At 43.6% G+C, this 141,989-nt stretch overlaps 8 protein-coding genes, 3 long non-coding RNA genes and 1 other non-coding gene across 23 annotated transcripts; 6 read left to right on the top strand and 6 right to left on the bottom strand.

Annotated features, from left to right (window-relative positions):
* Positions 1-3,076: 3,076 nt before the first annotated feature.
* On the bottom strand, positions 3,077-5,515 carry LOC102522749 (histone H2B type 2-E). Its single transcript, XM_032464385.1, has one exon. The coding sequence runs from the start codon at positions 5,462-5,464 to the stop codon at positions 5,084-5,086; it is 381 nt and encodes a 126-aa protein (XP_032320276.1). The 5' UTR covers positions 5,465-5,515; the 3' UTR covers positions 3,077-5,083.
* A 158-nt stretch (positions 5,516-5,673) lies between these two features.
* LOC102523005 (histone H2A type 2-C) lies at positions 5,674-6,196 on the top strand. Its single transcript, XM_006186575.2, has one exon. The coding sequence runs from the start codon at positions 5,793-5,795 to the stop codon at positions 6,180-6,182; it is 390 nt and encodes a 129-aa protein (XP_006186637.1). The 5' UTR covers positions 5,674-5,792; the 3' UTR covers positions 6,183-6,196.
* Positions 6,197-6,213: 17 nt separating this feature from the next.
* On the bottom strand, positions 6,214-8,779 carry LOC102523259 (histone H2A type 2-B). Its single transcript, XM_032464384.1, has 2 exons — positions 8,104-8,779; positions 6,214-7,960 (listed from the first exon to the last, which is right to left on the bottom strand). Exon 2 carries the CDS (start codon positions 6,734-6,736, stop codon positions 6,344-6,346), a length of 393 nt encoding a protein of 130 aa, XP_032320275.1. The 5' UTR covers positions 6,737-7,960; positions 8,104-8,779; the 3' UTR covers positions 6,214-6,343.
* Positions 8,780-15,908: 7,129 nt separating this feature from the next.
* BOLA1 (bolA family member 1) lies at positions 15,909-18,897 on the top strand. Of its 2 annotated transcripts, none has more exons than XM_006186577.3 (2): positions 15,909-16,014; positions 16,385-17,115. In XM_006186577.3, the coding sequence occupies exon 2, from the start codon at positions 16,388-16,390 to the stop codon at positions 16,799-16,801; it is 414 nt and encodes a 137-aa protein (XP_006186639.2). In that variant the 5' UTR covers positions 15,909-16,014; positions 16,385-16,387; the 3' UTR covers positions 16,802-17,115. The 2 variants fall into 2 exon arrangements, with proteins under 2 accessions (XP_006186639.2, XP_014416258.2); XM_014560772.2 differs by lacking the exon at positions 15,909-16,014 and adding an exon at positions 18,723-18,897 and having other exon boundaries at positions 16,023-16,841.
* A 274-nt stretch (positions 18,898-19,171) lies between these two features.
* SV2A (synaptic vesicle glycoprotein 2A) lies at positions 19,172-33,381 on the bottom strand. 2 transcript variants are annotated; one of them, XM_006186578.3, is made up of 13 exons: positions 33,234-33,381; positions 28,742-29,716; positions 27,273-27,453; positions 26,315-26,466; positions 26,065-26,198; positions 25,330-25,419; positions 24,971-25,081; positions 24,694-24,782; positions 23,852-24,016; positions 23,415-23,548; positions 22,345-22,551; positions 21,619-21,778; positions 19,172-21,196 (listed from the first exon to the last, which is right to left on the bottom strand). In XM_006186578.3, exons 2-13 carry the CDS (start codon positions 29,361-29,363, stop codon positions 21,013-21,015), a joined length of 2,229 nt encoding a protein of 742 aa, XP_006186640.2. In that variant the 5' UTR covers positions 29,364-29,716; positions 33,234-33,381; the 3' UTR covers positions 19,172-21,012. The 2 variants fall into 2 exon arrangements, with proteins under 2 accessions (XP_006186640.2, XP_014416348.2); XM_014560862.2 differs by lacking the exon at positions 33,234-33,381 and adding an exon at positions 30,334-30,395 and having other exon boundaries at positions 21,013-21,196.
* Positions 33,382-42,425: 9,044 nt separating this feature from the next.
* LOC116658756 lies at positions 42,426-48,188 on the top strand. Its single transcript, XR_004314050.1, has 4 exons — positions 42,426-42,922; positions 44,876-44,982; positions 45,647-45,759; positions 47,984-48,188. It is a non-coding gene; the product is annotated as an uncharacterized LOC116658756 (long non-coding RNA).
* Positions 48,189-52,526: 4,338 nt separating this feature from the next.
* Positions 52,527-56,782, bottom strand: SF3B4 (splicing factor 3b subunit 4). The gene is made up of 6 exons (XM_006186579.2): positions 56,640-56,782; positions 56,039-56,167; positions 55,236-55,778; positions 54,719-54,925; positions 53,094-53,267; positions 52,527-52,922 (listed from the first exon to the last, which is right to left on the bottom strand). The coding sequence occupies exons 1-6, from the start codon at positions 56,671-56,673 to the stop codon at positions 52,735-52,737; spliced, it is 1,275 nt and encodes a 424-aa protein (XP_006186641.1). The 5' UTR covers positions 56,674-56,782; the 3' UTR covers positions 52,527-52,734.
* On the top strand, positions 56,753-59,879 carry LOC116658754. Of its 2 annotated transcripts, none has more exons than XR_004314048.1 (3): positions 56,753-56,881; positions 57,038-57,165; positions 59,743-59,879. It is a non-coding gene; the product is annotated as an uncharacterized LOC116658754 (long non-coding RNA). The 2 variants fall into 2 exon arrangements; XR_004314047.1 differs by having other exon boundaries at positions 56,783-56,873.
* Positions 57,550-67,142, bottom strand: MTMR11 (myotubularin related protein 11). Its single transcript, XM_032464382.1, is given in 18 exon segments — positions 57,550-58,086; positions 58,088-58,219; positions 58,548-58,841; positions 59,272-59,454; positions 59,715-59,888; positions 60,201-60,367; positions 60,884-60,954; positions 61,185-61,251; positions 61,710-61,834; positions 61,920-62,008; positions 62,165-62,252; positions 62,477-62,612; positions 62,742-62,820; positions 63,279-63,421; positions 63,590-63,650; positions 63,883-64,004; positions 64,405-64,495; positions 64,847-67,142. Coding segments are annotated over 18 exon segments (2,142 nt in total). The 5' UTR covers positions 64,913-67,142; the 3' UTR covers positions 57,550-58,032.
* Positions 67,143-67,626: 484 nt separating this feature from the next.
* On the bottom strand, positions 67,627-117,273 carry OTUD7B (OTU deubiquitinase 7B). 9 transcript variants are annotated; one of them, XM_032464375.1, is made up of 14 exons: positions 117,151-117,273; positions 110,711-110,864; positions 100,905-101,106; positions 90,043-90,192; positions 85,407-85,595; positions 83,431-83,658; positions 81,921-82,022; positions 81,513-81,640; positions 77,675-77,787; positions 75,917-76,044; positions 75,467-75,616; positions 74,556-74,670; positions 73,523-73,607; positions 67,627-72,548 (listed from the first exon to the last, which is right to left on the bottom strand). In XM_032464375.1, exons 4-14 carry the CDS (start codon positions 90,125-90,127, stop codon positions 71,346-71,348), a joined length of 2,526 nt encoding a protein of 841 aa, XP_032320266.1. In that variant the 5' UTR covers positions 90,128-90,192; positions 100,905-101,106; positions 110,711-110,864; positions 117,151-117,273; the 3' UTR covers positions 67,627-71,345. The 9 variants fall into 9 exon arrangements, with proteins under 9 accessions (XP_032320266.1, XP_032320265.1, XP_032320264.1 ...); XM_032464374.1 differs by having other exon boundaries at positions 117,141-117,254; XM_032464373.1 differs by lacking the exon at positions 117,151-117,273 and adding an exon at positions 116,944-117,082.
* Positions 74,840-74,911, top strand: TRNAP-AGG. The gene has a single exon. It is a non-coding gene; the product is annotated as a tRNA-Pro (tRNA).
* On the top strand, positions 112,519-123,062 carry LOC116658755. The gene is made up of 3 exons (XR_004314049.1): positions 112,519-112,592; positions 117,280-117,282; positions 123,051-123,062. It is a non-coding gene; the product is annotated as an uncharacterized LOC116658755 (long non-coding RNA).
* Positions 123,063-141,989: the final 18,927 nt, after the last annotated feature.

Raw genomic sequence — 141,989 nt, 5'->3', positions numbered from 1 at the left:
AAACCAATTTCATACCCCACTAATGAATTACAACCTGTAGTTAGAAAAACACTGGCTAGAGGAAACTACAAAGAGTAAAGTAAAAGTCATTTTACTTATTTTTTAAAGTCTTACTATTTCTCTGAACATGCCTTCTGAATCTCTGTTTGCATACACAACCTAATGCCTGTCTTTGTGGGGAGGTGATGTCCACATCAATAGCTAGAGTAGAAGGCCTCTTGTGACAGATGACAAAGAGAAATGCAGGTTCAGCTCTGTGGGAGCTGAGAATGAAAGCCCATTTCCAGCTTAACAAATAAGGGAATCCTTCCTACAGGAGGTGATATTTGAGGTGGGTTCTCAAGAATGCTTAGGCTGTGAGACATGTTTAGACTGGGGGCTTGGAGAAGGTGATATAATCCAGAGGGGACAGTGAAAACAAAGACAGAAGAATTGTTGTTGGGCCACGTATAGCATGGACAAAGGCAGTAATGAGACGTGAGCCGTTAGTATTGGGGACCAGTTTTAGGGGCCTGCCAAACTAGGAGGGCCTAGGTTTTACTCCATAAACAATGTTGGGGAAAATGAGATGGGTAAGCAATATACAGGAGAGCAAACACAAAAGCAGTCACTCATGTGGAGATGCTTGAACTCATTAATAATCAAAGAAATGAAAGTGAAAACAACGATATTGCCCTACACCAGACAGTCTGGCAAATCTTAGAAAGTCAGCTGACCCAAGTGTTAGCCTGGAAGTGGGCTTCTAGGAGCCCTGATGCCTTGGTGTTGGAAGTTTGGGCCAACCATTCTGGAGGGGAGCCTGGTACTCCTTCATTCAATAAAGAATAAATAGACCCTAGTAATCGGAGTTCTGGTCCTGAGTTTTTATCCAAAAGATATTCTTACATAGGTCCATAAGGGAGATGTACAATGATGTTTATAACAGCATTTTTTGTGTTGATGGAGACTTGCAGCAAACCTGGATGTGTATCACTGGGAGAGCCAGAAGATCAAATTTAGGGTCTGCACATCCTGAAGGTATTCACAGCACTTCAATCAGCAAAGTGCATGTTCACATCACAATGTGGAAAGCGAAGAGAGATGCAGGTTGAATTTTGTGGGAGTCGAGCACGAAGGGCCATTTCTACATTAAAAGAAACCCCACTGAAGTGAATGGACACTCCTTTGAGGGTCAGGGTGCATCTGCAGCCGAGGGTGCTTGAATGGACACAGACCATCTGGCCTCTGAGACTGAGTTTTCTGTTTCCAGTGCCATTCAGCTCCTTTCTGTTTCCATAGTTATGTCAGCCTAGAAACTAATCAGGTTCTTTAAAGTCCGTTTCCATATACCTGGTCTAATCCTGCAGGGTCTGGCTCTGCATCCTTGTGTGACCTCCAGATTTTGCACTTTACCTCCTTGCCATCTAAACACTACCCACACTTGACTTCTTGTAGTGCCTCCTGTCTCCCCACATTTGCTGTCCTCCACTCTCCTCCAGGCCTCTGCCATGCCACCCTCTGCCTGGAACACTCCACCTTCCGAGCTCTTCCGGTGTCATCCTGAAAGTCCTTCCTCAGAGAGGCCTTCCTTAACCCCTTAAGTGAGGCCTTCTTCCATTACACTCTCTGGATCTGTACTTCTCCATCTTAACCCTTGTCACATTTTATTATAGTCACTGGTTTAATATCTGTCTTTCCTTCTAACCACCAAAAATCTAGGAAGGCAGAAGCTACTCTATTCTGTTTTACCTTATATCCTCACTGCCTAGCAGATTTCCTGATATCTAATAGATATTCAATAAATCATTGAATGAAAGATGAATTAATTAGATCATACCTAACAATGCTTAGGAGTCAGAGTGGACCTAGAGAGCCTTTCTTATGGAACTTACTAATGCTAATAGATACTTAACAATTATTTATAAAATCTATAATGACGTAAGGCAAGTGGTTGATGGAGGAAAAGTCTGGGGGCAGAGGAGGACACTGGTAAAGGGGGCAGGAGGGAAGAATTATAAAGGGGCACTAGGAAAGTCTGGCGGGGGTGGATATGATGGATAGGATCGTTATTTTGATTGAAGTAATGTTTTCATAGGTCTATATGTCTGTCTACATTTAGCAAATTGTACTTTAAACATGTACATTTTATTGTATGCTAATTATACCTCAGTAAAGTTTTGTTCTTTTGCTTGTTTTTTTTTTTTTAAGCAGAGGTGAGGATGGTAGAGAAATTAATTGAGACGTATCCTTTGAGGTGGAAGATTATAGCCCTGGCTTGAAAGAAAGAGTTAAAATTCCAAATTCTAACACTTCTTCCTTCCTCACTCTGTAACTTACTTCCTAGCAAACATCATGCCCAGGAGGAGCCCACAACCCATAACCAGAAGTCTCTCACATTTGTAAAGGTATTTCCACTGGGGAACCTTACGACTCTAGGGACAAACTAAACGGAGTGGAGCTACATCCTCTGGGATGGAGAATGAGAGCACCCCCAACCCCTCCCTCAAGGCTTTCAGCCACCACCACCACCGTAGACTTACATCCAGGGTGCATCCTGAGAATAAAACAGGGGGTATTTATTTTAATTTTAAGGTATAGATCTTTCCCCCTAAAGCCCAGGTTTTGGGAGAGAAGAGGAATCTTACTTTCTTAAGTCCCTTTAGCTCTAAATTAAGAGTTTATTCTCTGGAGAGTTTCTGAGAAGCCTCTCTGTGTCTTAGTTGCCTCATCTGTAAAATGGGAGATAATAGTGACTACTTCATTGGGTTCTAGGTACTCTGCAAGTGTTAGCTAAACTTTCTGAAGGACTTTTATTTCTTCTAACTTGTTTATAATGCTTCTTGTTGGAGATCATTTTGTTTGTTTGGGTTTTTTTGGTTTTTTGGTGGTCGTGTATTTTTCAATTCTAAGCATTGACAGTATGACGATAACAGACTATTTCAGCCCCATTACACCTCTGAGGTAGAAGTACATTTCAACAATGGTTTATAAATATTCATCCTCCAAATCAGAGGCACCCAGCTTTTCCACAGATCCAGTAGTGGTTGTATCCACTCATTTAACTTAGAAAATATATTGCAGAAGAATCCAGCCAAACTTTTAAATTAACTGATAACTTTATTAATAATAATAGCATCTACACACATTTGAAAACACACATGTAGGAAACATAGATTTATTCAGTCTCTGATAATGTCTGGAGTCCATTTGGATTCATGAAACCCCTGCAATCAACTCCAGGACCTCTTAACCAAAAGCAGAACTGAATAACTGATTAGATTGTCAGTGTCTTTATTAGCAAACTCAAGGCTTGGACAGAAAGATTCAACATTCTGTAATTACATGAAATAAAACTAAAATGCAATTGTCCTCACATTTGAGGATACAAAGGTGAACAATGTTACCTGCACGACCAGTGGACCAATAACTTTACTTCTTGCAATCTTGTTTTTAAAGAGATACTAACCTAGTTTACCTTACAGGGTCTCCTGAGATAGCGTTGTTTTTTCGTTTTGTTTTGTTTTTTTGGTGGAGGGGGAGTAATTAGGTTATCTATATTTGCTTAATTTTTTAATGGGGATACTGGGGGTTGAACCCAAGACCTAGTGCATGCACTCTACCACTGAGTTTACCCTCCACCCTGCAAGTGAGATATGGTGAGTGTAAATTAAAGCTCATCTAGGTGGGGGAACAAGGTATCAGGATGGGGAAGGGGCGTCAGAAAAGGAGAAAGGAAAAGGATCTTTCCAGTGACCAACGTTCTGAATTTAATGAAAATCCGAGAGATTAGGCCAAAGTGAGAAGCATAAAGGGAGGACTTCAAATTGCCATCTCCCTTCCTTTTTGGCGCAAAAAACAAAACAAAATAAAAACAAACCAAAAAAACACAAACAAAAAAAAACCAAAAAACAAAAACCAAAAAACAGGCCTCCTCCGAGCTATTGACCTGAGGTGAGGTGACCACGGACAGACTTGGGAAGGAGCTCCAAAAACATTTCCATTTTCATCGTGTCTTCACATACATCTAAAGTATACCTCACCCATCCATTAAGAAAGGGGTGGGACAGGAAAATAAATTCAACGAATTAATTCAAGTGTCCATTGTGTGCCAAGTACTGGTTGGCGCTGACGATACATTGGAAAACCAGACCAGCAGTTTCTGTTAAGGACTTGAGAAGAAAGACGATAAAGAAAATAAAAGAACAAGACAATTTCTGACACCCGCCAGGAGGAAGACAAAACACAGTGAGGGGCCAGGACAGGCAGGAACGAGAGGCGCAAATTCCTGAGTGGATGACTTGAAAGGATCTCAGAGGATTTTTAAACCCAGACTAAAATGACTAGTGCCTTGCAGTGACCCGAGGCCGGAGCGTTCCAAGAAAAGAATTAAATGCAAAAAACGATCCACAAACCGAGAAATAATAGGGACTTCAAAGCGCCAAAGTGAGCGGCGGAAACCACAATCTATCCATTCTGGAGCCGCGCGTGATTTTGAATATTCATGTCGTCCAATCACGGGAAAGATGAAACCATGCAGCGCGGGCTCCACCCGAAGTACTCCGAACGGCTGGTATCCACAGAAGGCCACATCGCAGGGTAGAACTGGTGATCCGGCACCCAAGCAGCTGTCGAACTACGGACAATTCCTCAGGACAGTGACGCAGTGTTCTCAGGACCCGGGCTTAGTTGTGTCTTGGGGTCCTTCCTCGTTGAAATCACTCACTTCGTTTTAGAACGCCGATGAAACATACCGAACAGAGCCACCAGGACAAGAAGTCCGGGAGCGGAGGGTGGGGACAAGCAGTCTTGATATCCTAATTTAGAACTGACTCATAGGAAAGCTAAGCAGCACAGTGAGGGGTTAAGACGCGCCCTAGATTAAAAAGCAAAGCCAGTCACGCTCCAGAAACCTCGTCAGATGGGATTAAAAAGCTACGTATACATCTTCCGTGACCTTTAGCCAACTAGAGTAACTTACTTTGTAAGAATTGAGAGGGAAGACAAGTGAACAAAGCTCTTTTCTGATTAGGTGGGTGGCTCTGAAAAGAGCCTTTGGAGGCAAGCGGCCCGGCGACTCATGCGAGCGCCACGTCCTGGCAGGGGCTCACTTGGAGCTGGTGTACTTGGTGACGGCCTTGGTACCCTCGGACACGGCGTGCTTGGCCAGCTCGCCGGGCAGCAGTAGGCGCACGGCCGTCTGGATCTCCCGGGACGTGATGGTCGAGCGCTTGTTGTAGTGCGCCAGGCGGGACGCTTCGCCCGCGATGCGCTCGAAGATGTCGTTGACGAACGAGTTCATGATGCCCATGGCCTTGGACGAGATACCAGTGTCTGGGTGCACCTGCTTCAGCACCTTGTACACGTAGATGGAGTAGCTCTCCTTGCGACTGCGCTTGCGCTTCTTGCCGTCCTTCTTCTGGGCTTTAGTGACGGCTTTCTTCGAGCCCTTCTTGGGCGCGGGGGCGGATTTTGCCGGCTCCGGCATTGTAGAAAACACGGCGGGTTAGCAGAGAAAAGATGTGTGAGAATGGGCGGGCATGATCCTTTTATAACCATCGTATGCAAATTAAGGCTCCAAAAGTCTTTCGTTTCTATTGGGCCTTGTAGAGACCTTGCGTTATCAGTAATAGCTACGTAACAACACCGACTCCTGACCTTATTGGCTGTTTCTGGAGACAATTTAGGACCAATGAAAACCTCGTTCCTGACCCCACCCCTAGGAAAGCTTATAAAGGCTCTCCAATTGCTGATCTTTCAACCCTGTTTGTTGCGAAAGTCTCTGCTTTAGGGATTTTTAGCCTTGTTTTAAAATCATGTCAGGTCGTGGAAAACAAGGAGGCAAGGCTCGCGCTAAGGCCAAGTCCCGCTCCTCTCGTGCGGGCTTGCAGTTCCCGGTGGGGCGAGTGCACCGCCTGCTGCGCAAAGGCAATTACGCGGAGCGGGTGGGGGCCGGCGCCCCAGTCTACATGGCGGCAGTTCTGGAGTACCTGACGGCGGAAATCCTGGAACTGGCGGGTAACGCGGCGCGAGACAACAAGAAGACGCGCATCATTCCTCGTCACCTACAGCTGGCCATCCGCAATGACGAGGAGCTGAACAAGCTGTTGGGTAAAGTCACCATCGCCCAGGGTGGCGTTCTGCCCAACATTCAGGCCGTTTTGTTACCAAAGAAAACTGAAAGCCACAAAGCCAAAAGCAAATAAGTCCTAACAAAGTAGACCAAAGACCAAAGGCTCTTTTTAGAGCCACCCAAGTTCTCAAAAAAAGAGCTAATGCGCTATTTCGTGATCAGCCCTTTACTTGATACTTTAGTGGCTCTTAAAAGAGCCTTTGGGGTGAGTAGGGGTGGTGTCAAGCTCCCTCGTTACTTATTCTTGCCAGGTTTGTGACTCTCCGTTTTCTTGGGCAACAAGACTGCCTGGATATTGGGCAGGACGCCGCCCTGGGCAATAGTGACACCTCCAAGTAACTTGTTGAGCTCTTCGTCATTTCTTACGGCTAGCTGCAAATGGCGAGGAATGATGCGCGTCTTCTTGTTGTCTCGAGCTGCGTTGCCCGCCAGCTCCAGAATTTCTGCGGTCAGGTACTCGAGCACGGCCGCCAGGTACACAGGCGCGCCGGCCCCCACCCGCTCGGCATAGTTGCCTTTGCGCAGCAGGCGGTGCACTCTCCCCACCGGGAACTGAAGGCCAGCGCGGGATGAGCGCGACTTGGCCTTGGCGCGAGCTTTGCCCCCCTGCTTTCCGCGTCCTGACATTACGGGTAAATATGCAGTTACAGCTGGTTTTTCAAGGAGAAGGATATGAAAAGGATAATGAGTTTGATGTGATTTATAAGAGCTACCGGGAGGGGTGAAGGGAAGTCGTTTGATTGGCTAAAAGCGGAGCCCGATCAAACAACCAATAGGAAAGCTGAAAGCAGACTCTTCGTTTGCATCTTACACTACGAGGAAATGACGGATTTTTTAAGTGCCTACCAATCGCTGGGAGCCACATTAAAGCCCCTTATTTGCATGCCAGGATTTTTAAAGAGAAGGTTTTCAAACGAAACGCTGTTCTGTTGTTTTTTTTAATTGGTAATTTTTTTTTCCAGTTTAGGGTGGTAGGTTCCCCACCCACCCACCCACCCACCAGCTTACAGCGAGGGAAATCCCAAGAAGGGCCCAAAAGGACTGCGGAGAGCCTCCAGCAGACGAGTTACTACCAGTCAAGGGTACCGGATTCTGAAAATGATTATCCCCTTGAGCCATAAATTACCCTCCAAGTCTTTCCCTTTCTGTCTACCTCAAAGCCAAACTCCATTAAAGAGTATAGTACTAAGGCCATAGGCTTTCAACGTAGTTGTTGCCCGCGGTGTGGCTTTGCCCCATCCCCACCCGCCTCCGCTCTTCGGGGTCTAGTTGGACCCAGGGCTAGATTAGACTTGTCATTCTCCTTTTGACCTCCAGGAGGCGTCCGATACTGCCTTGAAACTTGGCTTTCAAAATGTCGCCCTCCGTCTTTCCTCATTCTCCTATTCCTCTGCCTGTCCCTAAATCCGCGTGTCCACCTGGGCTGTGCCTCCCTACTGGCCCCTCCCCCACATTCCTCCATTGTTCACTTTTCCGGAAGCCTTACCCACATCCATGCTTTCAACTAACATCCAGATTCATTCCAGCTCAGACCCTTATACCCATCTACTTACTGGATACTTCAACCTGCTTGTCCCAACAACTCGACCAAACCAACCGCGAACTCATCCAAACAACCCCTACCCTTTCTTTACTCTCTTACCCTGAATTGCACCAACAATCTTCCAGATACCTAAGCCAGAAATCTACTTTTCCCTGCGTCTCAACAGCATATCCAATATTACCTTCTTAACATATCTTCACGTTTCCTCCACGATCCTCTTGTCTGCAATCATCGCTCGCTCAGACTTCAGCAGCCCCTGCAGGACCCCTTTGAGTAATAATCCTCCGCCTACCTTCCATAGATCTTTCCTGAAAGTAAAATCTCCTTAGCTTCCCATCCCTGAGAGTTCTACATCCCCACACCATTTTCACCCTTTCCTGAGTATAGAGAAAAGAAGAGACTTAAATTCTATTCCTTGAGTACTTTTCTGGTGTTCCTCTCTTATCCTCACCTTTGTTGAACGGACGTTTATTGAGTACATGCTACCCGTCAGGCAGTGTATATACGTATGATTGAGACCGATAGACACGACCAACTTCACTTCGGCAATCCGGCGCCATTTCAGGCAAGCCCGAGCTGACAACAAGCAACAACATCTACCTTCTGCCTGTGTAAAATCCTCCCCGGACCTGAGTGAGAACTACTGGCGGGAGCGTTCATCCTACATGCCCCTCTTTTGGACACGCCCTTCTCACTTTCAGCATCCCTCATTTGTCACTTTCAGTATCCCCTATTTGCATACGAACCCACCAATCAGCTCCTACCCTTGGGTATAAATACCCAAGCCTGCGCACGGAGAAGCCGATACAGTTTGGGGATTTTCCTTTGTGGATTTTTCGTGGTGGAGCAGTTTGTGCTGTTGCTGTAGTGCCTGATGCTCTCTTTCTGATTATTAACAGAGACTAATACAGAGGGGTCTGTACTGAAATGCCTGGAAGTTGAAGCAGTATCAGCTCTTTCTAGAAGTTACCCCTGATGAGAATGCAGGAGCTGATTTGTGAAATACTGAATTAATAAAAATAGTGAAGTGTTTCCTCAATAATAGGATGTAACTGAAGATGATTCTAACCCAACTGACTAACATCTCAGAAGATGCACATGTTAATAGGCATAGTCTATGTAGTGTCTAAGTGGGGCAATTACAGACTGTGCTGTTTCTCTATCACTAAGAGTATGTGCTACACACAAAGGTTTGGACTGTTAAAAGAAGTTTTCTTGGTTGTGAAAGGGTCAGATTGTTCTCATAGCCTGGGTGAAATATTTAAGATTATCCAACTCTACCTCAGGTTCTGTGTTCAATTAACTTTCCATTTCTGTTTCAAGGTTAAAAAGTATGAGATGGGAGAGCTAGTATGGGAAGGTACATCTATCACTAAAAGTTAAGTCAATTTGCATTCTGAGCTATTCATAAATTTCTTGTGTATTTTGTTACTGTCTCTTCCCAGTCGGCTCTGGAAGTTCTGATAGTGTCAACTTTTCAGTCCTACTGGGCATAGAACAAAATACAGATTGTGGGGAACCTGTGACAACCCTAGTACTCTTCGAGGACCTGCTTAAAGGGCCAGCTGACCTCCCACTCTTTTTGACCTCTGATGTCTTTTTTTACGTCTATAACAGTGACCCTATTCTGTTAGGAAGGGTGAAGGGAAAAGAGATTATACTGAACACTTGTTATGTGGTAAGCCCTATGCTAGGGGCTATCGATGAAGAAGACACATAGTTGTCCCTCAGTACCAACAGAGACTGGTTCCAGGACCCACAGTGGATACCATAATCTGAAGATGTTCAAGTCCCTTATAGAAAATGGTATAGTATTTGCATATAACCTACCCACATCCTCTCAGATACTTTAAATCGTCTCTAGATAACTTACAATACCTAATACAATGTAAATAGTTCTAAATACAATGTAAATACTATATAAATAGTTGCCAGTGCAGGGCAAATTCAAGCTTTGCTTTTTGGAACTTTCTGGAATCATTTTTCTGAATATTTTCTATCCACGGTTGGTTGAATCCTCGGATGTGAAACCCACGGATACAGAAGGCCATCTGTAATTGTTTCACAGATAAGGAAACTGAGGTTTTGGAGTTAAAGCACTTGCTGAAGGTCACACCACTACTTACAAAGACAGGATTAGAACCAAGGGCTGCCTGCCTCAAAGACTGTTCGTGATCACTTTGTGCACACTGTCCCACTAACTACATTATGGGCTTCATGAAGTCACTTAACTTGCCGAGTCTTGCTTTCTCCCTCTGTTACAGAGAAGGAGAGACTAGGAGACAAAATCTGACTTAATACTTAAGAGTCTATCCAGCTGTAAAACCTTATTAGATAAGTCCAGATAGGCCAATATCCTACAAATTACAGGCTCAATTACTATCTATTGCTCCCCAGAGCTCCTTTTCCAGCATTCCTACCAGAGCTATTAAAAAATAAAATAGAGCAGGCCATTTGGAAAAGTAGTATACCATCGCAGACAAACGGGCTGCAGCTTTTCTTCCTTAACACCTCTGGGATTTTTAACCAAAGGTAACTGAGTTCCTTTCCAGGCAATCTAGTGAAACAAACATTTAGTTTGCATTCTACATCCATTCTACTGTTCCAGTCATACTCTTCCCCCTTCCCTTTTTCTTCTGCCTCTCCCCAACTCCATCCCCAGTCCTCTCCATACTGAGCTGCACACCATTCATGAGATGAGCAAGGCCTTTCTATAGCTCCCTGCCATTGCACATACAGTTGCCTCTGTCTAGGATGCTTCAGCCTCCTCTTGACCTGCAAAATCCTCATCCTTCCAGTTTCCACCCAGATATCACCTCCTCTTTCATGAGGCCCTCCCTACTCCCACACACACACAGCCTCAATGCACCACATCTCTTTGTTCACATCCTGGTGTCAGAAGTTAACCGATCTGTCCTGTGTTTTGACCTTGGTCTCAATTCATTTCTGTGACCACCTCAAGGGAGAGACCATATCTTCTTCACCTTTGAATCAGGAGTCCTTGATTTCTTCTACCTGTCTCTTAATAGGGTAATGACATGTTCTGGCATGAGTAAGTGAAACTATACTCTTAGAGAATTAGTGTCTTCTTTTCTAAAATGTTTCTCTTTAGTCAACAAACCACTCACCAAATGCCAACTATAAACAGTAGACTGTAGTAACCAGAGTGATGGAAGATATGATAGAAGCTAATTAATTAAATAAAAATAATATACCCTACCATAATAGAGTCATGAGAATAAATGTAAAGAACCTAGTATGGAACCTGGAACCTGAGATGCCCCAATGCTGGATTAGGAAGCAGAACAGCTTAACAGTGGTTAAGAGCCCAAATTCTCTGGGTTTGTTTACCATCTGTGACCATGGGCAACTTACCTAACCTCTTAGGGTCTCTACTTCCTCATCGTAAACCAAGAGTAATAACAGTAGCTACTTCATGGACTTGTCACACTGAATTAAAAGAGTTCATAAATCTCAAACATTTACAATAGACTTGGCACCAATAAAGCTGTGTCATCTCAAAAATTCTTTGAATGAGTTTGTCATTTCAGAAATAAACATTGTGTTTATCCTATGACCTAGCAATTCCACTCCTGGATATACACCAAACAGAAATAAGTGTTTACATCCAACAAAACGCATGTACAAGAATGTAGTATATTCATATACTATAATACTACACAACAAGGAAAATGCACAAATTACTGCCACACACATGGATAAATCTCACGATGTTGAGGAAGAGACAAACACAAATGAATTCATGTGTTCTATTTATAAGAAGTTCAAAATCAGGCAAAACTAATCTATGGTGCTCAAGGGTACAGTAATGATTACCAGTGTCAGGGTAGTACTGACTTCCCTGGGAGCCTTCCAAGGTGCTAGAAATTTCTGTATCTTGATATGGGTGTATTTGTATGTAAAATTAAGCTGTATACTTAAGATTTGTACATTTCTTATGTGGAAATTATATGTCAATAAGCACAAATTAATTTTTTTAATGAACAAATACTGAAGTAATTAATCATTATGGGGAAAAGAATGAATACTTTGCTGGGCATCTTAATCGTCATGTTACAGATTAGTGTTTACTGTTTTTTTGTTTTGTTTAATTACACATGAGGCAGCCACCACCATAATCTCTCAGTGCTTAAAACCTCTAAAAGTCTTAATCTGTCCATGACACACCTTCACTAAATAGCAGATACTATGATTATGTTTTTATCAGAAACAAAGACACTAAACTTGCCCTATGGAGCCTGAAACTTACAAAGCTTTCATTTGTTTTTGCAACGGGAATAATAATGATGTCAGCCCTTCCTATACATGTATGAGTTCACTTATCCATCCAACACATTTTACTGAACACCCACAAGTATGCCAACAATGAGCTTGACATAACACATCTAGAATGTAGTGAATACATTCCCTCCGGCCAGATCTCTCTTTTCACATGATTAGTTCCCACTAGTCATTCACATCGCTGTTTATATGTCCCCTCCACAGCAAGGCCTTCTCTGACCACAGCCTCCCACCAGTCCCCCCACCCCACCCCAGTTACTGGATTAGCAAATTACAGATCCTGTAGATGCCATCTCTTTAATAGCTTTCTGGTCAATTGGCTTCTCTCCAGCCCATCTCCTGCCTCCACTCAGATTATCTTTCACCAGACTATTGCCAAAGCCTTTTCTACTCTTCTCTCTGCTTCCACTCTTCCCATTCCACTAACAGATTCTTCACACACTAGCCAGAGTGCTCTTCTAATAGAAAATCCGATTCTTTTCTCACCATGTATCTTCCCCATGGTAATTTTCACTCCCCTCACCCACTTCCCCACCTAACCCCCCACCCATGACTTCATTTCACCTTCAATAACTCTTCAGATACACTTCTCAAATGCAAAAATTAGTAGACAAAAGCTTAATGAGAAATAGAATATAAAGAAGACTCGAAAGTATCTCCTACAACTACAAATGGAAAAAGAATAATTTTACAGTGGAGAAACCTGAGAGATACCACCTGGATCAACTGATCAGAATTATCACTAGCAAAAGGACAAATCAAATTATATGCCCCCATATGGTTCAGTGAGGACTCAATATCACTTCTGCAGTATTCCTGCCAAAAATGCATATCCTAAATCTGAATCAGAGGGAAACACTAGACAAACCCAAACTGAGGGATATTCAACAAAATACACAGTCTGTACTCCTCAAAAATGTCAAAGTCATGGAAGACAAAGACCAAGGAACTATTCCAGACTAATGGAGACTACAGAGGCGTAACAGCCGAACACAGCATGTGCCCCTAGATTGGCTCCTGGCCCAGAATTTTTTTTTTCATTGTTTATAGAGGACATGAGTGGGACAGTGGGCAAATTTTGAGTGAGATCTGTAGATTATAATACTGTATCAATGTTCATTTTCAGAGTTTGACAATTATACTGTTGGTTATGTGAGAAAATGTCTTTTCTTTAGTAAATATACATTAGTAAATATATATTAGAGTTCTTCAAAGAAACAGAATAGGATGTATATGGAGAGAGAAAGAGCAAGTGAGAGAGAGAAAGTGAGACAGAGCAAGAGAGAGAGAGATTTATTATAAGGAATTGACTCACATGATAATGGAAGCTGACAAATCCCGAGATCTGCAGGGTGAGTCAGCAAGCTGGAAACCTAGGAGCGCTGATGGTGTAGTTGCAGTCCAAGCCTGAAGGCCTGAGAACCAACAGAACCAATGCTGTAGTCCCAGCCAAAGGCTAGAAGGCTGGGGACCCAGGAAGAGCCAGTGTTTCAGTTGAGTTTGAAGGCAGTAAAAAAGCCAATGTCTCAGTTCAAAGGCAATCAGACAGGAAAGAACTTTCTCTCTCTCTCAGGGAGGGTTAACCTTTTTATTCTCTTCAGGCCTTCAACTAATTGGATGAAACGGGCCACAACCAGGGAGGGCAACCAGCTTTACTCAGTCTACCAATGTAAATGTTAATCTTAACCAAAACACACTCACAGAAACCCCAGGATAATGTTTGACCAAATATCTGAGCATCCCGTGGCCTAGTCAAGTTGACACATAAAATAACCATCACAGATAGTTAGAGGTAAATGGACTTTATCTCTGAAACTTACTCTCAAACAGTTCAGGGAAAAAAATTATATATGTGAAGATTGATACATAGAAATAAAGCAAGTACAATAAAATGTTAATATATGGATAATCTGGGTATCAGGGTGAGGGATAGACAAGAATTATTTGTACTATTTTTGCAATTTCTGTAACTCTGAAAACACTTAAGAAAAAGTTAAAAATACAATTCACACATACATAGAGCCATATATCCAACTTGACATCTCTTCTTGAATATCATAAAGATACTTCAGATTTAAGTCCAAAACAGTACCGGACACCTAATCGTCCACTTCCCCATTCTTCCAAACCTGGTCCTCTTCCAGTATTCATCTTAGGGAATAAATGCAATCCATCGAGATGCAGAAACCTGATAGTTATCCTTCACACTTTCCCTCCCGTAACTGGCTCATTACCACATCCATGAATTTTACCCTCCTAATATATTATCTTGTAGCCACAATTTCTTCCCATCTCAATCTCCACCTCCACCACCACCACCTTGGTCCAAGTCACCATCATCTTTCATCTAGACTACTACAATAACCTCCCAGCTGGTCTCCCTTCTTGCACTCCTACCTCCTCTACAGTTTTCCACACTGCAGCTAGTGATCTTTGCAAAATACACATTGAAAGAGGGCTAAATGCAATACATGATCCTCCACTAGCTTTCTAAAAATAAAAAGTTATAAAGGACACTAATGAGACAACTGGGGAAATCTGAATATCAACTGTATATTAGGTACTGGTATGAATATTAAATGTCTTAGGTGTGGTAGTGGCATTGTGGTTATGCAGAAAAATGTCCTTGTCTTAGGAGGCACATGCTGAAGTATACAGTAGTGAAATGCAAAACTTTTTTTACAGCTAACTCTCAAATGATTCAGCAGAAGTGGTACATTTTATTTTTATTATACACACACATATTCAAAGATTAAAAAGCAAATCTCACAAAATATCAGTAGAGAATAAATTGGGTGCTCACTACTAACCTTGCAACTGACATTAAGCTTCTTTAATGTGATAAGGATATCGTGGTTATTTAGGAGAATATCCTTGTTCTTAGGAGATACTTATTGGAGTACCTAGGGATGAAATGTCATGCTATCTGCAACTTCCTTTCAAAAAAGTATATAAATATATTTCTAAAGCATATAGGATACATAAAGGACTTAAATATAAAAGTATATAAGTATTTAAAATATAATATGTAAAAAAATAGTGGAAGTAGAGGATATTGCTTTGTACTTTCCAACTTTTCTGCAGGTTTGAAATTTTTCAGAATTAGAAGTTGGGGGAAATACATATATGGAGAAATCTATAAAATATGAAGGATGCAAGATAAAATATAGATTGAATTGACAAGTTATCTATCATCTTGGAAAAATCTCATCCCTGCTTAAAACTTTCCCTTCCTTCCTACTGCTCCTAGGATAAAGACAAAACTGCCTAACAAGACCTACAGGGCCCAGCCTGGTTTGGCCCCTTCCTCTTCTCGCCACAGGCCTATGCACTCACCCCAGCTCCCAACACCATCATCTCTGCCCTGTCGGTTCCAACCATGCCTAACTACACCCAAAGGAACCACCAAGAGGAAAGTACTCTCCTCCTGGCCTTTGTACGAAATCTACCACACTATAAGCACTGAGAAAGGATTTTCGTCTCTTCTAAACTGTTCCCCTAAACTTTCTCTGCTCCCCAAAGTCTGGATGGCGTGCCTCCTTAGCATCCTGTTCTTAGTCCCATCACAGCACTCAGCACATAGTATTGCACCTGTCCCCTCATTTATCCATCTTCTCCAGCGTTCTGTAAACTGCCTGAGGACAGGGCCTGTCTTCCCTCCCTAGCCTCCAGAACTGGTCTGGTGCGCAATAATTATGTATTCAATAAATGAAATAGACTGTATTTTCTCTTATGTAAAATAAAGGAGTTGGGCTACATGACCTATAAGATCTATATTGGCAATAAAATGGGTAGAATAATCCCAAACCCAACTGCGCCGAACTCCCATTTTCTTCGCAATTCCTCCAATTCGGCACCTCCATCGACGTCCCGAGTCGGGCCAAGTGGAGACTACAGTTCCCGTGAGCCCTCGGGGTACCACGTGACAGATGCCGGTTTTAATCGCGTTGCGAGGACTCCATTTCCCAGCGTGCCTCCGGACGCGAGGTCTGCATTCCGCTCAGAACGTCGGGAGTTCTGGCCCTGAGGGGTAACTGCTGCAGCCAAGACTGAGTGCAAGGTAGTGAGGGCCCAGTCTGGGGTTCAGAGGGGACGTGTGGACACTGGCTCAACTAAAAGCCCGGAGCTTCACATACTCTACCTTTGCAGCCTCCAGCCTATTCCTTATGAATCCCCGTGGTAACGAACGTGCCTCGCGCGCAGGCCCTGTCTTAAACCCCGTCGCCTCTCCGCCGCCCGCGGAGGCTAGATTCCCGTCCGTCACACGGAGGGAAGGGGCGGTGCCTTGCGTCTCTCGCGTTGAGGCGGGTCCAAGCAGGAGCCGAGTGTGGACGTTCGCCGCGGGCGGGGGCTGGGGTAGCTGGGAGACTGGTGTCTCACCTAGCGCGAGGCCCTGTCCTTCACTGTTCCCGTCCTTCTCCCTGTGGTAGCCGATGCTGAGTGGGCAGCTGGTCGGACGCTTCTTCTCCATGGCCGGCCGCGTCTGTCTGTCCCGGAGCAGCGCGGGATCGGAGACCGTCGGTCCCGTTGAGGCCGCCATTCGCGCGAAGTTGGAGCAGGCCTTGAACCCCGAGGTGCTGGAGCTGCGTAACGAGAGCGGCGGCCACGCGGTCCCACCAGGCAGTGAGACCCATTTCCGCGTGGCAGTGGTGAGCTCGTGCTTTGAGGGACTGAGTCCCCTCCAAAGGCATCGGCTGGTCCACGCGGCGCTGTCGGAAGAGCTGGCTGGGCCAGTCCACGCGCTGGCCATACAAGCGCGGACCCCTGCCCAGTGGAGGGAGAACCCTCAACTGGACACGAGCCCCCCCTGCCTGGGCGGGAGCAAGAAAACTCGAGGAACTCCTTGAATCCTGAGAGAGAGGGAGAACCAGGATCCAAATGGGTTGGGTGAGAATAAACTACTGGGGCCTTCTTTCCTCTGTACAGTCTGGTATTTGTAAGGGATGAGGACCCTGGGGCCCATTCAACCGGCATATACACATACTCTGCAGACAGCAACTCATTTCACCTCATAGCTAACCCAGGGAAAGAGTAGTCTCTCCTGCTCTTGCCATGGACTATTCAGGGAAAAGTACGCAGTTATTTCGAATTAAATTGTGACTAAAGAACCACTAGACCTTATGAGTCGCAGATAATCCTGTACACTAAAAGAGAAATTATCATATGAGTTGAATTGCTGTGTTATTAGTGGCCTGTTGGATCAGTGCTACAGATGTTCTTGGGAGAAAAAAGATACTTGAAGTGTAGGGCAGTCAGGAAGGGCTTTATTCAATCAGAAAGGAGAGGAAAGCTGTTGCAGGCAGAGGGAAGAGCCCAAGCAAAGGCACAGAAGCTGGACTAGGCAGCGAGTTATTGGACAAGACAGCAGTTACAGACACATTTGAACTTCAGACTTGGGAGTGTTTGGCTTTTTAACAACATGCCCATTTCCAAAAGGATTTGCGTTTGTTCGTGAGAAAAATCTTTTTAAAAAAATCACTAAAGCAACAAAAAGATGATAACCTAGGAAATGAATATAGAAGATGGAGAAAACTTTATATAGCACTTTTTCCTTTGAGCCTTCCAAACGTCTTATTTCTGAGGGGAACTCAAGTGATATCTAAATAAGCAACTTTGCAGTGATCTCAACGTAGAGATGGAACTTTATAAAGAAAAAGCTTGATTAACACGTGTCGACCATTTCTTGCTAAAGAGTATAGACTGCATCTGGTTGGGCAGCAGGGAGTCACTGAAGAGTTTTGAGGAAAGGCATTTCAAAGAACATTTTGGGATAGATTGATCTGACCGCGATGTAGGAGATTGGAGGCACAGAGATCAACTGATGGTGAAGGTGGAACCCTGACCAAGAGGTCAGCTGTGGAAATGGAGAGGAAGGGGTTGATTTGAGAGCTCCCACTTAAAAAGTCAGAAAAGGGCTTGATTCAAACAGTAGTGAACCAGAGAGAGGGGATTAATGGTAACCTCTCGGCAGTGGTTTTCAGATTTCCTCACAAATAAGAGTTCCCAAGGGAACTTGTTTAACATGTACAGTCTAGGTCACCTCTCTTCTAAAAAAAGGATTCAGCTCCGCAAGTTGAGAATGGAATCTGGAATCTGTATTTTTAAAAGACACAAGAGGGTTTGGAGGAAAATTGATTCTGTTCTTAAGAAATATTACTCCAAGTTGTTTGTTTTCATTTTTGGAGATTTTAGATTTTTAAAAAATTATTTTGTAACATTGCAGCAAAAACTCTAAATATGAGATCTACCTTCTCAAATGTTTAAGTGCACAATATATTATCACTGACTGTAAGCACAGTGTCGTACAGCAGGTCTCTAGAGCTTACTTATCTTGCGTCACTGAAATTTTATGCCTGTTGATTGGTAGCTGCTTCTCCCCCAAGCCCGTGGCAACCAACATTCTAGTCTGAGTCTATGAATTTGACTATTTTAGATAATTAATATAAACAGAATCATCCAGTATCTGTCTTTCTGTGACTTATTTCACTTAGTGTAATGGCCTCATGATTTATACATGTTGTCACATATTGCAGAATTTCCTTCTTTTTTAAGGCTGGCAGATACTCCATTGTATGTATAAACTATCTGTTCTTTATCCATTCTTCCACTCTACATCTTAGCTATTGTGAATAATGCTACAGTGAACATGCTAATGCCTCTCCAAGATCTTGATTTTAATTCTTGCGGATAAATACCCAGAAGTGAGATTGCTGAATCATATGGTACTCCTACTTTTAATTTCTGAGGAACCTCCATATTCTTTTCCAGGGTGGCTGTACCATTCTGCCGTCCCATCAACAATGTGCAAGGGTTCCAGTTTCTCCACATTTTGCCAACACTTTTTTTTGATAATCGCTATCCTGACAAGTGTGAGGTAATATCTCATTGTGGTTTTGATTTGCACCTCCCTGATGATCAGTGACATAGAGCGTTTTTTCATATTTACCTATTGGCTGTTGTATGTCTTCTTTGGAAAAATATCTATCCAAGTCCTTAGCCCATTTTTTAATCAGGTTATTTGTTTTTTTGCTGTTGAGTTATAGAACATTATCCCAAGTTTTCAAATCTGGGAGACAGAGGGGACACTCCACCTGTAAAAGTGGAAAGGTCAGGAGAGAGAGACTGACAGGAAATCATGTTTTTCTGGCCTCCCAGGACCCTCTTAGGAGGCAGGTCAGAGTTGGATATAGGTGGAGGCAAAGAAGCAGATACAGCCATTTTGGGTTTTAAGGATTTGTTTCCTTTTTATTTTTCATCAATGTTTTCATTTCATTTTTCACATCAACATAGTTGGGTTTAGGGTTCCCCAGGAGAGTAAGGGAGATGGATGGGTCCCTCCAGGGGGGTGCAGGGAAGAGGGCTGCGTCCAGCAAGTGAAGGGTGAGGAAAGGGCACACACTCGTACACTGGGCACTGGAGGGGAAAGCAGTCCTTTGAGCACAGACACCAAAGAGTTAAACAGTCACCACCTGGTTCAGTGTTACAAAATGGGAGTGACCACAGGGAGGGGGCACCGCCAGACGCAGCATGAGGAGGGTGAATTTGGATTTTCTTTTTTTGTTGTTTTCACTTTTTTCCTTTTAAATTTTTTTTTAACATTTACAAACAGCTAAAAACTACAACACATCACAGCTACAGTGGGGGGAAAGGGGGCACCAAAGAAAGCAGCCATGTGGAGTGGGGTAGGGCAGGAGCAGCTTTACCTACAGGGGCTATCCTGTGAAGAGGGTGAGATGGGGAAGCTGAGGCTTCTGGTCCCTGCATTAGGGGCCCCTGGCTTACTGTCTGACCTCTTCCCACTTTAGAGGGGTTGCTGGGAAGGCCCCTGGTTCCTGGCCCTGCCCCTTGTGCTTTCTGATCTGCTGGTTTGACCATATGCCTAGTTTCTTTCCCTCCCCTGCTACCCTGCCTGTGAGGGGACGGGGGTGGGGGTGGGAGGGCTGCTGTGCTGTTCCTGTCTGTGCTGTAGTGGGTCAAGCCTCTCACTCCAGAGGAGGCCTGTGCTTCCTGAGAGGAGGGGAGGAGGTAACCTTGTCAGGTGTCCTCAGATTTTCCTACACTGTGGGACTCTTATCCCAGCCTGGCCTAGGGCTCCTCCCTCCCAGGCCCGGCCCAGAAACAAGATGAGAGGAGATACTGTGGGAAGCAGGGCTGTGTGTGGGTCCACTGAAATTATCCTTGGCTTGTATTTCAGGACAGTATAGTCACACCCCCGGCCCACGGCACATACACATGCATACAAAAGTGTACACACGTGTTCATGTTCACACACACACACACAGTCCTGCTGAGCTGCCTCAGAACCTAATATATAAATAAATAAGAATCAGAAAGCTAATTTCATAAAATTCAGGTTTCTTACTTGGAGCCCAAACTGAGGAAGCAGAGGCCAGGGCACTGAGATTTACTGCTGCTCCCCCAGCATCCAGCAGGTGTGAGGGGACACCGGAGGCCCCTCCGACTCTAAGAAGTTCTTTTGGTCCGTGGTCTACACAAAGCCCCAGCCCCCCATGGTCATATGCCTGTGGTTTCGCTAGGGCACAGGCAGAGGGGATGAGGGGAAGGCAGGAAGCCTGATCCATAGCCCCAGGAGCCAGGAAGCGCAGGGGCCTCTCACTAACACTGGGGGAGAAGGGTGGGGCCGAGCCTTCTCTTGTGCAAAGTGGAGGGTGGTAGGAGGTGGGGAGTAGATCTGCATCCCAACACTGGGATGGAGGCGCCTTCCCTGTAGTCCCTGCCCACGGGGTCACACACATGTGCGCGAACGCGCTCGCTCGCGCTCTCTCTCTCTCTCTCTCTCTCTCTCTCTCTCTCTCTCGCTCTCTCTCGCTCTCTCTCTCTCTCGCTCTCTCTCGCTCTCTCGCTCTCTCGCTCTCTCGCTCTCTCGCTCTCTCTCTCACACACACACACACACACATACACACACACAGCTAAGACACCAAACACGGGCGAGTGGGGAAAGAGGGCTCTGGGAGCCATGATGGCAGGGCAGGGAGGGGAAAGAAGGAGTTGTTGGTCTCACAGTGTGCCTGCCACCCCCAAAGCCCCAGAAGCTCCCTCACTGCAGCACCTGCCCCCGGGTCTCAGGCAGCTTCAGGGCCAGAGAACTACCAAGGGCAAGGGCAGCTGAGGCAAAGAGGATGGGGGCAGCCTTGGTGATTCCCACAAAGGATGTGAAGATGCTGATCCCCAGCACAGCTGCCAGCTTACACAGGGCATTCAGGAAGCCGAAGGCTGTGGTCCTGCTCAGGAGTCCCCCAGCACAGCACGCAGCAGGGACGGGCCGGCCCAGGAGGGAGACGAAGGAAGAGCAGTGGGAGGGTTGGTGGGGGAAGGGCAGGTAGGTGGGAAAGTGAAGGAAAGATGGCAGGCAGTGTCCAAGAGGGAGAGGAAGGATGGAGAGATGAGAGGTGAGGGATGCACATCAGGAAATAAGGATAAATTGGGAGGCAAGGGGAAAGGACACCAAAAAACTAGGTTAATAGTTAAGACTTCAAGGAGTGAATACAAAAGCTACCAGCTTTTAGAGGAGAAACTAAAGGGGAATGTGTACCCTTTTACCCCTGAAGATGCCTTTCCCAGTCAGCCCCCTTCCTCACCCTACTTCTGCCCTGCCCCTCTGGGCCCGAACCCTGCTGCCCTGCCGCCACCACACTCCAGCTACCTCTTGTCCGAGGGGTAGAGTTCAACAGTCAGCACGTCCAGCGAGTTCCAGGATGCAATGCTGACCCCCCCAAAAAGGCAGAGCAAAGCGATCATGGCCGACTCGCTGTTCCCAAAGGACAGGAAGAAGCAGGAGACACAGGACATGACGCTGGAGCCAGCTAGAGCCGGGGAAGGAGGAGGCAGCATGAGCCTGGCCACGGGGGAAACCATCCGCAGCCCACCCTGCCCTGTCAGCCAGCGTTGAGATGAGACTCTCCTCTTGCCAAGGTACCCCAGCCTCCCTCATAATTGTCCTTTTGTTAATAATACCCGTGCCAGCCATTTCTTCAGTGCCAGTTATGGGCCAAGCAACTCGATGCTTTACGTGCACTGATCTAATATGTAGCTTCATGAGGCAGGTACTGTCATCACCCCCATGCTGCAGGTGAGACAGCTAGGCTCATAGAGGGAAAGTAACTTGCCCAAGGTAGGCGATGGAGCTGAGATTCAAAATCCATCACCTCAAAGCCTGTGCCCTGCACTTGCTATTCCGCATACCTCCTACCCCCAGGGGAGCTTCCCTGCCAGACCCCTCGCCATCCTGCAGCCACCCCCAAGCAGAAGAGATAGAACCTTCTCTGGCTAAGCTCTTCCACAGACTAAGGTGAGAAGCCCATTGACAGCCTTCCCCTTCGCCAAACCCCTCATCAGTCCTGACGCACCACCACCCAGCCTGTCCCCTCACCGAGCATTCGGAGCCTGCCGATCTTGTCCATGAGCAGAGCAGACACAATGTTCCCAGGAAGCACAGCCAGCGTCCCCAGGAAGCTGACGAAATACACCATGTAGGCGCCTTCGCCCGTCCCTGTCACGTCTAGGGGGCAGCCCTCCTTGTTGTGCAGGAATGTGCTGTTCACCAGACGGCTGTTCACGAACTTGTACTCAAACAGGTCTGGGGGCGAGGGCCGAGACAGGCAGACAGTCATGGCCGATGTGAGAGGGAGGAGCTGCAGCCTGTGCTCAGGGCTCTGCCTTTGTGGGGTTTGGCAGGGAGGGCACTCAGGATCATTCAGGGTGCTCACTGCCAAGCATCCGACACATGACTATGGGAACTGGACTCTATGGCACAAAGTGACCGTAATCTACGGAATGAAACGGTGACTGGCTGTTTCCAAGTTTTCTCATTAGTAGTGCCTGCTTCTTTCCCATTCATACTTTTTGCCTGCTCGAGCTGACTGTAAGCAGTAGCAGTGCCATAAGTTTAGGAAAAAATACTGAGCAAAATATTAAAAATCATTAAAAGCCCCATCATTATTTTTTCCTGCAAGATGGGAAAGCTCACCCAGTCCTCCACTTAGAGGTGGGAAACCTCAGTCTGGTTTCCAAAACCATCATTTCATGCATATGCAGTTTGAGAATCACTCTTAAAGAAATGGATTAAGGCCATGGCCCCCAACCTTTCCTCTACCAAGTGACCTTTTTATTGTTTTTCTTTCTCCCAAGGACCCTGTTTTGAATGGTTTTTGCCCTCTTCAAAGGTGCATTAACATCACCACACTGAGTTGTTTCAATTCTAACCAAAGGCAAAGAAACTTGATGTTTTTGTCAGATATTTTAACTATTACAGAAAAGTTTTCAATTTCCATTAGATTTTTCGAATTATTGGCGGTAGCTCACAGGCCCCTGTACCAGCCTCAAGGCTCCGGAGAGCTCAGCTTGCAGACCCTGAGCTAGGGAATGAGGAAGGTGCCCTCCCCGCCTCTTCAGGGTCCACCCAGCCCTTCAGTCAGACAGCCACTGGCCGCCCCACCTTACCAGTGTTATAGAACACGGTGTTGATGAATGTGCAGTTGCGGAAAAAAGTGTTGCTGGACGTGACATCCTCAAAATAACACTCCTCAAATAGGGAATCCTCAAAGGACACTGACTTCAGACGCAGCCCAATGAACCTGTAAGGCCAAGATGATGAGAGATCCCCATTGTCTCCGCCAGGACCCACTCCTTCAGTGCAGTTACAGAAAGCGGCAGCACCAAGGAGAACCACAGGTCTTTGGCTCACACAGGCACCTCTCGTTTGTGTGGCCCTCTGTTGTCTATGGCAGTGTACCTTGATAAACTCTTTTTCTAGTCTACAAACAAACAAACCCACAGGTCTTTGCCCCCCAGATACCTTGTCTCCGAACTCCTAGACTCACAAAAGAGACAAGGGGTAGAAGGGACAGGAGGAGTGAAGTGTAAAGGTCCCCACATACTTGTCATTGAAGTACTGTCCCCCTCGGTGGATCTGATTCTCCAGGGTGAAGTTAAAAGTCACATGCTCTACACGCTCCCCTGGGAACACTTTGGTGCGGGCTGCATAGTCCACTGCTTGGAGATGGCGGATCATGTCAGGAAACCAGACAGTCAGGCCATAGTAGCTGAAGAGTGAAGGGCAGTGGAGTCAGACAGGGCTCAAGGATTAGAACCACATAGTCCAGGAGGGGGAATAGAGGAGTCAGTCCATGCCAGGACCTTGCCTACCTCCCAGCCTCATCTCTCACCTCACCTCATCTTTCACCAGTTGCTTGGTTCTAGGGGAACTTCAGGCTCTTCTGACCTTCCCACCATACTCTTTCTTACCTTCCAGGCATTTGCTCTTCCCTAGTCCACCCTTTAAAAGTCTCCCTAGCCCACCCTTAGCCTGTCTAACTCCTGTTCATCCTTCAGGACTTAGATCCCCTCTCCTGCCCACCCCAGACCTGGGCTGGGAAGCCCGCTCGATCATGTGCTCCCAGAGCACCTCCCCTGCTGTGACACTCATCACACTACCTTGTAGCTAGTTTTGTCTAGCTCTCTAAACAAAATTTAAACCCCATGAGGACTGGGACCACATCTGTTCCAGCCCAGCAGAGTACCTGGCACAGAATAGAAACAGTACTGTTCAGCCTGTAACGTAAGTTTGTTGGATTAATGAATGAAGTAGAGGAGCTGGTGGAGGATCAGAGGGGATCTGAACAGCACCTTCCCTCATTTTCATCCCTTTCATTTCCATTTCTTCCACCTCTCTCCCAACCCACAAACCACCACATAACACCTGCCCCACCCACCTCCTCACCTGAACGACATGGTGAACCACACGCCCATCATCATCAGAGTGATGCGTCGATATTCTGGACCGAAACAGGAGAGGAAGTTCCCCCAAACCTGGGCATAATAGAACAAAGTCAGGCAGTGGCTGACAGACAGTAGTTCTAGCACCTGCAGGTCCCAGTTCTTCAGCCCAGCCACCTCCCTTCAGTTCATGCATCACCCCCACACCCAGGCTGGAGCCCTGCCTTCCTCTCCACCTCCCCCGCTCCCTTCTCTCTCTCCACCATCCCATCCCCCATTACCTGCCCTCCTAGGCTCAAGGCTCGGACCCCCCAGCGCTGGTACCAGGTCCCTGTGTCTGACTGGATTTCAATCAACTCATCCTCCTGGTGAATTGTCTTAATGTGGGTGACCTGGGGTCAAGAGAAGGAGTGAGCGAGCAGTCACATAGTCTGTATTTTCCACCCCTTCCAAGTACCTCAGTTTCTCTTGCAGCAGCAAAATGGGAGGTTGGTGGACATGAAACCCCAAGAGATTTCATTGAGGGAGTGTGGCTGGAGTGGCCTAGGAAGTGGTGGGGATAAGGAAGGTGGGTGACTAGAGAGGGGCCAGGGTGGGGCTGGGGCTGCAGGGGCTTGGAGGACTGAGGGGGAGGACTTACTGAGAAGACTCGCTCAGGATGCCCCTTGGCTCGCATGTTGGTGTCATGAACCTGCTTCAGCACCATCCAGGCCTCATCATGCTTCCCATTCTAGAGCCACAGACACAATCCCCACATCTAGGTTAGCCCCTTCCTGACCCAGGGTTGGGGACCCCCTCCCTCCAAACTGGCTTCTGGAGTCACAGGACCCAAAAAGGCTCCTCCCACAACCCCTGACGTATGGACACATCCATCATCCACTCTGAAAGAGCCCCAGTGGGAGTACAGCAAGATATCATCAGACTTGGGGGAGTCCAGGGTCCTAACCCAGGTCCTAGGCATCCCCTGTTACAACGGAAAGAGAAAACAGAAAACAGGAAATGACGATGGTGGGCAAGTATGTAGTCGGGGAAGGGGCAGCATCCTAACCCTGCTGGACCAAGATAAAGTTGGAGGGGGAAAGAGTACGCAGCAGGATCTTCTCTTGAACTGTAAAGTCAGGGCGAGGGCCAGGGCCAGGACCCCTGCCCGCAAATCCCTAAGCCACCCATGGCTGAGCAGATACCCTGGTTTCTCCACCCATGGAACTCCTCTGGAGGTACATTCCAAAACAAAGGAAGCAAGATAAAGTCCCCCAGAGCATGGACCCTGTGAGGAAGGAAGGCAGCCACAAAGGACCAAACCAGACCCACAGTGGGTGTTTGAACACAGGAGCCTCTGCTGCCCTACCCGCAGCCCAGCCCCATCCCCATTCACCTCCAGGAAGAAACGGGGGCTCTCAGGCTGTGTGGTCAGAGCCCCAATGGCAAACACAGAAGGAAAGGCGCAGACGAGGACAAAGACCCTCCAGCTGTGGAACTGGTAAGCGGACCCCATCTGAAAGCTCCACCCTGGCAGGGACAGAGGCACAGAATCAGCAGAGAGGCCAGAGGATGGAAGGTCCTACCACTGGCAGCACAGGAGAGGAGGGAGAGAGTCTGGGGTGCGCTCCCAGGGGGCTGCTCACCGTAGTGCGGGATGATGGCCCAGGCCATAGCAGCTGCGTACACTCCACCGATCATCCAAAACATGCAGAGCCAGCTCAAGTGCTCCCCGCGTTTCTCCTGGGCCAGGAACTCCGAGAAATAGGAGAAGACAATGGGGATGGACCCTCCAATCCTGGAGGGCATTGGAAGAAGTCCGTGTTGGAAACTGGCCGTATTCCTGGCCCCCTGCCCCAGTGCTCTGAATCCCCAAGTCCCTTCCATCTTACAAACCTTTTAAAGAGACTCCTCACACATACCCTGTGGGCTCCCTCATCACAGCCATAAGCACCCATCCTTGGGACTCTGGGAAACAAGCAGGCAGGTCTCGGGGAAAGGGAAGAAATGAACATGAATCTTGAAGATGACTGCAGAGCGGAAAGGGAGGGGCGATAATTCTAGAAAAGAGGGGAAATCCCCAAAGGAAAAAGAACCGAGGAGTCTAAGGGCATGTGTGTGGGAGCAGGCCAGAAAAGAGCTTGGGGACAATGCAGAGAATGCACCCAGGTGGCTGAGGAAGTGTAGGAGTTGCGCAGGCCGAGGCTTCAAAGTTCCGGCAGATGTGGGTACCAGCAAGGTCTGTTACTGAATGCAGGAGATGTGTCGACTCTGGGAAGGGGATAACTCAAGGCTCCACAGGTGCCCAGGGGTGAGTCTGAGACCCACTAGGCCTCTTCATGGAGTCAGGTTCAGAATGGAACTAGCGGATGGGGTGGAGGACTCTGCAGTGAACCAGACATGGAATAGCATTCTGCACAGGCAGCAGACAGGTCCTGGACAGGGAGAAGCTGGCCTGAAGACAGTGGGAGAAAGGAATTCATTCATTCAGCTCATACATACTTCAGGTCCATCTGGTGTGCCTGGCACTGTGCTGGACTCTAGAGACACAACAGTGACAAGACACAGTCCTGCCCTCCAGGGGCTTGGGAGGTGGACACTCACCCAACTCCAGAAAGGAGGCGGCAGAAGAGGAAAGTGCCATAACCCTGGACAAAGGATGAGAAGAAGGCGAAGACGCTGTTGACTGAGAGTGAGATGAGCAGACACTGTCTTCGACCCAGCCGATCAGCCAGACCTCCCCAGAGGAAGGCTCCCACCATCATGCCCAGGTAGACAATGAGGCCTGGAATGAGGAAAGCAGAGGCAGAAGGGATATAAGCAGACACACTTCAATTCTCCCACCCCCTGAACAGTAAATGAGCTGAAATTGCAGCAGAATGGATGGAGTTGCTGAAGGGCTTCCAGGAGCTAAGTCTACCCAGAGATGAGAGCAAGTGAGAGAACTGCGTGAGCAAAGATGTCTGTGCAGGCCGGGGGGTCAAGGCAGGGATGCAGATATTGGAGACCCCCAGAATTCTTTCTCTCCCTCTCATTCCCTCTTGCTCGCTCTCAGTTCTCACTCTTGCTGTCACACACACATGAACACATAAACACACACACATACAAGACACCCCCATATCTGGCTTACATGGAATGAGGAATGGATCTGCCTCGATTCCCAGACCCTCCCAGGGTCCCCTCGACCCTCCCTGCCATGATGCCCTCAAAGCAGCAGGAGGTGTCTCTCATGTTCCCTGGGAAAGAGGCACCATTCCTTCAATCCTCCCAGGAAATCCCACACACAAAATCCATCCTTTACTCCTTTCAGGTCCAATACTTCTGGTCCTAAAACTCTCCTGTCTCTTACTTCCTTCGTAAAATCAGACGTGGAATTGATCTTAAAAGTCATCTACTACAAACTCCGCCCTTTACCCATGCCAAAGCCAAGCCCCAGGGAGAGGGCAACTGCCCTGAGATCTTACAGCAACTTGGTGGCAGGACAAGACCAGGTATCTTTCCGAGTGAATCTAGGGGCTTTCCTCCCTCCAGGTCCCCATCAGCAAGGGTCATGAGAGACCACCTGCTGACCCCTGAGCACTCCCACGGCTGACCAAGAGCAAGTGTGTCCAGTTTCTCTGGCTGAAGACCCAGGATCCTTCCCCTCCCACCCCCCACCACCTCAAACTGACCCTTCTCATTTAAACCAGAGTTTGAATACTGACTTCTTGTTCCCCCCCAAAAAAGAAAGGAATCAGGATAACAGGAGGGAAGGCTCTGAAGAAACATTAAATGGGGGCCCGTCCCACCATGGCCACCTCCTGCAGAACTAAGCAGACCACCAGTCAACCACTGGCTCAAACCCCAGCTGCCCGCCCTCAGGCCCCTCTTGCACAAGCAGCCTCGCTATGACCCAACCACCAGAGGAGGCTGTGTTCTGGGGAGAGTATGCAGAGGAACCTTGAGCCCTCTAGGGACATCCTGGAAGCAGGGTCCTTAGGAGCTCAGTAGTGAGGACAGGAGCAACTCTCTGGAACAGGAGTGTTTCCACAGTTTGGGGCGGGACAGGGCTGGAGTGCCCCCCAATGTCTTACCCAGCATGCCTTTGTTGGAGTCAGACAGGCACATGTCCTTCTCAGCACTGGGCAGCACGAAGCCCACCACGAAGACCTCGACGCCATCAGCCATCAGCGCCAGACCAAGCACGAAATAGAGTGTCCACTGGAAGCGGCCATGGCCACACTCCCGCAGGATGGCTTCGTACTGCTGGGCTAGTTCTTCCCGCTCTTTCCGCCGCTGTGCCTCTCCTCGTCCCCCAGGGGGGCCTTCCCCATCACCCAAGCCGCCCCTCCCTCCTGCCAGGGGTGCCCCGTCTGCCATCCGCTCGCCTTTGCCCCCAGACTCTGCCCGAGGGATGCCCTGATATTCCCCTTCGTAGATCTCATCATCCTCATCATGGCCCTCGGTGGCATCACTAGATGCGCCACCTTCCTCCTCATCCTGAGCCCCTTCCCCGCGGTAATAGCCGTCAGCAGCGGCGGGGAAGTCATCATCATCCTCCTCCTCCTCAAAGCGGGAGTAGGATCTCCGGGAATATTCGTCCTGGACTCTGTCCAGGCCCTTCACCACCTTCTTGGCTGCATGCTTTTTGACTTCCTTGGCAATGTCTTTGGCCCCACGGATGAAAGCCGCCCGGTCTCTGAAGCCCTCTTCCATGATGGGGCTTTGGGAATGCTTCACAGGAGCTTCCCAACTCCTTATTCAGAGTTTGTGCAAGGACTCGTGGAGTCAGAAAGACCTCTTCTCCCAGTTACTTAGATGAAATGTGTTCGAGTATCTCTGGGCACAGAATAGGAGGAAACAGGACCTGGCCTAATAGACCAGTGTCTAGGGGAGGAAAGGCGGGAGAGGCGCTCTGGCCCACAGCCAGCTCAGTTGGGTGCATTGGGAAGGGAGAGGGGGAGCGGGGGAACAGGAAAGGGAGGGGAAGCCAGGTTGGGGAGGCTAAGCTGGGGAGCCAGGGTAACTCAGAAAAGGCTGCTACTTCTCTTCCAGGAGATTCTGGAGATCTAGAAAGAAAGAAAAATATAATAATAAGAGGGAGAAAAAGGAGGTTGTGAGGGCTAAGACACTGAAGAGGGCCAATATAGAGTTCCTGCCAACCCAGAGTCCCACCTGGCCACGTTGTATAGAGATGGTCTCTTTGCCTCAGGCTGGCACACAGTAAAAAGGGATGACTATCTGGGCCAACTGTGGGCCATTCAAGTGTACAAGCCCCCTTACTTTGACCTTGGAGACTAGACCCATGTGATTTGCTCCAGAGTCATGGTCACCTGCCCAGAGCCCTTTTCCTAACCTCTTGCCCCACATCAAGATCAGACCCTTTGCTCTACCACCAATCTGCGAAGCACAGAAGAGGAAACAAACTAGGACTCCCTGCTCGTCTGGTCTGGGTTCCTTACTGTGGGTGGAGCTTGAGGAGAATGTACAGAAGGCACTGAGTCCTCCAACCTGTTGCCTTCAGTCCACTGATGGCTTTGAAGGTGGGGCTTCCACAGTCCTTCCCTCAGGTTCCATGTTTATAGGCCTCACAGACAGAGGTCTTCTCCTAACATAGCTCAGCAGGTGAAAACGCAGCTTCCAGAGTCAAACAGACTGGAGCCTGACTTCCTGCTTCAGCACTTACCAGCTAAGTGACCATAGGCACCTCCAAGATTCAGTTTCCTCTTATCTAAGAAGAGGAAAGTAAGGATTAAATGACAAACTGCATATAAACTCCTTACCATAGTACCCGGCACATAAAAATTGATAAATATTGGTTATTACTCTTTGTGGTGGTAATAATGTAATGAGATGCCCAGTACTTCACAAGATCCCAGAACAAAAGCCACCTGTGGATGCCCTTTAAGGTGAGCAGCAGAAAGGGACACTGGCAAGGAGAAAGCTGGGTCTGTGCAGAACACATGACAGTTATACAACCTAAGTTGAAATCCCAGCTCTGCCACTTACTTACTAACTGATCTGGGCAGCGTACTTCTCTAAACCTCAGAGTTCTTATATTTAAATTGGGAATAATAATCTCTATTCTCTGAGTTGATGTGAGAATTCAGTCTCACAAAAGATATTCTATTAGTTTCCTTCCTTCCTATTAGATTGAAAAATGTGAAAGCAGCAGCAAGCAGTGAAGGGCAAGCAGGGTGGGGGTCATACTTAGATGCTGTCATATCCTCCCAAAACAGTCCCAAGACCCCTCTGTGTTCAAACTAATTCCAGCAGCTGGACCCACACTGTCTTCCTACAGACAAACAATATTTAAGGCTCACAAAAAGGGAGGTCTGGAACCTGAGACCACAGGGAAGAGGGCAGATCAAAGTCTAAGAAAGAAGTGATGACTGGTTTTTGCCACCTTCCTTCAGGACAGCGTGAGTGGGCCCTCTTCACTAGTGGGGGTGGGAACGGCAGTGACTGATCAGGCTCATATATTTCCAACATGGGGGTCTCAGGTCTATAGTTGCACCTCATTTCTCCATGGCCTCCCTTCCTAACCCCCCTTAATCCCCCTGCTCCTCCTCCAGGAGTCAAGGAAAAGGGAGTCCACAAATACCGCATTGCGTAGGAGGCTGATGTAGAATGAAGGGGGCCTTGGGCCTCCCCGCAGGGAGGTATAGGAGAACCCCCTCTTCCTTCATAGAAGCAGAGGAAGCAGGACTAGATTCTGATCAGAGATCATTCCCCTAAAAATATCCGGTCTCCTTCTGCTCCCACCCATCCAGGGCCTTCATTAAATGCACACGCGCGCGCGCGCGCGCGCGCACACGTACACACACCCCATCCCACCCCACCCCACCCCTGGCAGAAGGGGATGAGTAATGCTATGTGGTTCAAAAAGAAGCACTGGCAAGTAGAGCCCTACCCCGCCCTCAGGTCAAATGTGAGCAGTGGACCACAATGACCAGAACCAGTGACCCCTATGTCACCTTCTTTTCTTTGTGGTTCAGGGCCCAAAGCATCCCCCATGTAAGAGAAGGGACTGTGGAATCCCCTTACTGCATGCAATTTGCTTTCCTCTCCTTTCTTTCCCAACTAGGCTCTCCCCCAAACCCTGAAGGAGGCAGATGGACCCACCAGGAGCCATGCCCTGTGTTTGTTAACACTCTTCACCCCTGAGAGGTCCGGGAAGGGTACGAAGGCCCTCAGAGCCACAGCAGGATATGATGGCTCAACAGCCAGCTCCCGCAGGGCCAACAAGCCCAGGAGGTCAGGAGGGAGAGAAAAAAGACAAATTCTTTCAGCTCATGAGGAAGTAGTGCTATTTTTAGCCCCAAAAGCAGCACAGGGTGGCTAAGCCTGCGGGAGAGAGACAGCACTTGGAGAGGTGGAGGTTAAAGGAGACAAGATGCAGGGTTACAGGGCCCTTTAAGGTTGGCTGGCTTCACCTGACCGGAAAATGTGCCCAGGAGATTTTCTGCGGAGGATGGGGGAAGGGGGGAGACTGAGCAAATGCTTCCTTTCAGGACAATTCACTCAGCCCTGGGTAAGAGGGGAGTCTAGAAGCACCCCCATCAAAGCCTGTGACTTTGGGAGCCACCAGGTTCACTAACCCACCCTAGCACAGGTGACAAGGTCATTAAGAAGCAATCACTTATCAAAACATCCACGGAGGGGGAGGTGCTGGGGCACCATTTCCCATTACAGCTGGGTGACTGAGCCTCGGTCCCCACCCCAGGACAGTCAGGGCTGCACCTCTCCTCCCTGTACCCTCCCCTAGGGTTAGGAGGATGGAGCACCCACAGTTCTGAGGAAAAAGACCAAGTTGTCAGCCGAGAACGCGCAAGGAGAAATACAGAGAGACAGGACGCCGGCAGAAACCACGACACGCACAGGCATAGAGACCGCTCCCCGCCAGCGTTTACCGCGACCCCCACCCCATCCCGCCCCTGCTACGGTCTAAGGCACGAGCCCCTAGAACTGACTGAACCCATTCCCTGAGAGCCTCCCCTCACCTTGGATTCTGCTGCTGGACAAGTGCCCACCATCACTCAGCACCCCCTCCCCCCTGCTCCGGAGCAACTGCCTCCAGCCCCCGCCATCCTGCCCCCAAGCCTGGCCGTTTATCAGTTCTTGGTACCCAGCATTTCCGTTCTTCCGTCTCTTCCCTCCCTCCTTCACCTGCCCTTCCTCCACTCCCCCCTCCCAACTCAAGTCCAGGCGCACAGAGGCAGCATCCATTCTCTGGCCCCAGCCAAGGTCATTTATCATTCACGGGGTGGGGGGGCGCGGCAAGGTGAGGAGGGCATTGGAGTTTGAGGGAATCTTACAAGCCCCCCACCCAGTTAATATCTGAGGAAGATAGTTGGGACTTGGTTAATGCAGAGAAAAACGCCATATATATATATGTATATACATAGTCTGATAAGCACAACGACTGAAATAAATGTCCATTCAAACCACCACCAATCCCCTCACCCCTAAAGAGGGGTGGTCATCCTCCCCACAAGCAAAGCATCGGAGGATAAAATGGCTGCAAGGCAAGGATGCTTCTGCCCAGGGCGGGGCGGAGGTGAGACACTTAGAGAGGGGTCTTACCTGGGCTGGGTCCCCCCGGTAAGGGAGTCCCGGGTGAGGGCGGGGGTCCCGGCCGTGGGGCTGGCGGCAGCGGCGACTGCTCGGGTACCAGGGGAAGCGGCACTGCAGACCTGACCCCCCCACTTCCACGCTCCGGCCCCGCCTCCGCCCTCCCCCCCCCGCACCCCCCCACCGCCACTGAGCATCGGGAGAGACCATTATTGGGGGTGGCAGAAGAAAAGAGGATGGGAAGGGACTGAGGTCTCCGCGGAGAAGCGGTGAAGGGGCTAGGGGTGTTGTCGGGTGCAGCAGGAGATGACACACAGCCCTTCCCAGCCCCTTCTAGTTAAAGACGAAAGGACCCTAGGAAAGAAATACTGATGTCAGGGAGGCCAGGGGGAAGACAGAAAGGGAGATGGTGATCGAGGCAGCCCCTTTCTGAGCTCCCCAGTCCCAGAATGGCAGGACGGACCAACGAATGTCAGGGAGTCTCTCTGCCTTCAAATCGCCTCCCTTCCCCTTCCTCACTGTTCCCAGCTGAACTCCTTTGTACAGCCCTCTCTCAAATCCGGAGTGCTCACACTCCAATTCACCTGGCTATTTTAGAGAAAGCAGGAATAACAAGGTGTGGTTTTTATCCTGAACTGCTGGAGGCAGAGACTCCCGGATGCCTGCCATCTCTTTCCAGAAACAGTCCAGATTATTTATTTCCAGTGCAGACCTCCCTGTCCTCCATTCTGCTGGTGACAGCAGAGGTTGGAGAAGCTGAAGGGATTTACCAGGCCTGACCAAGTGGACATCTCCCCTTCTATTCATTTGCCCTAGTGACTTAAAAAAGGACTCCCTCTGTACTCTTCCCCACTTTCTCTTACTACACACACACACACACACACAAACACACACACACACACATATACACACACACGCACGCACACACACACACACATACATACACACACGCACGCACACACTTCTGCTTCCAGGGCAAAAAAGAGGGAAAAGTGAATTGGTTTCAGTTCTTTCCTTTCTCTTTCCTTTGCCCCTACACCAATAGCCTGGGCTTGGACATCCAAGGCCTGCCGCTTGGGGAACACCCCTGCTGCAGGGATGAGGGGAGCAGGGTGATTTAGGGATGTTCATATTGAACGTTTCTACCTGTTCTAGGTAAGGCCTTAGGATATCTGAACACAGCACTGACCAGGGCTCTGACTTTGATTCTTGCTTCTAATAAGTTCTCTGCCTCTCTAAACCTCAGTTTTCTCATCTGGAAAATGGGGGACCTGGACTAGATGCTGTATCAGCTCCCTGTCAGATCTTATAGTGTGTGATTCTGTTCTCCTAAACATGAAGCTTTCAGAATGCTGGGAGATGTTACATGGAGAGGGCTGGCAGGCTGTGTCCCAAGCAACCTCAGAGGTGGCATTTGTGGTGTTGAATTTAGTGCTGACAGGGATGTGGGTCTGAGTTTTGCAGACTCCAAAGCTACATCTTGGAAATACTCTTTTGTGCCAACAAAATTTACAATTTACTGAAATATAAAGCCATAATACATAAACATTAATTTACAGTGAGAAATTTAACTGTCACTCAGACTGAAGGAAAACTCATATCTGCATGTCCAGCACCTTCTCTCCCTTAAACCAAATCAGAATAATGATGTCAACATATAAATGCACAATGATATAACTGGACAGGAGTCATTGTATCTTTAATGGCATCTGGCCATGCCCAGTAAGGAGTCTTGCCAATGGGTTCAGAAAACTCTTCTTGGCTACAATTCCCCACCCACATCTCTAACCATGGGCAGCCTTGCCAATACGCCTGGACTACTCGAACTCTGTTGGTTAAAGCATTCTTTCCAGGATGGCGCTTGGTAAGGCTGTGCGCACGTGGGCTTCAGGACTCTCCTTTTACTGGGCTTTCATTGCTGACCTCTCTTCAGGTTGACATACTCTTTATTTAAGTATGTTAATATTTTCAATTAGGTTATAGCCAAGTCCTGAGTCCTGCTGGCAGGGAGCCGTTTCTTCTCTGTAAGCTGACTTTGCATGCTCTCTACTTATCCATTACTTGCTAAAATAGAAATCTTGTGTACTCTTAGAAAGGGTGCATTTAATTTTTCAAGTTCTGAGGAAAGGCGTCATCATTTTTCCCAGGAACCACAGACCCATGCTCCTCACCTGCCACTCACTCTCAGTCCCCTTTTCTGGGCCCATTAACATGAGGGTTCCTCGGGGCTCACTCCCGGGTCTTTCCCCCCTTCCACCTACTCTATTCTCCTCAGTCACCTCAGGTAGTCCCATGATCTTAATGCTGTCTGTATGCTAATGATTCCCACATTTATATCTCCAGTCCAGACCTTTCCACTAAGCCAAGTCTCCAAATCATCATCTGTCAATTCAACATCACCACACGCATATCTAATAAGCATCTCAAACTCAGCAGATCCATGAACAAACTTCTGAACCAGTTTCCTCCTCATCTCTTCACCAGGGTGTTCAGGCCAAAAACTTCCGGTTATCCTTGTTTCCTGTCTTTCTCTTATCCCTACATCAGTAAGTCTTGTCAGCCTTACCTTCAAATTACCTTCTGGACCTACTTCTCCACCCCGGCCCCCAGTCTACACCACCATCATCTCTCTCCTTAGCTACTGCAGCAACCTCCTAACTGGCTTCCCTACTTCCAGTCTTGCTCCCTTAAAACCCATTATTCTCAGCAGACAGGGTGATCCTCGAAGAACAAATGAAATCTGATCCAACAACTACGCTCCCAAGAGAACTGAGTGCATATGTCCCACAAAAGAGACAAGGACAAGTATTTTCATAGCTTTATTCATAATATTTAAAACCTTCAAGTGTTTATCAGCCAAAGAATAGTTAAATTTAGATAACCAAATTGTGATATATTCATGTCAGGAATACTATGTAACAAGTGTTTAACAGACTAAACTGCTACATGCAACTGCATAAAAATGTCTCACAAAGAAAATACTAAGCAAAAGAAGCCAGACCAAAAAAAGGAGTACACGCCCTGTGGTTCCACTTCCACGAGGTTCAAGAAAAAGCAAATTCATCTATGAGAGAAAATATCGATTACCTCTGGGAGGTGGAAATTGACTGTGAAAAGGCACGAGAGGACCTTCTGGTTGGTGGGAATGTGGCCAAAAGGGTGCATACATACATGAAAATACAATGAAGATCTGTGTGTTTTTCTGAATGTATTTTACACCACAATTTTTTCTATAAGTTGTAAAAAGGTCTTATCACTCTCTTTTCTTCAAATCCTCCAATGGCTTTCTATTATACTAAGAATTAAATGCAAATTTCTAATCAAGACCTAATAATCATGCGTGGTCTGGCCCCTGCCTGCCCCCTCCTTTCCTACGCATGTCCCAGGCTTCAGTTCTGCTTTAGCTTCACTGGTCTCCCTGCTGTGGCTCCTACATGCCCAGCGTGTACACATCAGAGGACCTGGGCACTGGGGGTCCTGCTGCCGGGAACTCCCATCCCCCAGATCTTTGCCTTATCATTCAGGTCTCTACTCAGAAGTCACCTTATCAGACCACCCTGTCTAACAGAGCTACATCCCTCCCCACTCCCGTCACTGTCCTGTCACCCAGTATTACTACTTTTCTTACGATATACCTCTATCTAAAATTATTTTTATTTGTTATACTCTCTTATTTTTTTGTCTTCTACCTTTTTTCAGTTCTAAGGGAAAAGGAACCTCATCTGGCATATTTACTGTGATGTCTTCAGTATACATTAAGTAAACACTCAGTGAAGGATTATTCCAAATTAAGTTAAATATTACCTGTACCGCATATGATAAATTTTTTCCTACTCCCACTAAATATGAGTGCTGAACTAGCAGGTAAAGGAATTGGCTTGAAAGAATATAAATTAATTGCCTGTTGAGAATTGTCACTTTTTTTTCAGTCTAGACTTGTTCTTATCCCCTAGACTCATCTCTTCTCCACAAATAGCTTATATTGGGTGTGGGAAGTAAGACCATGGCCCAGGAGATGATAAATGGGTGTATGGGAATGATGGTTGACATTGTTAGAGAATTTACCTGACTTGGGCACTTTTCTGGCTACTTTACATTGACTAACCTACCCCATGTCACCATTAACCTGTGAGATGATTACCTTTTGCAGATGAAGAGACTGAGGCACTGATTGGTTAAGGAGTAACTTGATGAAATCACACAGCTCAGAAGTGGCAAAACTAGGATTTGAATGGAGGCAATATAGATTTAGAGCTCTTATTCTTTTTAAATTCATCCATTTTAAGTGTATCGGTCTGTGAGTTTTAACAGATGTTTACACCCATGTAAGCACCCCCTTGATCAAGATATAGAACATTGTTCCTGAAAGTTCCCTTGTGCCCCTCTGCAGTCAACTTCCCCATCCTAGGCAACCACTGTCTCCTTTCTGTCTCCATAGATGAGACTTGTCTATTCTGGAGTTTCATACAAGTAGATCCATACAGACCGAGGTCTCTGACTTCATAGCTCTGGGTTTCAGAGCTTTCCAGTTTTGGGTTTTTTTTTTCTTTTTCATTGAAGTATAGTTGATTTACAGTCTTGTCTCGGTGTACAGCATAGTGATTCAGTTATACACATACACACACACACACACACACACACACACACACATTATTTTTTTCATATAAATCCTTTTCCATATGCTTTTTCATTATAGGCTCCTGCAAGATGTTGAATATTGTTCCCTGTACTATACATACAGTAGGACCTTGTTGTTTATTTTATGTGTAGTAGTTAGTTCTGCAAATCCCAAACTCCCAATTTATACCTCCCCGTCCCCTTTCCCCTTTGGTAACCATGAGTTTTTTATGTTTTGTTGGATTCAGTTTGCTAATTCTTTGTTGAGAATTTTTGTATCTATATTCACCAGAGATATTGGCCTGTATTTTCCTTTTTGGTAGTGTCTTTGTCTTGTTTTGGTATCAGGGTGACGGTGGCTTTACATGAGTTTGGGAGCATTCCCTCCTCTTCAATCTTTTGGAAGAGTTTAAGAAGGATCAGTATAAGTTCTTCTTTGTATGTTTGGTAGAATTCCCCAGCAAAGCCATCCGGTCCTGGACTTTTGTTTGCAGGGAGCTTTTTTTTTTTTAATTACAGATTCTATCTCACTTCTAGTGATTGGCCTGCTCAAATGATCTGTTTCTTCTTGATTCAGTTTTGGTGGATTGTATGTTTGTAGAAGCTTGTCTGTTTCTTCTTGATGGTCCAATTTGTAGGCATATAATTGTTAACAGTATTCTCTTATGGTTTTTTGTATTTCTGTGGTATTGGTTGTAAGCTTTCCAGGGTTTTTAACCACTGCTTTATACTACTTCCTGGTGTAGCTTCCTTCCCCACTTACCCATCAAATTGCCTGCTCCCCAACATCAGCCACCCACCTGTATTCTATCACTGCTTCTACCCACCCTACTCCAAGCACATAAGACTGTCAGTATGGGGAGGGTTAAGAGGGACAAAACAGGGTCAATGACAGCACCTCTAAGATACTGTAGAGTTCCAGTGAAAGATGCTAACAAGTAAAGCATCAAAATTCCTTCCTTTAGGAGCTTATAATCCAGTTAAAGAAAAGGGATATCTTATCTAGAAAGCCAGTAAGTAGCAAAGCGTTTAAAACATTCATTCATTCAACAAGCATTTATCCAGTAAATATAAAACAGCATAATGTGACTGAGCACTTGGCTTTGGAGTTCAGACAGATTTTGGTTCAATTACTGCAGCCACTACTTCTTAGCAGATAACCTTGGTCAAGGAACTTAATATTAGCTTCCTGATCTTAAAGTTGGGGTAATAATAAAACATATCTAAGGGGTTATTTTGAGGATTAACTGAGATAATGCTTATAAAATACTTAGTACAGTACCTGGCACATAACAAGACTTAGAAAATATTAGCTGTAATTATTTTTATAATTATTGCATATGTCAGGTATCTTTCAACACTCTGGAGAGATACAGATTAATAGAATAAGATTCGTTAATAGAGTAAGAGTTCTTAAGAGATTCAGTTTAGTGCAGGGATACTGAGATTGGGATCCATGAAACTTCTGGAATTTTTGCTTCAGGATATTGGATATATACGCATGTACATATTTTTTCTTGGATAGGGTCCACAGTTTTTATCGTATTCTGAAAGGACTGTCTATGGCCTACATATTTAGGACCCATGGTCTAGAGCATGCATTCTCAGCAGGGGTGGTTTTGCCCCTCAAGAAGTCAAAAAGTGATTCGGAGGTGGGAATCTTAGATATCACAGTGGTATTGTGCCTCCAAAGGGCCATAGTACATAAGCAGATAAACAACATGTCAGTGATATTATAATTTCATGCATGGGGGAAGGGCAATTAGGAAAAAGTGTCAGAGGTAGGCAATAATTTTTTTAACGGGTTGAGAAACCCTAGTACGTGACTAACAAACAGATGTGTGAACTGAGTACCTGTGTGCTAGCAGTACTAGCTCTGTTCAGGGAATTGCTGAGCAGCTGTAGTCTGAAAGAACTGGAGGGTGGAGAGGGGGATAAAGGAGAGTCTGGGGGAGTCAAACTTAATGACTAGAGGAGGCACTCAGAAACTGTGGAATAAATAAAAGCTCAGAGATTCTGCAAATGAATGCCCGAGAGAATGGTGGTTCTAAAGGGAGAAGTAGGGAATTCAGTAAAGGCACTGATTTACTCTGTGGTGGTGTGAATTCATCAACATGACATCAGATAACAGCCGAAAATACCACACAGGAGTTCATATGAAAAAACAAGCTAGAAATGTGAACATCATCAGCATCAGGGTAACAGTCACTGAAGTCCTCATCAAGGCTCAGTTGGAAGAGGCAATTCGTTTGATAGATGACCTGGAGGCCGATGGACACAGAGACTGAGAAAAAGCCTCCCACTGGGCTCCTCCAGTGCTGGCCTCCAGCATCTGGGGCCAGGATCCAGCTGCTAGCCGTGGCAGTTCCAAGTGTTCCTGGGACCTCAGCCTATGACCACATCAAAGCAAATTTATAGCAGAGCTCTGTTTGAAATTAAGAGGTCAGTTATTTCCGCTGTAACCAAGAAGCCTGGCATCCTCAGCCATTCACGATGTGAAATATCAGGTCTAGTCTTCCCCCAAGCTTTTGACACATATAATCAGACACCCACTAGGGGACCTCACCTCAAAGCCACCATATCCAAAATGGAACTTATCATTTTTACCCCACCCTCCCCCCAAATTCTTCCTGTTGCATATTCTCATCCTTGATTCCACCCTCCCCTTCATTCACTGTATCCAATCTAGTACCAGCTCCTAATTTGCCTTTTATCTATCTGCCCGCTGCCTCTCTCTCTTTTCATCGCTGCTCCTGTCATAGCCCTCATTATGACTTCACCTCTCACCTCAGTTATTGCCAGTTGCATAGCTCGTTGCCTTGCCCGCAGTCTTCATCTCCCTCAAATCTATTCTATACACAGCAACTTTAGTTCTAAAACACCAATTTGCCACTCCCTTGCTTAAACCTCTGCTGTGGCTTCCCATCATGGACAGCAGCTTCCCAACCAGTATGCCTTGACAATGATGCTCAGATATTAATTCCCTCAGCACCTTGTGCTGCTGGGCAGAGCCTGGACAGCTGGAATTCTTAAGCCGATAGCCTCAAGCCTGAAGCATCCTCCTCCACCTCAGTGTGCTTTTTCAAGTGGTTCTGTGCCATGATGTGGAAAAGGGGCTGAGAAGCACTGATTGTGGGAGCTCCCTGACTGGCTCTGACCTCATCCTGCAACCGATACCGAGCAACTTTAGTGCATTATAAACCAGGCTGTTTATCAATCTCTGCTTCTGCTCAGAAACATCCCATCCACCTGGAATGAGCTTCCCTTCATCTTTGCCTGGGAAGCTTCTAACTTTCCTTTGAGATTATATTGTGTCACTTTCTTTCCCCAGACGTTTTCTTGGACTTTCATGCCAGGTTAGATATCCTTCCTCATGTTCAGAATAGTTTCTTTCTTAATATTCTCTTATGTGTCAGTCTGTCCCCTTAGTAATGATGGGACAGCAAAACCACCTTGCTCATCTTTGTGTCTTCAGCTGCCACCAGCACAGAGCCCTCATAGGTACCATATGAAGGGGAGTGATGTAAGCGAACAAGAGGGCCAGGCTCACCTTTTCTTGCCTTGAGTTTAGGAAAGTATGTGGTTATATAAGCCAAAAAGTGAGCTTCAAGAAGGGGGTGATATAACAGGATTAAATGTGGTAAAGAACGGAATAGGCCATTGGATTTGGTCTAGTTGCTGCTCTAGTTACTAAAAGTCTGAGCACAGAATTAAATATAATGGAAATTAGGTTTGGAAGGACTGAGAATGAGAAAAAAAATAGGAATAAGATACAAACCCCTTACCCAAGATATCTGGTGGTAAAGAATGAAAGAAAATGAAGGTTTACTGAGTTCCTACTGTCCCAATTTCAACTGTTCTGCAATCATATGAGACTTGCACTTGGTTCCAAAGAAAACCACATTAACATAGTTTGCTCAGAGGAATCCCACTTCCCTCCGTATCCCTTCCCTTCTCACCCCCAGCCCTGCCCCAGTGGCATCAATTTCCATTGGTTTTTGGTTTAGCCTTCCATTTTTAAAATATAAACAAATGTATACATTACGTGCCACCCCTTAGACAAGGAAACACACACACTCTGTCCTGCATGTTAGTTTCCTCACTTTAATATATGCTGGAGGGCTCTCCAAAACTGTAGGTAGTCTCCCCCATTCCTTTTTACTGCCGCTCAGTACTCTGCAGTACTGTATAGATTTACCAGTTTATTCAACCAGTCCCTCCCTGATGGATATGTGAGCTGTTTCCAATCTATTATTATTACACATATGCTGCAATGAATAGTTTTGTGCACATTACTTCATATTTTTGCCAGCATATCTCCAGGAACTTTACTTCTGTTCTTAGTTAATATTCGCAATAACTATGCTGTATATGTTATGTCTCCATCTTCTGTATAAGCTTGATGTAAGGGAACAGCTGCTGTAGTAAACAGCAGTCCAGTTGTAACCAAGCAGGACCCTTAGGGGCTCTTCCCAGGACAGGCCACCCCCCCGCCAATATCCTCTGATTTAGCTCCTCTCTGAAGTACCTAGATAATTGTATCTGACGCATCTTTCCTGAGTTTTTCAGATGCTAAAACCACCAGCAAATGGAAGAAACGAACTACTCGATGATCATGAGCATGTGGCCCCCAGACCTTCTGGCGCCTAAGGATGGCTCACCCTCAATCAGAGAATTGTGCACAGCTGATCACACACGCTGGGCCGCCCCTCCCTCAGCTGGCTTTAAAAATGCTCAGCTGAAACCCTTCAGGGAGTTCATGGTTTTCTGGGGCATGAGCCAATCATTCTCCTTGCTCAGCCCAGCAATAACCTTTCTCTGCTCCAACCTCCGACATTTTGGTGTTTTTTTGCCTCACTGTGTGTTGGGCACACGAATTTGCGTTCCATAACCATTTTGGCAAAGTCAGCCTAGGAATCTTTGCCCGTAGCAGGTCGACCCTGGCTGGAGGCAGCCCCTTCCCTGGGTCCCCAGCAGCTGCCGGGGAACTGGGAGGGACTCTTCCTGACGGGAGCCGCCGCCTCAAGGCAGACTGGAGCTGGGAGGCGTCAGGAGCTATGCTTCACATTCAGTGTCGCCTGGGGGTGAGTCGCTCCAGCTTCTGCAGCTGGGGAGTCTCTCCACTCCATCTGGGTTCATTCCCTTCTGGGAAGTGAGCCACTCTGGGTCCGTTCTCTTTCGAGAACTGGGCCCATCTGTATGGAGGCCTCCTTCTGGGAGTGGAAGTGGAATTTTTAGACTACACCTCGTCTGATTTTCTGTGTGTGCAACCACAGCTTATCTGTTATTTGTGTTTTTGTCTGTGTCATTTTAGGGTGAGCCACTCTGGCTTACACAGGATGGGCAAATTCCACCCTGCTCCACCTGGGCTCATTCCCCTCAGGAAGTGAGCCATTCTTGGCTCCCAGGGGCCAGTCTGGATCCCTCTCTTTCAGAAGCCAAGCCACTCAGGAAGCCTCTGGGAGTGGAAGTGGAATTGTGGGGCTACACCTTGTTGGGTCCTTTGTTTGTGGGCCCATGTTTGTTGTTTGTGTTCATGTCAGTACTTAACATTGGCCCGCTGAGACATCTGTAAGTAACAGGGCTCACGCAGTGATGACACCAGGGTATCCTTCCCTATGGTGTTTCAGAGAGGCGATTAAGCAGGCTATTGACCCTGGCAGATTAACAATAAGGGAAAGAAAGTGCCAGCCTGTTAAACAGGCTGTTTCCCTTATCCCGCAGCTGGCTGCTTGGTTCCAAGGACATGCCATACAAGACTTTCTGTGTTCCACAACTGCTGCATCAGTTACAAGGACATACCCCAGTATCTTTCTTCTTCCCCAACCCCCACCCCGATGAAGTTTCTGCTTTAGGGTTGAGCTCCACCGGAGGAAAGAGCCAGTAATAGATGCCTGGCAGCACCAGCCTGAAGGTAACATGGCGGAGCCTTCCAACAGAAGGGCCCACTGCCCGATGGGGGCTGGAGCTGTCTCACCCGGCCACCTGGCTGACGGCTGCCTGCTTGAGTGTTTCCTTTTTTGTCTTTTTCCCATTCTTTGAGCAATAAAGCAGCTCTTTTGTCCCTCTGCTTCTACTGAGAATTCTTTCTCAGTCACACATGGGGTGAGAGGGCTTGCCCACCCATTTGGTGAGCTTTGCAATTTGGGGTCTTCCTATCTACTAACAAATGGCACCCCAGATGGGAGATATTTTGTGAATACTGAGTACTCAATGTTCCCCAGGAGCGAAACCTATCAAGATCAGGTTGGTGAGCCTCTGGCTGTCTTCTTGCTCTCGTCTTAGTCTTCTGTATCTCTTGCCGCACCTGTACCTGCCCCCTCCTTAGTGCTGCTATTCTTCCCTGTTCCTTCCCTGAAGAGAGTTTTTTTTGAACCTTCTACTTTTTACAATTTTCTTCTTTTTACTTTCAGCTTCCCTTCTTTCTTTTTCTTTGTGGGTTCGAGTCCCACAGAAATTCAAAGTCCTGGATGCAGGACACAAGTGAAAGTCCACAGAAAATTTGTGGGTCCAAATCCCACGAGAGCCCAGGAGCCAGGGCCTGATAACTCCCGTGGGCAGGGAACTCATTTTAGGTGAGTGGGTTCGAGTCCCACTGGCCAAATGTGTTGAGTTCGTGTCCATCTTCAAAAGAGCCTGGGGAAGAGTCCTGTAAGGCCTGAACATCAGGCTCCTGGGTCCAAGTCCCACAGAGGAGCCTATAGGTTGTGTCAAGAACTGTCTGCAAGGCCACTACTCCCTGTTCCTTTCCCTCCCTCTTCAGCTGGCTCCCTCTACTCTCTCTTTTCCATCATCCAGCTAAATATTACGCTCTGGTGGACTTGGATACTTAATTGCCATCCTTGCTCTCAGGATCTCTTATGATTTGGCTCTGCTCCTATACCCTAAAGGGAATTCCCAGGCCTGGAGGGAATTTTGGAGTAAACTGGGTTGGCTGATATTTTTGTTAATGTGGCTTAAAATTGGAAACTTTAATTTTAGACTTGTACTTTGTAATAAAACTAAACTAAAAAAAGTGGGAGATTATGTCTCTACAGCCTCCCAACTCCCAGACGGGCAGCCACCCACTGAAACTCCAGCTGGCTTCCACTGTTGATATGGAGCCAGTACTTACAAGGACTTATCTAGCCCTAAGATGGCCAAGGTGAGGCGTTTTTTTTTTTGGACATTTCAGACTCACAGACATAGTAAACAATCTTACAGTTATGAGAGGAAAGGGAGTGGGAAGGAACAAATTTGGGAGTTTGAGATTTGCAAATATTAACTGTCTACAAAAATAGATAAACAAATTTCTTCTGTATAGTACAAGGAACTATATTAAATATCCTGTAATAACCTTTAGTGAAAAGGTATATGCAAATGAATATATGCATATGTATGACTGGGGCATTTTGCTGTACACCAGAAATTGATATATTGTAGCTGACTATACTTGATTTGATGTATTTGATTAAAATGAGGGTAATTATAGAGAAAAAGAATACATTTCAGTGGACATTAAATTCTAGTTTTGTTAACTGAGGTCTGTATTTACTAAGCCTCCCTTCCCAGACAGTTCCTTGTTATGTTACATTGTTGCAAAGTTTAGTTGAATTATTAAAAGGACACTAGAAATTTGTTCCTGAAGCTTAGTAATCTATTTCTGGATGAAGATCAGACAGCCCATGGCCTGCAGCCATGGGATTATACATACTGAAAAAGACATAATTGAAGGACTGTCTCCAACCTAGGTGGAAGGACCTCCTGACTATCTCACACACAGTAAAACTGAAGGAAATTGACTCTTAATAATCTTTCCACTTACAAAGGGCTTCTGCACTGGACTGGCCTATAGAGAGGATTGCTAACCTCGAAATCACCTTGCAACAGTGCTCAAGTGGAGGAGGAACTAACTAGACCAGGATGAAAAGATGACATCTAGGTAAACAGCTGACCCAAGACACCAGACCAGGCCTGTATACCAATTACTTTGACAATCACTCACACCTTTGCTTATGAACTAAATGTATCTCACAACCTTATGCAAAGTTAAAGTTAATCCAATTGTTAAGTTTATGGTCAGTTACCTATGTCTAGTACTTCTGGGTTACCTTGGTGGATTTCTCTACTCTAAGGCTCTAATTAGATAGCCCTTAAAAAAATTTAGAGGAAAGAAATTATAGTTCAGGCCACTTTGACATTATTAGGTGGGATCCCCTCACCTGGTCAATTAATAATACCTGCTCTGATCCTGACCATGAATATGAATTTTCTTCTAAAGTTTCTCAAGCTCAATCAGAGCAACAAGCAAAATTTCAGCCAAAGAAAATAGCCTCCCACAATTTATAGGATAAATTTATATGATTAACATCAGGCTATGGTCATTTAAAGACTTCCTTATGTTGGGAACAATTAAGCCATACTAACAACTAGCCTGATTAAAAAATTGGGCCATTGCCCTATGGACAATGCCAATATGTAATTTCCCTTAAAGATGAAGATGGGTACAAAACAGGCTAAGTCAGATGCCCTGGGAATGTACTGAGCTGCACCTAATGAAAATTCTTAACTTCTTCCTTCTGACCTTACTATACTGCTAATATTATTTGCTTATTGCCTGTTTTACAAGATTGCTGTTTCTCACATTACCAAATGTGTGACTGAGACTGAGCCTCCAATAAAACGACGACTGGGCAATGTGAAGCAGTTAACCAGATACATCATTCTATAGGAGATGTGATTACAATGATGTGACTATGGGTGTGGGAAGAAACAAGAGGGCGTATTTTCCTGGACCACAACAGACTAGTAAGACAGGTGGTCCAGAGACTTCTTACTACTGTTAATAAGGCCTGTTTCAGTAATAGCACAATGAGTGGCCTATCAACAAAATTCTCACCCGGTCTAGGAACGAGCATTCCCAGCACTGTGGGACAAAATGGTCATAAAATACCTCCCAAGCCATGGTCAAATTTATAACCACGAGGAGACCCTACCAACTAAAATTGACACTTGCCGTCTGCCTCTACAGGGATTAAGTCACAAGGCAGTTGCTGACCTTCAACACACCCTGAAAGGAATTCAGGGTGGAATTCAGGAATAAGACACTCAGTGCTCTGAGAAAATTTGGCAGAACAGGCATTAAGATAATTGGATGTTTTCAGGAGAAGATTTTATGAGCCCAAATTCTTGCATCTCCCCATGTGTAGAAAAACACTAAAATCATGTATAGTGACATCTGCTTTAGCCATTAAGGAGAAAAAGTTTAAAAGTCAGACTAGAATATAACTGTAGGTTAGACATCTAAGGCAAAACTAGGTGGCCATTACGGACATGACTTCAGACAAGTTTCTGTCTTGCTGAGAACTTAAATTTTCCGGACTGTATCAGACTCAAGGACACCTCTAGCCACTCTCAAAGAATCTGCAACCTTGTGGTTGCAAGTCTCCTTAGATCTCACCACAAGCCAGGGAGGGACCTATGTCTGTCTAAGGAAAGAATGCTGTTTCTGTTACGATTGATCAGGCCAGGTACAAAAAGATCAGAGGTCTATTAGAACAAGCAGAAAACCCCAAAACACAGTGGTAAAGCACTCAGCCGGCAAATGCTGTGTCTTGCCTTGGTTAATGCTCTTCCTAGGCCCTGCCATAATCGTCCTGTTGGCCCTAATTTGGGGACTATTTTTAACTCAAATACTTTCCCACTTCATTTCAAATCATCTCCAGCAGTTTCAAAATAAGACTCTGCTACTACACGACTGGAAGCCTATCCCAGGGTCACACTGTCTAGATTTAGATAAGGTAGAAAGAGACTTCAACTCAATCAGACATGCCAATACCCCTTTTCAGCAGGAAGTAACGATGGACGATAAGAGACCTCCATCCATTTCCCCAAGAAAATTCATGAGTATGAAGTGTCACGGGGGGGGGAGCTCAGAGATTTCATTAGGCAGGCTTACTGACCCTGACTAATTAATGACAAAGGAAAGAAAGTGCCAGGCTGTTTAAAAAACAAAAAAACAAAACAGATTGTTTCTCTTATCCCACAGCTGGCTCCTTGGTTCCAAGGACGTAGCCATACGACAAAGTATTTAACACTCCACAAATGCTGCATCGGTCCCAAGGACATACCCCAGTATCTTTCTTTGTTCTCTTTTGCCCCCGCAGGTGCTTCTGTTTTAGAGTTCAGCTGCATGAGAGGAAAGAGCCAGTAATAGAAGGTGCCTGGCAGCACCAGAATGATAGTAACATGGCAGAGCCTTCCAACAAAAGGCCCGGAGGCCAGATGGGTGCTGGAGCTCTGTCAGCCGGCCACCTGGCTGACACTGCCCACTCAAGCTCTTTCTTTTTTGTCTTTTTCCCCTTCTTTCTCTGAGCAATAAAGCAGCTCTTTTTCACTTTGTCCCTCCTCTGCCTCTGAGAATTTTTTCTCAATCAGCAGGCAAGGACCCCCACATTTGGGAGGTGGGGGGACTTGCCCACCCATTTGGTGGGCTTTTCAATCTGCGGTCTCTATCCGCTAGCACATTAGCTTCCCCTGTGGCACAGCACTGGCTGTGATTTTCCCTTCTGGGCCTAGCTTGGTCACCCATCTGGCTTTCTCTCTGACTGGGGTGTTGGTCGGGGCTCTCCCCTTTTGGATGCATGTGGCATTGGTTGGGAATCTCCCTTTGGGGGCTGGGGAACTGTGACCCTGAGAGAACATTTTGAGCTGTTTTTTGCTTGATAATTATTCACAGCAGATGTTATCAAATTAAGTATGGATGATCAGAGCTCTTCCATCTTATAGTCCCTTGGGGTATTTTTGCAAAACTGGGAGATCTTTAGAGATGCTCCCATAAATGAAAGAAAATGCTGTTTTTATTGTAACATCATGTGGCCTCAATACTTCCTGAGATCTGAGAGCGATGGCCCCTAGTGACTCAGCTGTTACATCAAAGTGTGCTTTTGCAATTGCTTTGGATTTTACCTTAGTTGTCTATGTGAGTGTCCCAGTATCCGAGTCCAAATCCTGTTCTCTCTTCCTGGTTTTGCTGAAAGTGAGGCATGTGTATATAAGTGAACGATGTGTCTGTTGCCTATTACTGTTATTTCTTTGAACTGAAGTGGGTATTTGGGAACTGAAAGAAGTCCCTGAAAATGGCCAAGATGTTTGGGTTTTGTAAAAGCAGTTAAAGAAGAAATTTGCATTTCTCTTCCTGTGCCTTTGAGGTGTAGATTATCTACCTGGGCTCTCAAGGGGAAAAGAAAAAAAATTTTTTCCACGTAGGTGGAAAAACTGAGATCTCTGGTTCTGTTTTTACTGTAAAAATTAACTTGTAAATGAGCTCTGTTAATTGACTTAGGAGTGTTTAATTTGTAAATGCTTACTTTTAAGTATAAAAGAAGCTACAGAACAAATTTCAGATTCATGTGATCTAGGATATTAAAGTTAGTTTAAGCTTGTTGGTAGAGTCCACATAGACATGTCTTCTATTGTACCCAGGTTTCATGAAGGCCAGTAAGTTTGTTTCTGTTGCAGTTTGTCAGCAGAAAGAAAAAAATTAACTTGGTATGATGAAATTCTTGTAAGCAAATTAAATGCAAATTAGATAAGAGCTTTTGGGTGAGTTCTTTAGAAATAATTATTTTAGGAATGTCTACTTAAAAATGATCTCTTCTAATATTTAGTAACTTGAAATTTTAGAGTTGTGCTAAATTAAGTTAAATGACGGAAGTTTGGCTAGGTCATTTCCAAACAAAATAAGATACTGAAGCATTAATTACTGAATGTTGGCTTCCCTTTACAGAGAAACTAAAGGTATTTAGGATTATTGATGAATATGTTTAGTATCACCCTAAAATATTTTCTATAAAAAGCACATGTGTTTGGAAAATTATTGGTATTTGCCTGCCATCATACAGAATACTAATGTAAAGGACAGCTCATAATTGCTTACTTGGCTTTTCACTCGAAATTGAGATTTTTAATAGGTTGAGGATTCTAATTAAAACATGGCATTAAAGCTACTAAAAATAATAAACATTTCAGTGTATACAATAGGAAAGTAATGTTGTGGGAGAATAGGGTCTTGGCTGGCTCCTGCAGGAAAGAATTCAAGAGCAAGGCATGTAAAGTGAAAGCAAGTTTATTTAGAGAGAGAGACCCCACTCCATGGAGTGTGACTCTCACTCAGTAGGGAAAACAGCTTAGGAGATAGACTCCATAGGCAGAACGTGGGCCATCTCAGAAAGGTGAGAGGGAGAGCCTGAGAGGGGTGGGGCGTTTAGTTTAAAGTAAAAGTAGATACACACTCCGTTGACAGAGTGCGGGCAGTCTCAGAAGGCAAGAGAGTGAACGCCCACGAGGTGCGGAGTTGTTAGGTTTTACGGGCTCCGTAACTTCACAGGCTAGTGAGTAGGAGGATTATTCCAACTACTTTGAGGCAGGGGCGAGGGTTTTCCAGAAACGCCCCCCTCTGCCCACTTTTTGACCTTTTAAGGCCAGCCTAGGAACTGTGGGTGCGCCATGAGGCTCAAGGTCTACTGGAAGTCGAATCTTCCGCCATCTTGGTTCTAACCAGTTTGTTCTGTCCTCAGTTGCTGTATCATTCCTTCAATGGTTGTGCCCTGCCCTCTTTCCTCCCACTTCAGTAGGACCTGTTTTGAGTTAAGAAAGGTATGAGGTATGGAATTGCATTTTGTTAAGGGAAAATAAAATGATCTGGACCTAGAGCTGATTGTTTCTAGATGAGAAAAAAATAAGGGACAAACTAATATGGAAACAGAAAGTTGTGGAAAGTTTGTAGAAGGGAATCCTAAAAAAGGAGTTCTGTGCATTGGTGGGGCTGAGATTAGATTACACTTAATAGGTAAGTGGATTTTATTAAAATAGGCTGGTGTAGAACTAGATTTGCTTCCTCTCTGTTAAGAGAACTTTACCTTTTTGATATTTTTAACAAATTTCCTATCGAACTTAATATTTTTCTTTCTTTTTTTTAATGGAGGTATGGGTTTTGAATCTAGGGCTTCATGCATGGTAAGCATACACTCTATCACTGAGCTATTTCCCTCCCCCTTCAAATTCTAATTAACATTCTTTTGACATCAACTAACACTAGGATGCTTCCAAGGGCCCCTGAAGCATCTCAGAGAAAAATGATTTACTAGGATTGGTTGGTGTGTTGGTTGGAGTTTCGGATTACACACGAGGCATTGTCAAATGGTGGTAAGCCTCCTCAGATTATGCAGTGTGGATAAATGTTATTAATATAGATATTCTAGAAATTACATAAAGTTTCTGAAACTTGAATATGTCCTGGTATAATGCTATCAGTCATAATTCTGGTTGTTATCTTGCAATGCTGTCACAGCCACTTGATTAATCCTGTCAAAAACATAATCAGATCTTTTACTTTGCCCTTTTAAATCTTTTGTCATTCATAGACAGTCACGCTGATGCTTTGCAAAACTGCTTCATCTTCAAGAAAATTCATAAAGGGGAGGTATAGTTTTCTTTTAAATCATATTGCCGAGCTGGGTAAGATATTTTTAACTCTGATTTCATAAAACTGCTAGTAAAAAGCATTAATTACATAGGACTGAGTGAATTACATATATATGAGTGAACATATATATGTTAATACCACATCAAAAGTTAAAACCTACATGTATTTACATGCAATATGTGTATGTGCAGTCAAACTGTAATAATTCCACCTAATGACACTGAAAAAGGAGGGGAAAAAAGTTAAAACCTACCCAGATAAAAGCAGACAACTGGCCACCTGGCTGCAAGTCTCCTCCAGAGTGCCACGTGCAGACTGGCTTTCAGGCTTGTTCTCCTGAATTCCTCAAGGGAATGAGATCTTAATCACACAAGACTCAGATCCAGGACCTGGAACTCAGGGATTTTCAATTCAGTGTCCATTCCCCAGATCGAGGTTGGACTAGACCATGTCTCAGCAGGAAGTAGCCAGAGCAGTCGTCACCCCATTCCCTGAGACTCAGGGGTGTGGGGTGAAACAGGACTGGAGACTGAAACCGAGTTCTTCTGCTGAGTTTGTGATGAACCTCTCTATCCAAACTATCACTCCTCTTCTTGTCCAACACCTGTTCTCAAGATTGAGGAGTATCAAAGAAAGGGGGGAACTGTAACTGAGCAGGACCCCTAGGAGCTCTCCCCGGGACAGGCCACCCCCCCGCCAATATCCTCTGATTTAGCTCCTCTCTGAAGTACCTAGATAATTGTACCTGATGCATCTTTAGTGAGTTTTTCAGATGCTAAAACCACCAGCAAATGGAAGAAATGAACTACTTGATCATGAGCATGTGGCCCCCAGACCTTCTGGCATCTAAGGATGGCTCACCCTCAACCAGAGAATTGTGCACAGCTGTTCACATACCCTGGGACCCCCCCCCCCCCCGCCTCAGCTGGCCTTTAAAAATGCTCAGCTGAAACCCTTCAGGGAGTTCACGGTTTTCTGGGACATGAGCCAATCATTCTCCTTGCTCAGCTCAGCAATAAACCTTTCTCTGCTCCAACCTCTGACATTTTGGTGTTTTCTGGCCCCACTCGCATTCAGTAACATGACTGCAACAGCACATTACAGAATAAGCCTGTAAAACGTGGAACAAACACCTTCACTCCTACCTTACCACTCTTCTCCCAATATACTGACATCTATTCTTAGAGAAAAAGTCCCCATACCAAGGAAAACACCACAAAGAATAAACAAGGAGTTTAGTTTATTATCTCCGCACTTGTAAAACACTTAGGACCAACATAGGGGAAAAAACCTCCTGTGAAAAAAGTTACACTTACAAAGCAGGTCTGAGAGGGATTAGTGCCTTAGCCCCGAGAACTACAGCAACTCTGATTGGTCCAAGGACGTGAAAAGATATTGGGAGAATATAACAGGAGGAAAGACAATGAGAAATCACTGAGGAAGAGGGCCTCGAAGAGGGCCTCGAGGGGGAACTGGAGGCCGGGGAGTGGGTCTGGGTGGAGGGAGGGGCCCTCGCTGGTAGCCGTATGGTGGAGGCCGAGGAGGGCCAGTGTACCCGTGTGGGGGCATCAGTGGAGGAGGTCCACGCATACCATGCGGAGGCATAGGACCTGGGTGGCCTGCAGGGAGAGAAGGAAAACTTACTAAAAACAAATGAGATAGTTCACATTGGGACAACGGAGGGAGACAGTGAAAAGAAATGTAAGAAAGCGCAGGGGATGGAGGTGTGACGCAAGAAGCTGTAAGAATAAGACGTGTCAGGATGAGGGAGGTGGCCAGAGCCTACTCACCCATGGGAGATCCAAACGGAGGCCCTCGGGGGGGCATGCCCATTGGAGGAGGTCCAGGATGAGGCATTCCAGGTGGTGGTCGGGGCGGTGGCTGCCCCCCAGAGCCAGGGGGCCCGGCGTGAGGGTGTCCTAAGCCATGAGGGCCATGGTGGGCCAGCTGCATCTGAGACATTCCTATGAGGACAAAACAGACACAAAAAGGAGACAAAAAGTTAGACAAGAGGACAAAGAAAATGAGCAAAGAAGAGAAGAAAATGGAGAAAGAAGTAACATCAGAAAGAAGAGACTGGAAAATAAGTCTGACAAAAAGGACCCCTTTCCTTGACTCCATTCCAGGAAACAAAACAACCAACTAACCAATCGACCCCTCCCACCTCCCCTGGCCCTTCCACGGCTCAGGCCCTGTAACAGTGCTGCGCAAGTATGTAACAAGTGGGGTGATTATTCCGTTCATAGGACTTGGGAAGGTAACAGAGATACTGTCTGAGCAAAGACCTAATTCTAAAGGATGAGTAAGAACTTTTCAGGTGGACAACAGAGTGGGAATAGAACATTCCAGAAGGAAAAGATTAGCATGTGCAAAGCACAGGTGTGTCCAACAGCAAAGTATGTTATAGGAAACCCAGTAACACGGTGATATGGAGCAGGTCACGGGCAGGAGGCACGTCAGGAAGAACCTAGAATGCTATGGTACCAGGTTTGGGTTTTACTCTGTAGGTGAAAGGGAGCAACAGAACAATCTGAGCAAGGGTGTGTGACCATGTGTACTTTAGAAAAAAAACTCTGTGAAAGTTGATCAAAGGTAGAGATAACTGGAGTCAAAGTGTCAGTTAGGAAATTACTACAATACCTTAGGTGTGAAATAGTGAGGACATGAGAGCCTGAACTAGGGCACTGGTGGCTGGTCTGAGGCCAGAGACATTGAGACTTGGTATTAAGAAGGGGTGATAGGGAACAGTCAAACATAGCTCCCAGATTTCTGAATCAAGACCAAAAAACAAAGAATACTAGAGAAAGAGTAAGTTTGAAGGGAAAGGGTAGAAAACTGGAGTTGTCCATTAAACAGCAAGATTAAGGGTATGGGATGTTAATAACCATGGGACAGAGACACAGACCTGGGAGGCACAGAAATAATGGAATCATGCAGAAAAGAGAACCAAACACAAAACCATAGTACAAGCAGAGAAAAGGGAGCCTACTTAGGTGGCTGAGACTGAGGAGTCAGAGAGATAGATGAAGAATCCAGAAAAACCCAAAGAGACAAGATTTTCAAACAAGAGGACCTGGCCAGTTTCAAGTACAGCAAAGGTCAAACCAGAGAAGGAGCAGAGATGTCCCCTCAACTTGGCACTGGGGTAGAAGTCAAAGAAGAGAATGTAAGTAAAAGCTAAGGAAACAAAAAACAGCAAGTATAGTTTACTCTTTGGTAAAACTTAAATAAGAAAGGACGATAGGGTGGTAGTTGTTAAAGTACACAGAGCAAAGCTTTTAGTGTTTGTTTTTATAAAATAATGTCTGAAAGACACGAGGACCTGGGGGCTATCTATTACGGCTGAAGGACAAAGGAAAGCAGTGTGTCTCCTCTACCAAGCTCATCCTTCTCCTTCCCAGCAAAGAACACCCACCTGGATGTGGCATCCCACCCGGCGGAAAGGGGTGAGGATGTGAATGTCCGTGTCCAGGATGTCCAGCCCCTGGGGTTCCTGCTGATGGGGGGCCATGTCCTCCAGCCCCAGGAGGCATAGGTGGCGGCGGCATGGCTGGGGGTATCCCAGGTGGAAGTGCTCCAGGAGGTGGTACTGGGGGTGGGAAGGAGCCGGGAGGAGGCATCCCTACAGAGAAAATGGAGAAAGAGTTAATGACAGTGAGAAGAGAGTGTCTTTAGAGAGCTTGTTCCAACCTGGCCTCTCTAGGCAGGATGAGCTCCTTTCCCCTCCTCCCAACTCTCTATAGTCAGAAACAACGTTAGACAACTCAAACAACTTCAGCCTTCTGGGGAAACTCGACACCACCATCATCATTCCTCAATCCCTTTCTCATTACCTACTCACTCAGTGCCTCCCTTTTCCAGGTTCTTTTTCCTTCTTCCTGGTTCCACCCTCACCCCCAAGCCCAAAACATATTTTGAATCAAAAGCTTTACCTGGTGGGGGTAGCCCGGACCCCAGTGATGATACCACAGGATTGGGAGCAGAGGGTGGAGGGGGTGCATCTGCAAACAGCTGATGAGGGCGGTCAGCCTGGGAGAGCGGGTTCTGTGCTGCCAGAAGTCGCTCAGCTGCTGAACCATGGCGCTCACCCTTAGAGTCCTTCTTGAAGGCATAGGACACAGTGATTGGGCGGTTACAGAGGTACTGCCCATTCATGGCCTCAATTGCTGCATCCGAAGCATCAAATGAAGCAAAATTAATAAAGGCATAACCTTTGGAGTTGCCTGTGTCAGGGTCCCGCATAATCTTGGGGGTTTGTAAGATGACCCCAAAGGCGCTAAAAGTATCATAAAGCAACTTCTCATCAATCTCTGGGTCCAGGTTCCCAATGAAAATGTTGGCCCCCACATCCAGGTTTTTGTTGTGAGCTGATGCCTTGTTCACTCGTATTGGCTTCCCATAGAGTTTGATCATGTTCATGATCTTAATGGCATAGTCAGCATCTTCCTCACTCAAGAATTCCACAAAGCCATAGCCTGAGGAAGTGGAAGAGAAGAGGTTAAGAATTTGAGTGAAGTGACTCAAAATGGGGTTTTCGCCTTCTGTAGCGCAAAAAACAAGAAATAATAATCTCACTCAACTGAAAATCGTTCCAAAAACAAACTGTGAGCTAGGCTTAAGAGAAAGAAATCTTAAGCTTGCTCATTCCAGAAGTTATGAATACCACTGGGGCCCTCCAGAAGCAATCTGCCCCCCCCCCCCATATACATAATTGCACTTCGTGCCATGTACTCACCTTGGTGCTGACCAGTGACTCTATCCTTTGGCATGTGGGTGTTGACTACTGGTCCTGCCTGGAGAAATAGCTCCCACAGCAGCGGTTCACTAACCTTCTCATCCAGGCCCCCCACGTACACAGTGGCATCTGGAAGACAGGATTAGGAGGTTAGGGCAGGGATGAGAATATGAAAGGAAAGAAGTAGATGATGGGAACATGAAGATGAAAGCCAGGCAGGGAAATTGGGGGTGGAGATGGGATACAGGAGCAAAGAGAAGGCGAGGAAAAAAAAAAAAAAAAAAAAAGACATTACGTTAAACCCTTACACCTCCTCCTTTACAGAAAACAGATTTAAGTTTAACTTAGAATTCTGGTGCAAACTCTCTTTGTAGTTTAATTTTTTTCTTTTTTGGAGTGGGAAGGCGACAGATGGGAGATAGACAGAGTTACACCTACAGGCCTCAGCCTGCACCCATCCATCCCGTCCCCAGCCGGCATCACAGCCGGTCTCGCGCCCCCCGGGATGGTCCAATCTCCCGCCCCGGCGGAAACACTGCTGGCCCTAGTCGGGGCCCCCCAAACCTCCTAGGCCCATTCCGGGCTAGTCCCCTCCAGTCACCCTGGTTCCGCTCAGAGATCGGCCCGGCAGCCATGGCGATAGAGCTCCCGCCGTCTCCAGGCAGCTGTTCCGCCCTCTGACCTCAGTCACTTCTTCCACTTCCGGGGCGAAGGCGGACGTGGGCGGGGCCGCGGCAGAGGAGGAGCCGGAAGCGGCCGCGGCCATCTTAGGGCCCGCGGAGAATTGAAGTGGTCGGGGTGACGGCGTTCTTCGGTTATTGGTCTTGTGCCAAGAGTACGGCTGTGAGCGGCCTGGGCCGGGAGGGCGGAACGGAAATGCTCGGACCCTCCTAACGCAATGCTAGACGTTAAAGGATCCCACTGCTCCCAAAAATGTAAATTCAAAAGCGAAGAGAACAGAACTTTACTTTTCGTACATTTTGTATCCTTGTTCCCTAGGAAGGGTCGGGGAAGAAATCCTCAACCTAATGACTCGTGGGCTGCCCTCGGGCATGGAGACAGCTGTCCACCTCGGCCCGCAGGGTTTTGGATGGATGCGGCCTCACAGCCCCGGTCTGGGCTTTGAGGTATTACGTTTTCCCTCAGGGAGGGGGTTGCGGAATGTCTGAGCTCGCCTAGTCGTCGCTGCACATGGGGCTGAGAGGAACCCGAGGCTCAAGAGGTGGTCTGTGACCAAAGCTGAAGGGTGACTGACAGTGAAGCCCAGAGGTCTCGGTCTCAGCCTCCAGGGCACACCTCGGCCCCAGCAACAATTTCAGTCTGCTTTTGCCCCATCTGCACGGGAAAGAACCCAGTTTGCCTGCAAATTCTGCAGGGCCTCAGCAGACCTATCCCTTATTTCCTTAGCAGTAATACGGTGGGCACTTCCCTCTCCTGGGTCACACCCACCCTCTGCCCACCACTCTCCTACCTAGGTTTCTTTATTCAGACACAAGAAACAATGCCAGCACTATGTATAAATACTGGGCTTTAATGAACTCTTTAAATAGGAATGTCACAACAAAAATACACAATTGGAAGAGAGAGTGTCGCCCATATCCACTCCATACCCATAGAAAACTATAAGGGAAGAAATAGAAATTGGAATTAAAGAAGCAGCAAGAGGAGGAGGAAGGAGGTCTGTAGGCCATCTTGTTGGCGCTGATAAAGGGTATCTCTGATCTCACAATTCACCAGCTCAGTATCCAAAAGGGCTGGAACTGCCCTAAAAAAAAGAGGCAGTCATATTCTGGATTGTTTTTGTTTCTTAATTCTTCAACTCACAAGAAGCTGTCCATATAGCTATACTGAGGAACAGAACAGGCCAGGGTAAGAGTTGGATAAGGTTAGCACCACCCATCTGTAATGGAAAGTCCGTGAGCTTAAGGGCTGGCGTATAAAAGCTGAGGCAGTAAGACCAGAATTAAAAAATGGGAGGATCAGACAGAACTTCCTCACCCGAGACGACCCTTGCCCATGAGAAAGGCAGGAATTTCAACGGGATTGGGAGAGAATGGTATCTGGGTCTCTTTTCTTGGAGTGACCCTCTGGAGATATTCTTGGTGTCCATTTCTTTAATAACTCCTGAAGATGGGCTAGTTCATCCTGGAGGTCAGAGATTGTGGGAGCTGAGAGGCCCATCTGGGGAGGTGAAGAGAGGCAGAGGAATATTATTGCAGCTCTTGCTGTCTGCTTCTAAGATCTGTCCATGACTTCTGGCATCTTTAATTCTTTTCCCCCTCCAACTCAGCCCTAGATTATACTTGATATAAGCCGTGAGCAGTTTCCCCACACTCCCAAACCTATCCACTTTGATACTAGCAGGAATGGTACCTCACTTCCCAGTACCCCCACCCCCACCCCAGTTCTTTGCCTTTCCAGCTTCTGGAAACATCTCGTTTCTCCTAGAACATCTTGTTCAGCAGTCAAACCCATTTTCCCACTCCCAGTCCCTGTCTTCCCTTCTCACCTGGATCTCAGGCCTTCCCCTCAGGTAGCAGCGTCTCCAGAGCCTGATCTGGGGTCCCAGATATCCAGGCAGCAGCAGCCCCGGGGGTAAAGGGCAAGCTCCCCAATGTGAGGGGAGCCCCCACTCCTGATCAGCCAGGCTTTCAGAGGAGATAGCAGGTCGAGGGAGCCAACGAGAAGAGACTGCCAGCAGGGAAGGACTGTCCCGCCAAGGACAAAGCTGATTCAGGGGGGTCAGGGCCCCTCTGGAGAAGAGCCACACAGAACTGGGGGGTCCAGGAACCATGAAGCTTGGCTGAGGGGGAAAGAGAAATCAACTGGCAACCTAGAAACCGGATGACCCTAGTTTCCCCAAACCGTCAGGAAGGAGTATGTCCATCTGCCACCCACTCAGCACTGCATGAGTGATCAAACCACAAGCCTTCCCCTGAGAACTCTATCTACTCTGCTCACTAGGCTTCACACTAGGCCTCAGGACTGATAAAAGTTGATTTTAGGGAAACATAAAAATGTGTGCATGAGACAGGAAGACTAATGAGGAGGACAGAAAAGATGCCCTTGTGATTTCTAGGGTTTCTGTCTTCCTGGGGACAGTCAGGGACTGTAAGTGACAGCTACAGAAGAGGAGTGGGGAACTCAGACCCTGTGTCTTTCTACTTCTCCCCATTCTAGTAGTTTGAGCCTATGAGAAAGTCAAAGGAATTTAGGAACCTTAAACACCTCACCTGTTGTCTAGGGAGCCAGGAATCTGGGCAGTGTTCTGGGTCATAGCCAGGATTATGGAATAGTAGTATCTGTTCATTGCTGTAGCGTAAATTCCAGTCCCAGACAGACAGCTGCAGGTTAATAGAGTTCCCAGCTGGGGGCTGGGAGTACCCTGCATTGTAGACTTGTGTGTAAGTGTTGAACTGAATGGAGGAAACAAGAAAAAGGATGGTTAAACAAAAATATAAAAATTTTCTCCCAGGTCTAGAAAGAAATCATGAAATTTTCATCTCTTACTCCAAGAATCAGATGTAGGATGAAAGTCCAGTCCTGAAAGTGAGCACCAACTTCCCCCTTTCCCATGCACAGACCTCACTTTTCATAATCAAGACTAAACTTCAAAGAGTACTTCTTAATGGGTGTGGGGGGCATGGAAGACAAGTCAAAAATGGAAGTCACTGACCTGTCCACTCTGCTTTCCACGCTCCCAGGGAGTATCTCTCAAGAATGTAAGGGTGTCAGGAACCCTGACGCTGTCGTGAAGAGCAAGAAGGAAAAACTCAGAGAACTCAAACTCAGCTGGAAACTGCTGGAGGAGCTGCCAGACGCAATCAAGGAAAAGGAGAAACACTGGGGCCTGAGAAGATGGAAATTAAGAGGTTGGAAGGGATTATGGGGACCAAAATGGGGAGGGTAACAAAATGACAGGGGATGAGGGACACAGGGACCAGGGGACACTAAGGAGGTCAGGGAACAGAAATCCCAGTTAAGGGTGGTAGGGGGTTGTGGTCATTCACTCATCTGGGTCTCCCTTCAAGCTCAGCCCAACGTCAGAACGCTTTGGACCTAATTCACCTCCAATGGGTTATAATATATAATTTTCTCATCTGCTTACTTCTTTAGTAATACCTGCTCCCTGCACCCCAATACCCTTCCCAAATACTCTCACCTCTTCACTGGCCCCAGTTCCCCCAAGTCGGGTCAAGAAGGGATGTCCAGCTGCCACCCACTCTCGCTGCACTAGTGATTGGAAGCCGAGCAGTGTTCGGGCTTCAGGGGCTGAAAGCAGCTGGACGAGTGAAGAGAGGAGGCCATTGAAATCACGATCACCGCGCTCTGGGTGATAAAGAGGGAGAAGGGACAAAGAAGGAAGGGCCAAGAAACTAGGACAGAAGAGAGTGAGAAAAGGAAAGAATAAGTGAGGGGCACAGAGAGAGAAAGTTTCGGGTAGGTAGGATTGAGAGGGCACATAGAAATGAAGAGAAAACAAAGACCTTGAATGATTCACTTCATACAGTCCACTTGGTAGAAATCCCCAGCTTCACATGTAGGAAGCAGAATCATAAATGTCAAACCAGCTTCCACCTCAACCCCAATCCCCATCCACTGATGGAAGAGCAGGAGCAGAGAGCTGAGAACCCTTCTGTGAGGGACCACAGTCTTAGTGGGGAGGCAGAGGTAGCACTGAAGGATGAGTTGGTGCTGATGGGTAGTTCCTAGCAAAACAAGAGGAGGATGCTAGCACTGGAAGGGGACAGGGAAGCTTTATAGGTCTCCCTCCCTGAGCAGAATCCAGTCAGGTGCGTAAAGGAAAAAGACAAGGAATGGAATAGATTGGCCCAAGAAACTCACCTTGAAGTACTACAGAACGAACCCTGGATGTCACTAAGACCGAGATGTCACTGGCCTTTCGAAGACAAGACCTGGAGGGGCAGGGGAGGAAGAGGAGAGGGGAACAAGAAGCCCAGAGGAAGGGAGTGAGGGGTCATGGGAGACAATAGAAGCAGATTCTCTTCTCCTTCTAAGGAGCAACTGAAGAACAGTCTTCTTGGTAAACCAAGGAGAAGAGTTAATGGAAGACCATTTAGGAATCCAAGTTAACAGAAGGATGGGGAGGGATGAATTATAAATCGTGGCTAAAAAAAGGAAGTACCTGACATAGTCCAACCATCGTGTTCCTTCCAGAGCTGAGAGCCATTTATCCTCAGCTACAGATGAATCTGAGAGAGAGCAGAGGGATCAGGAGGGCAAAGAGCTCAGGAGAACTGGGGATTCAGCATCCAGGGTTAAGAAGGGTTACTAGTCAGTGGGGTAGTGGGTGCGTAGGTCTCGGGATAGGAATGAGAAGTAACTGTAGATGGCTATGAGATTTCTACAATTAAGCTGTGGTGATGGTTGTACCACACTGTAAATACAATAGAATACATGGAAGTGCACACTTAAGATGGGTGAGGGGTAAGTTTTATGGTATATAAATTATATCTCAAGAAAGCCGTTTAAAAAAAAGAATGTGTTGGGGTCAGGAAGGCAAGAAATCAGCGAGTCTGTGGGAGATGGGAGTTGAGCAGAAAACTGGATCATGGGCCTGAAGGGGTACCATCTATAGCAGGCAAGAGGGTGAAGCAGGGTACGATCAGCAGGCCTAGGGGTGGGGGTAAGGGGCCAAAATTCATCTCACCAGGCAGGCAGAGGGCCCTCAGCCTCAGGTGGGCAAGCTGGACATCTGCGAGACCAGGCAGCTCGTCCGCAGTGTCTACCAGGACAACGTCCGAATGCCCAGCCTGGAGCATCGACTCCACTGCTCTGGAGGGGAGGGAGTCAGAAAGTAAGGGAAGGTGTCTGCCTTGAACATTTAGCCCTTGATTCTTCTCACCCGCCCTCCCCTCACCTGATATCCTCCTTGTTCGGGTCGCTGGCTGTATAGAAGCCGCCACAGCGGAGAAGGTCACTGCCCCCAGGGTGATGCCAGGACAGGCGCTTCACATGGATGAGAGAAGGATCACTGTGGGAGAAACCCAGCCTCACCCTACCCCTGCCCCTACACTGACCTCACGGGGATCCCCTCCCTCCACATCGACCCCTGACTTCCAGGACCCTCTAATACCCACCCGTTACCCTGACCCTCACACTGACCGGTCCACGGCCCTGATGGAAGTGGCCAAACGCTTTCCTGATCTCACTGTCCAGGGTTCGGTGAGGGACCCAGAAGTAACGGGGGAGGCTGTGAAATTGAGAGTTACGTCACAGCTTGGCTCAGTGACCTCATTATAACGCAAAGCTGTTCTTACAAGGAAGCTACTTAGGAAGGGATCTCTCTGAGGTAAGGGGGATAGCTTTGTGGATGTCCTCGGAGACTGGAGCTTGTGGGAAGTCCTAGTTTTAGAGCATCAGAGAACTAGGGGAAGATTGGGAGGGCAGCAGGGGTGGGGGTGGACGGGGGGTCACCTGGTGGCTACGTCGAACCTCTCATTGACAGTGCTGACCCTCCAGCCCCTGGCACCCTGCTTTTTCCGCTCAGTCTCCCAGTCTTCTGACGTCTCCAGGAGGGGAATAGGTGGTTTCCTGGAGCCAGAACTCCAGCCTAGAGCAGGAGGGAGGCACAGAGGAGGAGAAAGAAGAGCCAGAGACAGCTTCTCAGCTCTTTTGTCTGCAGCCAGCCTCTGCTTTTTCAGACTCTACCCTTGCCTTACCCTAAAGCACCCTCGCTCACCGGCCTTACTCAGGGTTATCCCTGCATACTGTTGGGCTTGGCTGCTCCGAGCTCTGGCTTGGACAATGGCCATGGTCACCTGTGGAAGAAAGAACACCCCATCCTTTGGCTCAGACTGAAGAAGTGAAAAGAGGGAAATGGGGACCCAGGTGTGGTTCCACTGTCTTTGCCACCAGCAGAGAACAGTGAAGACAGTGCCCAACAAAAGGCACTTCCACGGGCCATGGGGAGCACATCTGGAACCACAGAATCACAGGATGTTCATTCCAGGAGGAATCTTAGGAATAATCTTATCCAGCCCTCCCTGTTTTTCAAAGGAAGGCACTTGCTGGCAGTTAATCTCCTGATGATTGGCAGAGCTGGGCTAGAATTCAGGCCCTTGCTCTCATAATACTCTCATTACACTGTCATTTTAGCCTCTCCTTGAGAAGCGATGGATGAGAGGGATCTTGGGAGATTGGGGGCTACAGGGCATTGCCAGGGAAAAGATCCCAAGGTTCTAAGGGGAAGGGGGTCCTTGGGTTGAAGGCCTCTTACCTGAAAGGCCTGAGGCTCTAGTCCTCCAGCCTCAAAGCCAACTCTGAGTAGCCGGAAGTCTCGGCCATGGATCAGAATCTCCTCAGGGATAAATTTAAGCAGGGACCCTGGACGGAGGAGCTGGACTCGAGACAGGCCATTCACTGAAGTTCAAGAGTGAGAGAGCAGTGTAACGCTGGATCTGGGTCCCTCTGGGAGGAACTCATCCAGCCCATCCCACTCCATCCACTCAGGCTGTCCTCTGAGAGTAGAAGGGTAAGGAGGGGTTCCAGCACCCCCGGTGAGCCCCTTTGCCAAACCACCACACTTACCAGCCTCTAATCGTCCAATGTTGGCCAGGGAAAAATCATACTCACTGCTCAGGGGAGTCTCCTAGAAGAAGCACGTGACTGATGCCAAAGACATCTGAAGTCTCATTCGTTGCCCTAGTTCAGCAGCCCTCACCTCCTAGAGGTAGCCCCCCCTGGACTATCCCGGATACTCACAAAAGACAGCCCTTAAGCATAACTCTCACTATCTCACTTCCTGTAATGTTTGTCTAAATCTTCTGGCCTCCCTTACCCACCTCCTGCTGGCTGTCCTTTCCTCTGTCCTACCATCTCACCTGACTCCGCTGCCATCCACAGGGCTGGAAGGTGACCCTCAAGTTGGTGCAGATCAGAGTTCCAGGCAATTTGGGTTCCAGCCCCTTCCTCACCCCTGGGGCCCATGCTAGGATCTGCTCCCCTGCAGGGCAAGGAGGGAAGTCAGGTCTGACTGTCTGCAGTGCTGCCCACACATCCACTCCTCTCAGACAGGAGGATCTAAAGGGGGAAGATTAAGATCCTGCCCTAACCTCACTAGAATGAAAGCTTAGGAGAGAATGTGTATTCTTTTGCTCCAGAGCCTAGAAGGCTCCTGGCACGTAGTAGGCACTCAAATATTTATTGAATAACTAAATGAGAAAAGGAGTAACTGAGGTCAAAGAAGCAGAGGGACCATCAGGGTCCAAGCTCCCAGCCAGCCCTGGACAGAGAAGAGAGCAAGCCTCAGGCTGAAGCACCTTAAGCCAGGAGGAGAATACAGAGGCATCCGTGGCGAAGTTTGAAGTCTTTGGAGATCAGAAGTATTGGAAGAGCATTATTACCTGGGAGGCATCCAGAGGCCAGGCAACTGCCAAGCTGACGACTCCCGGGCTCTGGCATCCCGCTCCCCTGGACAGACTTTGGTCCAGAGAGCTGCAAAGGGTGTAGGGTTATTCCCCTTGCCTCTCCAGTCCTGGGGTCTGGGGTTACTTCAGCAGCCACCTTTGAAGGCCTACCCTCATAGACTCTCAGGGGAAACAGATCAGTGGCTGCAGGGAGCTCAGGACCAGGGTTGGCAGGTACTAAAGGGAGGGGCTGGTTAATGGATAATGAGACAATGAACTTGAGACTGTGAAAAAGACCAAGCCTCCTCAATCGAGGTCGATGAGACACGCCCTCCTCCTTCTCTTCTAGATCCTTTTCTTCCCTTTTCCACCTCCACATCATCCCCACTCACACCGTCTTGCTAACGCCCTCCCACAAGCCCAAGCTGCTTCTCCTTACCCCCATCTCTGGCTCCTCCTTCTGGGGGGCGATGTTGAAACTCTGGCCCCGGCCCCCCCACCACATTTCTCTGGCTCCATCCGGTTACGGAGCGGTCAAGGGTGGGAAGCCTCGAGGATGCTCAAGCCTCTCGGGGAGAGAGACTGAATCCTGTAGTTGAGAGGAGGGAAGTCAGGGAGAGGGGCAAGGGGAGGATTCAAGGAAAAGGAGCATTTGAGGTGCACAGAGCACAAGTTGGGGTCTTTCAAAAGGTGTGCCCAGCCTGCTAGAGAAGGCTCCTCTGGAAACTTCAGTCGACTCTGGAGAGGGCGGGAGAGATGCCCAGCCCCTTAAAGGAGAATGCACACAATTTTGGAAAAGTGGAGCCTGAGAAAGGTGAGGGAAAATGGGGAACTGAGATAATACCCAGATCCCCTTCTTTACCCCAACCCCAGATCCTGGTCTCTGCCTGTTCATGATCATTGAAGACCGAGGGGAGCTGTAATGCTAAGTACTAAACTGGAGTCATTTGGGCCACTTCTCGGGGCTCTCTCAGAGTTGGCTTCCCTGGGAAGCTGGGCTTTTTTTAACATCTTCTAAAAAGGGGGTGGGGTGGGGAGGGGGTAGGAGGAATGTAAAAGTAGTTCAGGCCTCCCCGACAGACCTAACAAAAGTGGTTGTGAAGAAATAAATGGAAATTGGCCCTCAGGGAATTTTTGCCTGGGGAGGCCCAAAAACTGGGGAGTGGGGGCGAGTTAGTGTTTCCGTATATCCTGAAGGGTGCCGTGGAAAAGTAAGGAGAGGAATGGAAATACCTGCGGGATGCAGACACAGGTACAGGTATGTTTACATGCAAGCTCTGGGGGCGGGGGCGGGAGGCCCCAGGAAAAGATCTTACCACTTAATCCATCAAACACACATACACACACCACCCAAGCGGAAACTAGAGCCCACTCCAGGTACCGGAGCTCTCCCAGCCCAGACACAAGATCTCCAGATTAATGATTCATGTTAAGGACTTTGAAAGCCGAGGGCTGGAAACCTCTGCTCAGCGCAACAGTCCCATTCCCCCACCCTGCACACTGCACCCCAAGAAGCAAAGGTGGGTGAGGAGGGCAACCCAAGAAGCAAAGAGGGGGGTGAGGAGGCACCAGGAGGGAAGGAAAGGAACTGTAGCTGTCGGTGACTGGGGGTAGGAATGCAAACATCTACTTTTAGCTACGATCAAGATAGGAAATAAAATACGAAGTAAGAGTTAATGAGCTGCGGTTTTATTGATTTTGAGTCTGTACAGAGGCAGCAGTCCTTAGGTGGGGGCCCCAGTTTTCCAAAGTGACACTCAACTTTCTCCTCCCAGCACACATACACCCTTCCGGCCTCAGCTTTAAAAGTTCCCTGTCTTGGCTGCAGCTGTGGAAACAGTGAAAATATTGTGAGACAGGGAGTCGATCTGGAACAAAGAAGCATACACCTGCTAGGAACGTGGCCCAGAAGCCTGATTCTAGAAACTCTAAAAGCTACCAAGCTCCCCCACCCCCACCTGCATTCCATGGGCCTCAATCACTTGGGGGAAGAAAATTCTTCCCAAGGTCTGTGGCAATAGGAAGAGGTGTGTACCACAATTTAAAAATCCATTATCCACTTTTCTTCCCGCCTCCACCCTTCACTCAAAAGTGTTCTTTAATACTTTGAGGTGTAGGAGCAGCAGAGAGATACAGAAGGAAAAAACATCTGGGGAATGGGGGAGTCAGAGGCAGAAAAAAAGGGAGACTTGGATCAGCACCTAACCAGGAGTGCAAAGTGGGTAGCAGCTGGGGGTTAAGTAACAGGAGGACCACCTCTCACCGCCCCACACACACCCAGTGGAGGTTAACGGATGAAAGGAAGGGTGGATAGACAAGAGGCTGTGTCAGATTTTTCCATTTTCAGGATCCTGGTCTGGTTGCAGGTTTGTGCCAGGAGTGAAGGCTGCTGGGAGGGGCAGCTAGAGGAAGGAGGTGGAGCTGAGTGACTCACAACATGAGTCACAGATCCAGTTATAAGCACAGAAAGAGGCCAAGGTCCTCCCCACCCCCGCCCCTCAGCGCCACTGTCAGCCAGCTTCCAGTTCTGTTTGCTACCACCCCTCACCCACGTGGCCAGCAGAGGGAGGTGGCATGGAGAAAGTCTAAATGGGGAATGTCATAAATATTTTGTTAATCAACTTAAATACAGGGGGTAAAACACTGTGATTTGCAGACCCGGTATCAACAAAGTGAGAGAGACAGACTGCCTGTATGCCTCACTGGAGCTACAGTTGAAGGGCCTGGAGGGAAAAGGAAATTAGAAAAACCTGGGGTGCAAGTGATTCCAGGCCAGGAAGGGACTTCTAATTCTGTCTTCTCACCTGTGGCTGTGTGTCTGGGGCACTGACTCCTAGGAGAAAGAAGGGGTCAGAGTCCAGAGGTGTTCGAGTAACTCAGGGACAGTCACCTTTGAATCTCCTTTATTGGGAACAAAAAAAATGTGACTGGAACCTTAAGACATGTCGTTATTTAGAAAGTAGTAAGAACAACAAAAGCTAGGTCCTCATAAGTCATTCAGAACCAGCTCAGTATCAGCTCCCAAATGTACAATACAGTCTGCTAACTTGCTTTATTGGCCTGTGAGCTTTAGTTTCACTTGAGAAGAAACTGAGCCAAAGGGAGAGGGAGGTTGCTTCCCTCCAGGCCCTATACAGCACTGAGTTTAACACCATCCGCACTCAAAAGGGAGACTGAATCTTAAAAACAAAACAAAACAAAACAAAACAAAACAAAAAAAACTTCATATACTCTTTTATTTTGTTGGTAGAATCCAGTATGAGGGGATAACGTTTGGTTAAATCTTGTAACTCTCAATAAAACCAGAACAGATTAAGGGAGGAATGTAGAGGCCTAACCTCTAGTAGACCTGCTCCGTCAGTGGGGTAGAGAGTGGAGGGTGGAGGGGGAGCACTGTCTTAAGTCAAAAGGGGAAAAGTTAGGAACCCTGAAAATCTCCCCTCTCCAGTAAAAACCCCAGTAGGTATCCCAATGCCCTGGATTAAAGAAACTAAGTGCACTTATTTCGGCCTGAGAGATGGTACCACCCCTCAGCTAGGGCTATGGGGTCTGCCTCCCTCTTCATCCACACACCCCTCCTTAACTAAGGAGTTGTGGCTCACTGCGTGCACATCACGTACCAGTCCTCCCTTCTCCCCAGCACAGTAATTCTATAAGCTCTCCTCTTCCACCCCCTCATCCTCCCCCAATACCACAAACCAACCAGGGTCTGTTTTCATTTCCCAGGCATTATTTTTTCACCACCCTCCCGTGCCACAACCCTGTCAAAGAGTAAAGCAAAACAGACTTTACTCATCCCTACGGAAAAACATCCACTGACTCAGGGTCCCTCATCTTTAGAATGAAGAGTTTTTTTTTAAGATGCCTCAATAGTTACCTTCCCAAATTAAAAAAAAAAAAAAAAAAATATATATATATATATATATATATATATATATATTTCTTAATAAAAAGCTATAGGGCCTAAATAAAGCCCCATTTTACCATACTCACCCCTAGGCCACCTGCAGAATTTCCACCTTTTTTATTTGAAAAGAAGTCAAAAGGAATTGGGATTGGTTACTTTATAAATCAAACAAAAACAAACATGACACAAGGCTTCCGGTTTTGTTCATTTGTCCTCAGTTTTTAAAAACAAAAGTATTAACTAAAATCTAACAACAGATCATATCCAAACACAGCAGTCCAGTGGAGAATCAAAACTTTCCTGGTTTTATTCTCTGGGAAAACTCCTGGTCTGTTTCCATTCCTATTGGTCCAGGCCAAAATCCTATGATATAGATGGATGCCTCTGGGCAATCTAGGAGAGCTGTGCAAATTCAAGGTGTGAGTTTGAGCCACCTGTTGTTTGGGTGCATGTTAGGTGATAGAACTTCATAAGGTGTTGGTCTCACCAGTGTTGTTATAACCCCAGAAACAAGGTGAGGTGAGCAAGGCACTCGCTTAGGGCACAAAATTTAAGGGGTGCACAAAACCCCAGTAACCAAGATACTATTTTAATGCAGTATTTTTTGAAAATCGAAACTAATGTAAAAAAAAAATCCACAATGAACAAAGTATCAAAATTTTAAATAAAGACAAGATTCAACCCACTTTCTCAATTCAGCTTTTCTTTTCTTTACCCTTATCCCAGTCCTGTTGGATCCTGTCTTAAGACTTTGATATTTTGTTCATTATGGATATTTTTTGCAATCATTTTTAAAAACACTGCATTAAAACAGTATTATCTTGATTACTGAATTTTTCAGTACCCCCTTAAGTTTTGAACCTGAGGGGAAGCCCTCGTCTCATGAGTCCCAGCCCTGCCCAGAAATATATTTAAGTACCCTCCTTTGGAACCTGTCTCCTTTGACCTTGTTGCTTCCTTAACACCAGTCTATTTTCAAATAAAAGCCTAAAAATTAACAGCCACAGGAAGCGATTAAATCAACAATCGGGTTTAGAAAATAAGTGACTTTCAAGTTTGTTGAGGAGAAAGGAAACTCTAAACTGAGCAGTTCCAATGAACAGGACAGCCTTGGCTGGCTTTGTCACCAACGGGGATGACAACTTTCCTTACTGGGCAGAAGCAACACATGGCAAACATGAGCTCCCCCAACACACACACCCAGCCCAGGTCTGCCCTGGATCAGATGTGGGGACTACATTCCACAGGATGGGTTATGAGTACATACCTCAAAGGAGAAATCCAAATACAGAACGGTAGCCCCAGTTAACACTCTGGACACTTAAGTACACTTATTCCCCTTCTTCATATGCACCTAGGAGTGTATACAATTGCATAGTTGATTTTTTCCCCCCAGGAAAAAAAATTTAAAGAAAAGGGAAAATTGGCCCAGGATAGGTCCTCCAGTTTAAAGCTCTCAGAAATGGTGCTGGCCAGAGCACAGGCTGTCCAGGCTTGGGCTTTGTGCAAAATGCAAAGGAGCTCCCCCTGCTGTGTCCACAGGCCCACTCCCATCTCCTGGGGAGAAGGGACGGGTCAGGGAAAGGGGGAAGTCCAAAAACAGATCAGCTCATTGGGAGTAGTCTGTGATCTGTGGTTACAGTTCACTAAAATATATTTCTCTAACTACCTTTTTATAAATTGCCCCCAGCCCCCACCCCAAGTTTCAACATCAGTCCTATTATAAAAAATATCTCTGCTTACAAAGTATTTTTTATTATTTTAATAAACTAACCACAGATTAAGGTCAGCTATGGCTTAACAAAAGAAGCCGGGATGTTAAGTTCATTCTCCAAAAGTAGAGAGAAAGGAGAAAGAATCACTTAAATAGGGGAAAAAAAAATCATTTTTAAAAATGTTTTTGCTTGCTGGGGTCTTTTTGTTCCTTTTCCTTTAAAAAAAAAAAAAAGTCCAAAAAATAAGTTGCTTTCTACAGAAACGCAGCAGCAGAGGATGGTAGTGCTCTATTTAGGTTTTTGGTTTTGTTTCCAACAGTCTGGCCAAAAGTCCTGTCCTCCTACACCCCTCCCAAGGCGTCCTCAAACCCTAAGGTGTGGTTATTGCTAAGCAGTTAAAAAAAGATCACCTCTGCATCAATTCACCTGGAGAAAATTAAACACACACGGCTGCTCTTCTCACCACTCTCTTCCCTTCCCCAGAGGGACCTTTTTTTTTTAATAAAATTAAAGTCTTAAAAATCCCTCAACCTTCTTAGCTGAGCTCAGCCCTCAAAAAGGACGAGGAAAAGATAGGGGGCAATCAATCGGCCATCTCTCAAACTAGAACAGATGACAGATGGCTGTTCAGAAGGACATAAAATTTAAGAGGAAAGATTCCCCTTTTAAGTTCCTCCCTTTCCCATCTTACTAACCTGATTCAAGCTATCCCCCTCCTAATAAGCACCCATGAGCACACATTATTGCCTTGTCTTTCCAGACCCTGCAGGAGGAAGAATTTATCCAACCCTAAGTTTCTGCCTTAATTCAAGTCAACAGCAAATCTGTCTAATTTCCCAGTTTCCCTCCACATTCCCAACTCCACCACCATGTGCTTTTTTCCAACCTAAAAGAACTTTGGTCTGTTTTTTCTTTTATTGACTGAGAACCTCCTTTGCCTGTTCCTCCCCAACACGTCTACCCACCTCCCCACCCTCACACACCAAAGCTTCCCCCTCCCCCCGACGACTTTCTCTTAGGTCCTGGGATGGACTCGAGGGGTTATGACACAGAATTACCATCCTTCCCCCCCGTGTACTTCCTCAGTCCCTTCATGTCAAGATCGGCAGAGGACCAGTGCAGCCCTCAAGGCACCATCCAGCCCTGGCCTGCTCTTGCCAGCCTGGCAGCTCCCCAGAGTATACACACTTAAAAGTCTCTAGCCAGGCTCCCACACACATGACTGCATTAGCCCCATCAACATGGGGCTGGGTCTTATGAGCCAATTAGTTGAGCTTAACTCTGTGTAGCCCCCTTGCCCACCGAGGTGTCCCCATTCAGAACCTGTGCACCAGCAGCTCCCCAGCCGGTTCACGCTCCCTTCTCCTCAGCTCTTCCCTGTAACAGCAGGAGCAGAAGTTGTTTGTCTCAGGGTGTCCATAGAAGCTGCAGTTCGGTTGTTTGCATTTGGTCTGGGTTGGGGGGAGCCCCCGGGGACCTCCAGCCCATCCATCTGGCTCAGGGGGCTCTCTGTAGCCATTGCTATAGGAATCAGCCACGCGGAAGTGGGGTGGTAACAAGGCACCCCTGTGAACGCCATCCTTGGAGTGACTGCCTGGCTCCAGAGAAGGGATGCTGTCCTGATGGGGGTGGGGTCGCCCAGGAGGGCACTGTCTGGGGAAGGTGGCATATGGTGGTAGGCTCCCCCCACATGGCCCCCCTGCCAACTGCCTCCGGGGTTCCTGGCAGTGGACTCCACCCACCGAAGGCCGAGGGATAGTAAAGCCACCAGGGTAGCCAGTGGAAAATGCCACTGCCTTGGACTCTGCTGGAGGGGCAGCCAGCAGCTCCTCCCCACCATCTGGCTCTGGCTTTTTGGCTGGAGGAGGCCCACTCCCTACCCCTCCATTCATGATCTTTCTCTCTGCCTCCTTCTGCTTCTGCTCTGCCAGGAATCTTTCCTCAGCATCAGAAAGGTAGCGCTGGATCATCTCCTCCTGATACTGGTGACGGTGACCCATCTTCAGGGTTCCAACAAAAATAAACTTCCCCTCCCCTTGCATCGCAGTCCTCAGAAAGCTCAGGCTTTGCATCACCTCCTGGCTATACTTGCTCCCTCCATTACCAACAGACTCAGACGTGGGCTTCTCAGATACAGGCCCATCCCCAGCTGCCTCCTCCTTGCCGCCCTTCCAGCTCTTCAGTGAGTTCTTCTTCTTCTTCTCCAGTGTCTCGGTGCCACCGCTAGCCCCCGCCCCCGCCCCGCCGGGCTTAGAAGCCTTGCTGTGCATCAGGCCCCCCATGTTCTTCTTGAGCTTGCTGCCCAAGGTTTTGCCAAAGCTGCCCAGCTTGTTAGCCACAGAATCTGCTCTCTTCTTGTCCTTTTCCCGATCTCGCTTCGACTTCTCTTTCCGCTTGCTGCCCTCATTGCTGGCAGAACTGCTGCCAACTGACTCCTTGTCTGATTCCCCAGATTCGGGAGTGGACCGGGGCTCATCTCCAGCTGAGGCTGTGGGGGACTCCGGCTGGGCCAGGGGCGCCTGGAAGAGACAAGAGCATGGCTGACAGTTATCCCACAGTCTGGGTTGGGGGGAGCCCCCAGGAACCTCCAGCCCATCCATCTGGCTCACAGGGCTCCCTGTAATTAGCCATGAGGAAGAGGGTGGTAGCGAATGCTTTCCCAGAGTGACTGCCTAGTTCCAGAGAAGGGCTGCTGTCATGATGGGAGAAGGGTCCCCCAGGAGGACACTGTCCTTCCCAACTCCAGCCAGCTCTCCCGTGGGACTGGGTAAGATGTATCTAATATGTAACTTTTACCTCACTTCCTGCAATTTCACTCCCTTTTGTAATAAGGAGATATCAAAACAAAGCCTGACTGCTCTTCCAGAACAATGCGCAACTACCCAAATAAATGGCTTCTGGGTGAGGAGGGAGAACATTCTACAGACACTAGAATGTCCTTTACTATAAGTTTCTCTATGCCCAATTCTGCCCAGAATTAATCTCAAGGAAGTCTTAAATAATCACCCCAAGTCTAACCATTCTGCATCCCCTCAACTTTTAGACATTCAGCACTGGAGTCCATCAGTTTGCCTTTGCTCCTGTGTTCCTGTTCAACGGCTAAGAGTGACACCATCAGAACCTACCAGATCAGGAGCTCTTTAAGCTATTCTGTCTCCGCTGGTCCCCAGCACGGAGATCTATGTACAGAGGGCTTGGAGCAAAGTAATGACAACCTCAAATTCACCAGAAAGTCCAGAAAACTTTTCTTGAAGACTGTGTTTTAGTGTCAGAAAGCAGAGTTTGGTTGGAGAGAAGATACAAAGGGCACTAACAGGTAGAAAGTCAGGGAAAAGTGTCTTTTGGAACTTACCTGGTATTTCCCAGTTATTCCTAACCTTGAATCATAAGCCACTGCTCAGCAGAGACTCAGAAGGAGACCACCACCACATCTCCTTGTTCCCCCAACACGGAAAGTGAGGACACGCAAGGGCGGGCGGGGAGAAGCCCTTACCTGAGCGTCTGAGGACACGGGGATCCACCTGACATTCATGTAGCTGTGCAGCAGATGCAGCTTGACCTCTAGGGACAGGATTACACTGGGAAACGGAGGGGAAAGAGAATTTAAACTTGTACTGGGACCTTTAAAAAGCCAAGGAGCATGATCCAGTTGGGGGTAGGCTGGGAGAGGGCTACCCAGCTGGGACCTCAGAGGGGGTCGGGTTTGAATTAGAGCTCCAGCAATTACTAAGCTTTATGACTCTGAGCAACTCACTTCAACCTTCCTGAAACTCACTTGGGGTTGACACTGGGTAACATCTATCCTGTAGGGCTATTGTGAAGATTAAGATAGTATTTGGGAAGGGCCCAGCACAGTGTCTGGAAAATAGGACACACTTACTAAACAGGAGCTATTATTGTTGTTGTTGTTGTTGTTGTTGTAAATATTACTTGGAAGGAAGGAGTTTTTGACAATTAGGTGAGAACTTACATAAAAAGTCATAAACTCTGGGTTTTTTAATCAAATGCTCTCAGTTGGATCAGTTTCAAGAGCCCAAAGAAGAAGGCACTAGGTAAGCAGTAAGGGAGGGGCTTTCATATTCATAAGCTCTTCACAGGAAGCTGAGGAGGCAGGAGGAAACCAACTTCTGGGAGGCAGGTGGCAGGAGGGGAGAACGCATTATTCTTGCTGTTTAAATTCCAGCAAGGCAAAATCCAGAGCACACTATTTTGGTCAACTGTTTAAACCCCTTCTACATGGGCTGGGAGAAGAAGTGTGATTTGATTATCTTGATTTTCTGACCACTGTCTGGGGATCCTGCAAGAACACCTGCATGTTGTAAGGAGATCCCGGGACTCCAGGCTCTTTCTCAGGGAGAAGCAGCAGCTGCGCGCTGCAGAGTCCCGCTGCCCAGCCCGCCTCCCACCTCTCCACCTTCCCAGAGACACCGGGATGTTAGGGGACTGTCTCTGCCTCCGGGCTGGGGAAAGTCCCTGGGAGATGAGACCACAGCTACAAAGCAGACGAAAGGCTAGGCCTGCCTCACCTGGCCAATCGGACATTGTCATTGTCATCTTTGCCCCACTCCCAGCCCTTTCCAGGGTCCACAGCAAAGTGCAAGGGCAGCAGCTTATGCTCTGAATCTGTAAGTGGGATCACAGCTGGGGAGGAAAAAAACACATGATCAAGGAATCTCTTGAGAGAGGAACACAACTGAACAGACTGACTTCACTAAAAAGAAGGCTGAACCACAACAAAGGTCTCTAACTAGAGCCACTTCTCAATTCTTACACGTGAATTACCTCAGCATCAAAAACTAACAGGCACAGGGAGGGTATAGCTCAGTGGTAGAGCACGTGCTTAGGATGCACAAGGTCCTGGGTTCAAGCCCCGGTACCTCCATTAAAAAATAAATACATTAAAATAAAAATAAATAAATAAATAAATAAATAATGTTCCTAGTTTCCTCCCAAAACAACAACAAAATTTAAAGAAAAGAAAAGAAAACAAATAAAAACTAACAGGCAGGTTTTCCCTTACTACCAGCACACAATTCAGGCCACTGATCTCCACAACTTCCCACCAGTCAGCCAGCCGGCCAGTCAGCACCCATGATGTTCTTGCCAGTTAATGCAGATTCGGGGAATTTAAAGTCATTACTAAGACAAATATATTAAGACCTTCATTTGGAAGCTTCTATGACCTTAATATATAAGCTTTTTATTGCAGAGCAGGGAACAGGGAATACAGGCTATTGTGTTATCCCCAAACACAATTTTTTAAAATTTTAAAACCCCAGTATATCATCTTACAGCTTAGGAAAACTGTATCAACATGCTTGTCTGGGCTTCCATGTCACTTAATTCTTTCCTCCTACACTCTGCCTCATTTCAGTTCTTCCAAGTGAAAATAAAGCAGACCAAAAGACACCAGAGACACAGACACTGCATCCCACACCTTGTTCCTTGGCATTCTCCTTGTGCTCCATGGACACCAGTGCAGAAAAGTGGGCCTGATCGTAGGCGAGCACCAGAGGGGAGCGGTGACACTGGCTGGCTGGGGCCTCCAAGGGCAGATAGATTCCCCCAAAAGGAATAGGGGCAAATGCTGCAGGAAACCATGGAGATGATTATTAAGGTTATATTCTTGCCTAGTAGGACACTGCCCCACCCCACTCTGCCAGTGGAGCCCTTTCATTCCAACCCACGTATAATAATTCCTTCCTAGAAGTCTCGTTCAGTAACCCCAGCTGCTTCACTCTGAATCTCTTGAGAATTTTGCATTGTTCTAACTTATACCTTGTTTTTTCCCCAAGAGTCTACATATCCCCTTTCCTGCCCTCCTCCCAGTGCTTAGCCCAAGGCTCTGCAGACAGGGATGCTCAGGGTACAGTGAGGACTGACTCACCTTCCCCTCCGGAGTCCCTCAGCATGGTGTCTGCCACGACGACTATGGGCCTCCTGAGCACATGAGCAAGGACGAAGACGTGGAATTCTTCTAGGCTCTCGTACACAGGCTCTTCTGAACTCTCCACCCTAGAGTTGCAGGAGGGGAGAGAGTGGAAGGGGTGCAGTGGAAGGGGGAGGGAAGAAAACAAAACAAGAGACCCCTGAAGACCAGTTCTGCAAAGAGGAAAAAAAGAAATGCCTTTCCATTTTTTCCAGTCTTAAGGCTGCCATCGACGTAGCTGATTATCTTATGCTACCATGGCTGTTCCTACTCCCGTTTCACAGATGAGGAATCCAAGAATAGCAATGTGAAGGCTCTGGGGATAAAGCAGCGTCAGGAATTGGGAAGTAATTCCTCTCTTCATACTCATCATGTTCAACCATCTTCCCCTTCTCTTCATCCAGTAGCTCAACACCCAAGAACTGTGTAGCCTCATCCTGCTGACTGTACCCAGCACAACCACCCACACCCCACACGCATCATGTCCTACCCCTCCCAAAAGAGAAACTAAAAATCCCTCCTTCTGTGTTCCCTTACTTCAAGAACAGCCTCACCCGTCTACGTCGCAGCCTGATCAGAAACCTGAAGTATTTACTGTTCTTTATGTCTCATCTTCAGTTAATCACCTGGCTTGACCAAGTCCCTCTCTTAAGCGGCTCCTGCACCTGTCTCCTCTGGCCTATCGCGAACCACCACTCCTCACACCCACGGCCCCTCCTTCCCGGATTACTACTTCAGTGTGTCCAAATACAGCAGTGCTCCTGTCACCCGCATACTCACGATTCAGTGGCTTCCTGCCCCCTAAACCAATGTTATTCAACCCTCGATGCTTGCCACAAATGCAGATTTCTGGGCCTTACCTCTGTCCAACTCAACTGGACTTCCTTAGGGTGCAGGTCCAGAGTCTGCATTTTAAACTATCTCCCAGATTATTCTTATACACAATGAAGTTTGGACAGGTTATAATTTTTAACTTTTTACTATAGAAAAATTATAAATTTTAAACATATCTAAAACTAGAAAGAATATTATACTTACCTCTCATGTATCCATCACCCAGCCTCATCAATTATGAACACATGGTCAATCTAGTTTCACCTAGACCTTGATATATTTCCCTAGGGATCAGCTCCCACCACACCAGATTATTTTTGAAGAAAATCCTAGATATCATATCATTACATCATGAATATCTGTTTCTATCTCTAAAAAATAAAGAACTCCTTTTTAAAACAACTACAATATCATCAATATCACACATTAAAAACTTAACAGTAATCAAACATGTAGACGTCATTCACATTTCCCCAACTGTCTTATAAATGTCCACACATTCCAACAGGTTGATGTGTCTCTTAAGCGTCCTTTTCCTTTTTATTATCCTTGCCTTTATTTATTGAGGAAACCAGGTCATTTGTCCTGCAGTTTCCCAAAGTCTGGAGAATACAATTTTAATTCCATAGCATTGTACAAGAGAAATCTTAGCGTGGCCCCCAGAAGTCTGCACTGCCTCATCTATCATTGTGCACCATGCACTCTGTATTCTGGCAGTAACTGAACTGCCCGTAGTTCCTAGAACATGCCACACTGTTACCCCGTTCTGTGCCCTTGCCATGGCTTCTCTCTCTCTTTCTAATATCCTGTTAGCACAGAGCTCTTTGGACACTGAGGACTCAGCAAAGATAATTTCCTGCTCCTCCACTTAGACATACTTACCCACCACAATTGGCTCCGTTGGTTCCGAGATGCATGCGGGGTTCACTTGAGGCAAGCTTGATCAGCTCATTCCATTCCTTCTGCCACTCATCCTCTGTGTATACCAGTCCTGACTGTGTGAAAGACGAGCAGGGGACAGCAAGCAATTAGAGGCTAGATTCAAGAGACAATAGCCATTCCAACTCATTCACGTTACCCCACTCCCTACTCTCTTAGCACCTGGCGTACAACTTGCACTACAAAGTCAAATCTCTCTCCCTTTTATAGTCAAGAGCCATGAAAGAAGAGTCTATGGCCTTTTCCCGCTCCTTTCTGACCCGTTGCAGTCTAGCTTCCGTCTCTGCCCTCTAGCCTTCGCCCCCACCCCCACACACCACTTCACCTAACTAGCAAAAGACAATGACCTTGTCATTGCCAAATTCAGTGGACTCTTCAGTGCTTATCTTTCTTAGCTTCCATGTGGTGTTTGATCTCCTCTTTAAACTTTCTTCTCCTTCAGCCTGCACAACCTTCTTTCTCCTACCTCTCTCAACTCTGTTGACCTCAGAAATACTGAAGCTGTGTCAGTGATGTTAGCCTTGGTCCCGTCTGGGTTATCTCTTCTACCACTGTCATCTCATCTACTGCTGTCTATATGCTCAGGACTCTAACATCTTCCTCTCTGCCCAGACTTCCTCTGAACTTCTGTGTTCACATCCAGCTGCCTACTGATGACAGCCACCGCCTATGACTACCTCAGACTCGATCTGGTCAAAACTGGACTTCCACCTCTTCTAAAACCCGCTCTTCCTACATCTCTACCTTAGTGAACACCACTATCACCAAACACCCAACTAGAAGCCGGGATTTATCTAAGACTCCTCTCCTTTCACCCATCCCACATCTGGATCCCTTTAGTCAACAATTATTAAGCACAAACTACTGTAATGGACCCTTAACTGGTTTTACTACTTCCAGTCATACATTCTTATGATCCATTTTCTACTATGCTATCAAAGATTTTTCTAAAATTAAAATCTGATGATGTTAGCTTCCTGATACAAGTTCTTTTAAGAATTGTCATTGCCTATTAGATACAGTTCAAACTCCTTAAGCATAGCATACAGAGTCCACTTCCTGGCCCCAACCCACCTCTCTGATTCAACATTTAATTAGCTGTAGCTCCTTGAATGCACCATGTTGTTTCATACTTCTGAGTCTTGTCTACGTTGTTCCTTCTGCTTAGAGCAGCCCACTCCATATTCACCTGGAGAATAATTTCTCAACTGTCAGGAAAGACAACTCCTCTATGAAGGTCTTCCTAAATCTCCCTGATAGATCGACCACTCACTCCTTTCTTTGTGTCCTCCCTCCTCAACTGCTATATGGATTTCTACCACGGAAGTCACAACCTGTTCCGTTTTGGCAATTATGTATTTACATGTCCATCTCTTCCTACTACTCTTAAGAACCAGCACGGTGTCTTATGCACTACGCCCAGCACCTGCTGTGTGACCAGTAATCAAAACACACATACTGAGTGAAACTATAGTTTTTATCAAAAAAGAGGAAGAAGTGGTACAAACAATCTTATAATATCATATAGGCTTTAGGATGTGTATGATTTGGAAGAAAATCTACCTTATTATTTACATTTGACCTACATAAGTGTTAAAATGAGTTTATACTTAAAACACACACTGACAGAGTAGAAAAAAAACACACTGGAAACATGAGAAGTTTCAGAAACAAATTTAACAGGAATTAAAGAGCTGCTGTGAGCACATTTTACTTTAATCATTTAAAAAATGACAGCTATTTTCAGTTTGTAAAATGCTATCACAAACTTTTTCAACTAAAAATAAAAACAATGCACTGGTTACGTATGAGGTGCTCTGGTCTCTCTGATAAATGATACACATTCACGAGGATCCATCCCCCTCATCATCCCACGAATGTTTGCTTCCTATTTTTACAAGCACAGCCACGAGGTGGTGCACCCTTCTAGGCTGAAAGTGCTCTTACTAGGTTTTACCACCATTTTCAACAACAAAAGGAGGCCTGAGAAATCAAAACCAATTTAGTTTGGTGTTTGGTGCTGGCTAAGAGTATCTCTCCAGTCCTTCACCCCCTCCTCTGACTCCCACGCTGGGATATAATACTATGAATGGTCTGAGCTAAAACAATTATCTGGTTTCCACTTAGAACTTCCAATGTGCTGAGCAAAAGGAGTAAAAAGATTGTTCCTTGCACAGCGACTATTCTCTATGCATGTATTTCCCCTTGGGGACTTTGAGAGGGAATAGGTGGCTGACCAAGAATAGAGCTTGGATATTTCTGGGTCTCCAGGCTAAATACCATCATAACCTAACCCCACCTTTAAAAGAATAACTATCGTAGCCTGACTGCTGGCATCGGGCCCACCTATTCTCTGACTGCTGCTGTCACTTCTGGCTGGCACGCTCTGGTCTGGCCTTTTCTTGTCTCGGAAGTGGTCAAATCTAAGGTTCAGGTACAGTGTGAATTCAACAGAGAAGAAGGCAAACTCTAGGCTGGCTCTCACTCAGGCAAAAAAAGCTCTCCACGCAGTCCAGCTCAGCTCACCAGGGAGCTGGGGGTTTGGCAAGTCAGTAAAGAATGCTGTTTACTTGGCCTTGCCCCTGGGCATTTATTTCCCTCAGGAATCTTCTGGGGCAGACTGGCTGATCAAAGACAGGATTCTGATCTTAATATCATCCTTATTTTAACAACTGAGTTCTTTGTTTTTGAGAAAGAAATATAACACATTCTACTTCCATATTTTAAATCTTCAAGGCAAAAAATTCTAATAACTGAAACAAAAAGAAATCTCTTAGTTCTATATTATGGCCAGCTATTATAGAGCAATAAAAAGGTGGGGGGACGATGGGAAGAAAGAGGAAAGTTTCTCAAGAGATAGTCCCACATTAATGCCAGAGACGCCCAGCTATACACATGGCAAAGAGCAGCTATACACGAAGAGCAGGAGAGAAACAGAGAAGACAGAGAACCAGGGCAAAAGGAAACAGGGAGACTCATTATCATTATGTAACTGTATAATGTCATTATTAAAGGGAAGGGAATCGGCAAACTTTCTCTGTGAAGGGCCAGGCAGTACATCTTTTACACTTTCTTGGGCCACATGCAACTCTATTCTGCTGCTGGAGCAGGAAAGCACTTACATAAACATAAACATGTAAATGAATGAAGGGGGTGCTGTGTTCCAATAAAACTTTTTTTTTTTTAACAAAAACAGTTGGGATTTTACCCACAAGTCATATTTTGTCCAGCCTCTGGACAGAGATGGAAAGTACAAATAGTTCATTGTTAGTTTCTTATACAGAAGCAGCCTCAACATTTGCTAACCATTCAGACTCATGCCTTTAAAAGTTTTTTACAAACAAACTGAATATATGAAAAACAAATGGTATATATGGCAAAAAATTTTTAAGCATTTGCATTTCTGTAAGAGTTAAAAATGTAATAAGTCCTTAAAAACTGGCCTAGCCTTATTATAAGCAAAAAACAATATAAAAATTCTTTGAACACATACTTTGTTTTGCAAAAGATTGCCACTAAAGGCTTAGTGAGAGCCTATCAGGTGGAAAAGCACAGTGTCAGATGTCCCCTCTACAGCTCTCGGCTTCCCCACACCCGTTCTCACAACTGTCTCAGGAGGCATGTGCCCTGTGGTGCTAGCTGCATTTTAGACAACCTCCAGAACTATAAAAGGAGTAACACTGACTTAAGCACCTAAGTAGGAGACACTTCCTACCGCTAGCCCTGGCCACTTTCCCGGGTAACTGGAGAAAGCAAGGTGCTCCCACCCAAGCTCCCTCACCTCTTTATTCTGCTGAGTTTGCTGCCACCTCCAGCGCCGTTTTAATGCTTCCTTCTCAGCCCCCTTCTCCATCAGTGCATACAGAGCTTTCCGCAGCATCAAGTCCCGATCATGGAAACCCCACATCCCTGTGGCAGGAAAACATAATGATAAGACACCTTCCCTTGACTCAGTTCCACTTACTGATTATGATACACACCCTGACATGAAGGAAATCAGGCTGAAGCCCAGGTTCAAAGAAACTCCCTGCTGTGACCTGGGGGAAAGGTAATTAAGAAAGAAAAGACATTCCTACTCGGGAGGTTCAGAACCTCCTGATCAAGGTTGGCTGGATCAAGTCCTGCACATGAGATTTAACCGTATTGCTTCCTTTCTATGAGGGAACAAAGGACCACTTGCAAGACTCACCAAGAGAGGCGGCATGCAGAAGGCAGTTTCCATCTCCAGTAGTTGCCAAAGGAAGGAGTCTCTGACAGGTGGGGTCCACACTCACCCACCAGTTCAAACGCCCTACAGAAACAAGAGGAAAAGGAGAAAAGCATATTATCCACAAAGCTCTTCCCACTTCCCTATTTCTAAAACAGACTCCAAATTTACCTCCTCGGAATAAAACCATCACTCTATTACTCTATGTATCTTCTTCACTTACATCTGCTTCATCAGAATCTGGGGAGCCCAAGTGCTTAGATCAGTGGTCCTTAAGTGGGGACAATTTTGTCCCCAAAGGAACACTTGGCAACATCTGGAATTATGTCTGGTTGTCACAGCTGGTGAGGGGATGTTTCTGGCATCTAGTGGGTAGAAGCCAGGAAGGCAGCTTACACAACAAAGAATGATCTGGTCTTAGGTGTCAACAGCACTAAGTTTGAACAACCCTGGGTTGGATGATGAGGCCAAGGTCGTAGGTTGAAATCTGTGTTGGCTACTTGGTCTGGCTCTGATTCCTTCACTCTGGTCAGTAGACCAGCAAATACTGTAGCAACAAAAATCAGCATAAATCCATCACCAGTAAAAGAAAAACAACTCAAAGCCTGTGTTCAAAGGGTCATGCAAGTATCATCTGCATATGCAACAGTGAGCATGTCAGCATGGATCTGGTGTGACTTTAAAGACATGAGCAGTAAGACAGAGCACTTAAAACACCCAAGAAAGTAAGTCTCAATTCTGTAGATATCCCACAATTGCTAATCCATTATTTACATAAGGAAAATATTTTAAGAATGCTTAAAAGTTTTCTTGAATTACTGAAAAGTCTACTGAAACAAAAACTGGTCTGTAATCATACCTGCCATATAAACTGCTTACTACTTAAAAAATTATAAACAGATGCACATGGTTAGAATAGAAGGGTACAAAATGAAAAATAAAAGCTTCCTTCCGTGCCCCCACCTCCCACCCCTCAGTCCTTCCACAAGAATTTTTTAATACCTTATGAGCTTTTCCAGAAATCCCAGCTGCCTCACCCCATCATATTAACTAATTATAACAATAACTTAAGACAAATATAACTGTAAAAGTAAATAAATCTTTTGGGAAAGGTTCAAATAAACAAACATGACTTGGATTAACCACCGCCGCACATCACTGACAGCGCTGGTTCTTTCTGTTCCCAAGGGTCTTCCAGAGCCAATTATAATTCATCTGTATTTTTTCTTCATGTATTGATTTTTAGGTATTGATTCCTAGGTGTATTTCTGGTTTTCCTTCTAACAAATGGGAAATTTCCAGAGGAAAGCGTCTAATTTATGTCTTTTCTGTAACTTGAAGAAGCACCTAGCTCAGTGCACGTTTATCTGCCTGACTGTGGAGTCTGGATGCGATCGGACCAAAGGCTTGGACTGGAAGCCGCCAGCCACGCCCGGCCCCTCCGCATGGCTGTGCATAGGTGGAGAGCGTGGGAAAGGAAGTGCTCACTGACCTGCCTGTTCCAAGGCAACAAGCATGGACTGCTCAATGAGGTCTCTCTCTATGAAGCTGCGGAAGTCTTCGTTGTACACAGTGAGATCTGGAAGCTGGAAGGCACAGATGGGCATTTCCAGGGGGTGCTCACTGCTCCCCCCACCCCCACCACTGGAGGAGACATGGGACCGGGCCAGGGAAACAATGCTGGAGCTGGCGTGGGAGATGCCCCTAGACAGGCGTTTTTCTGCAATGAGAAATGGAGTCACCTTAGAACATATACAACCCACTCAGAGAACTTTCCACTCACGTGGTGACGGTTACCTCTAGACAAGGTTTCTGGTCAGGGAAAAGCTGTGAGTCTAACTGGCTACCAAATTTCACGACCCTCTTTCTCAAGCCAAATACAACTGAAGAAACACAGAAAGTGGTATTTTCACAGGCACTCACATTAGCACCAAATATACACTCCTCTTTCTACCCTTTTTGGAATTTGTCTTAAACTTCTTCCTGCCATGACACTGTCTTCTTCCACCTCCATTTCCCAACATAATAGGGACCCATTCATTTGGCAATGTGGTCAGTGTTTGGTGAGAAGGAGAGAGAATAAGGGACATGGGGTTTCATTTAGCTAGCTTGAGTCAGATAATCTCTCTGATAATTTTCAGGGTCTTGGAGAATATAGAAAAGGATTTCCATTACAGAAAATTCATGACAAATCTTATGCATTGGGAACTTTCTTACCTATCATCAATAATATTTATTTACATCATTTACTACAACTTTTCTTGATACTCATATTTGTCAAAATGTATATTCTTACTTCACATACTGCAGAGGAAGACAGTAATGTAGATAGTGCCCCAAATTGTTTCATTTGTTTTGAAAACATGGCACTTGTCATTCTTCAGCAGATATTTCACTGTGATCATAATTTGTTCAGTACAGTATTACAATTTATTTGCATGGCTTGAGTTATATGAAGTCCCATCAAGAGAGCTAAAACTCACATTGGGTAGCAAGTCAATATAATATTTGCCAGAGATGATGCACAAAGTAAAGAGTTGTCTAAAGTTATTTTATAGTGATATTATTTTTTAAAACTCTAGGTGTTTAAAAAGTACCACATGCCCATGGTAAAAAGTCAAGATACTATCAAAATGTTTAAAGTGTTACAAAGAAATCTCCCTCTCATTCAAAATTCCTGATCCCCTCCCAGAGGCGACCTTTTGTATCCTTCTAGAATTTCTTTTGCATATAGAAGTACGCAGAGCTTTTAAAATATTTTTTAAAAACACAAACAGGAACATACTGCATATACTGTACTACACCTTATTTTTCTCAATAGATTTTAGAGATTTTTCCAAAACAGTACATCAAGTTCTACTTAATTCTTTCTAATGGCTGCGATGTATTTCAAAACATGGATGATTGCAATTTATTTAACCACTCCTCTACTAATGGACATTGAAAGTTATTTTTAAGCTTTAACTTTCAAGCTTTACATTACATATGTATTTGTGTCTATTTATGTATGCATGTATGTATCTATTTAAAAGGATATATACACACATGCACATAACATGCATATGATACAATTCCTAGAACTGAAATTGCTGAATCAGAGTATACATGCATTTTTAAATTTTGATAGATACAAATACTAACAAAATGCTCCAAAGGGGTAGATGATAGCGATCCTTTGAATTCCATCTTTATGTGTGTCTTATCTCAACAATTAAATTGTTATCTTCCTTCCTCTGTCTCTTTCACAATACCTAAAGAAGGCTTTTATACAGGATAGCACTCAAGATGCAGACAGTGACAGGTTCCAGCACCTGGAGAGACTGAGGACACCTCTGATTGGTTTGGCTGGGGAGGTAGGGGAGGAACAGAAACATCTCCGAAGGATCGCTAAACTCCCTCACTCCGGTTAGCAGTCGCCTCCCTTCCTTTCTACTCCTCATACATTAACACCCCTCAGTACCCCAATACCTTGAACGATGTCATCCTGTCGCTGTAGGGTGGGTCGGGGAGGGCGAGCAGACTCTCTATCAGAAAACCCTTTCTCAGGGGTCCTGGAGCCACCACTCCCTTCACTGAAGGGTGGAGGCAGGTTCCCAGCATGGACCTGACGTAGCTGTTCAAAATCGCTGAGGGCTGCGCTCACATCCCAATTCTTTCCTATCAGGAGACAAAGCAAAAAGTAAACTGGGCACTCAGAGTATGGGCAAACTGAGGAAAGATACAGAACCATGACTCTAAGCGCCTCAGCAGCAAACCAGCAAGCGTGTACTCACACACAGCTCAGTCATTCTTTTTTCCTTCCCTTCTTTAATGTCCTTCATAATACTTCATTCTGGAATATCACAATTTCTTTATTTACTTACCATCTATTTCCTAAGTAAGCCCCATGAGCACAGAGAATTTCTCTCTCTGAACTGAAAGGGCCGTTGGAGGCCTAGTAACCTCATTTTACAGATAAAGGAAATGAAACCTCAACAAGGAGAGTTACTTGCCCAAAGTTACAGTTAGTTCGTACCGGGGCTCGGCTGGACGCAAGCCCAGGTCCCCTAATTCTGAGACCCAGAGAGTTCTTTGCCTCAGTGTGTCTTAGGGTGCCCTAAACCACCTGAAGTTGAATACAAAGTTATAGGTGTGTGCATTTTTCTAAAGAAAGAGCTGACAGCTGCCATCAGATTATCAAAGGGAAATGTTAATTCCCCTCAAATTTAAGAATCACTACTTCACTGAAGAAAAGACCCAAATGACAGATGTGCCACAACAGAGTTTTCTGTTACTTTCTCCAGTTAAATTAGTCAATAAATGACATATGGCATAACTGCTCACACTTCTTTCTGTCCTGTTTCATGTCACCACCTTAATTCAATTCCTGTCACCTAATGTCCTGCCTCCAATCCACTCTAAAGGATCTTATGGGATTCATTCTTCTAAAGCACAATTCTGATCATTTCAGTTCCATCATCAAAAATTTTAGTGGCTCACCACTGCCTAGCAGAGTAAAGCCTAGGCTCCTCTGCCTGACATCCAGACCTTCCCGGCCTACTTTTCCAACCTTTCGTCTGTGCTTCAATTTCCCTGTCTATGAAAGTGGAAATGATATCAGACAGGACTGTTATGAAGATTAAATGAATTGAAAGCACTTAGAACAATGCCTGGTACACAGAAAGCCTTACATATGTATTCACTGCCATTGCTGTTATGCTTCTTGTCATAATTACACTTCTCCAGCTAAGCCGTATTAATCACCCACGCCGGGTGAATCTACCTCTGAGCCATTACATTCACCATTTGTTCCAACTCCCTTTGCTCACGCTGCTTCAGTCACACTGGCCTCTCTGCAGTTCCCGGAAACTTGCTAAGACTGCTCCCACCTACAGCCTTTCCACTCACTATTCCCACTTCCTAGACGGCTCTTTTCTCAATGTATCTACACAGACAACTCCTCACCTCCTTCAGGTATTTGTTCAAATGTCACATTCTTAATAAGGCCCACCCTGACTATACAGTTAAAAATCACAACCCACCTCATTGTTCCCCTTACCGTTTTCCATAGCACCTAACACCTTGTAACACAGTACTTTACAGTTTACTTGATTATCACGTTTACTGCTTATTGCCTATCTCTTACACTGGAATGTAAGGGCAGAGATTTATGTTTGTTTTGTTTTGGTCAAGGATCTAGAATCTGGCACATAGTAGGTACTCAAAAAATATTTGTTGAAAAAATGGAGGACTTTTGTCCTGAACCAATGAATGAATGAATGACATCTGTCCTGAGCATTCTATCAGTACTTCCAATTTTCTGCCAAACTCCTTAAAATCAGGTCCTCCTAACAATCAACATGCCCCAAACTGAATGTCCACCTACATTCCCTAAATCAGCATCACAATCCCTCCAGGCCAGAACCTACAGTCATTCCAGCTCTTCTCTATTCCTGTTTCCCCCCCACCTCCCCTTACTATCTACTAAATTCTCAGGGTTCTTTGTACCCGTGAAACACCTTTCAAATCTATTCTTTCTTGTCCATTTTTATTGTCACTGCCCCAGTTCAGGTCCTCATACCTTCATCTGGTTTTTGGTCTTTTGGGAGGGGGCTCTCTAGTCTCTCTACTCCTCATCCCACCCCTCTACAATTCGTTCCTTATCCTACAACCAGAGTCAACTTTCACAGGGAAAAACAGAGACAGAGGGAAAGACAGACAGAGGGAAAGACGGAGACAGAAAGTGAGGATCAGGCCCTTTGATTTCCCTTCTAAATTATAACTTAAACTCACCTATTTCTCACTCTACTTCTACTACTGTCTCCCAAATCACCATCATCTCTCATCCAAACTATGGCAATATTCTTAACTGATTTTACCACTTCATCTCTGGCCACCGTCCAATCAGCTCCACATCTTTAATCAGTATACTGTTTAAAAACTCAAATCCAATCATTTCACTCCCCTGATTAAAGTCCTTCACAGTTTCCCACTGAACACAGAATGAAACGTACACCCCTTGCCAGGGCCTACAAGGCCCCCGGTATTCTGCCTCCTGCTTCCCTAAGCAGCGTCTACCACTGTGGCATCGCTCCTCCTACCTGGCTCACTGTCAGTTTCTCCAATGTGCCAAACTCTTTCACCTTCTTCTGCATAACACTCTCTTCTACATCCCTTTGTCCTGCTACTCTATGCAACCTTCTGAGTTCAGCTCATATGTCACTTCTTCAGAAAAGGCTGTTCTGCACTCTGTATCTTAATTTGGTTTCTTCCTTATACTTTCATAGCACCTTCAACTTCTTTCATAGCATGGGTGTGTGCGCACATGGGTGTGTATGTGAGAAAGAGGAAGAGAGAGCGCATGCAAGCATTAACTTGTAGCATAATTGTTAAGAGACAGACTCTGAAACTAGGTTGCCTACGTTCAAAACCTACTCAACTTCCTAGACCTTAGTTTTTTTTTAATTGTAATACTAGGATAATAAAATCTATTTTGCAGAATGGTTGTGAGAATAAAACAATATATCTCAAGTACCTCAAACACATTAACACATATAGGTGTTCAACACACATTACAAGAGGAAGAGAACGCACTTGAGCTGAATCGAGAAGGAGGAGGAGAATTTCAGGAGAGTGACAGAGCAAATGACACTGCAGACTTAAGAGACAACTTAATATGATCAGGAAAGGGAACAAGTCAGGCCTCGCTGGAGCACGGGAACTGTGGGAGAAGGTAATAGGAAATAAAACTGAAAATGCAAGTTAAGGGCAAAGCCATACTGAATTAGCAAACTGGAATTTAAACCCTGATTTTCTGTTTCCAAACCAACACTATTCTCACAGGTAGCTAAGTATATGTCAAACTGTCACACCTTACTAAGGGCTGACAATCTAAAAAATTACCTGTGTATGCTGAGAACTTCCCCCTTCCCCCACAGGCTTACCTATTTGTGTCATTATATATTTTCATCATTAAAAAGCATCTCTTGATTGGATAAGGAAGTTGTGGTGTATATATACATACAATGTGGTGTGTATACACACACACACACACATATAATATACATATATATACATACAATATGTATACATATATATACAATGGAATACTACTCAGCATAAAAAAAGAATAAAACAATGTCATTTGCAGCAAAATGGTTGGCCCTGGAGATTGTCGTACTAAGTGAAGTAAGCCAGCAAGAGACGGAAAGATACCATGTGATCACTTATTGCAGAATCTTAAAAAATGACACAAAAGAATTTATTTACAAAACAAAGACAGACTCACAGACAAAGAAAACAAACTTATGGTTACCAGGGGGGAAAGAGAGAAGGTGGCAGTATAAATTGGGACTCCGGGATTTTTAGTTACTAACCACTATATATAAAATAAATAAACAACAAGGTCCTACTGTATAGCACAGGGAACTATATGCAATACCTTGTAATAGCCTATAATGAAAAAGAATATAAAAAGGAATATATACACATATAACTGAATCACTATGCTATATACCAGAAATTAACACAATATTGTAAATCAAATATATGTCAATTTAAAAAGTATTTTTTAAAAAGTATCTATTAATTATGACTCCAAAGATTGCTAATGACATGATGCCAACAAGCCTTAAGGACCTTAAAATCTAGAACACACTTATGTGTATATACAGATATACACAGATATAAGTAAACAAAAGCAACAAAATGAAAGCATTAAATCAGTACACTTCACACAGAATGACCCACACAAGTTAGGGAAGGAAAGAAGAAAGCCATGGATGATCCCATATATGAAAATCCAAGTCACTTACATATAAAAACAAAGTCTCACAGCTCTAAAACTGCTTTTAGTGGACTAATGTAAAATTTCACTTGCATTACCTGAGCATAAATTGACAGTGGTGAAAGCTACCTAAAAATTCAAGGTAAAAAGGGAATTTTGCATTTTAAAGTTATGGTGGGTCATACACGAAGTGGATTATTAGAAATAACTTAAATGTAAGGCCTACCACACACAAAGTGTCTTTCTGATCACCTTAAATATTCCAAGCCTTCCTAACAATAAATATCACATCTCCCATTTTACTTTGTCTCTTCTCGTTCTCCTCCAAAGGCTCCTTACCTTCCAGGAGATCTCGAGCCAACCCTGGCTCTGCGCCTGTGGAACGGACAAAATCCGACAGGACAGCATCCATGTCCAGGGTCATGTGATCATTAAGTCCTTTCAAGCAGCTGATGTAGGGAGTACATAGATCAAAATTTAGGCCTCCACCTGAGGAGGAAATAAACACATAAGGCCCAAATTACACTGGAACAAGGTGATCATAGCCATTTCAGCAGCCTCCTAACTAAATGGGGAAACTACTCATCCTAGCTCATTCATTTCAGTTTAATTCATTAGGAAGAATAGCATTTAGTTTCTTAGTTTCTCATTAATATTAGTTTTTTTCCCTTTTACTATGTAAGTATCAGGTTTCCAGCATTATAGTTCAACATCTGTACACACTGCAGTGAGCACCATCACAAGTCTAATTATCATCCATTACCATAAGGTCACCCATTTCACCTGTATTAACTTCTCAGCTACCGCATTAACCACAAAACCGTAATACCACTCTGAATAATGCTTTTCCTCTCCCTTTCTAGAGTATTACATTCCTACCCATCAGTTCGCTTATCTAAACTAATGGAAGGAAGCAGCAGAATATCACCCTGAAGAATTCCCTACCAGGGTTACTCTCTAACATAGCACCCTGTTTATTTCCTTCCTGGCACTTGATACATCCTGAAATTATTTCAATTAGTTGCTGTCTAGCCTCCTCCTTCATTATGTAAGTTTCTTGAAAGTAGGAAGCTTGTGCATCTTGTTCACTAATGTATCCCCAGCATGTATCCCTTGGCACTTGGCACAGTGCTTGGCCCACAGGCCCTTAGTAAATATTTGATGAATGAATGAATGCATGCTATAAACTGAATAACTTTAGAGTTGACTAGTATTCTGACACTAGCTGAGGAAATGGAAGGAGCAAACTGATAGCTAAAACGACTTCAAATAAAACAATCTGCTATTATGCAAAGCAAAGTGACGATCCCAAAGGTTCAAAACAAAGGTCAATCTTTGTCCGCCAACTTCATGAAACCAGGAAACCTGGCTTTCTCCGCCCAGGACAAATGACTTGCCAAGTAAGTTCACCTGAAAAAGATCTCTTCTTTCAGGCGTGACTCTGGCAGAAATTGTGTCCCTGACCTGTCAGCCTGGCACCAATCCACATTCCTCTGAAGTTAGCAGTCCCGGCTGAAGAAGCAGTAACGGAGTGAGGAACAATCTCTCACCAAGATCTGCCACTTCAGACAGGTTTACAGTTCTCTGCAGAAGAGGACTTGTTCATGAAGTCACCAGGCACATCTGCCCCACCACAACCATCAGTGCCCAGCTTTGCGGGAAGGCCAAAAGTAGAGTTCTCAAAGGTAATGGGGTGGCTCAAGTGACTGTCTCTTCAGAAACATCTCCTCCTAAACAACATAGACTCTAAGGGAGGCTCTCAGGTACTTTTCCATCACACCTCCCCTGGCCCCAGGACACAGGCTGTTTAGTGGTATTATCAGATCCTGATTTTCTGCAGTCTTTAAAAATATTAAGGCAAATAAACAGCAGTGGTTTGTGGGTCATGAAACCAGTAAGTCACTAACTTAAAAACTTCACAGAATTCTTGTGTGTGTAAGAGAGGCGGCAAATTAGAAAGTACTCTCCCTTGCACTGTTCCAGGAGTATAAGAGGTCGTGAGTATAGCGACTTGTTTTACTCGCATTTGTAGCCCCCGTATCTAGCACGGCATCCACAGCACCGTAGCCAGTCAATAAGCACCTGATGAATAAATGACTGAATGACTAACTGAACCTCCATGTCACCCACCACCAGACCAATCAGTGTGAGGCTTAACTCAGCAGATCAGAAATTCAAAGGTACTTCACACCTCACATCAGCCCTCTGTTTCTAATGGTCTGTGCTGGTCCCAATCCACCTCTGGAAGTTTAGAAACTCTCCTTTCTAGACAGACATCAATCATATCATCACTACTTCTACCACCCTCATATCATATGATTTTTACCTTCACCTCTATATATTATTAGCTGGGTGACTTTGGTCAACTTACTTACAGGGTTTCAGTTGCCTCCTGTATATCCTAGACTTGGATTTGATGACTTCTAAGATCCTTTCCAGGTTTAAAACATGAACTTCTTCCGTTCACTACAGCCTCATTAACTATGATCCTTACATTCTCGTTTCATGTACATATTATCAAAGTCTAATTTACTTCCATTTCAATATCACAATTGTCAGAAAAGACTACCAATACATAAAGAACTTTGGGCCTAAGATACCTCAAATTCAGAACGTTAAGTTATAAAATAAATTAGTTCCTTGCATACAATACTTAAGAATTAAATTCCTTCAGAACTCAGAGATGAATGAGTAGTTTCTTCTGCCTCTAATACAGACAAGAATGCCTTCCTCGAGCTCATTTTAGTCACCATCTTTGGTCACAGGAGATGGTAGCAACCCAAATAACCTAACACATGAATAATCCAAAACCAAGAGCACAGCTGCAAAATGAATTTCAATCTTCTCTCTTAAAAACATGCAGAGTTACTTAAAGCCGCTTTAATAACTGAAAGAATGTGGGAAATACACAATAAGCACACAAACAGCAATCAACAAAAAGGTGCTCAGCAGAAGAGAGAAGAGCTGATTAAGCCACAGGCATCCAGGCAACTTCCCAGCCAGATACAGGCTTCTGAGTGAGAGAGGCCAACGAAAACCATCATCCCAACTGTACCCTACTGCCTCCCTAGGGGCTAGGTCATTACTGGTTCCCAGAACTGCACTGACTCTCACCCATTTAATTCTTTCATCATAGGAAAGGGCTGTGCCTGTGATGTTTATTGAAGACCTGCCTTATGTTTTTCTCAGTTCAAATCCCTACCATCTTCCCAAGCACCAACCTGCACAATCCATCAACATTTCTGCCTTAGAGTTTCATTATCTCGTCAAATGCAAAAAGACCTCTCTCCACTCCAACAACTCAGCCCTGGACCCTGCCATCCTCTGAAACCATCCACCTCTAAATCTTCAATTCCCAACGTCTTACTCTGGCTACAATCTCATCTCCTTCCAGCTTTTGATCTCTACTACTAAATTCGTTCTCTCACCTCAGGCATCCACAACTCAGACTGAGGCATCCAACTCCTTAACTATCTTATTCATTAATTCAACAAAAATTCATGGAGTGCCTACTGTGGGTGAGGCACTGTGGTCAGGATTAGGAACACAACTGTGAACTAGACGTAATCTTATTCCTCACAAAGCTTCTATTATGGAGGAAAAAACACAAAATTTCACCAACAATTATAATTTATTATAATTATAATAAAGAAATACTGGGGGGAGGAATGTTACATCTTAAAGGGAGTCAGGAAACGATTTCACAAAGAAGCGATATTACATCTAAGAACTGAAGAATGAGTAAGAATTGAAGACACAAATTGGGAAAGAAAGAATGCTCTGAGCAGAGGAAACATCAACACTCCGTGGTAGAGAGGAACACAGAGGTGAAAATGGTGCAAGATGAAGATGAAGAGAGGGGCTAGTGGACCCTATATTAAAGACTGAGATTTTATCCTAAAAGTAGTAAGAAGCCATTGAAGGGCTGTAGGCAGGGATAGGGAACGATCAGATTTAAATTATTGAAAGATCACCCTGGTTGCAGCGAGAATAGTTTGTAGGGAGCACAAGTCGATTTAGGGATAAGTTTAGAAAACTACTGCATAAGAGATGATGGTGAGCTGGATGAGGATGAGAGCTGAGAAGACTGAGAAAAATGGATAGATTCCACCTTGTCCCTTCTTGTCTACCTGAACATAAACCCAGGGAGTGATCACGTTAATTATTTTCCAGTAAAAACCTAGTTCCTTTATCCTTCCGTTTCATCTGCCCAGCCTGGATGAACCCTGCACTCAATTTCTCTGCTACTAAATGGGGCTACTGAGCAAGACAAGTTCACGTAATACATGGTACCCTGTCTCATTCCTTTCAATGAAACACTGCTGTCTTTTGCTTGACTTTGGTACCTAACCGGTCTCCTCAGCTACTATGCCATACTTTGACCATTCTCCTTGAGCATCCTACTAAACCCTTATCACCTCCCTTACTCCTGTTAGATGACCTTGCCTCTGACTTCACAGAAAAAACTACAAAACAAAGCAAGAGGAGTTCCTTCAGGTTTCCTCCCCTGTTCTACCTGCTGGCTGCTCTTCTCTTCTTCCCTGAAAAGCTCCTCACAACACACCACAGTCTGCTGCTTTCTCACCTTCCGTGCAGTCTCAACCTACCAAAATGGGCTTCTACAGAAAGACAACGGCACCGACTTACAGACAAGATCATCCTCCTCCTCCTTACTGCTTATCTAAAGCACCTCTTTGTAGCATTTGTTACATACTGACCACTCTTCCTGCCTCTCTGGCTCTGGGTCTTGGTCACGTTTGTGGGCTCCTCCTTCTGTGCCTACACCAAAGTTTAGTTCACCCACACTTCTAACCTCAGGCCTTCCATCTTCTCATTTTATATCATCCCCGTGAGGAAATTCATTTACGCCCCTGAGCACCCAAACACTGATGAGTCAAAATGCATCCACAGCCCCCAGCTCTTTCCAACTCACCTGGGCATCCCACAGACACTTCAAACTCAGCACATAAAATATGAGCCCTTTCTTCATCTCTGTCCCCCACCCTTTCAAGCTGTTCTTCCAGTACTGCCTGTTCTAGCACCCACCCCCCTATCACTCAAGTCACAAGCCTGGGAGCATCACTGGACTTCTCTCTTGCTTTATGCTTCACTCACAAATAGTCTCTGACTAAGGTTTACTAATTTCACCTTAAAAAATTCTCAAATTCATCCAACACCTTCCACAGGCTCCTTCCTCTCTCCAGCCATTATTTCTTATTATTTATTTCTTATTTCTTCTTTCTTCTTTCTTTAAGGCAAGTCTAAAACAGTGGTCATCTCAAAGACATCTGCTTAAGATTGTTATATGATCTTATTTGCAACAGATTTCTCTTCCTAAATGAGTTAAGCTCAGATTAATATTAAAATCATTCTGTGTGCTCTGAGTTCCCAATTATTTAGTAACAGAGAAAAGTGACTCAAAATTAAATATCAATTGTAGACAATAGAGCTATGTTAAAATGCGTGAGAAACTACTGACCCTGCATTCTCTTGTCTATATCATCCCCCAAAGTGTCCACATTCTCACACTATCCCCACTCTCCCAGTTCCACTGATGCATTACAGCTGGGTCTGAGTGCTCTCCAACTCCTCCCAAAACTCATTGGAAAACCACAACATTCAAGACTGTCAAGAATTTTCAAAGGTCAGAGACTCCTCCACGTCTATGATGTCAGTCCCAAGGAATCCAGACAGGAGAAAGACAAGGGACAGAAACCCTTAGAATTTCACACAATTTTTGATTTGGTGGGTGGGAGAGATGAAAGACTGTCTTGGCAGATTGTTTTTAGTTAAAATGCGTCCTTCCAAGAAACAAAATATAGCCTTAGAAAAAAGAGAATTGACCAAATTCCATACTAAAAAGACCTACATATCACTAAATGTTACAACCCAGAGATAAGATGGGTCTAAAAGGAAGAAAAGAAGGAAAAGGAAGCAATATGTGTTACAGTATTAGACATTATTTCATTTAAACTTCCAAACAACTCTAAGAGGTGTGTTTGTATTGTTAACCCCACACTGTAGATGCAGATGAAAAAGCTCACAAAGGTTAGATAATCTACCCAAAGGTCACACAAGTAATAAGCGGTAGAACCAGGATTGTTATGAGTCCAGCCTCTCTGACTCCCAAGACCACTCACCCTCGACCACACTTACTCCAGGGAGGAGGACTGAGGAAACACAGGCAGTCCACCCACGTGGAAGTCCACCCTCTCTGCCTCAACTCCTTTCAGCTCCACCTGGACAGAGAATAGGCTCTGGGTTCATCCAGATCTGGGTTCAAATCCCCAGTCTACTACTAGCAGCTGTGCAAGCATGGCTAAGTGATGTAACCATTTTGTGCCTCTGTTCCTTCATGTACAAAATGGGGGAAATATTGACATTTCAGACCTCTTGTTAGGATTAAATAACTAAGATATGAAAAGCCTTTAGGGCAGTGCCTAGCACACAATAAGTCCTCAAAAAACGTCAGTTGCCTTCTTTGTACCTAACTTCCTCCCACACGCTCCACCTCACTCCACTGGTCCCCAACACAAGCCTCTGTATCCTTCCTTCAGAAGCTCCCTCTACTCCTCCCAACAAAAACCCTCCAGTCCTACAACCATTTCCAAAACACAGTCTTCACACGTACACACAGTACCTGGTCTAGCATTCCCATTCCAGTGTCTTTCAACTCCTTAAGCCCTCAAGAAAATATCATTAAGGGACTCCCTTTATTGGATCTTCCACCAGATGGTCCCTCAAAAACAACAGCAAAAGAAAAATGTCTGTCTTCTCCAAGATGTACAGACACAGCTAAATAACTCATTCATCCTCAAATCTCCAGGAACAGCAATTTCACACATATTTACCGAAATTCTAATGCCCTAATCTACCAGTCCTACGTCCCCACCCTTATCCCTTACTACTTCACTCAATCCAGATTCAAAGTTTTTTTTTATAATATCCACTTAATCTCTTGCATGATGTCTAGTTCTTGGATTTGGAAAGAAATGTTTACATCCATTCCTACTCACCCTGCGTAATTTTAGGATATTTTCTACCTTCATTACAGTATACACTCAAGGAATGTTTTATTTTCTCCCCCTAAAACAAACTTAAGAGAAGAAAACTCAACCCAATCACATAACTTACCATTCCCAAAACAGTTGATTAGTAAACCTCACGTTACTGTGGATACACATTAGGAAGGACTCAGGAATGGGCCCCCGGCTTCATCACTACCACTGGGATGTGTATGTGTCAGACCAATAGTGAACTATTTTTTCAAGAATTTCTAGTTTTTTTATCAGGCCTACAAACAGCAAAATGAATTTCTAAGAGACAAATCCCATTAACAGCCAAATGCTAACATGCAGACGAGGAAGAAGCTCACAGAGAACTCCTTAAGAACTGGCATTTGTCTTTTCAGTGCTACTGAAAAAGGCACCCTGAATTATAGTTATTTGGGAAATTTATTAATTTGGAAGGCTTGTACAATGGAAGTGACCTTTGGAAAAATAAGAGCAGAGAAAGTCTATTATTATAATATTGGCACAACAAGAGTAACTTGAATAGAAACAGAAATCATGTTAATTTTTTGGTTTTTTAGAGCCAGACCAGCATGTTTATTTGCCACACACAGCAAATTTTTCCTTTTTCCTTTCAACTAGAGTCAAGGATAGCTCAAGGTTTGATTCTCAACAAATTCAACTTTTAAAAGAACAGCCTGTAAAAACGTAAGTTCTACTTGAGCCCTTAAAAACATTCTGATTGCTGAACATTTGACATGAGAGAAAAATAAATACTACAGATCAACAGAGGCTAGTCTAACAGCAAAACACGCTGCTTCTCTAGAATCAACCCTCAAATATTCAAATAGCTGACAACCTTCTCTCCGCTTCTTGATCCTTAACTATTGGTCATTTCACTGTCAATTACAGAACTTCCATTCAAGGGAAGAAATAGTGGAAGGGAAAAAACTCCAATTACTGTACTATCTGTGATTAGTTATCCACAGGAAATTAATTCACTTTGTAAATTTCTTCTGATAAATTAACTTTCTTCAGCATACAACTACTAATTTTTTTAAAACCTCAATTAGAAAAAGAAATCGGCCTTTAATAAAATGATATAACCCATTTCAAAGAAAGATTTTTTTTATTACTACTATTACTTTTTTAAAATTCTCCATCTGCAAATTCCACTATTCCATCTTTCCTGGCTACATCTATACCTCATTTGAACTTCCACAGGCACAGTGTATGGAACATTCACTGGCACTTGCTGTCATCATATACTGCCTTGTCATATTAGTTGGCCTTCCAATATGACTATGAGTCATTCATTTAAAATTCACCAAGCTGGGTCCGTCACAGCCTGGGGATACAATGAAGAAGAGAGGCCATGGTCCTACCTTCAAGGCACTCCAGTCTGGTGGGAGAAATCTAAACATCTTTTAAGTGCCCAGTCGGGTAGGAAGAGGGGTAAAGAGCAATGGACCCAACCTGGATGGGTTAGAGACTCAAACTGAGTCTTTTTTTTTTCATGCTTTGCACTTTGATGTATTTTTTTTTAATTAAAGTATAGACACTTTACAATGTTGTGTTAATTTCTGGTGTACAGCACAGTGATTATGTTATTTATCTATATACATATATGTATATTCTTTTTCATATTCTTTTTCATTATAGGCCATTATAAGGTATTGAATACAGTTCCCTGTGCTGTACAGTAGAACCTTGTTGTTTGTCTATTTTCAGACTGAGTCTTTAGGATGTGTAAGAGCTCACAGGCTAGAGGACAAGATGCATTCTACGTAGAATTAAGATCCTGGAGGTTGGCACTCTTTCTTCTGTACCTTTAAAAATTCTAAACAACAAACTGCTTGGCACATAGTAGATGCCTAGCAAATATCTATGGCTCTAAGTTATTCATGGTAGTCTGTGTATGTGGGTAATTAAGAGCTAATCTGTACCTAAAACAGGATTGTGAATTTTTTAGGGATTTCAGATGCCACCATTCAACCCATAGATATGCATAAGCAAGGTCTATATGAATATATTCGTACAGTGTTTGTTCACTAAGAATAGCTTCTCTTCTCCCATAATTTTGTCTTGTTTTGTTTTTAAAGCACTTTTCACAAATATGGCCTCATTCAATAAAAATTTTAGTAATTAAATACCCTTTCAGGTTTTAATCCCCTCTTTTCTGATGGTAAACACATACACAGAAGCTTACAAAGCTTAAATGATACCCAGATAGCAAAGAGCTTGGACCTATGTATTCTGAATTTGAATATAGGGTTCGTATCAGTTCTCTAGAAATTTATAGCAAAATAAAACCAGTCTAGCCGTGCAAAGTCCACAGGCTGAAGAACACTTTAATATTTTGCTTTTTAAAATACTACCTAGGTTCACCCACGCTGTCTACCAACCACCACTAGTCTCCCGCCACCCTCCATCAACCCCACTAAAATTTCTACTTTCAGGTTAGAGTTAAGAAGCAAAAACTCCAACCCAGGGTATCCTGAGTATTATTTGTGTCTCTTTCATTTGTATATGTTGTGCCTTTTGTGTTATTAATTTCTCTTTTAAAAACCAACCAAGCCTCTTATACTTAGGCACATAAAATTAGTTACCAGCATATAACACAATGACAAGCCCAGTCTACCTGGGAATACAGGCGATATGCTTCTATTATTTACATAATTAACATTTCACATTTGGGGCTTATGTGGAACAAGGCTGCTGGTAAGGAACAGAAAGTCAGTCAGTTTTCCTTGTTTGACACTTTAGAATTACAGACTTTAGAACTAGGACATCAGAGATCATTTTATTCCATACCCTCAAGTTACAGATGAGAGCACTGAGAACCAGGTGAGTGAGATTAAGTGACTTGCCCAAAGTCACAGAGCTAACTGGTGAGAAAACTGTCTGTAGAACAGAAATCTGTTAACTCTCATTGCAGTAATCTTCATTTGACTTCACATATATTGATAACTTCAATTCTCCACGTAATCCACTTTGTGGATTTAGCTATGAAAACTGCCTTTCCTCCTGATACCCAGCCACATCTCTTACTTCTACAGAGGTGCATCAAAGAAAGACGCATACTTAGGAAATTTAATCACCTAACCAAACCACAGTAAAGAAGGGAAATCATCTGTAAAAAAAAACCTTGAAGGCATGTTCAAATCAAATCACTTTTGTTTTGCTTGTCACCACTAAACGTATAAACTGGATTTGAAAATACTGTATTTTTCTAGACATATCTCTAAAGTCTGAAGTTTCATAAAATTTAAGTTTTATTTTTTTTTACATATACACACTCATTGTCACATTTTTTTCTCTGTGAAAAATTTAAGTTTTATAAAATTATAAAATTATGGGTGACAAGGAGAGATTTCTCTTTTTCTTTTCTATTGATAGCTTGAAGCTATAATATACTTCTCATACGCTATCAAGAAATCATAGTAAGAACTAAATTTTGAACAGAATAAAATACAAAATAAAAACCAAGAGAGAACTAAAGCACCAGCTTTTAGCATATGACTTCTCGTTGTCCGAAGTGTAAAATGCCCAGGAAGCATCAAAGCAGTCACCTTCCCCACATTCACATTTACTCATGTTTACTTGTGGGAAAGCTACATTTCTTCTTCCTCTCAGGACAGGCCACCAACACCACAGTAGCACCGAGGTCCCGCAATTCTCCCCAATGGAAACTTTAACCTCCTGACTCAGTCATTCAATAAGCACTTATTAAGGACCCACTCAGTGCCAGGCAGTCTGCTAAGTGAAGGGGACAGATCATGCATCAACTAATAAGTCATCATTCTTGCCTCCCAGAAGTTTATCTAATGGGCTAGTTCCAGAGAAAACCCCAAGACGGGTATCAGCTAACTTCCTTTATTCAACAAAGATTTACTGAGTGCCAGGCACCAGAGACAGAAAAAGATGCCAAGGAAATTTTCAGAAGTAAGAGGTCTTTTCAAAATTTACTAAACAACTTTGCTCTTTTGGATTATTAAAATCACATGTTCTCCAGGAATGCCAAACATCAGAAGTTGATGGTAAAGGCTTTTGATGATACTACATAATTTTGGTCAAAAGCACTGTTTCCTCAAACTTTCTACTTTCGGAAGCCAGGGATACTATCCTGAACTGATATAATTTTTGTTATTTATTATAAGACCCGTAATATAGAAACGTGGTTGATCTTACCAACAAACTGAGACGAGTTGTTTCCTATGTAGACAGATGCTTCCAGTAAAATGTACTATAAGCTTCTAAGGTCAAACAGGTGACAAATCCTGTTAAGTTTTCTTGCCATCACAGAGTACATCAAAGCAGCTTAGGCAGCCCTTCACAATGACACAGCACCAGGCCAAGTTTTCAGGGTGAGAGTCTCTGCTTTTCCTTCTCCCTTCCACAAAAAGTACAAAAGGTATCAGTTAGTACACAAGCCATCTGGCAAATATCACAGTGTCCTCTGAGTTTTTTCCTTGAAATTAATCCAGGAAACCGATCCTTGTCAGAATGAATCCTATCCCATTAACATATTTTTAATATTATTACTAGTAGTGGTGGTGGTGATCATAACTACTAGCTTTGCAGTTCACAAAATACTTTCAAGTATATTATCTTATTTACTGAAAAAATGGAGAAGGAATAAAAGGAAACATCATAGGCAACTATCGCAAATATCAAAAATCAAGCCCAGTTTGACTGGACTTGAAAGACAAGCATTTTCCTTCCCACCAAGGGGTCAAGAAGTTATTTCTATCAAAAAAGCATAGGACTGACTCTAGTAAAGCAAAATCACAAATTTCCCCTTAAATTATGCCCTTAAATGCTAGGCCTAATTGATTCAGTTTATAAATGTTAAGACCATAGTCTCAGCGAGAATCTGATATTATAAATCTTTGTTACCTCAATCCCTTTCCCAAATGCTTTACCCACATTTAAAGGCTCAACAAATGTTCTTCTAAAGAAGGAACACTTAATGAGGAAGCTGCCATAGAAAGACAAATTGACAATACTCAGCGTCCAAGTATCTTTTTAAGATTTAACAAATATTTACTGTGCACAAATCAAGTACCAAGCACAAGGCTAGACACATCACATAAATCATCTCATTAACCTCACGAGCCATGCCCAGATACCCCAATACTAAACAGTTCTAACACTTGCAGCCTTGATCCCACCTGATTAATCCCTAGAATTCAATTCCTGCTGGAACTCAGGTCTTCATTCTCACAGACTTAAGCATCTTTTAATGGTTTTTACTAGGTAAAGCTCAGTAAAAAATCCTTGTGCCTGTTTTTAAGTTCCTAACTCCAGAATAAACACCACTCATTCCAGATATGGCACACGGTGATAATGGCCATAATCAAGTATTGTCTTGGATCATCACACTTGCTAAAGAATAAACCTAGAATGCTAAAAAAAACCTGAATTTCAGGTGGGCAAAGGCACTGAATTTTTTTTAAACTGAAGTACAGTGAGTTACAATGTGTCTATTTCTGGTGTACAGCACAATGTCCCAGTCATGCATATACATATGTATATTAGTTTTCATATTCTTTTTCATTAAAGATTATTACAAGATATTGAATACAGTTCTCTGGGCTATACAGAAGAAATTCATTTCTTTTTTAAATCTATTTTTATATATAGTGGCTAAAATTTGCAAATCTCAAACTTCCAAATTTATCCCTTGCCACACCTTCTTTTCCCTGTTACCATAAGATTGTTTACTATGTCTGCGAGTCTGTTTCTGTTTTGTAGATGAGCTCATTAGTGTCCTCTTTTTTTCGTTTTTTTTTAGATTCCACATATGAGTGATATCATATGGTATTTTTCTCTTTCTGGCTTTCTTCACTTAGAATGACAATCTCCAGATCCTTCCATGTTGCTTCAAATAGCATTATTTTACTTTTTCTTATGGCTGAGTAGTATTCCATTGTATAAATATACCATAACTTCTTTATCCATTCATCTGTCGATGGACACTTAGGTTGTTTCCAAATCTTGGCTTTTGTATATAGTGCTGCTATGAACATTGGGCTATATGTATCTTTTCAGATTAAGAGTTCCTCTGGATACACGCCCAGGAGTGGTATTGCTGGATCATACGCTAAGTATCTTTTTAGTCTTTTTAAGGAATCTCCATACTGTTTTCCATAATGGCTGCACCAAACTACATTCCCACTAAAAGTGTAGGAGGGTTCCCTTTTCTCCATACCACCCTCTCCAGCATTTATCATTCATGAACTTTTTAATAATAGCCATTCTGACTGGTGTAAGGTGATACCTCACTGTAGTTTTGATTTGCATTTCTCTGATAATTAGCAATATTGAGCATTTTTTCATGTGCCTATTGGTCATTTGTATGAGAAGACATTGAATTTTAAGAGTCTTACCAACCTTGAAACTATTTTCTAGGCCTCTGAATACAGAGTCTTCTCTATTTGAATGAACTGTGGAAGGCAAGTTTGACCCAAGAGTCCCTACTCACATACTTATCAGAAAGAACCAAGGTGAAAAAAAAAAAATATTCCAACTGGCATGACCACATTACAATGTTAACAACACATTACTCATCATTGTGCTACAAGAAAGAACTTGCAAGGAAGCCAAGGAAATAAACAAAACTCTCCCAGTCCTCAAAGCACAAACACATCCAAATGCCAGAGCAGGTCACACTGTCCAGTTTACACCCAGGTATGAGTGGGTGCAGAGGGAGTGGGAAGGAGGGAGGAGGAAAAGCATCATTGTGCAGGTGTGCTTGCCAGCACCAAGGCAGATTTCTTTCTTAGATTCATCACGAAACTTTTTAAAAATAAATACTGGAGGAACCCACCTATTTTCATAATTTGATTTATTTGTGTAATTATAAAGAACATGCAGTATATGTAAATAGCATCATAATGTAATAATGATCACAGACATTCTCTTTGGAATCCATCAGATCTATACCTAAATTCTAGCTCTGTCACTTTCTTGCTATGTGACCTTGGGCAAATTGTTTAACTTCTCTGTGCCTTAGGAGGGACCTCATCTAATATTCACTGCGCTATCCCTCAGTACCTTAAACAGTGTCTAAATATTCTGGTTGAGTTAATAAATATTTTGGATGAATAATCTGCAAACAGATATAAGAATATCTGTCTAACTTATGGAATTTTTGTCCTTATTAAATGAGGTGATATATAAAGCACTTAGAATAATTCATGGTAGGATCCCACTGCTAAATAGTAAAGTTCTCTTCCCTTTATTCCCTAGCCAGGTCAGACGTTACAGAGGAGTCATAGCGAGGATTAAGATGGGATAAGAACAGTAGAAGCCAAGCACTGGAATGTTTACTACTAGAGACCTAGCATAAAATCCAGGAATATTTAATCTTGGCAGGTGAAATGATATAACAGTGCCAGTCCCTTATAGCAGATACTTAATAAGTGTTAGATGATCCAGAAAATGCTATTTTGGGTTTTCAGGTATCTGTTACAAGATAGATAAAAGCTTGGGAGAAAGGAAAAGAAAAGGAAAAAAGGGAGTGAGAATGAGTCACATCTTAAATAAACTTGACTACATATTTAAAAACCAAATAAAGGTTTTTTAGAAGGCTATTAAATTCTCTAAAAACATACCATTAGCAAAAACACTCCATTGATTCACAGTATTTACTGCCCTTTTAAGTAATCAGATCTGTGTAAGTAAATTGTTCTTAACTGCTGACAAAGTAAATAAGCTTGAAAGAAAATTTGGGTCCAAAACTCTTCTCCCTTTACTCCAAAAAGACTAATGGGGACTTTGAGGCTACTTCACCTACAGTTTGTGCCCAAAGCAACCTATCTACACGCAGAAGGAAGGACTATTTTATCTTCAAAATTGGGGGTCGGAGAGTATATGCAATTAAATTAAAAATTTGAAGGAATCTTTTCCCTTGACTATGAAGCACTGAAACTTAGAAGATTGCTCTAAGAAACCCAGGTAACTGTTTCACGATAAGCCTGACAGAAGTATACACATTTAGTATCTAAATATAAGGAAAATCTATGCAGAACTGAAACAGATTGTGGTTAAACCTCATCATAATGTGGTCTTCAACTTCCCATTTCACTTCCAGGCATTTGCTCTGTGTTTTTAACCACTCGATCCACCTCCCCTTAAGCAGTATGATACAGTAGAGAGAGAACTGAACAGTCGAATGCATGGGCTCTACACCAAGGTCTACTATCACAGGCATGCAAACTTACACCAGGCCCTCACTCTCTCTGTACTCAGTACTACCTGAGAGCGTCAGGCTAGACCCACTGCTTGCTTCTTCCAAGGTATCCCTTTGGAGAGCAGATGTCTCAGAGACCAACCAAACCCAGCTCCCCTTTTGCTATAACCCAGATTGAAAACATGCGCATTGTTCTTATCCATCCCTTTCCCATAAAAACAGTTACCAAACTCTATTTGTTTTTCTTTAAATCACTCGAATCACTCCTCTTTCTCCATTAAGCTCACTGGTACAGAAACTCTTCTCCCGGGACTATTTTAACAGTCCTCTAACTGCTCTGTCTTCCTCCATTTCACACCACACAGCTGAATCAATTTTCCTAAAATACTAATTTACACATACAGTTCCCTGGTCGGGAATTTTTCACTGTAAGGATAAACCAAACTCTTCTGCCTGAAATTTAAGGTCCTCTCCAATTTATCTAACTCAACTTTGTTACTCTCATTGCTCTCCTAGGTGAAACACTATGCGATGAACCGTCTGCTTGTTCCGTCCCCCAGACAAGATGGGCTCGGCTCACCGCTCTCACGCCTGAGTTTCCCGTCTGTGCTTCCCTAGTCCTCTCTCTTCTCTAGGGCCAAGATTACGCTGAGGGCAAAAGTTTTCCCTACTGAGTCCCTCTAAACTTCTGTATAACTCTAAATAGCTATACCCTTGCCCCGCCTCTTAGTACACATGGCTTTGTATTACTATTTATCTTTTTATTCAGTCTTTATAACTAATTAGTCAGTTCTTGGTGACTTTAACTCTTTCTATACCTGAGACCTAACTTTTCAGAGGGCAGATATCCAATAAAATGTTCGTTGTTGACGGTAACTACTACCTTGAACAAGCCATTTAAATATTCTGGGCCTCATTTTCTCACCTAGAAAACGATGACAATATGCAGTCTTTCCTTCCCGCTCTGAATGCTGGGTGCGAGTGAACATAATACTGTATATCCTGTACTTGTTTCTCCTATTTCTTTCTTTCCTAAATGTGTGTGTACATGTATATATATATAACTATGACCTATTTTAACCCAGAATATAAATTCCCAACGAGCCAATTCTCCTACTACTTATTTAGTTTATTTGCTGGGTAACACTTCCTTGGCATCTCCTTAGAGCAACTTGTCCAAATTCCAGTACACAGCAGGTGTTCAGAAGATAGGAATTTATAGTCCCAGCCAGGCAGCAAACATCAAGGGAAATTTATGTAATGATTTTTTTCAATCTTAATTTCCATAATGAGCTAGTATAAAACAAAAAAATTACAAAGATGATGTGAGAGAGAAGGAACTTAATGTTGTTAAAATGAGATGTCATCTTATGCCAAATAGCTAGGAATTGATCTTAGGCAACCAACAACACTAAGATGCAGCAAATATTAAGTCTAACTCTCAAATTCTATTTTCAGAATTCTGAGGAGTATGGGAAGTCTCTAGTCCTGGTCAGTAAACAGGGACCAAGTATTCTTCATATCAGATAAACTTGTCCTTAGTACTAAGAGAAAATTTCAGAAAATGAGGAGTCCAAACACTCACTAAGGTGAGCTCCCAATTCAAAAAAGATGAAAGCAAATACTCACAAAGGAACTTATAAGAGCAGGAAAGTTTTTAAACAGATGAGAACTTGGTGTCTAAAATATTTTGGTTAGCAGCATTGTATTTTCCCATTGTGTTGCCTCAGTTCCTCACATGGGCCTATCTTCATGTAAATATAAAGACTTACTAATTCTAAAGCTTCAGAAGAATTCTCTTCTTTTCCTTTGAAGTCAGTTATTAATGATTCAAAAGGCACCTAGTAGACCAACTCTTTTAAAATGAACCTGAGTTTTCAAAGAATTATTTTAGAACACAAAGCTGATATTTTCAAAGCTGACATCTATATATGATGTTTTCCAAGTAGGTATGTGGCCTGGATACAACTTTGTATAGTTAAGGTTCAAGGCTTATAAAGAATTCTAAGTCAGGTTTTGAAGGAAGAGAAGAAGTAGAACCTCTTTAAATTTTTATACCTATCCCTTTCTTCCATTCCTGTTCCTCAATCCTATTTATCACATCTGCTAACTCCCACTAGCTAACTTTGTTTCTTTGCTCCTTCCCCTGACTTCTGCATTCCTCTTCCCTCTTAAGAACTACCTTGGGGAACCACAAGGTAAAAATCTGGTGCCAGGAGCTAGGGATATTACCTTCTTCCCTATTAAGTCTCCAAATAAAATCAAGGGCAAAAAGCGACTTTCTCTTCATAGTTTTCCACCACCAGATCTCCCTTATCAAGACCACAGAGGAGACATGTCAGAGTCATTTACTCAAAGGAACTGTAAGCTCACTAAAACCAACTGGATTAATTATATGCACCTACTGACAGCAGAAGTTTTCACCTCAGGCTTATTTCCCAGGTACTCCCAGATACTCCAACTCACACATCTTCCCCCACCCTCACCATCCCCCCCAATATACTAAATGTGTGATAAAATAAGAACATTTTATCAAAAATTTGAGCTAAAATAACTACAAAAGAAAATCAGTTGCAAATTAAAGTTCAGAAATGTATTTTAGAATTACAAATAGATTTGGGATTATCCACTTCAAAAAGGTCTGTGATAATGTTCTTCAGAACCCCAAGAGGAAATCAAGACCCGACATATTAAGTTTAACCATATAAAACTGCTGATATTTGACTTATTTTATCTGTAAAATGGCAATTTCATTATAGTTAATTTCTTCCTAGTGGGAGAGAGAAGGGCTTCTGTGAGACTATTGGTACTACACATTTAGAATTAAAAGCTTAAAAATATTCTGCAATTTTTGGTCTCATCAAAAAAAAAAGTGCTGTTAAAAGCATATGCACATATATATGTACAAATGTATACATTAATTTGGCTTTCTTTTTTAGGGGCCAAAGAATTCCTGGTCCTCAACAGTATTTATTAAGTGAACAGGCAGGCTGCTTTTTCTCAAGGCCACTATAAATTTCCAGTGAAGGTGTCGAGACCTTGACGACAATAGCAGAATTTGATAGCTAGTGCAATGTGTCCGGCCGCAGGGGCACACTGCCTCAAATGCCACCGGGATCAACTCCCAGGAGTTTCCTCATTGGGATGATATCACCGATCAATTCCCGTTTCATTTCTCAGGGAATGTTTGCTCTCATCTCCTACAGGAAGTTAGTATTGACTGTGCTCAACATTTACGTGCATTTTTACATAATTTTCAGTGCTGAATGTTTCTTTCTAAGCTTTATTTTTCATGAGGGCCGCTATATTGCTCATAATTAAACTAACAGTTTACCAACTAAAGGTCTGTCTTTAGCTTTTTTATTCATTAATTAACCATTTAGCCACTAATAGTTACTAAATGCCTACTATGTTTAAGCTGCTGTGGCAAGCGCCATGAGCGATGGAAGACAAACTATTTAACTGCTCTCAAGGAGCTGGCAGTGCAGTAGAAGAGGCACACCAAGGGCACAAATAAACTAAAATACAACAATATACCACTATCGCCAGATAGGTACCAATAAAATGACAGGTGGATTCAGAAGTAGAAAAGATCATATTCTGCTGGAAAAAGAAAAAAAGTCAGGAAAGGTTTTTGTGGAAGACAGGGTTTAAACTGGCACTTTGATAGGTAGGATTATTTCACAAGGCAAATGCAGAGGGCAGTGGAGGAAACAAGCTTAAAGATTAGGTGATTAAATGAACTAGATCAACATGTGGACAATTCAGAAAAACCAGGTTGAAAAAATACATGCAGTATGATTCTACTTATAAAGTTTTAAAACAAAACTACATATTATTTGTGTATATATTACACTTTTTTTTTAAAGTCTAAAACGTGAAATGGAATGATACACACCAACTCAGGCCAGTAATCATTTCCCAAAAAAGAGGAAGCAGGTAAGAGTGCAGAGTAGGACTTTAGCTCTATCTAATATCTAACAGTTTATATCTTAAAGAGAGTTAAGAGAACTAAAACAAATACGACAAAATGTTAATATCCATTAAACCTGGGTTGTAGGCTCAAAATTGTGTTAGAGTTTTTTCCCCTGAACTTTTCCAAATATTTAAAATATCCTATTTTTTAAATTTTAAGAAAGGTCCAGGTGACTGGAAGAACAGGAGAGTTATTAACACAAAAATAATAAGGAGCAGGCTGGTTCCCCTAAACTTTAAAGGAACACTTGATTAGCTCAGTTTTAGACTGAAGAGGATCCTTCATATCCCTCACGCAAGAGAGTAGGGTAGGGGCTGACAAATACAGAAAAGAAAAAAGTTTTTATTGCCATCCCAAATCAGATAACCGAGGGGGGTGAGAACCACCTTCCCACGTAACATAAATGCCCTATAACCAAGTCATCTCCCCTAAAACAAAGCCAAGGAAACTTCCAGTTACATAGGAATTCAGATAAAGACCCACTGTGAGTAGCTGTTCTGGGCCTCCTCTCTCCCCTCCCTTCCCCTAAACACTCACAAACAAAAACAAAATGTACCCTTGCCCACTTGAGAAAGAATTAAGAATTGGCAGCTCTGCTGAAGTGGACAGTTTCCAAACCAAGGCCCTTCTCTAGAGAAGATGTTGACAGAGCCCAGAGAAAGGAGTGAAGAAAGTCATAACTCAGTTAAGTTTTATGAAGGCTTATCAATGGAAGGTATCCATCCCCCCAATCCCCTTGTGTGCCAACTTCCCTAGAGGAATCTAAGAACCTCTAAGATGTCTTCTATCCTGTTCTTCAGTTCTTCTCCAGCAAAAGACTAACATACAAAATCCAAACTCTTACTTTGCACTTTAAACCCAAACAATTTAACTTCACAAAAATCCAATGAAATTTAAAACATAGGGAAGAGAGGTTTAGAATCCAAGGATAACGAAAAATCTTGTTTTTTTAGAAATATTTTGTGCGGTGCCCAGTTGCTCATAGCCTATTTCTTTTACCAAAGGTTCATCAGTACAATTTAAACTTAAGTTTAAAAGAAAACAATTGGAAGAGAACTTAGCAGGAGAGATAAATCCATCTGCACACGGAATAAAACAAATACTTTGACATTCTTCTACATCTGAATCATTACAGCTGAAGAATCCTAATAGCCTATTCACTCCACTCCAAGGCACCCAACTGCCTCAGGTCAAAGTCCCTCTTCCCCAGGGTATTCTCAGGGCAGATCTTCCTCAGTTAGACCTGGGAAAATACCACTGATAACTCTGGACTAGTGAAAAGGACAAAGGAATACAATGACAGAAGTCCCTCTGTCTTCTAGCACAATGCGGTGTGGCAGAATGGAACCAACACTGCGATGGGACTTGTGAAGGGATCAGGGAGGTGTGCTAACATTGATCACCCACCACATTACAGCCACTGAAGACAGAATGCCAGACCAAGCAATTACTGAACTGCTTCTACCATCCTGAGTGCATCGCAGGTATTCCATTTGAAAATCAAGGAGGGAGACTAAGAAAGCTCAACAGTCCCTCCGGTTCTCAGACACTCTGATTCTACAAACATGATCCCTCAACAAAAGTGTGACTGTTAAGCACAATAAAGTTATTTAAAACAGCTTTTGCTTTGTTCCTCTCCAATCCACCCTCTATACACCACTGACAAAATAATATTTCCAGAACAGGTAACTTACTTTATTACCAGTGCTTAAGAACCCTTAAATGGCTCATCATTTAGTGCAGCACAAGATAAAGCTGTCAGGATCGGCATCATCCCTGCCCTCCAACCCTGTCCTCCAGCCATAATAATTACTTAAAAGTTACCTGAAGTCTGGCTGTTTTGTTCCTTTGAGCTTTTGTTCATGCCGTTTTCTCAGCTTGGAGCGTACTTCTGTCTCTCATCTGTAGGGTATATCCTTAACTCATCTTTCAAGACTCAGCTCAAATGTCATCTCCTCCGGGAGGCACTTTCCAACTTCTGAATGACCAAGGCAGAACTGACCTTTAGGCCTCCACTTTGCACCCTACTTACTTCCATCACCACCTCTATCACACTTCACCCCATCTATGTACTGACACATCTGCCTCCTCCCTCTAGACCCATAACCCCCAGGAGGTTGAGACCTTGTACTGACTCATCTGCTTCCTCAGCGCCTAAGACAGTGCTTATAAGATAAGAGACATTCAATGGGTATTCGATGGTGTAGGGAGGAGGGGAACAGAAAACAGGAAAGGAGAAAGAAGAACTCAATTAAGATGGCCTGAAGAGTGGAGAACAGTTAGTGATTATCAGTACCACTATCTTCAGCCTTCTGCTTTTCCCCTAAACTCTAGTCTTCAGAGAGCTTACTCATTCTCTTGGCTATAGCTACCACTATGCTGATGAACGCAAAACCACAATTTCAAGCATGACTCACCCCCACCTCTCCAGCACCTTTAGGCTCACCTCTAACAACTGAAACCACTTTCACTTGGATGTCTCGTTGTCACTTTAAATCCAGAACATCTCAAACTGAACTCATCACATTTCTCAAAAAAAATGAGGAAAACTTCCTAACTTCTTTATCTCAGTGTCTCAGAAACCCAGGCTTTAAATGCTCTTGCCATATCTGACTGATCACTCTCCATCTTCTGCATCCAGTGCTCACTGATTCCAAGTTTTCCTTCACAATCTCCTTCTCACTCTTTCTTCTCTTTATCCCACCCTCCACAACTCTAGCTCAGGCCTCATCACCTCACATACCCCAGGTGCCAATCTCCCCTCCAAGTCAACCTACTTTCTACCATCACCATAATAAAATCCTAATCAAAAATTCTCAGTGGTTCACTATTTTCCATCATTTAAAATTTAAACTTACAAGCCTGGCTTTTAAGGCCCCCCCTATAAACATAGCTCCAAACCAACCTAACCACCTTCGTTTCACCACTATTCACTGCTGCTCAGGTCAGCCTCATCACAGCCCCAAGAACAGCCATTTCCAGGCTTTTGCTTGATCCCTCGCAGCTCCAAAATGAAATTTTGGGGAGTTTTTTGTTGTTGTTGTTGTTGTTGTTGTTGTTGTTGTTATTTGCTTCATTTCTTGTACCTAAATAAATTTTATTTATTTTCTTAAGATCTGGATTAAGTTACAATTTCTCTGTGACGTCATGATTACTTGAGTACTCTTCTCCAAAAATACCTATGGTATGAGCTCTATACTATGCAACTGATCATATACTTTCACATTTTAAAATTTCCTCTGGCACAAAAGAGGTTTAATAGGTATTCATTTCTTTCTATTCCTCTTACACCCAACTGGACTGTAAACTCTTCAATGGCACAAAATTGTCATTTTTCCTACTCCTCCATACAACCCAGCATAGAATTAAATTCACAGCAGGTCACTAAAAATAATAGTTTAGTAATTTCTCCTATCGAAAACTATTTCTTAGAGACAATAAAGGGATAAACCATAATCCTAAAAAACACAGTTGAAAATCCTGAACTAAACTGTGTAAATTACGATTCCTGATTTTTCCACCTCCAAATTCCAGCTCAGAAATGCTACACTCTCCTGACTTAAGTGGTAAATAATAATCCTGTGTCCATGACATCACAAGTGCATAGTTTGGTAATGATTATGAGGAGAGGGGGAATAGGCAAGGATGAAGGAAAGCAAGTCAGACGAAAGAACAAGGCTGGAAGAACAGCTGCATGATTTTTTTTGTTTACTTCTTAAATGTGAACGCTGCACCTTTCTTTTTTTTTTTTTTTTAATTGGCCATTACTTTCAAACAACTTGAGGAGGAAAAATCTAATAGATTTTCAAAGGAGCTAGTATCTGAAGAGCCTCTACAAAGCCCAAGTCTTTAAAAAAAAAAAAAAAGCCAGCTTAATCTTCAACAATGCAACATCCTGCGGTAGGATTCCTCCCGATTTCGTGAGTAAAGACTCATCCAGCTGCATCACAGGCATCTTCTATTAGTGGTTCTTAGGAATAAGGCCAGCTTGAGTGGCCACACTGGACCCACAGATACTGTGAAAAGAACCTCGTCTTCATTTACATACTCAGTATCGCCCAGTCTTAATTACCCACATATGGACTGTTCATTTTATGGATTTCTAAGGAAAAATCTTTAATTCAAGACTGACAGTTCTTCACCATCAGTATGCTTTGCTCACCATCAGGTAATACAGGGTTATAAGTTCTAAATCACCTAAACTAGTGTTCCCTACAATAGAAGAGATAACTGAAAGTTAAATGTACTTGAAACATGACACTGTCCTTACCATAAGCTCTTGAAGAGAATCCAGCCATAGTCTTGAGACTTCCCCAAAGGCTGGTACAATGTGAGACAGGCACAAGCAGAGCTCAGCATAGTAACAAAGGTGGCTAAGTACACAGCTTCTACAAGGAATCTTATGTCTCCTAGCTGATACCTTTAGGTCAGGATGGTCCAGAAGAGCAGAAGACTCACAATGTACCGGTGCCTGCCTGACTCCTTGTCCCTGAGCTCCTGGACCAGAGGGCTCAATACTTCTCATTAAATCCATCCTTTGTTCAAGGACCTACAATGCCTCTATTGACCCTCTCATCAACACCCAACAGAGTCTGGCCTCTGAGTCCCCTCCACCCTCTTTGCCTGCTCTTCTCATGACTTGGCCAACCCCCATTCTCTCCAGTCATTCTCATTTATTCTCTCCACAAACACAACTTAGTCATTCATACCATCATTGCACACTGTACATTCTATACTTTCTGCCCAGAAGATCTTTTATTTCCTTATACTCCTAACACAGAATAACTATTTCATCTACTTGAATGCTCAAATATATTATATAGATAAAGATGAAGAAGTAAATTGTCCAAGGTCAAATCAGTAAAAAATAGACCCACGATTTGAACCAAGGTCCATCTAATTCTATAGCCCATGCCTCATTATGACTCTAATTCATAGCCTCCCAAGTCCATTTTAAATTTTACTGACTCAGAAATCTTCTCTAATTTACTTTATTCTTACTTTATTAAAGTTTTTTAGCCTTTACATACTTCACTTGTAACACATTAAACTTGGTTTTGTTTATATGCTGTTTCCTAAACGTTAAAGCTTACAATAGTCTGCCTTTCCTTTTATGTACTGCCTTCCCCAATCCCACCCCTGTCCCAAGGGTAAGAACACCTGTCTTTACATCTTTCATATCTCCCCAAAGCCTGTCACCGGAGCTCGAAGACTGCCTTATCCACAGGACTGTTCATTATTCAGCAAGGAGTTTTTACTTAAAAAAAAAAATCAGCTCCCTTCTTCTTTCATATTTAAAAATCAACTGAATTCAGGCATTCATGATAAAACTGTCCTGCATCTACATTCCAGTTACACAGATTTTAATTATTCGAATTAATCAGGGGCTGCTGAGATTTCAGTCTGCCATTCCACAGCTCCAATTCACATAGGAAAGATACTGCTAAAGTCACACTTCAAAGCATTGTTTCAGGATTTTTCCCTTGATGGGATGAATGTCTCGGGTAAGGAGGAGTGCTCCCTCTATAATGCCCTCTGCCAGCATACTTAGCATGCTTGAGACATTCAGGAGCGCTAAAACTTTAACAAGTGGCATATCAATCTGAAAACTTATTTTTAATACTGAGTTATTCCATCATAATTCACTTGGTTACACATAGTGAATCTCAAAATTCCAAACAAAGTCTTCTGAGAACTAGAAATAGTAGTGGGTTATTAGGCTGCCTTACACTCATTCCTAGATTTTATTCACTTCTTCAATCCCCACTCCCATCCCCAAACCCCAGAATAATACATGTAATTCAACCAAGGGAAGTTGCTAAATACATATATAAATAAAACTTGCCAGCTTTCATCACTAATATTGGCACCAACCAACTAACAAATTAAAACAATTATTGATAGTCAACAGACTCTGGGTGTGTATGATTTTTAAAAATTAGATTTTACCCTCCAAATTAAATCATTTTTCAGTAAGAGTCCCCCAAAAAAGAGATTAAGGAAATAAAGCTTCAAGAAAATTTCCAAATTGTTGGCAACATAACTACACCAAAGTCCAACTAACAATTAACATTCATTACTGGTCAGCCTGCCTTATACAAGTCAGTAGACAACCCTTTCTTTGGCAAAAGTTTACTTTTTTTTTCCACGAGGGAGTCTTTAGCATTAAATGAAAGAGTTAAGTCAAAGCAGGCAACAACAACAAAAATTAGTAATAGTTTGGAAACTATCTTCCTTCCATCTTCCCTTCCTGCTTGAATGCGTAATGTCCAAAGTGGATATCTGTTCAACCCTAAATTATTCATGTTAATGGATGATTATCGGCAGAAAGGTGCTGATAATCCAAAATGGAAAAAATGAAAAATCATCTATTTCAGTTTTGGAATATCTTTTCAGCATATTTATCTTCTCAATTATTCCTAGCCATGAGCTAATACTTGTATTCATTTGTAATCGCTAAGTACATAGTAACTGGCCACTTACTCAGGGAGGTGTCTGGAGCATGCTGGGTAGCCAGTGGAAATTAGAACACTGGTATTCACTTCCAGATAAGCAACATCAATTTCATTTATTTTACAGTTCTGTTCAGCCTTCAAAATATCAATAGACTAGCACAGCAGGTTGGTTACTAAACTTTAAAAGAAAGGCTCAGAAAAACAATGAGGACAAAGAGTATAATTGTTTGCCTGTAATGTATTCATTTGTAAATTATGCACAGCAAATTTTTAATTACAAGTCTGATTCTCCCTAACCACAGAGCGTAAGTCCCTGCTGTCTTCTCCAGCCCATCAGGAATGCAATCTCATTTACCAGGAAGGAAATTTTCTAAACATTTTAAAAAGTTATATAGTATAGCAAATGTTTTTTTAAAGATTTAGGATTAGCTACTCTTTTGGACTTGCCTTACCACTACCTCTTCTCTCTACTTCGTCCTTTCTCACTTTAGAAATAGGTTGAAAGACAAAGAGATCCAGCATCCTCCAAGATCTAAACATACGGTATCAGAAGTCAAAGACTGAACAACTACCAGCTTCTGATCTTCTAGAAAGTATATTTTTATATACATACGTACTAAAACTAAAAGTCAAAAATCCTGCTAATTTTTGCCTTTGCACTCATGGAAAGAAAACTCCCTGAAGAGTTGAGGAGAATCTTATATAAAATTTCACCAGTTTCTTTTAACTTAATTTTTCTATCTGTATTGTGCCCAGAGGAGCCACCTCGGTTAGGGAGACAGACTACCTAGACAGAGAGGGAGAGAAGGGGTGAGAAAAAGAGAGAGAGGAAAAGAGAAAAAAAGGGAAAGAGAGAGAGAATGAGAGACTTAGAGCGCTGGTCCTGTGAGCCGACAAGCTAAAAATACGCCGGCCCAGTAAACAAATCCCATTCCATCCCGACCGGAGCCACACCGTTAACCTAGTAATTATGAGACGAGGAGTGAGATCACGCAGCCCCCGGCTTACTCATCATCAGCTTCTAAAGTTTCCATCGGCTCACAGCAACTTTTCTTTTTTTCTAAAGTTCCTAAGCCTGCCCTAGAATCAATCAACCTCTCTCACATACACACACTTCTCTTTCGCTCCCTTCCTCCATTACTGGACGCACCTCACTTTGGCTATCAATAGGGGAGAACAAGCTTGTTTTCTTCTCACTTTACTTTTATACTGAGACTTTTAAATGAACTTTATCCCACTATGAGGCAGTAGCCTGCACTCCTAACCACCTTAAAACTCCACCATCCCTCCCTGAAAGTCTGGCTGACAAGGGAGGACCGTCCAAACTGCCCAGCACAGCTGAGGAAGGGAAGCCACGAACGGGGGAGGGGGGCAGGGGACGCAGGTGAAAGGGAGGAGTAACGGGGAAAGGTTGGGACGAAGCAAGATAGTCAGGGCTGGCGCGGGGTGGGGGTGGTGATGAGACGAGATGGCTCCGGGTAAAATACAGTCAGAAAGGAGAAGGGGGACAGTGGCTATCAGAGGGTCAGAGTTTGGGAGTCTAGAGAGGCAGGAGGGGCGGGAGCAGACGGGGGAGGGTGACAGGGCGGGGGGCTCCGTTACCCTCGCGGCTCCCGGGACAAGGCCCTAGGCCGGGGCGGAGCGCGGGGCCCGGCTGCCTCTCCTCATTCCTCGGCTGTGACCCCGGGGTCCGGCCGGCCCCTCCCCCGACGACGATGGAGGCGGAGGCGGTGGCCGAGACTGCGACCGCGGCTGTTGCTCCGCACAGGGTCAGGAGTTGGGAGTCAGACGGGACTGACCGGGACTGACCGGGACTGGCCTCCCACAGTAGCTTTTTGCCTGTTCCACAACGGGTCGCCACTCCGACTCCGGCGGCTGGTTCAGGATCAGTGGTTTTCGGCTGTCCGGCCGGAAACAAGCGCCAGTTTCCGGCCGGAGCGGGTTGGTGGTGACACCCAAGCCGCCCCCGGGCCTCCTCCCGCCCCGCCCCGCCCCGCCCCGCCCGGCCCCGCCCCGTGGCAGCCCCGCCTTTAGCGCCGCTCCCCGCGCTGCGGCCAGTTTGGCGCTTGTCCCCCGCGTGACCCCGTGTTTTCCTGGCCCGTGTTCCTGCAGCCCCTGGCCTGGAGAGTTCCTGAACCAGAGCTATGGGGCTCTAGGGTGGACTCTTGAGACTCTGAGATAGAGTTAGTTGGACACAGCCTTTTGGGAAGAAACAGAAAGGGGCGGGGTAGTTCTAGAAAGGTGAGAGGGATGAAAATATTTTTAGGAGAAGACTGAAATTCTAGTTACTCTACGCAGGCATTCTGGACTGACCAGAAGAAGAATAACAACTCTTCTTCCAGACCAGTCTCCACCCAGTTATGCACTCTCCCTCCTTCACTCATTAAGTGAACATACCTTTCTCTATAAACACTCCGTATTTATTTACCTGATAATGATGATACCCTATTGACATGTCTGCTTCAGACTGTTAGCACAATCAAAACAAGTTATGTAGTGCTTTTTTCGGTAATGCTTTTTCAAAGCCTCACAGCATAATTCAATTTATAAATATTGAGTACCTACTATGTGCAAGGCAGTGTGTTCATTGATATCAGGGACACAAAAGCAAATAAGCCATTCAGTTCCAGGCAAGGATCTTACACTTCAGTAAAATACATGAAACTACATTATATAAGGCAGAACTCACGTAAGTGCCATGTGAGTTTCAAGGAGCTATGGCTATGAGAACATAGGCCTTGCCTGGCACGTAGCAGACCTTCCATATTTGTTGAATGAATAAATATTAGGAGAATGTGGACTGTTACAGGTAAAAAGAGCCATTTAATAAACACCTCTTTATGACAAAATGGGGTCAGTCCCTGCTATAATCTGACCAAAGAAATCCTAAATTTTAATTCAGATTCCTACCATTGTGGCAACTGGTTTGCATATTCAAAATGTTTATTGTCTAAATTGTGCCCATTGGGCCTATTTAAAAACAAATACCACAGTCAGTTTTTCTATCCCTTCACTATTTCTGAAGTCATCAGTTTCTAAAGGGAAGGCATGGAACATAGATACTTTAGAATTATCCAGCTCAAGACTAGAAAATTGACACCTGAAATAGGAAACTTCCTAGACAGCTATATCTCTTTGAAGATTTAGGGATGGGCTTAGGGCCACACCAAGGCCAAGCAGGTCAGAGTGCTTTGCATAAGCCAAGCCCAGGACCAACAATACAGGTTGGTAGGCAGAGCCTTTTGGCCTTGGCTTCAAGAATGTGGGGACTACACATTTTGGATACTGTTCAGTGGCAAATTTGAAGAGGAGAGTAGGATGAGACTTGGTCACCTAAATTGAACTCCATTGATCACACCCACCCCTTGCCCGCAAAATCTGAGGTAGGAGGACAAAGTCACAGATGAAGAGCTTCAAAAATCTAAAGTTCCTCAGAGGAGGGTATAGCTCAAATGGTAGAGCACATGCTTAGCATGCAGGAGGTCCTGAGTTCAATCCCCTAATTACCTCCCCCACAAAAATAAATAAATAAAAATTTCTTTTAAATCTACAGCTGTCTTGTTTCACCAAGGCCCTCCAAGGACCATGTTATGCCCATCTGTTAACTATGTCTCTCTAGTCTAAACTTCATTATCACAGACTTCTTAGGACCAGGTATGGGGTTCAAAGGCAGTCTTCACCCTCAGTACAAGGCAGACTTTTACTTTTGGCAGTGACTACAAAAAGTTTCCAAATTTGAAAGCTGGAGCAAGTTGCTGGCCAAACTCATTTAAGTGACCACACTTTCCAGGCTTGCCTGATAATTGAGGGGCCAGGAAGTGATGGGGTTGCAGTTGCTTTGTGCTTGTTTCTTGCTCTGACCATCCATCACTCATTGTTGTTTGTGCAGTTACTCAATGGGCTGCTTGTTTGGGTCAGCCCAGGTTGTGTGGGTAGCAGTGTGGTCAGCCGGTCTGGGAGCCAGGCCACCTGGGTTCTGATCCCAGCTCAGCCAGTTCCTAATCCATTAAGTGACTCCCTATTCCTATGTGTCAGTTTCTCTGCCTAGGAACTGGGGATGTCTTCTGTAGTGATGTGCAGCCATTCTGGCTGTCACTATGCTAAATGCTCAGAAGCAGCTGTCTGATGTCATTTTCGGTAGCCAGAACATAGCTGATTATTTTTGCTGACAGGTAGAAGAACAGTAAGGGAAAAAAGTAAAAGCAGCAGAGAAACCCCTATCAGTGTATCCAGGACTACACCCCCTCATCTGCCATTCAGTACAAAGTTCTTCTTCACCCTAAAGGCCTGTTTCTGTTGACTCACTTTAGCAATTCTAAGGGCTGCTCCACGGAGCTCCCTGAGATTTCACTTCACTTTAAGCAAGAGCTGGGGGAGGACAGAGCTTTAAAGCCTTTCAGCAAAGAAACTAAAAGGAGAGATTATTTCAACACTGAAGCTAATGGATAGAGTTGGGGGAAATGTTCAGAGAAAGCTGTTTTGCAGCTGACCAGGGGGGAAAAAAAGCACAGCAATTGTTTGCATGTATATGCTTTTTGTGGTAGAAAAGAAAACCAAACCAAAATAACTTCCTTCCCACCACCACCACTATAATTTAGACCAGTGGTTCTGCGGAGTTTTAAAAACTACATACTGTATGTGGTTGCATATTGGGGGGAGGTGGGGATTGACTAGAAAGGGGGCATGAGGGGACTTTCTGAGGTGATGGAAATGTTCCATATCTTGGTAGGGGTAGCTGCTACACATGTACATCAAATTGTATACTTAAGAATCTGCACATTTCACCATGTGAACTTTACCTCAATTTAAAAAATAGAAAACAAACATCTTAGGTGCCTTCATAATAGTCAACCAAGTTATGAATTCACACTTACTTTTAGATTATTTCATCAGTATTTGCTTCATCCATTAGATTGCAAAGCTCTATGAGATATGTTCACCATTTTATCTGTAGTACCTAGCATAGTGCTTGCCCCAGGGCAAGGAGGAGTTGATGGCTTTATATTAGCTGAGATGCTTTTGGTTACACACAATAGAAAAACTAAGTTCCAAACAGTAATTCATTAAATATCTATTGAGTTAATGAATGAATGAATTGGCAGTTGAGAACCATTGCTTTGGAAGAACATACCAGGCTCTAGTTTGTAACAGAGTCACATCTAGACTTATAAATAATATAATTGGATCTATTTCCAGGCCTGCTAATTTCCATCTCTACATTTGTGTTCTATTTTCTTTGCCACCAGTACTGTGCTGGTAAATATTAACAACCAGCTCTCCAGGCAGAAAAGGCTTGCATACCATTGCTAGATTATGCTTCCTAAAATGTTTCATTGATGTTTTCTCTCTTTTCAAAAGCTATAGCAGCTCTTTTCAAATGCTGACTGCTTAACCAGTGTCCATCTCCCTTCTTCCTTGCTTATAGAATCCTTACGTTTAAGTAGCCATCCTTCTCTATAAGGCCATGGGCTTCTGCAGAGATTGGCTCCAGTGGAGGGACGGGGGCTGAGTGGGAGGGAGATGGGTGAAACACTGATGGATCTAAACCAATCAGGGGTTCCATTCCCCTTGCCAGTGCTTGGTTTAGGAACATGATAAAGTTCTGACCAACGAGAGATTTGAGGAAATCTGCTGGACTTCCCTGCTCTTACAAAGAGGCAAAGAGAATTAAGAAATGATTCTCTTCTGCTGCTGAATGTTGCTGGATTTGAAACTGCTGTTCTGTTTGAAGGACAAGATGACATACTAAGAATGGCAGAGCAAAAAAATGAAAAGAATCTGGGTCTTGGGTAAACCGCTGAATTAGCCAACCCTGGGCAGTCCTCTTTGAAATTCTTTGTATATAAGATAACACAGCTTCCTTATTGTTTAAGCCATTTTGAACTTAGTTTTTCTATTGTGTGTAACCAAAAGCATCTCAACTAATACAAAGCCATCAACAACTCCTCCATATCTGTAGACTAAAGCCAAAATTCATCAGTCTGCCCTGTAAAATCCCATACAATCTCATCCTAGTCTAGTCTAACTCCAGAATGTGGCTTGCTAATTTCCATCTCCGCATTTGTGTTCTATTTTCTTTACCACCAATGCTGTGCTGGTAAATATTAACAACCAGGCAGAAAAGGCCCTGATTTATAGCATTTACTCATTCCCAAGGTGTAAATATTTCTACTCCTGATAATTTCATGCTAATGATGTGATGTCCTGGAACACAGAGACAAGAAGAGACATGCAATCAGCACTAGCAAGCCAGTAAGAGTGCACTGTCGTGCTACCACCCACCTTCCTCTCTTTTCTCCCAAGAATTCAAGGCCCAACCTGTATCGTCTCCTTTTAAAGATTTCCCATAAAACCCTGAACTATAAATGTCTTTACCAATCAATTGGAATCTAACAATTGCCTTGAATTGTTAGTCTTCATAAGCATTTGCTCATAAGTCACCTATTTAATCAATTAAAGAATCTAGAAAAAATTAAACAGCAAGAGAGAAGAGTTCGGTGACATCATTTACATTCCTGCATCTCCTAAAGAGTTCCTGAGATTAGGTATTAGAGGAACTCGTAAACAGAAAATCCTGCCTCCAGGCCCTGGGAGCACTAAAGATCACTGGAGATATTTTGTTGTGAATAAGACTTATCAGCTCTCAACTGTGGCAAGTGCTGGTTCCCAGGAGAGCTCTGTTAGGACATTAACTCAAGGGCTGTTGGCAAGAGTTGGGTGTGTTCCTATTCTGGTTCTGACAAATCCCCTGAGGATGTTAGAATGGGCGGCTAAGGCTATCAGAGGCCAGGCAACAGGGTAAGTAAAGAAGAGAAGCCAGTTCCTGAGGCTTTGAAGAGAGCGGGTGCGGCCTTACCTGCTTGGAGTGCCAGCCAAGTGGGTCAGCTTCATCTCCACCTCACAGGTAACACACCCTCAGGTTTGGAGGAGAAGTAAATCATTACACTCCCAACACACTGGCTGAGGCAATGAGGAGAGGCTGGAGAATGGAGTGACTAAGTCACTCTGTCCCCTGACTAGGTCAGCACTGGGAGGCAGGCCAAATTCAGGCTACGGGAAACTGACAGAGCATTCGGAGCATACGAGATGTGAGACTGCACCAAACTCTCTTTTTTTAATGAGACAAATGGCCCACATTGAGCTCTGTGGGCATTGCACACTTAGAACGTTTTCTAAGTTAGAAATATGTGCTTCTGCTCCTGCCTTGGAGAGCTACTGTCCAACTGGAAGTGGTAGGGTTGAATGACTATATCTAATTGGCATCTGCTAGAAGCTTTCTTGTGATGTACCCTCTGACCATCGCTTTCCAGGTTACTGAACTGATCAGCATTAGGGTTGTTCCCATGTTGATTACGGTATGTGGACAAGCCTGTAGATCATAGCAATGCCTCACAGAGAAGTAGACGGATGGTAGTTTTTCCAGCTGGAAAAAAAAAATCTGAAATTGAAAAATGTCAAAAGGTTACCGTAGGTGACTCTTACCCTAGCATGTTAGGTAACCTGCCTAGCTTAAGAAGAGATGAAATCCTGAGATCTGACGAAATTAAAGCAAGACCAAGAGCTAGGGAGATCCATGGGTGAGTGAAGTACTCCAGGAGCGCCCAAGAGAAGAGTGTAAGACCTGAGGGGCACTGACCATGAGAAAGCACTGACTAGGGGAAAAGCAAGGAAGGAAAACTGAAGGGCTGAAAAATGAGACCTGCTGGAAGAAGATCACACGTGCTCAGCAGGGCTGCTGCTGCCACTGCAACAGTTTTTAAGCGGCCTAGCTTCCCTTGGGTGGTGCCCTTTCGCTCCTCCCCTGGGCCGGAGATCACACACAAGTGGTAGCTCAGCTCTAACTTGCCAGTAAGTGATACTGAATATAGCGCCAGAACACTTGCGTCTTATTTAGATCCTCTACAGGAGCAACAGAGGCACAATAAAACGGGAATTAATACAATTCAGTGAATTCTGTTGATATTTTTGTGTGCCCATCATATGTAAGGCAAACAAAGATACAATCATAGCCCTTAAGGGGATTTCATGAGCAAGAACAGGCATTTGAAATCCAAATCTTTCTCTGTTTGACACACGCCCTTCACCTTACCCAGAAAGAGAAGAAAAAAAAAGTAGGAAGGTGATGTAGACTATAAAAGCACAATGTGTTCTTTGACTACAGACATTCATTCCTAAAAGAAGCTGAAAGGGCCAATTCTTCCTGCCCATACAGTACATTCTGTCATTGATTTCCTGGTGCCTACAAGACTTTCCTTTTGATCTTCAGTTTCCTCCTCACCTCCTTCTCTAGATAAATAGTATGTATAGGCCCTTATGCCGCAAACAGCTCTAATACTCAGAAAGAGAGCATGAGGGCGGGAAGGAGGGATAAATTAGGGATTTGGGATTAACACATACACACTACTACATACAAAACAGATAAACAACAAGAATCTGCTGTACAGCACAGGGAACTGTATTTAATATCTTATAATAGCCTATGGAATAACCTAATAGAAAAGAATCATGAAAAATAATATATATATATATATATATATATATATATATATATAACTGAATTACTTTTCTATACTCCTTACACCTGAAACATTGTGAATCCACTACACTTCAATATGAATGAATGAATGAATGAATGAATGAATGAATAAGAGAGCATGGTGGTTATCTCTTAACACTGAGGCACAGCCCAGTGAGTTTGTGTTGCTGTGGCCTATTCTGTGGGATGCCCCTAGCACTTGGACATACATACATCTACAGTTAGATTACACCATGGACTCAGTTTGTTATTAATGTCCCTGCTTAAACTTAGGTTAGTTTTTTTTTTCTTAATGTCTGAATCCAAGGTCAATACCTCTACATTAAATCAGTAAATCAATTCCTTTCTCCCAATTCCCACTGCCATAATCCTAGTTCGTTACCTCTGGCTTAAACTCCTGTAAAATAACTTCACAACTGTTCTCTTGCCTTTAATATTCTCTTCTCCTACTATCCTTCACACCCCACCTAAAACTAAGGTCTGGTCATATCATCTTCCTATTCAAAACCTTCAGTTTTCTTTGAAGAGAAATGTCTCTACTGCCAATAATAATGATGATGATAATTATTATCATTATAGGTATATTATAATATTACATAAAACATTGTGATTATATTACATATATTATTTTATTAGAATAATATTATCATATACTTATAATAATAAGGGTTTTTTTGGTCAATGTGGTTGGCACTATACATTCCTTAGGGACTAAAAGAATTCAGAGAGCTCACAGATTGCTTTGGGATCATTGTGTAAACTGAGAAAGAAAATATGTAATGTTATTTAAAACCAAAATTGACTACAGCTGCTGCCTTTTAAAGGCCATGATGTAGTTCATACAGCAAAGAAAAATTCCTTCACATTGCCTTCTTCCCCTGACAGAGTTGGAAGAAGGGGCAGGGGCTATTGCAAGCCTCAGTTGGTTCTTCTGAGTCTCAGGATGGGAACTGGAACAGATGATCCACAAATCAGCATGACACACTACTGAGTCCTTGGCTACAGTAAAATAAGGAAAATCAAATTATAAAAGGGAAGCCCCGTGGTAGGGGGTCAGGAAAATGAGGAGTCTTTAAACGAGGAGAAAGGATCAAGCATTACAGCAAGATGAAACATCTTCATTGCCTCCAAATTTTCAGCAAAGCCTAACATAGACACATATCCTGTGTGAGGAGTGTTTTCTGGGGAAAATGAAAGCCATCCTTTCACACCTTGGAGCAATGTGGTACAAAACAGCAACAGCACACTAGAGGTGGTGAAGCGATCCATCCATTGAGCCAATCAGGAACAAGGAAAAGCATAAGTACCACCCCCCCACTCCAGAATTCCAGGAGAGACTGGGGGCTCTTACTACACAGGAGAATGGGCTTAAGGCAGTTTCATTTGAATCTCACTAGGACCTTCACAGAAGCACTGGGTACTTCACAGAAACATGGGTTACAATTGATGAGAGGTGGGCACTCCCCTTTTTCCTTCCTTTCCCTGTGAGTACTCCAGGGGCCTAGTGTGGTGCTTGCTCAGTGCCCACCATATGAGTACTAAATAAATACTCACGTGATGATGGTGTTGACATTTATTTTTCATCTAAAATGATCTGCTCAGAAGCCTGGCCCATCATGCGTTCTCGGCTTCTCCCGCTGTGGCTAGCAAGCAATGCTCTCCCCTTCCCAGTGTGAACGCTGCTGAGGCCCCTGCCCCTCTGCCCGAGGTGGGACCTGCCACCAGCCCTGAGAACAGTAGTATCCTGAAGGTCTTCTCATCAGTGAAAAGAAAACACCACGTCTCTTCCCCAGACTTACTGCCGTCCATGCTCTTTCTTCCCCGACAGGCCTCCCATGGGTAAACTTTGCTAATAAGAAAGGTCCAGATAATTAGTAGAGGGAATTGGAATCAAAGAGAAATAATGGAAGATACCATCCTATCAAATAAGTATCTGAGCAGAACAACAGGTAGGCTCCATGTGTTCAGAAGGAGGACAGTAGACAAGAAAAGACGCAAAGACAAGGACGGGGATTTGTAGTAGAGTAGGAATTATGAAGGGTGATTCCCAGGTGACAATTCATACCCCCCATCTGGCCCATGCAAGGGGCTCTGAGCCCTGAACTTGAAAAGGTACCATTCTAACCTTCCTCTGGCCTTATCTCTCTCTGTAGGATGAGGAGAGGAATCTGGAGCCTGGGACCCTCTTCTAGAGCACATTCTAGGTGCCTGGGAATCTGGAATTCTTGGCCCAGATGTCCTGAGCTCTCTTCCAGGGCTTATGTGGGCCTCTCTCCTGAGTCTAGATTCCTGGTAAAACACTACCACCGCTGGGCCGGCTCACCCTGCACTGCCACATGCCAGGCCACAGCTCCAGGAGTCCAATAATTCTAAATTTGAACCTGGCCTTCCAAGTTGTCACAAAAATGTATTTGTTAAGGTGGGAGGATAAAACATATTTCATCTAACAACTTGTTAGTTTTATGCATAACTTTTAAATATTTAGATGTATAATGTATGGGCCTCTATTTAGACTCTTGCCCCAAGCCCTACAAATGTCAGGGGTGGCCCTATCTAAAATAAAGTGCTTGGGACTAAAGAACTATATATTTAAGAAAAAATATGTTTCTCTGCTAGTGATTAAAACATAGATTTTTATTCATAGATACTGATTTATCTGGAAATGCTTTCTAAGGTGAAGTAGACTCCTATCAAATAATTATCTGTATCTCAAAATTATACTTTCTCCAAAAACATTTGGTGTAACAAAATAAATATGGACATTTGTTGATTTCTTAGTTTCCAAACAAGGGCTTGGATCCTGGTTTCTCATCATCCAGCCACGCTCTGGTCTCTGCTGAGGCTGCCCTTCCCATCTCTTCTCTGCGTGACCTCAGTCTCTCTCCTCCCACGTGCATTAGCCAGCCTTCTAATAAAAGGAAAGTCATATATTTTCTAAGTACATAGTTTAATATTTTTTACTTAAAAGAAAACAAACTGACTCTTTTATATTCCTTTCTCTCAAAAGAAAAAAAAAACTAACAATTTTTTTTAAGTGACAGATTTTCTCCCCTTTGGGTCATATACTTTTGGTAGGAAACACTCCATTTTGCTCTAATAGTGATTTTTTAAGGCTTTCAGTGTCTGATTTCTTTTCCAGTGGTGGTAAGGAGGAAGGCACACCAGCCTGGGGCAGGGTCCCAGAGGCTTGGAGGACTTCAGTAAGGTATTTACTCACAGCAGCTGGGAGGAAATGAAGCCAGAAAGTGAGTGTAAAACTGTATTGGGGAGGTGTGGCAGGGGTTAATTATTAATCAAGAGAAGCAAAATCTTGTCATCAAGTCCAAGAGGCAAAATCAGAGCCAAAAATAGAAGATGAAGTCAGAGATCAAGAACTCAGTAAACTGAAGTGCAATGATTAAGGCAGGTATGAGGTGAAAGAGTCCAGTGCAGAATGAAATAGAGGATGGGCGAACATGGGCTGAGCCCAGGTCAGGTTTAGTGAAGAAGACGTGACAGTAAAATCGACAAACCTCTCGCCAAACTCACAAAGAAGAAAAAAGAGAGAGCACAAATAAGCAAAATAAGAAAGGAAAATGGAGAAATTACAACAAATAACACAGAAATACAGAATATCATACAAGAATATTATGAAAAACTATATGGAACCAAAATGGATAACCTAGAGGAGATGGACTAGTTTCTGGAAACATACAGTCCACCAAGACTGAATCAAGAAGAAACTGACCACTTGAACAAACCAATCACTAGAAATGAAATCGAATTAGCCAAAAAAAAACCTCCCTACAAATAAAAGTCCAGGACCGGACAGCTTCACTGGGGAATTCTACCAAACATACAAAGAACTCATACCAGTCCTTCTCAAACTCTTCTAGAAGATTGAAAAGGAGGGAATACTCCCAAACTCATTCTATGAAGCAACCATCACCCTGATACCAAAACCAGGCAAAGACACTGACAAAAAAGAGAATTACAGACCAATATCACTGATGAACATAAATACAAAAATCCTTACCAAAATATTAGCAAATAGAATACAACAGCACATGAAAAGGATTATACACCATGATCAAGTGGGGTTCATCCCAGGGACACAAGGGTGGTTCAACATACGCAAATCAATCAATGTAACACATCACATCAACAAGAAAGGTCAAAAACCACATGATCATCTCAATAGATGCAGAAAAAGCATTTGATAAAATTTAACACCCATTTATGATAAAAAAAAAAAACTCTCACCAAAATGGGTATAGAGGGAACATATCTCAACATAATAAAAGCTATATATGACAAACCTACAGCCAGCATAGTACTCAACAGTGAAAAACTCAAAAGCTTCCCACTAAAATCTGGGACAAGACAAGGCTGCCCACTATCACCACTCCTATTCAACATAGTTTTAGAAGTTCTAGCCACAGCAATAAGGCAAGAGAGAGATAAAAGGGATCCAAATTGGAAAAGAAGAGGTAAAAGTGTCACTATATGCAGATGACATGATACTATATATAGAAAACCCTGAAAGGTCCACACAAAAACTACTAGAACTAATTGAAGAATTCAGCAAGGTAGCAGGTTACAAGATTAACATTCAAAAATCAGTTGCATTTCTTTACACTAACAATGAATCAACAGAAAAAGAAAGTAAAGAAACAATCCCCTTTAAAATAGAACCCAAAGTAATAAGATACCTAGGAATAAATCTAACCAAGGAGGTGAAAGACTTATACATGGAAAACTATAAACCATTGATGAAGGAAATTAAAGAAGACTTAAAAAAATGGAAAGATATCCCATGCTCCTGGATTGGAAGAATCAATATTGTTAAAATGGTCATACTTGCCCCAGGCAATCTACAGATTTAATGCAATCCCTATCAAATTACCTAGGACATACTTCACAGAACTAGAACAAATCATAATAAAATTTATATGGAACCACAAAAGACCTAGATTTGCCAAAGCATTACTGAAGAGAAAGAAAGAGTCTGGAGGAATAACTCTCCCAGACTTCAGACAATACTACAGAGCTACAATAATCAAGACAGCATGGTATTGGTACAAAAACAGACATACGAAACAATGGAACAGAATAGAGAGCCCAGAAATGAACCCACAAACTTTTGGTCAACTAATCTTTGACAAAGGAGGCAAGAATATACAATGGAATAAAGACAGTCTCTTCAGCAAATGGTGTTCGGAAAACTGGACAGCAGCATGTAAATCAGTGAAACTAGAACATTCCCTTACATCATACACAAAAACAAACTCAAAATGGATCAAAGACTTAAACATAAGACAAGATACAATAAACCTCCTAGAAGGAAATAGAGGCAAAACATTATCTCACATACATCTCAAAAATGTTCTCCTAGCCAAGCAATAGAAATAAAAGCAAGAATAAACAAATGGGATCTAATTAAACTTACAAGTTTCTGCACAGCAAAGGAAACCGTAAGTAAAACAAAACAACAACCTACAGAATGGGAGAAAATTTTTGCAAACGATGAAACCGACAAAGGCTTGATCTCAATATATAAGCAGCTCATACGACTTAATAAGAAAAAAACAAACAACCCAATCCAAAAATGAGCAGAAGACCTAAACAAGCAATTCTCCAAGGAAGAAATACAAATGATCAATAGGCACATGAAAAATGCTCAATATCACCAATTAGCAGAGAAATGCAAATCAAAACTACAATGAGGTATATCACCTCACACCAGTCAGAATGGCCATCATTCAAAAGTCCACAAATGACAGATGCTGGAGAGGCTGTGGAGAAAAGGGAACTCTCCTACACTGCTGGTAGGAATGCAGTTTGGTGCAGCCACTGTGGAAAACAGTATGGAGATTCCTCAAAAGACTAGAAATAGACTTACCATATGACCCAGGAATCTCGCTCCTGGGCATATATCCAGAAGGAACCCTACTTCAAAAAGACACCTGCACCCCAATGTTCATAGCAGCACTATTTACAATAGCCAAGACATGGAAACAGCCTAAATGTCCATCAACAGATGACTGGATAAAGAAGAGGTGGTATATTTATACAATGGAATACAATTCAGCCATAAAAAATGACAACATAATGCCATTTGCAGCAACATGGATGTCCCTGGAGAATGTCATTCTAAGTGAAGTAAGCCAGAAAGAGAAAGAAAAATACCATATGAGATCGCTCATATGTGGAATCTAAAAAAAAAAAAAAAAAAACCGAAAAACATAAATACAAAACAAAAACAGACTCATAGACATAGAATACAAACTTGTGTTGCCAAGGGGGCAGAGGGTGGGAAGGGACAGACTGGGATTTCAAAATGTAGAATAGATAAACAAGATTATACTGTATAGCACAGGGAAATATATACAAGATTTTGTGGTAGCTCACAGCGAAAACAATGTGACAATGAATATATGCATGTTCATGTATAACTGAAAAATTGTGCTCTACACTGGAATTTGACACAATATTGTAAAATAACTATAACTCAATTTTTTTTAATGTTTAAAAAAAAAGAAAACTAAACTAAACTAAAAAACCCATAATGTCCCCAGATTCTGCAGGCATCTTCCAAAAAAAAAGACATGGCAGCAGCAGCCCAGGGGAATCCAGACTCTAGTGCTCAGTGAATATTTTCAAGTAATGATTTATTAATTAGTCAATGATATTTATGTAGAATATATAAGTTATTAGAATATGCATATGGCCAGCAGCTTTCCTGAAGAGAGGCAGAAGGGAGGAAAAGGTATGAATGTAGACATTTAAAATTCACTAACATTACAAACACAGTGGTTACTCTAGACTTTCTCTTGCCACCAAATACATCTAACCCAGTCATTTCAACAGTTTCAACTGTTGTAAGAAACAACAGTTTCTTATTACAAAATGAAGAAAAATCTAGCATCTCTCTCTCTCTCTTTTAAAAAAAATTACTCTTCCTGCTTCTCAGACCCAGAGTCTGGAACTCAGAATGTAAGTAGTAATAAGTCAGGGTTAGTTCTGCAGTCTTTACCCATAAGATACTATAAAATCTTAGGCCTGAGTCTGAAGCCGCTGATCCTGCTTGAGGGAGCAACTCCAGCCCTTGGTAACTGGGATTGTCTAGAAGAGCCACACCCACATGTGCCCACATAAGCAGAGCATGTACTCAGACCAGTCACCATACATCACCTGGGTTCTCAGACCAGCAACCATACAGTACCTGGGAGTTCGTTGGAAAGTAGACTTGTGGTCAGAGAGAGATACCAAAGGCCGTATAATGACATCTTATCACTATGTCTCTTAAACAGGCTCTGCAAACCACAAGTAACAGATAGTTTATCCTCCGGACAAGTCAGTCAGGAGTCACTCTACATTTACCCTCAGTTTTATTCAGCTCTTTAACAGCTCACTGGATTCATCTTCTGTCCAATGGTATATATTTTTTTAAGAATCCTAGAGGGAGAAAGAAACATCTCAAAGTTCCCTAGTACTAAACAGTCCGAGGAGTTTCTTTACTAAAAGACCAGCACATTATCTTCAGGAGCAGCAGTCGCAGCTAAGACCTTTAGCATCCAACAAAATTTTATTTTTTGCCATTGTTGTGGCAAGAGGTTTAACGCAATTAAATGATAGCCAGCAGTGGGGAGCTAGGCACTAGAAAAGATAGGGAAACTCCTCTTACCTGGTATGTAGTGTGAAAGCAGAATCAGGAATACAGACTTCAAATACAGAAAGGTAGAGTAACCTGACCTAGTGACATCAACACTTCCCTCCTTCTCCTGCACGTGTTAGTGAGTGATGGTAGAATTTAACTACTTTAGCCGAGAACTATTTCCTTCCCCATTGTGACACATCAGTTAGTGGTCAGTTCTAGGGACGTGAAAGGCAATTATTTCTCAATGGAGCACCACTACTTAGCATATTAACAAAAATACTTTTCAAGTATTTGTCTGCACAAGGCAGTGGAATAAATATTCCCTTCCACGAGTTAAATCTAGTCCCTGTGTAGCTTTTCGAAGCACCTATGATTTATTTTAGATCACAAATTATAAGTTCCTTCAAACAGAGCCATTTTAATTTTTGTTGTCAAGGATGAGACCGCAGCAAACAATAATATCTGAGGTAACAGTTTTTCTGGCGGGAGCCTGTCCCCGATTATTGCCTCTGCACTCTGAGGAATAAAGGATCTCACAGGCTTATGAGGGGACATCAGCTTAAACAGGAGGAGAACAATAAAGAGGATAAGGATTTGAGTACAAGGTGATAGAGCCTCGGAACAGATGGCTTGATGGAGAACACTGATGAGGGTTAGAGATACTGATTTGTATGCTTTTCCCATGTTCTTCACAAAAGCTAGAAAAATTATTCTTGATCTTTTAGGAGTTTAGCTTGACTGACATTATATGGCAAGAATTGTAAAGACATGACTATAGCTATTTGAGAGCAAATGTCTCAGTAAATAGCACTAATTGCAGCTTTTGTTTTAGAGTGTATTATATGCCAGGCACATAAAACTAAAGGATTTTTTTTCTTTAGTTTGTTCTTTATTATTAAAATTTATTTAACTCTAATTGATTTACAATACTGTGTTAGTTTCAGGTGTATAGCTTCAGATTCTTTTCCATTATAGGTTATTACAAAATACTGAATATGGTTCTCTGTGCTATACGGTAGGTCCTTATTGTTTATCTATTTTATATATAGTAGTGTGTATCTGTTAATCCTAAATTCCAAATTTATCCATCCCCCCTTTCCCCTTTGGTAACCATAAGTTTGTTTTCTATGTCTGTGAGTCTATTTGTTTTATAAATAAGTTCATTTGCATCACTTATTTAGATTCCACATATAAGTGATATCATATAATATTTGTCTTTCTCTGTCTGACTTACTTCACTTAGTATGATAATATCTAGGTCCATTCATGTTGCTGCAAATGGCAATATTTCATTCTTTTTTATGGATGAGTAACAATCCATTGTATTTGTATTCCATATCTTATTTATCCCTTTATCTGTTGATGGACACTTAGGTTGCTTCCATGCCTTGGCTGTTGTGAATTAGTGCTACAATGAACATTGGTGTGCATGTGTCTTTTCAAATTAGTTTTCTTTGGATATATGCCCAGGAGTGGTACTGCTGGGTCATATGGCAACTTTGTTTTTAGTTTTTTAAGGAACCTCTGTACTATTTTCCATAGTGGCTGCAACAACTTACATTCCCACCAACAGTATAAGAGGGCTCTCTTTTCTCCACACTCTCTCCAGCATTTATTAAAAAGCTAAAGGATTGATGAAAGTTTTCTCACTTAATCCTCTCAGCATCTCTTCTTTTAACCCTAAGTCTTCAGTGAAATTTTATAAAACACCACAACCTGATCTGAGCTGAGCTGCAGAAGATCAAACATATGATCGACCTCAGGAAGGACTGGCTGAAATCAAGGACTCAGATGTTTTCAGGATTCTCTATAGCATTTGTCGCAAGTTCTTTCTACATTTGAGCTTTACTCTCTCCCAGCACGGACTGGCTTCTTTCACACAAGAGAGAATAATAACTCCAGAGCTTCATATCTCACAGCACTCACCATCAGAGAAGACCTGACACTAGCTTTCTCTGTCCAAGTTTAAAAATCTAGAAAAAGGTCTATGACTGGACTATATTGGGTCAAGTCTCCATAATGAGACTAACGAATTATGTCTAGTGCTGGGGATGATGAAATATTATGTTTGGGTCAGGTGTCCAGCCCTAGACCAATGAGTGTGGCCAGCCTACTGGAGTCATATAAGAACATGGAAGCCCCCATAAGAATTACATAACTGGAGAAGGAGATGTGGTCAGGGGCTTGTGTTCATATTTGGGATGAAACAGTACAGGGGAAGCAGAAGTGGGAGAGTCTTACAGGGCACCAAGGGGATCAGGGGCACTCTGGGGCAAGAGTGGCCTTGAATGGGACCTTGAGTGAAAGCCTTCCAGTGTTCCTCAAAGGGAGGAGGAAGAAATGAAGAAGTAATGCTTCTTTCTTTTAGAACATTTCCTAGAAGTTGCACCACAACATTTCTGCTTACATCATTGGCCAGAACTTGGTCACAGGACCACACCCAGCTGCAAAGAAAGGTCATGAATGTATTACTTATTTTGGGTGGCCATTTGCCAAGTTAAAATGAGAGATTCTTTAACCAAGGAAGAAGATCAGAAGGAATATTAGAGGAAAACTAGCAATATGTGTCATAGGTCATACAGTGAACATTTACTATTTTGTCAGATACAGCAGTACTTATCTTCTGTGGGAAACTTTTTCTGTCTGACTGCAACCACATGATTTTGGAGGGGCTTTTGAATAATAGTATTCCACTTCCCTGGCCACAGAGATGAACGCCTGACCCAAGTGGTTTCAAACATAATATCGCCATCCCCCTTGACCTCAGTGATTAGCACAAAGATGACACGGTGCCCAAATTTGACCTATCAGAGCCCCTCCCTGGAATTTTGTAACTGGATTTTTTTTACATTACAAGGTCATAAGGATATAAACTCAGGGCTACTTAAGGCTATGTTTGAAATATGGTGACAGCAACTTAAAGCATTAAAGCCAACACAGAGTAAGAATCGGAGGTGAAAGGTGAAGAGAGAGAAGTGCGGAGACTCTGGATGATACCCAAGCTCTTGGAGCCAGTCAGCTCTGAGGACAGCTCGACTCCCACCTTTTCTTCAGTTTGGCAATATGAGCCAATATATCCCCCTTTATCGCTCAAGTCCATTTGGGTTTCTGTAAATTGTAATCAAAAGTATATTTATATTTAAATTGTATTTACATTTTAAATATTTAAAATTTTTTAATTTCTAGACAAAGCTATACTATATGCATATCCAGTGTACACCATTAATGGTCTGATGTCCTCCTGCTTAAATAATCTTTAGCTTTCAGGCTTCAGATGATGTAAATCAAATATATTGTGTTGTATTGTATCATAAGTTAAATGTGTTGTACTGTACTGAGTACCTTCTATATGTCATAGGCATCTTGTTAGGCAGGTTCTGGGGATACAAGATTATGTCATTATCCCTACCCTCTATAGAGGAGGCAGAGGAGATAAAGTTACAATACTGTAGAGATATGTAAAAGGTAAGCGATGGCACAAAGGTAGGCGTGGTCAACTGGACATTTCCAACTTTACAGACCAAAAAGATTCCTTACCAAAATTAATGGGCGACTCCACTAGTATCCTTCAGTGCTATAAGTTTAAGTGCTAAGAAAAAGTGCATTTTCTTAAAATTCCAAATTGGAAATATTTCTTCTCTTTATCACTTCCCTATGAAATATATAAATTCTATTCTTTTCTATCATGAGCGGTTTCATGTAGAAAAGAAACTTCCTCAGCTAATTCGGTGAGTTCAAATTATAAAGATGATTAATTAGCCAAGACCAGAAGAAGGTCTCAGACACTTTTTATATAGAAAAGGATACTAGAAAAAAGCTTTCTGAAGTAACCAAAATATATCAATATCCAAATCATAAAACCGTAATTTTAAGTTGTATTCCTTTAGATAGAAAAAGTGTTAGATCATAGGTAATATGCAATAATATTCATGTTTTCCCTAGATCATCTGTACACAACCATTCTGCTCAAAAGAGTTATTTGCTTAAGTCAAACAGGTTTGGCAGGTCTCTAGGATGCAGTTGTCAGTGGCATCCTTAATACAACAGACACCATGAAACTAAGCACAAGGAACCCAGCAGGCAGTAGCAAGCTCTAAAGAGCCCTGCTTACACTATAGCCACCACTGCAGTAAATCCTATCAAGATCATTTGGCCTAGTATAAGGTTTTGTGATTCCCAGGAGAATCTGGGCGAAGCCAGATTTAGGAGAAAGGGCCAGGTGAAGGGGGGGGGAGTATTATATTGTTTTTATGAATTAAAATTATGTATTAACAATCTCTAGTATCACCTCTGTTCAATAAGTATAATAGAAAAATCATTTAATTGGTAATGAGTTAGGAAACTCAGGTTTCTAAGTCTCATAAAGATATGAGGAAACATGCTTGTTTATGCAGATTATTAGATCTATTATTTTTGTCAAAACTGTAACAAATTGGCAGCTCTCAGTGATAAAACAGCTTCTACTATGGCATGTTGAGAGTGTGACCATCCACTCACAAACTGTTGATTGATTAAACCCATTGCCCAGAATTCTGACACCAGTAGGCTGTAGAGTGTCAACAATTATGTCTATATTTGAATCATGACTCACAGTCTTATTTCCAGGAGATAAGTAACTGAAGTTATGACCCTGTCCCTTGAGGTTGCTTTAAATTTGCACATCAAATAGCTCAAGAATGAATTTACTGAAGATTCCAGGAAAAGTTTCAGATTTTAACCCAAAGTAAATCTAGGAACACATCTATTTGCAGCTGCCTCCAGCAGAGTTGTCCATTCTTTCAGGCCCCACAGTCCCTGGGGACAAGCAGTTTGGTGGTAGTATTATTCCCGCTTCCAGTTTTTCATATAAACGAACAGAGGATCAGGGTGATTTAAGTAACTCATCCAAGGCCATACAGCCAGGAAGTTACAATGGATTCTCCAAAGCCTATGCTCTTTTAACTATACCAGGTTGTCACCTCTGAAATCTTAAAGTCTAGTAATCCACATCCTACAATCTCTTATCTCCCCAGCTGTCTCAGCCCCTCATACTCTCCACATCTGTCATTTGACACCAGAGCCATCTCATGTTCTAGATGTCTTCACTTTCTCTGATTCTATCTGATCTTTCTCAGCAAAACTTTCTTTCAGGGGAGCCTGGGTCCCATGGTCAAAGTATTGATGAACCAGTTCCCTCTTACCCTTATTTTATATATACAGATTTCCCCTGCTATCCAAAAGTAGAGCATTCCTATGAAAACTTCTGTAAGCTGAAAACAGCGTAAAGTGAAGAAGCAATTACCTGAAGACAGACCTTGCTAACAGATGCACAAAATAAATCAGGAGAAAGCACAGGTGCTCACAGACACAGCTCAAAGCTATGGCAGCTTGATGCTGAGATGATGAGATGCTGAGATGCTGAGTGAGCTCCTGAGGAAGGAGCTTGGTGGGGCCACTCTCGCTGCTACAGGTGCACACTGCCTCTAAAACAGCTCACTGAAAATTAATTTTTTATAAAAGCAAAAATCCTGTTTGGATTTCTTTTGGTTAGTGAAAACAGATATTAATGTAGATCTTTCATAAAAGCGAAATAGCGTATTGCGAACTTTTGAAAAGCCAGGGATACTTGTAATCCATAAACTCATAACCTTGGATTAGTCAGTCCTAAAAGGTAGTTTCTCTGCTACTACATTCTAAGCACAATGGGAGAAAATTACATCTGTGGATTGATGTCAACATAAAATTTTAAATATCAAATTAAAGTTTAGAAACTGCTTCTCTAATTCCTTCAATCTCCTTGCCAAACTTTCACCACCAGCTTCCCTTTATAACCATTACCTTGCTCCTTCTCAAAAGATGACCTAGTCCCCACTTCACAGACAAATTCAGAGCCTTGGGGTAAGTGGGAAGGCATTTCCCTAGCCTCCAGGCCCTACATTTACAGAACTATGTAGAGCTGATTCCATCCTTATCTTACACAAGTTTCTGGATAAGAGCCTACAGAGGAAATGCCCCTTCTATTCAATGTTAATTCCATCGATCTCTGCCTCAGTTATTGTGCATAGTCCCATTCCCTTCTGCCTCCTCAGGGACTTTGTGCCGTTTGCCTATCTTGCCATTTTCCATTTCTCTTTCTCTCCTGGATCCCTCTGTGCAGCCTATATTGCTTTCATCTTTTTTTTTTCTTCATTTTTTAAAATTGAAGTATAGTCAGTTTACAACGTTGTGTCAATTTCTGGTGTACAGCACAATGCTTCAGTCATACATGAACATACATATATTCGTTTTCATGTTCTTTTTCACCATAAGCTACTACAAGATATCAAATATAGTTCCCTGTGCTATACAGTATAAACTTATTTATCTATTTTACATATACCAGTCAGTATCTGCAAATCTCGAACTCCCAACTGGTTTCATCTTTAAGCAAACGAAACAAAGAACAGCCTCATAACACATCAGCAGGACCTTGCATCTCCCTCACAGAGAAATTTCTCAAAGTGTATATACTGCATCTGTTTCTATTTCCTCAGCTCCCAATAGCCCTTCAATCCACTTAGGTTTGGCTTCCATCCCCACTAGTTCATGGAAAGCTCCTTAGCAAAAGGTCACCAACATCTGTAATTGTCACCTTTTTAATGTTTACTATTATTTATTCATTTTTCTTCATTGAATATAGTAATTACTGCCTATTTTAAATTATTATATAAACTGTTTATTTGATTAGATTACTATATCATACTTTTATTTCTGGTGTGAAAGAAGTTTTTCTTCTATTTCATTTTTGAAGTGGTTGCTACTAGTTTAGAGAAACACTTATTATTTTTATATATTGATCTTGTCAGCCTTCTCTGGTTGGTTTCAATAGTTTGCCCATTTATTTACTTTACTCTGTAGATCATCATGTCACCATCAAAGAAAACAATTTTCTTCTTACAGTCTGTATACCTCTTACCATTCTCACGTTATTGCATTGATTTGCTACCCAACAGATGTTGAATAGTAGTGATGAATTTCCTGTCTGGAAATTCTTCTAAAGTTGCACTATTAAAGATAATGTCTGCATATACATTAAGAAATCTTTATCATGTTAAGAATTTTTCTCTCTATTCTTTTTTTTTTTTTTTCGCTAAGAATTTTTATTACTTACTTGGGAATGAGTATTGAATTTTATCAAATCCTTTTTATTCATCTGTTGAAATGAACTTTCTCCCTTTAGTTTATTAATCTAGTGAATTATATGTATAGACTTTCTGATATTCTAGCATTCTATATTCTATAAATCTGGAATAAATCCTACTTGGTCATGATAGATTATTCTTTAAATACACTCTTGATTTTATTTGCTAATATTTAAGATTTTGCACTCGTGTTAATAGGTAAAGATGGCCTACAATATTCTTTTGTGGTGCTAATTTGTATGTTTTTGATATCCTGGCTTTGCCAGGTTATAAACTGAGCTGGAGCATTTTCTTTCTTTTCCTGTGCCTTTACACGAGTTATAATTATTTCCCTGTCTTCAGTGTTGGAATGTAAGCTCACGGAGGGCAGGAATTGTATTTGTCTCATCATTTGCAATCTTTCCAGTACATAGAACAGTGCTTAACACCTGGCAGGGGCTCAAAAAAATTGGATAAATGAAGCAGATCTAATGTACAGTATAGTGACTATGGTTAACAACACTGTATTATATGCTTAAAAGTTACTAAGAGAGTAGATTTTAAGTGTTCTCACCACATACAAACACACACACAGACACAAAGCATAATTATGTGAGGTAACAGAGGTGTTAACTAACCTCATTGTGGTAAACATTTTGCAATATATAAGTGCATCAAATCATCACCTTGCACTCCTTACACTTATACCATGTTACGTGTCAATTATATCTCAATAAAGCTGGAAAAATATAATAAAGCTGCCTCCACTTTGACCTCTCAAGGTACATAGTATCTTTTTACTGGTAATGATCATTTCCTAGTACTCCCTAATCTTCCTTACTAAGTTATAGACTCCTTATACTATTTTTAATTGTAGGCTTGATTGTGCCTAGCAAGGAGGAATCTAATGAACTTCTGTTAAATACATTAAAGAAAATGTTAAGTGGTATGGAAAAGCACTGTAATACCATATTTTAGATGAGGTATCAGGGCAAGTCCAAACAAAACCTTTCTCCAGCCACCCGCCTCGCACTCCTCATGAACCTCGTCTTGCTGTTTCCTGCTCAGTCCTCTTCTGCTGTCCTACAGGAGCCTGTTACTGACGTGCTGACCCTTCCACCTCCATAAAATAGACCTGTCCTAGTTTTAATTTCCTCAGGGCCTAAGGTTTCAGACAGCAAATCAGACAAACTAATTTTCATTATTAGAGAACAGTAATTGGAGAAGCCAAAAGGAGCACATTCTTAGGCAATAAATGTGGACTTTAATAACACATTGTGCTTTTTCTGATTATAAAATACATATTTATTATGGAAGAAATTTTCACTATCAAGAAAACATAAAGAAAATAAAAACCACAAAAAAACTGAAACAAGCCATAACTTTTTTTTTGTTTTACTATAGTATAGCAATTAAGAGCCCAGAATCCACTGCTTTAGCTTGAATCCCACCTCTCCTACTGTCTAGAGTGACCTTGAGTGAGTTACTTAACATCTCTGTGCCTCAGCCTTATCATCTGTAAAATAGGGGTAGTGGTAGAGTCTATTTTTGTTCTGAGGATTAAATGAGTTTACATGTATAAGGTGTTCAAAACAATCCCTGGCACATAGTAAGGTCTATGTAAGTATTTGCTATTATTGTTTTGGCAAATACCCTTCCAGTTAGATAAGACCAATCAACAGGAAAGGGATATGTCTATAAAAACATATAATTTAAACAAATATTGGCATCATCCTTTACCTATAATACTTATTTGCTTTTGTCACTTGAAAGTATACCATGAGTATTTTTCCACATTTTAATATTCTTCAACAGCAGGTGTTTCAAGCTGGTAAATGTACGGGCAGAACTCAGACTTCACCTTTGGTCACCCAGAATAGTGTTGCTTTATAATTTGAATTTTCATACTTTCAAGTGGTGCACAAACTCTCCAGTTTATCACAGTCCTCACCACTTGCTAGTGTCTTATAGTGGGATGCTTCACACACTTAGTTTACTGGCTAAGCACCTAAAGGCATTGGAGCTTTTTACACCCAACATCATTTTTAGTAGTTGCATATTCTTTCATCCTGTAACTAGGACATACTTTACTTAAGCAGTTTCTATTGTTAGGCATTTAACTTGTTTGTAACTCACTGTCATGAACAATGCTGTGAAGAACATCTATAAACACAAACTTTTCTATGTATCTCTGTCTCTTTTCCTTAGCAAAATTTCCTAAAAAATAGAAATGCTGGGTTACTCTTTGAATATTTTCAAGATCTTTAATGCATATTGCCAAATTGCCTGACCAAAAAAAAAAAATTGAACTGCTTTACATTTCCACTGGACCATTTCCTTGAACTGTTACTGATACTGCCCAGGAAAGGTTTACTAAACAATAAAAAGCATCGTTTAAATATGGTCTTTGTTTGTTTGTTTTGTTTTGTGTGTGGGGGTAATTAGGTTTGTTTGTTTAGTTAGTTAGTTAGTTAGTTAGTTAATTAGTTAGTTTTAATGGAGGCACTGGGGATTGAACCCAGGACCTTGTGCATGCTAAGCACGTACACTGAGCTATACCCTCCCCTCCAAATATGGTCTTTTGAGGACAAAATTTTTCTTTCCTCCAGTCGCCCAACCTCATTTTTTCCTCGCTGTCCAGATAACTAAGTGAAATGGTCAGGAGAAGATTAAGAATCTTAGCTATGTCCTTAAATGATATCAACATTACCCAAGTCTCTCTATACCTCAAAGAACTTGCCAGTGGTAAAGAACAGGAGTAAGATACGGGATATCTTTAGTCTCTCCTAAACTCTATCATTAAGGTGTAACATTAACATCAGGATAATTATTATTGTAATTGTAAATAACAGCAGCTGTCATCTACTGCACACTCTATTGTGTTTAGATGCTGTAATAAGCACTGCACTTTCATTAATCCTCACCATAACCCAGGAGATGAGTATCATTATAAGTATTATAACAGAGAAAATGGAGGGTCACACAGGTTAAACAAATTTGTTTCAAGTTATGTGATCATCAGTGGCAAAGCCAGAATTCAAGCCTTGACTAAACTCCAAAACACAATACTAAAATGTACTAAGTATATTATTAGCAGTAATAAATCTCTTTCATTTAACACTTTAAATTTCTCAGAAGGATTTCATATACATAGTTTGGTGGTGATGATAATAAGTCTGTGAAACATAATGAAGAGGCGTTGTGATCAATTCCCAGGTTAGGTAACCGAGGGTGTCTGTTGCAGTATAACAATAAACATAACATCTCACACATCCGTTGCTCTCCATTAAGCTCATAACCAGTACCATACTTGCAGTAGAACTTAACAATTACA

Source organism: Camelus ferus, chromosome 21 (assembly GCF_009834535.1).
Source record: "Camelus ferus isolate YT-003-E chromosome 21, BCGSAC_Cfer_1.0, whole genome shotgun sequence".
In the NCBI taxonomy this organism is placed as follows: Eukaryota; Metazoa; Chordata; class Mammalia; order Artiodactyla; family Camelidae; genus Camelus; species Camelus ferus.
This window is presented reverse-complemented; position numbering and strand designations above follow the sequence as displayed.

Coding starts and splice junctions, on each gene's coding strand:
- SV2A (XM_006186578.3), bottom strand. CDS start 29,363: ATGGAAGAGGGCTTCAGAGACCGGGCGGCTTTCATCCGTGGGGCCAAA. Junction 22,552..23,414: donor CACCGTGTTCTATAACACTG/GTAAGGTGGGGC, acceptor CCTCGCCCCCAG/ACCTGTTTGAGTACAAGTTC. Junction 21,779..22,344: donor CGGCAGGCTCCGAATGCTCG/GTGAGGGGACAG, acceptor CCCCGGCTCTAG/CTGGCTCCAGCGTCATGTCC.
- BOLA1 (XM_014560772.2), top strand. CDS start 16,388: ATGCTGAGTGGGCAGCTGGTCGGACGCTTCTTCTCCATGGCCGGCCGC.
- SF3B4 (XM_006186579.2), bottom strand. CDS start 56,673: ATGGCTGCCGGGCCGATCTCTGAGCGGAACCAGG. Junction 56,168..56,639: donor GATCTCTGAGCGGAACCAGG/GTGACTGGAGGG, acceptor CCTGTCTTCCAG/ATGCCACTGTGTACGTGGGG. Junction 55,779..56,038: donor AGTCACTGGTCAGCACCAAG/GTGAGTACATGG, acceptor CCACTTCCTCAG/GCTATGGCTTTGTGGAATTC.
- OTUD7B (XM_032464375.1), bottom strand. CDS start 90,127: ATGACCCTGGACATGGATGCTGTCCTGTCGGATTTTGTCCGTTCCACA. Junction 75,617..75,916: donor GAGGGACTCCGGAGGGGAAG/GTGAGTCAGTCC, acceptor GGTTTCCTGCAG/CATTTGCCCCTATTCCTTTT. Junction 73,608..74,555: donor GACAATGTCCGATTGGCCAG/GTGAGGCAGGCC, acceptor TCCGTTTCCCAG/TGTAATCCTGTCCCTAGAGG.
- LOC102523259 (XM_032464384.1), bottom strand. CDS start 6,736: ATGTCAGGACGCGGAAAGCAGGGGGGCAAAGCTCGCGCCAAGGCCAAG.
- LOC102522749 (XM_032464385.1), bottom strand. CDS start 5,464: ATGCCGGAGCCGGCAAAATCCGCCCCCGCGCCCAAGAAGGGCTCGAAG.
- LOC102523005 (XM_006186575.2), top strand. CDS start 5,793: ATGTCAGGTCGTGGAAAACAAGGAGGCAAGGCTCGCGCTAAGGCCAAG.